General features: G+C 41.4%; 5 protein-coding genes and 1 long non-coding RNA gene across 8 annotated transcripts; 4 read left to right on the top strand and 2 right to left on the bottom strand.

Moving 5' to 3' along the window:
- The first annotated feature begins 27373 nt into the window (after nt 1-27373).
- On the top strand, nt 27374-50898 carry LOC143133844 (uncharacterized). The gene is made up of 37 exons (XM_076293749.1): nt 27374-27449; nt 27889-27980; nt 28072-28101; nt 28222-28246; nt 28440-28508; nt 28600-28689; nt 28821-28889; nt 29125-29208; nt 29340-29426; nt 30017-30100; nt 30366-30440; nt 30972-31061; nt 31351-31422; nt 31549-31638; nt 32190-32279; nt 32364-32453; nt 33113-33175; nt 33327-33389; nt 34387-34455; nt 34854-34910; nt 35081-35143; nt 35240-35296; nt 35389-35466; nt 35570-35656; nt 35858-35938; nt 36032-36100; nt 37105-37194; nt 37299-37379; nt 37468-37557; nt 37714-37803; nt 37958-38047; nt 38134-38196; nt 38422-38481; nt 39254-39379; nt 39528-39611; nt 40707-40754; nt 50205-50898. Exons 1-37 carry the CDS (start codon nt 27374-27376, stop codon nt 50765-50767), a joined length of 3285 nt encoding a protein of 1094 aa, XP_076149864.1. The 3' UTR covers nt 50768-50898.
- Nucleotides 45848-49112, bottom strand: LOC143135044 (uncharacterized). Its single transcript, XR_012988773.1, has 3 exons — nt 47476-49112; nt 47244-47346; nt 45848-46349 (listed from the first exon to the last, which is right to left on the bottom strand). It is a non-coding gene; the product is annotated as an uncharacterized LOC143135044 (long non-coding RNA).
- A 22959-nt stretch (nt 50899-73857) lies between the features above and the next one.
- Nucleotides 73858-87401, top strand: LOC143133842 (uncharacterized). The gene is made up of 29 exons (XM_076293745.1): nt 73858-73940; nt 74105-74211; nt 74398-74427; nt 74531-74555; nt 74867-74935; nt 75032-75121; nt 75517-75585; nt 75787-75870; nt 76352-76438; nt 77445-77525; nt 81423-81491; nt 81750-81839; nt 82134-82205; nt 82361-82450; nt 83216-83305; nt 83397-83486; nt 83780-83842; nt 84069-84131; nt 84766-84822; nt 84929-85012; nt 85119-85208; nt 85316-85399; nt 85501-85563; nt 85704-85793; nt 85953-86042; nt 86198-86287; nt 86755-86844; nt 86963-87052; nt 87262-87401. Exons 1-29 carry the CDS (start codon nt 73865-73867, stop codon nt 87339-87341), a joined length of 2253 nt encoding a protein of 750 aa, XP_076149860.1. The 5' UTR covers nt 73858-73864; the 3' UTR covers nt 87342-87401.
- A 43-nt stretch (nt 87402-87444) lies between these two features.
- Nucleotides 87445-110749, top strand: LOC143133841 (uncharacterized). Its single transcript, XM_076293743.1, has 53 exons — nt 87445-87517; nt 87646-87702; nt 87801-87878; nt 87973-88050; nt 88167-88247; nt 90128-90196; nt 90408-90497; nt 90775-90843; nt 90945-91034; nt 91176-91265; nt 91503-91592; nt 91698-91760; nt 91857-91919; nt 92155-92211; nt 92429-92506; nt 92586-92675; nt 92764-92844; nt 93134-93202; nt 93396-93485; nt 94813-94884; nt 95135-95224; nt 95382-95471; nt 95645-95734; nt 95834-95896; nt 96467-96529; nt 96613-96669; nt 96787-96864; nt 97002-97088; nt 97557-97637; nt 97761-97829; nt 98210-98299; nt 98535-98615; nt 98722-98811; nt 99384-99473; nt 99892-99981; nt 100099-100161; nt 101883-101945; nt 102044-102100; nt 102200-102277; nt 102392-102478; nt 102981-103061; nt 103222-103290; nt 104175-104264; nt 104494-104571; nt 104668-104757; nt 106409-106498; nt 106620-106709; nt 106807-106869; nt 107171-107233; nt 107318-107443; nt 109006-109089; nt 109781-109822; nt 110055-110749. Exons 2-53 carry the CDS (start codon nt 87672-87674, stop codon nt 110615-110617), a joined length of 4515 nt encoding a protein of 1504 aa, XP_076149858.1. The 5' UTR covers nt 87445-87517; nt 87646-87671; the 3' UTR covers nt 110618-110749.
- Nucleotides 110736-112332, bottom strand: cunh14orf119 (chromosome unknown C14orf119 homolog). Of its 3 annotated transcripts, none has more exons than XM_076293747.1 (3): nt 112176-112332; nt 111404-111766; nt 110736-111248 (listed from the first exon to the last, which is right to left on the bottom strand). In XM_076293747.1, exons 2-3 carry the CDS (start codon nt 111764-111766, stop codon nt 111075-111077), a joined length of 537 nt encoding a protein of 178 aa, XP_076149862.1. In that variant the 5' UTR covers nt 112176-112332; the 3' UTR covers nt 110736-111074. The 3 variants fall into 3 exon arrangements, with proteins under 3 accessions (XP_076149862.1, XP_076149863.1, XP_076149861.1); XM_076293748.1 differs by having other exon boundaries at nt 112183-112332; XM_076293746.1 differs by having other exon boundaries at nt 112152-112330.
- Nucleotides 112333-117164: 4832 nt separating this feature from the next.
- acin1a (apoptotic chromatin condensation inducer 1a) lies at nt 117165-135587 on the top strand. Its single transcript, XM_076293742.1, has 18 exons — nt 117165-117340; nt 118409-118474; nt 119103-119214; nt 119456-119517; nt 119968-123090; nt 123831-123992; nt 124130-124221; nt 126887-126944; nt 129676-129718; nt 130016-130158; nt 130507-130647; nt 131107-131305; nt 131720-131865; nt 132113-132220; nt 132517-132624; nt 132970-133330; nt 133828-133928; nt 134209-135587. Exons 1-18 carry the CDS (start codon nt 117203-117205, stop codon nt 134581-134583), a joined length of 5538 nt encoding a protein of 1845 aa, XP_076149857.1. The 5' UTR covers nt 117165-117202; the 3' UTR covers nt 134584-135587.
- Nucleotides 135588-139939: the final 4352 nt, after the last annotated feature.

Genomic DNA, 139939 nt, shown 5'->3' with positions numbered 1-139939 from the left:
AGTCCAACTCCTCCAAAGTTGACGCCAACGCTGATTCAAACAACCGCTCTTCGTTCGCCATAGCCACCTTCCTTGTTGTTCACCGTCGCAGGACTGACGTTATCCTGTTAAGCCCGCCTTAAGACTTTCTAACAAAATAGAGCGCTGTGATTGGATGAGGTCCACGGCGTTAGCCAATCGAAATTCCTATGGTTCGATACTAGACGTACAGGCTGAGCAAATTAATTTGCTGCCACTAGGGTGCGTCTAGATTTCTAGGCTAACAATCTGGTCCAACACTTGCAAAACATTCCAAAGCTTCAAGAGAAAACTAAAAAAAAGTATTTTCCAAGTACCGCCACACACAACCCAAAGCTGAGGACAAAGACAACAAAGAATCTATTAACAAGGTGCTTGGTTTTATTCTGGAGGAACTTGTGCAGTCTGTTGATTTGGATGAGGACTAGGGCTGGGACAACGCGTCGACGTAATCGATTATGTCGACGCAAAATATGCGCGTCGATTTGTCAGACCCAAAACGCGTGCTGCCAAATATTTTACATTTTACACCGTCAGTGTTTCCCATACGTTGACTAATCTGTGGTGGGGCGCCAAGAAATCAAAACCGGCCGTCACACATTGATGTTCTATGTTGTACTATTTAAATTAAAGATAAGATAAAATCCTTTCATTGAGCTGCACTTTTTACGCATGCAGCCTTTCCCTGCCCCGCCCGCTCTCTCTCGTAACGAGCCCGCTGCCCCTCCTCTGCATGTGCATTTAACACAAAATATTCACGATTGTTGAAGAATTGTTGTTGCGACATAGAAGCATTGCATAGAACACGGCTGGTTAAATTGCTATTAAATCCGCTTAGCATCATGACCATGCGGTGCAAATTTGTTCAAAACTGCTGCAGTCAAGTTAATTCTGCTTAGGTCTTATCACAACATAGTTCATTGAGGAGACTAAACTTAGTTAAGTTATGCAATCAAGCAGTATCTCAAAGCTAACGTTAAAATACTGTTTGGATGTAGAGTTTAGCATGCTTACTTACAGCTGCTTGTCAATTTCGTTACTCAGGGCTCATTTTATTGACTCTGACACTGCATGTTTGCAAAATCCCGATGTAATAGTAGGGGGGCCTATGTGTCTAATTTAGGGGCTTGTGGGATTCGCATGTTAATTTTTGGAGAGTATTATATCTTTGTTCTAGGGGTTCTTAAGAGTAAAAAAAAAACGTCTCCATTTTTTTTGAAGGTTTTAAAGGACCCAAATCAAAGGTCAAATTCAGAAAAGGTCAAATTTGGTGTTTTGTCCATAAACCTCACATTGCTGGTATTATAGCATAGGGTTTGGAGCCAAAAATCAAAGATATTCTACAAGGTAGTGTGCAAAAGTGGGCCACATAAACAATACAACATTATAAAACATTTTTAGGCTGATGATTGATCTCTTTAACAAGAAATTGGCCCTAAAATTCTCGAAATAGTCCACATATAAAAATAATACTTCAATATCAATACTATCAATTCATGCCTATTATTGTGCTTGAGTGTAGGCCTAGTCTGCTCTGTCAGTTCTTGTCTACACCCATTCAGAGCACAAAGTGCAGAGATCTCTGTTAAATCAAATTTAATTTAGTCTGTAAGGCCTTCCGTCGCCTATGTAAGTGTGAAGAAAAGAAAGGTTAAAGGATCAGATAGACAAACAGACAGGTGTGTGTGTGTGTAAGAAAGAGAAAGAGAGATACCAGCATGGACGGATTATGAACTTTCAGGCCCCTGGGCCCAGATGTATTAAGGGCCCCCCACTAATTGTTGTGGGGGACCTTTTTTTACATTTATTTGATGTGATTTCCTGTATTCTGGTGCATTTTGGGGATGGCCAATACTTTAGTTCAATCAGATTCATAGCCTATGTGTTGATATGATGTGTTGATATTGAGGCAATGATTCCATGCAATGGCTTGGGCTCCCTGACTCCTTGGGCCCCTGGGCTTGGGCCCGGTAGGCCTGTGCAGTAATCCATCCCTGACTACCAGTGACAGTTGGCTGATTTAGAATATCGAATAAGCACATAGTGCTCTGTTCTTCATGGTTGGTGATATTAGTGACCACCTAGCCTTCTACATTTGAGCAAGCACATTTTCATAGTTCATGTTGGCACAGTCTAGTTAGGTTATATTCTGAGGTGTGTCTTTCTGTTAGTCAGGTGATGGCACACATATTCTAAAAGAAACAGATTTTGGGCTATGTATCCAGTGGCAGATATGTGTGGACTGGTGAATGACCCATCACTAGAGACATATTGTTTTTGTCCATGAGAGAGTATGGAGATGGGGATCACAGATCAGCCAACGATTACATTGTTACAGTGCAATTATTTTACAACAGAACAAAGCAGTTTGGCACAGGAACTGCTACAAATCCACCTGTAACAGTGATCATCTGCAGCATGCTAAGATTCGCTACTAGAAATCATGTGAAGCAGGCAGGAGTCAGTGTCTTCAGAAAAGACGTGGTAGACCATCTTCTGAACCTGCAGCAATACCTGCAACTGCATCAAGTCCATCTAGAGGGACTTTGTACACTTGTTCAGCAGCAGCTGCTGCCAGCATAGATAAGTGCTTCTTCTGTCAGAAGCAGACAAAAGAGCGTCTTCATGAGGTGTCCTCTTTCAATGCAGGCCACCAACCAAGAACTATAAGTAATATTTTGAAGTCAATGACTTTTAACAGGTAGCCAGTGTAAAGATATGCTAGGATGGGGAAAATATGTTCATATTTTTTGTGACTGTGAGCAGCTGCATTTTGAATAAGCTGTAAGTTCTTTAGACAGGTATTATTACAGCCAGAATAGCATTGCAATAGTCTATCCTTGAGATGACAAAACGTTAATTTCTCGGCATCTGGTAAGGATAAGGACTTCCTTATCTTTGAAATGTTCCTTAAATGGTAAAATTAAGTTTTGCTGATCTGTTTTATGTGATTACTTAGTGCTAGGTCCTGGTCAATTATAACTCCCAGGTTTTTAACACTTGTGGATGAGGTCAGTGGAAGATCACTATATGTAGCCTGTGATGTGGATAGGATATCCCTCATCTTTTTAGAACCTAAAACCATGACTTCTGTTTTATCTGAGTTCAAAAGCAGGAAATTATTTGTCATCCATGTCTTTATATCTCTTATACATGTGTCAAGTTTGGCTAACGGGGTTAATTCAACAGGTTTTATGGAGAGGTATAGTTATGTATCATCTGCTAAACAACAGGGGGCCCCAGTACTGAGCCTTGAGGCACTTTTACCATAATCTGGGTAGATGGTTTATTATGGACCTGTACAAATTGTTGACGGTTAGGAAGGTATGATCTAAACCAAGCGAGTGCTGAGTCTTTGATGCCTATCACATTTTCAAGCCTAAGTAGTATGTCATGGTCTATGGTGTCAAAGGCAGCGCTGAGGTCCATGTGGACCAGTATCGATACAAGGCTAGGTTTTTTGAGGGAGGGCTTAATAACAGATGTCTTAAACAACTGCGGTACATGCCCTGACAGAATTATTTATAATCTAGAGAAAAACATTATCCAGGAAGGGGAGACCAGTCTTAAGAAGGTGAGTACAAATAGGGTTTAGTAGACTAGTTGTAGATTTTGATGAGGAAATTGTGGAGGTGAGATCTAATATGTTGTGTATATGTGTAACGGATGCCAGCTAGCTTAGCTGTGCTTGTGGAACGTTGGTAAACCTCACTCCCCGACGCCTCAAGAGTGCTGCTGGCATACGAGCCAATAGCCTGGGCTATTGGCTCAATTATTAGCGCGCTCGCCTCCCGATCCGAGGTGCTGCTGTTCGCGGGTTCAAGTCCGGGCGTGTGCAGGGCTGAATCGCGCAGGTTCAAAACAACACAGGTTATATATGTAAATTAATTAAATGTTGTTTGAGGTCTCATCTGTGATTTTGCTATCTTTCAGCAATGGAGTACATGTGTATTTGGTGAAACTGATTGGTTATTGATCTTATCTCTAATTGTTTGACATACAATCATAATACTGACATACAATCATACTGTTGAAAATAAGAAAATAACTGTTCAACATAGCCAGTGATTTAGGCAAAATTTATGGTGTTAATTATAGTGATTATACAATTTCACAAAAATAGGGTTAAAACAGGTTAAAAAAAATGGAGACATAATTTTTCTCCATGTTCAATGACCTCTAAAGACAGTCCAACCACTCTCCAAAAATTAACATTTCAATCCCACAGAAACCACATAGACCCCCTGACTATAAATGGAAAAGTGTTTTCTAAGACTCCAAAGTGCTTGTCCCAAGGAGAAGTACAAACTGTTGAACTAACTACGTTATGAATTGCATCCATACATCAGCAGCCTTTTAACTGCGTTAGTGTTACAATTGCAAGGGAATGAACGTCATAAAGTGACAGTCACTCAATTAGACCTATACACTACTGAACTTTATTGAATGCTACCTCTGACTAAGAATGCATTACTTTGCACAATGTATAGTCTTTTATTTTGGAATTTTAAGAGCAATAAACATAAATTGCAATGTTAAGGAATTCATGTTTTTTTTATTCAGATATATAAATCAACATGTATAAATTGCTATTAGTCAATTAATGGGGAGATAATCGATAATCGAATCGAAATCAAATCGAACTGAAAAAATGAATCGTTAGATTAATCGATGCATCGAAAAAATAATCGCTAGATTAATCGTTTAAAAAATAATCGCCTAATGAGGACCTCCAAATGATAAGAGGTATAGTCAATGCGATGATAGACAACATTGGAGAAGAGGATGTCCAGTTAATGAAAGAACCACAAAGGGCGAATTCCTCCTCATTCACTGCTTCCAAAATTACACTATCAAAACTGAGCTCTGAGGTCTTACCTGGTGCAGTTCTCAGCCTTAGTAAGACACCTGCTGAAGCACCTCCTGTGCACCATCTTTATATTGACATGGATGACATGGCTGAAAATGAGCCCTCTCCTATCTTTCGTGAATCAATCATCAACATTGTAAACACCATCTCTGCTGAGCTGGATGTGCAGAATGAGGATTGTTCTCTCTCACTCACTTAGGATCTTACCTCAGTGGGGGAAAGGCTTGAGAGATTGCTGTGTGATGAGAGACTGAGCTCACTCTCACACAATCTTGCTAACCTGATTCGCCATCTTTGCTTTAAGGACCAAAAACGAATGGCTGCCACAAAGTCTACTTCTGATTCTCTACTTTTGAGTGTCAAATTCCCCCCCCAAAAAAATTGTCAGACAGTTTGTGCAGGTATATGCTGAGGAGACAGTGAAGCATTTGTTCCCTCCTTGTTTTAACATTCCATCACCTTGGAATATGGATATGGAAGGAGTTTTCCAACATGCTTCATCCTCTGCATCTTGCCCCAGTTTCCTACATTCCTTGTCTGAAATAGTACCCCAAGGTGCCTCGAGATCTCCTTCACAAATACTGCAGAGCACATTACAAGTTCTTACCACAGTCATGACGAGGGATGTCATGAACATGCTAGCCCTGACTCTGCAAACAACAGGGGATTTAGAGGGGCAAACGGAGCAGCAGTCGTTACCTGAGCGTCTCTTTAGCAGACCTTGCTTAGGTGATCCCACGCAGCTTTCCGTAAGCAAGGATATTGTAATGGATTCCCCTTATCCCTCCCACCTCAGATGATTACACCAGCCTGGTAACTGTATTAGTCATTCGACTACTTATAAGTTGAATGATCAAGAGTCACTTTCTGATAATATGTTAGTAGAGTGCTAATTAAAAGGGTAATTACAGAAATTGATGCTGCCTTGGGCATGGCGAAAAGTATGGCCTGTCTATATGATGTGAGCATTAAAAAAGTATTCAGAGCCGTTTACAATGATCTCATGCATGAGTTTGGCAGTAAGGACATTCTCCTGAAGGCGATGATGTCAGAGGATCCTTGTTTTGAGAAGTCTCTGGTCACATCTCTAACACGTGAATTCATGCAAACCACTATTATGCCAAATCCAGAGGAAGTGAAGACCAAGTAGCGGACACTTCGTTTTCTACCAAAACTCTCAAAAATTAAGGCCTTTTTTCATATCAAGGTAAATATATATTTAATTGATGTACTATAATTACGGTTTTGTTCAGATTCGAGTAATATGTTGTAGAAAAGCATACACAAAAATAACAAAAGCTTACTGTATGTACAGTAGTGCTCCTCTCATAATTCACATTGTAGATACTTTAAAGCTTCTCCAAACATAATTAGAATTTACAATTGCCCCTTTTCCATTTTTTTTAAGCCATTTTATTGCATATGCTAATTTATCAGAAATCAAAGTCGGGCAGTAATAGAAAGGAGCAGTCCATCAACGTGGATCAGAACTGGGATCCGACATCTGCTCATGTTGATCCAGGTAAGACATTGGTCATTGTTGATTGCAACTCTAATTTTGCATAGAAAATTACAAAAACTACAGGATGACTGGTAAAATGTATAAAATGATCATAACTTTTGTGTTTTGTAGCTGTCCTATGTGCAGAGTGCTTACCTTGTGGTGTACCAGTTGCCTGGAGTGACAAGACTACCACCATTACTTCATCAAAGAAGAAAGCTCACAAGGGCTTTTTCTCCAGAATTATCTCTAGTTTATCCCCAAAGATACAAAGGCACTTCATTAATATTCTAATAAACATATTTGCATTCATTTGGGATATTTACTCTTTTAGCATTGAAAGGCCTCACTTTACTGTAATCAATGTGTAAACTGTAAAGTGATATTGTAGTTTTAGCCTTACAGTAGTGTAGTGTAGTAGTTTACAAAAATCCCTGGTCCCTGGTCAATATGGCTAAATGCGTTTTGTTATAAATGAGGTGTAGCCTACTCTACAAGACATTGACACTGACATCTGAAGACACAGCCTAATACTACCACCTCATGGAGACACATTTTTATGTATTTTGCATCTCTCATCTCTCAACAAAGCAGGCCACTGTTTTGTGAATGTAGTCTCTGTACAGAGGATAATTCTGCATCATTACAATTGGTGATTCAAAGACTAATCTAAGAAGTTAGGATTTATTTTCCTGGAATTATGTTAGTCTATTACTACTATTACTACTAATTCAGCATTAGTGACTTTCGTTATTTTGAAACAAAAACTCTAAAAGTATTGTCCCAAACTTCAGACAGTAAAATATTGTAGTTTGTATTAGCTTTTAACAATGTATCTCAAATCCCACTTTTTAAACAACTGTGCGTTGCTCACCCTGTCTATGGCAAAGGGCAAATCCCTGATGCACACATCTGTAACCTATGCTATGTTATAAAGGGCAGCAGTCATCTCCGAAAGTTGCAAGTTGCACTAAATTCAATTTGGAGTGTTAAATTAATGTTAAATTCCATTCTTGGGTGAATAGAGTACCGAAGCGTGAATGGAATTTAACATTAATTTAACACTCCAAATCTCCCTCAACATTTTTTTGTATGTTGGCCTCCAGGGGCCATGGCAACACATCCCATATCCACTCATTTGATGTATAGCGCCACCTAGTTAAACATGAAAAAGCAAAAACGAGGCATTGCAGGTAGGTTGACAGGTTCAAAACTGCACGGAATTTGAAGTGTAGGATCAATATGACACCCTCTGAAAGCATGCCAAGTTTTGCGGTATTCCGTTTATGGGGGACCATACAATAAATGAATATATGTGTACATTTAGTGACTGTACACTATGCATGCACACACACACGCAGTCATTAACACATGATAGCAATACATTTATGGTTAAAATGGATAATAATTTAACTTCAAGACTGCTTTTAGTTAGCCATGTAACCTTCCTTGGTTTAAACAAAGACACCCTCCCCTCCCCCAATGGAATGCTAATGTGCTGGTTAAGGACTATCAGGTACACAAGACAAAGGATGCTACCTTGATATAATGTATCCATGTGTCATGAAATGTAAATGTATTCATGTTTGGTATCATTCTGATAGTCTCAGTACAAGGATTGTAATGATTTGATTGTGAGAACGTTTGGAACATTCTATAAGTGATATTTCTGATATATATGATATCTCCCCTCATGCTATTCTGTTAAGAATGCATAGGTGTGAAATAGGTGTGTGAGTAGGTGTGTCTGATGCCAACTGGAGAACCAATCATGTGGGATTGTTCTTGGCGCCATTTTCCTCTTTGTTTAACTCATACAAAAGTGATTAACTTGCATTGTAAGATTTAGATTTTGGATTGAGATTTCTAGACTTGGACTAAGGATGTAGCGGAAGAGAGGATAAGTTGGCTACAGGCCAACCTAGGCCTTTCAGGCCTGGACTAGGCCTACATAGACCATAGACCTTTTTTTGTACTTTCTCTTAGCTTGTAACATAATAAACCTGATTCCTGAGTTTTTCCTGAAGTTCGCCAGTCTAAGATCAATATTAAGTAATTATTCGCCACAATTATTTTCATGCTTTTACATTGTCAGATTAATCTTACTATGTCTCAATCAAAAATGACCCCCCCCCCCTTCTGCCTTTGGTGCCTCCCTACTTTCTAGCTGCAGTGTATATCCCTTAGCAATAAGTAGATGCAGCATATTGGGTATTGAAATATTCACCGGAAAATTGAACATTCATGTTGTTTTATCCAAAATTAGTCGTGCAGATGTATAGTCCATCTTATACTGTACACACCCATTGAACCAACAAAGAAAATGCAAAAATAGAGACTTTTGTGTAATCATTGCATATTTTGTGTAGTCATTCTACACTATACATTCCAAATAGTCTACAAGAAACCTCAAAGTGTAACCTTTCATTTGAGACCAGGATTATGCTTCTACACCAAGAGGTTGCCACACAGAGAGCATTTCATTGTCAGTATGCATCTTGGTAGCCAAAAGTCCTATGGGGAGTTTCCATAGGGCATTTTACAAAACGCATGAGCATATCTTGGCAAATAATGGTCTAAAGTACTCATATTTCATTGTGCCATGGCCTGGGCTAGGCCTACATAGACCATAGACCAGGGATTCCCAAACTGTGGTACGCGTACCCCCAGTGGTACGCGAGCTGAAAAGGGCTATGGCGGACAGGTAGCCTATAAAATGAAAATTTTAAATCTTTTCTAATTAATTCATGAATAAATACATAATTTCGAATCAGGTCATAATGATATGACACATGAAATTAAAGGATATCATTTATAAACTCTGTATGTGTTCATCAAAAAAAGGGCAGCTTATTAAACATAGCTAATAGAATGTGTTACTTTTGAATGCGTTGGATGGTGCGTGGGGGGTTTCGCGGATATAACAGGTTTTTGAAAACAACAAAAACAGAAAGGAGGGAAGGAGCAAGCTAGGAGTTATTTCAGATGGGCAAGAAAGGTAACATAGCTAGGCTTTACATTTAACAAACTAAAGGTAGCCTAAGTTTAGCCTTTCTAGGCTGTATAGCCTAATGTTGTCCAAACGAATACATCCTTGTCATGCGTTGTTGTAGGCCTATTATAAGATATTGCATGTGGATGTAGTTAGGCTACTATGCAGGCTAATTTTCATAACTTTTTAACTGACCAAATGCACACACCTAAAACCGGGAAACGGACAAATATTGTCAACGGGGGGGGGGCGGGGGGGGGGTTATAGAATCCGTTACGTTTTTATGTGTTTATGTGTCGGATGGTGGGGTACGCGAGCCGAGTCGGAATGTAGGCGGTGGTACGCGGGGGGAAAAGTTTGGGAACCGCTGCCATAGACCTTTTATTGTCCTCTCTCTGCCTGTAACAGAATAAACCTGATTCCTGAGTTTTTCCTGAAGTTCGCCAGTCTAAGATTAATATTAAGTAATTATTCACTACAATTACTTTCACACACGCAAACACACACGAAGATTCATGCACACACATGCAGGCACACACACACACTAAATACACACACACAAACAGGTATGTATGCACACAGGCACGCATGCACAAATAAAGACACAGAAACACACATAAAGACACACACAGTAGACATGTAAGCATACATACGCACGTCGCACATGCACACACACAGACACACATAAACACACATACACCCCATTACCCCCACACACCTACTCACAAGCGAACACACACACACACAGGCATGCATACAAGCACACACACACACATAAACACAAACACGTACACGCACGCACAAACACACCCATATGCGCGCGCGCCCACACACACACACATACACACACACATAAACACACCCACACAAACACGCACACACACATGCAGGCAAGCAGGCACACATAAACAAACACACAGACACACACCCCATTACCCCCACACACCTACTTACAAGCAAACAAAGTTGCAAGAGTAGGAGATGGAGACAAATTGAGATAGTGATTTATTTTTGCGGAGAGACTGTGCAGGACTGGGCGGCGGTCATATCTTGTACCGCTCTGCGGTGCATCTAGTTCACAGAATTATGTAGAAATCAGCAGTGGTGAAAGCCAATCCTTTTATCTGAGCAAACAGATGTTTTGTCCTATCATCATTGTATTTCACAATCCATGCAAAAATGTTGTAAATAGATGACAACAGAAGTTGTCTGTTCGGTTTTGGTTATGGCTAGTGATGTTCTTGGAAAGGTTGGCACGCATCCAGACCACTCTCAACGCAACTCCACTTATTCTCCCCCAGGGGTGCAGGAGATATTTTCAAAGTGAGGGGGACCAAATTGTGAGCAAAAACCCAGATAGTGAAATCCAGCTTCCAGATATCGGACCACCACTTCTGACCCACTGTCAACCATCATAATATTTTAAACTTGCCAGAATATTAAGATAATAATATTGATTGTTTTCAAAATATGTTTTGATCAAAATTTTCAAAACTGGAGGATGGGCAGAATGCCAGATCTGCCCTCAGACGAGCTTCTTGCTATGTGGAAGGTCCCAGCTTTTTTCACTTATGCAATTCTACTTTTGAGTTATTTCACACTGCTTGGGCCAATGGTTGTATACTCTAAAAGCTACATAGGATGTTGATATTTTATGAATGAACAAGAGTTTATATAGGTCATCATATGCCTGTAATCCAAACACACATGATCAAATAGTTAGGCCTACTTAAATTGTCTGGTATAAAGTTGTCAATCAAATTACCAAATCAACATGCACTCTCTGCTAGTTACCATTTATTGATGTAATGTTAGAAAATGTGAGGGAACACTTATGGCTTTACAAGTTACCAGAGCACATGGTAAAGACCAAATAAATTAATAGACAATTATGCCTACAAGGATTTGCAACTTACTTTGCCCTTATAATCAACTATTAGTATTTTAACAATATCTAAATACATTGAATTAATTAAAATATATAAAACTGAAATGTGGTGTAAGAGTTAGGCAACTCATCTTGTATTAGTGAAAACAAGCTGATAAGCAGTAGCCTAGACTAGTTGAGTTGGTTATTAAAACATAATAGCTAACGTCGGGATGAGCAGGAGGTCAACAAAAGTAGCCTGGTTTAGTTAATGACGGTTTTTAGAAGACAAACTGATCAAACATTTCAGATATCCAACTGTTACTAGCAGAGTGAAAGTGAGATTGTGAAATCTTGATGGCTGTGGTTAGTAGCCTAGGCTAGTGCCTTTTTGAAGTAGGCCTATTGTCAAATATTGGAGTTGTGAGAAGTGTACATACCGTTAGCTTAAACTGAATGTTTAAACTGTATTTTGAGTTTAATGTTGACACATCGAGATTAAAGTCGACATGACATTTCAACTTTATTCTCGAAATTTCGAGTTTAATGTCGACATGTCATACTTTTTTTCCTCATGTGGCCCTAATACTCCGTCGTACATAGGGCTAAGCTTGCCACTTGTAGATGTGATTTAACATGAATTTAGACATGTCCCACCTTCTTGCAAACTTTTGTGCACATAGATCTATACATGGCTCTATTTTGTATATTGGCGAATGAAGGGCACATACAGTGTGATAGCCTACATTTTGAGCTCCAACACGAAGGAAAAGCAATTTAACCAAACCAAACCATAATATATTCTGAAAGCTTGTCACTTTTAGGTGTGATTTAACATAAATTAGGACATGTCCCACCTTCCTGCAAACCTTTGTGCACATAGATCTATACATGGCTCTATTTTGTGAATGAAGGGCACATACGCACGTCGGGGAGTTGCCTCCACCTCGTTCATTAATTCTGTATAACAGGACACCTCAGCGGCCATTATCTCTTACTTAACACCCGGATCCCCTTATATGGGCAAAGATAGGTACTTTTTGTAGGTGAACTTCAGAGGTCTAGCAATGTCATTGTCAGATAATCTTGCTTATTTCTTTTCATTTGAGTGTTGAAAAATAAGTCTTTTTGCTCTTTTTGTTCAAGCAGGAGCAACAGCTTTTGTTGTTAAAAAAGTGTAGAGATTTACAAAAATGATTAAGAGAATATATACATGAAAAGGTGAATAATGCCAGTGAAACAAAGATTTAGAATGAGACGTCATAGAAGTCCCTGTGGATGTAATGGCAGGCATCCCAATTTACTTTTGTCATTGTAGGCCAGGGGTCCCCAACCTTTTATGTACCATGGACCGGTTTGATTCCTTTTTTTTTTTTTTCACGGACCGGGGGGGGGGGGGGGGTGGGTTCGGGGGTTCCATGTTCCATATGTGTTGTGTATGCATAACTTGAAAAGAACTAGCTCCAGTTATGTAGGAACAGTGAAGGTAACGATCTCTTGTGAAAAACGTGAACTTGAAGAAGTGAAAATTGAACAATATGAACTATGAATATTGAACAACTTGAAGCTACATCTATAAGTGTGAACATGCTTATCAAAATATGGGAACAAAACATGGGCTATGTGCGCCGCGGTGGGCTTTGCCGCGATTATGGACACGTACCAAATGCGTCATGTGAAACGCCTGTGGGCGCATTGGAGAAAGCCATGAGCGTCCCTCTCGCACGATAAAGGTGTTGAAAACGGCCAATAAACTCCTCTAAGCAGGCAATAGATGGCATGGGCATGTCACATATTATTGTCTTTTTGATTAGGCCTACCAAGCACATATTCACGTTTAAATGAAGGTGGATAATTTAAAACTAGAAAAGCATTTCCTGAAGGAAATACAGTGCATGAAAATGCAAAAATATGATGAGTTCATATGGTTAAATTATTTGCCTTGTAGATAAGGTTTACTATAGTTGGAATGACTGAACAGTTAAATAGGTTGATAATTGAAATGGTTAAATTATTTAGGCAGATAGTTGACGATAACTAACAGTTGGAATGGCTCCAATGTTTGCTAGTAGTTATGCTAACTATATTAAAGATAATAATGTTAACCAAGTAACTATGCTAACTAGCATGCTAACAATGTCAAAATGTTAACTATGCTAACCATATGACTTAGCTAACCTAGCTAATCATTTTTATTAGTTATGATAACTATGCTAATTAACATGTTAACATGTTAATTATGTTAACCATGTGACTTAGCTAACTTCGCTAATCATTTTTAACAGTTATGCTAACTATGCTAACTAGCATGCTAACATGTTAACTATGCTAACCATATGACTTAGCTAACCTAGCTAATCATTTTTATTAGTTATGATAACTATGCTAATTAACATGTTAACATGTTAATTATGTTAACCATGTGACTAAGCTAACTTAGCTAATCATTTTTAGCAGTTTTGAAAAAAATGCTAACTAGCATGCTAACATGCTAGCATGCTAACTATGCTAGCATGCTAACTATGCTAACCATGCTAACTAGCTACAGTGGGTAGGAGTCATAGTTGATGACAAGTAACAGTTACAATGGCTGAACAGTTAAAAAGTTCAGTAGTTTAAAGGGTTAAATTGTTTAACAGTGAAATATTGTAGTGAGGACTTTTATTTTGAAACAGTTTTTGGCAGAGGAAGCAGTTGGACAGGATGTGTAGTCTTAATAGGGCCAGTTTGTATGCTTAAAGCCTGAGACTGGCAGTTGATGCAGCTGGCCCGAACACCTGCCATAGGATTCTAATTGCTTAACGGCAGTCTTAATAGAGCCATATGGTATGCTTAAAGCCTGAGACAGAGTATATAGTTTAAAAGTTAAATGTAGATAGTGTAATGGATGTTGATAGACAGAAAGTTGAATGGATGTTGATAGGCAGATTGTTTAATGGATGTTGATGGATAGTTCAATGGGTGGATGAGTGAATGGTTTGAAGAGGATGAATGGATAGAAAGTTGGATGAAATGTGTCTTATATCCTTGTAGAATGGAGAAACACAGAGAGAGTTGGTCTAGTTCAGTAGAAAGCAGTTGATACAGGTGCAATCAGTTGAACTGATTCTTTGATGGGGCCTAGATGAGCAGCTGGAAGATGATACCAGGTGCAAATCAAGTTAATTAGTCCATTGTGATGTCATCAGCCCATGTTAAGTCTATGGGGAAATTTTGAGTAGTTTTTAATTAATAGTTTAAAAAGTATAAAAGTTACAAAGATGAAAAATACAAAGCCCACATGTCATAAGTAAGACCTACGCAAGGCAGTTTGAATGAAGTTTCTACGTTAAACGGTTGAAGCTGCATTAACTGCGTTAGAAGAAGAAAAATAACTAGAAAAGCATTTCCTGAAGGAAATACAGTGCATGAAAATGCAAAACATATGATGTAAAATATCATACAGAGTAAAAACAAACTATATTGGTTGCTAGGTAGATGAGGTTTAATATAGTTGGAGTGACTGAACAGTTAAATAGGTGGATAGTTTATATGGTTAAATGATTTGCTTGGTAGATAAGGTTTAATATAGTTGGAATGATTGAACGGTTAAATAGGTGGATAATACTTAACTTAGTTAACTTAGCTAATGCATTTTTAGTAGTTAGCAATATTAACATGCTAACTATGTTAACCATGTGACTTAGCTAATCTAGCTAATCATTTTTAGCAGTTTTGCTAACTATGCTAACTAGCATGTTAGCATGCTAACTATGCTAACCATTTTACTTAGCTAACTTAGCTAATCATTTTTAACAGTTTTGCTAAAAATGCTAACTAGCATGCTAACATGTTAGCATGCTAACTATGCTAACCATGTGACTTAGCTAACTTAGCTAATCATTTTTAGCAGTTTTGTAAAAAATGCTAACTAGCATGCTAACATGCTAGCATGCTAACTATGCTAACCATGTGACTTAGCTAACTTAGCTAATCATTTTTAGCAGTTTTGTAAAAAATGCTAACTAGCATGCTAACATGCTAGCATGCTAACTATGCTAACCATGTGACTTAGCTAACTTAGCTAATCATTTTTAGCAGTTTTGTAAAAAATGCTAACTAGCATGCTAACATGTTAGCATGCTAACTATGCTAACCATGTGACTTAGCTAACTTAGCTAATCATTTTTAGAAGTTTTGTAAAAAATGCTAACTAGCATGCTAACATGTTAGCATGCTAACTATGCTAACCATGCTAACTAGCTACAGTGGGTAGGAGTCATAGTTGATGACAAGTAACAGTTACAATGGCTGAACAGTTAAAAAGTTCAGTAGTTTAAAGGGTTAAATTGTTTAACAGTGAAATATTGTAGTGAGGACTTTTATTTTGAAACAGTTTTTGGCAGAGGAAGCAGTTGAACAGGATGTGTAGTCTTAATAGGGCCAGTTTGTATGCTTAAAGCAAAGATCCTTAATATACAAAGATAAAGCAGCACAGGCTTCTACAATGGAATGGAATTGTACACAGTTCCTGCCTCCTAAAAAGGCGTGGTCAGAATGCGCTGACGCTACCTCGTTGATGAAAACGTCAAAGATCCTTCATTTTCGCGCCTCTCTCTTGCTGCTGTGACCAACTGGAGCTGGCCTGGGTGACTGAATTTGGTACATCGTCGTGGCAAGATGCGGTATGATTTCGAGGTAAGTGGCAGTTTGAAATGTGGCAAGGTATTTGTGATTAGTCTGTGTCTGTGTAACGAGTTATCTATGTAGTAAAATGTCTGCAGAGTTTAGGTAATAACATTATTATTATCTCGTGTCGCCGTCATGAACTTTAGCTCATTGAGGAGTAACGTTAACGTTAGTTGACGTTAGCTAGCACTAACCATCTGATACCGATAGCAGAGCTAGCTGAGGCACTAGCTACCAGATTCATTTGGTAGTTAGGCTACAAAGATAATTTACGAACCTGATATTTGCTCTACCTAAATCGGCATCACTAACGTATAGCTTGTGGATCAGATCTACTGCAAGCAACATTGATTTAGCCGTTTTGAAATGTGTTTAGCTGCTAGTAAAAAATGAGTAACTGTTACCGGTATGTAGCTACACAGTTGTTGGTGCACTGAATTTTATTATCAGCCTAGCATAGTGAAACATTTAGTTTTACGCCATATTCTCTGTCTGTCCTTGATGACGCGACGATTTTCTCTACTGATCTCTGCCCCGATCCTGCACATTACATATTTTTGTATTAAGTTTGTCTCTGATGGCAAATGTGTAGTCAGGGTGGCGCTCAACGATTGTGTTGAATAACGTTACATCAGTTCTGAGTAGTTTTTCTCGGATGGCCTTGCACAGACCCTTATCAAGCAGCACTAAAATGAACGTCATGTTTGCTAATTCTCTCCCCAGTTGTTGGACGAGCAGAAGGACGCTATGGATGGTGAGGATGAACCCGCGATGACAGGGAGGAATTAACTTGAACCTGTGTTATTCAGAGGATAAGTCAATGCTATGTACATAGACTGTGTTCTGTAACTGTCCGCTCTTGTGGCCATTTAAATGTATAGGGCAATTCCACGCAAAACTGTAACATCCATAACACCAACACAATGCCATGGTATTTAGTTGGCATTATGGATGTGACAGTTTTGCGTGGAATTGCCCTATACAAGTTACAGACTTTTAAAGTTAAACATGTCAAATATAATTTCATATAGGCTACTAACAATCAGACCTGAAGACAACCAAAATAAAGTTGAAACTAATTCTACAAAAGGCACTCCACGGAAAAGCCTTTTTGGCTGCATTGGCCAACATGTTTCGACCAACAGTCTGTCACTATGAAACTCTGTAACTACATTTAAACTTCCCTCTGTATGGAAAAAAAGATCTATTATTCAACATTAGTTAACACACTGAGAATGATTGCTGCACTATATGTATTGTTCTCTAGCAACCTGAAGGTCCAAGACTCAATCCACTGAAGGCTCTCCGTAAGATGGTGGATCTGTTGTCTGCTTTGTGGTCCTATAGGACGACGCCATGGATTGGGGTCAGAGATGCGCCTGAGAAGTAAGTGTTTGTGTTTGTAATCAAGTGCTGTTATCACAATTGGACTGATGCTAAAACTGGAGGATTTGAATGGACATTTATACCGTGAATTTAAGACATCAAAAAGCCTGTTCATGGCCTCAAAGAAGTCAGTCGTAGTATTTGCCTAACTTGGCAGCCTCTCCAGCTATATCATAGTCTTCAGTCCTATTGTGTTATCACAGCATTTATAGTAGGAAGGATCATATTAAGCAAAGAAATGTGCAGATGTAGTAACTTAATTTCAAGAACATAAGAACATAATTGTAATTCATGATGGGGTTTTTTTTACTTTGCGTGGTGTTGTCTCTGTTTTAGGTGCTGTAAATGCTGGCCATATGACTTCAACCTTCATCCAACCAAACGAAGAGATCCTGCTTTCCTGCACTCACACTAATCCATTCAGGATGTTAGTTAATTCAAAGACAAGAACAGTATTTCGTTTTGTAAATGCTTAACTACCACTCAGTGCAGGACACATCTACTGGCAGTTGATGGAGGGGGTTTAGGGCAGTTGATTATTGTGGGAACAGCATCGTCTGTAAGACGCTTTCTTTTTTGCTGTAAAATACATTATCAACATTGTGCTATTCTTTTTCTTGTGGGTAGACCGCAGAATGTGGCTATGTATGCAGGTGTTAAATTGTGGGATTTGTTGAAAATGTGAATTTCAAATAAAACCATATCATTCAAAGTTAGCCTCACACACTCCATACCCTCCTTTCCTCAGGTTTACTTGTTTGGATCGGATGGACAAGTCGGCACTCCTTATATTAACAAGCTACCTCTTCTACTAGTTCAATAATATGGTATCTGAAAGAGAAATGCCAGTGTTCATCATATTTTTAGCCTTATGTCAATGAAAAAATAAGTGGTGTAGGCCTATTGTATTTCCATTGTAATTTGCGTGGGTAGTAGGCCTAAAGATATGACCGTGTGGCGGCGCTGTGGGATACATCGATTGGCGCTACTTTATCAAACATCAGAGGTAAGGCTAATTGAGAAAGCAGACGTCTGGTTAGGTGTGCTAGTTAGCAACTTGTTAACCAGGGGCGCGTTTCCCATAACCATAGTTTCTAACTAAGTCAGCTACTTTGTTGGTTGCAATGCAAACTATGGTTTTGGAAACGCACCCCTGGCTGTCCAGATTATTATGTGATATGACCTACTCGTTAAACAATAATATGCAATACTATTACAGTGGTTCTCAAATGGGGGTACGTGAGATTTTAAAATATACAAATAATTTGCAAAATATAGCCTACAATCATTTGCAATAAATTTAGTCATGGATTATTAAAATGTCAAATGTTTGAATTTTGTATGTGTTTATCAGTTCCAACGTTTAATAAATTAGACACTGATGGCACAGTGCTCTGTTATACGTCTTTTTTTTCTCAACTAAAAATGCTTTGCGCTGGTTAAGGGGTAGGCTACTTGGCTGAAAAAATATTTCACAGGGGGTACATCACTGAAAAAAGGTTGAGAAACCACTGCCCTAGTTTATGTGTATGGCCGTCTGCTATACAGCCTATTTGAACGCAATCCAGACATCAAAAACGATGCTGATATGACAGTACGTACATGTCTGCGTCCTTAGGGAGGGAGAAGACAGAAAGGTGTCTGTTTATGCACCCAAAGTTTAGGCATTTTCGCGATTGAGCGATCAACATCGAAGTGGTAAGCAACGGTAACTTATTCCAGAGAACCTTCGGCTACTTAGTAGATCGCGTGCCAGTGGGTTACAGAAACAGACAGACAAGTGGCAAACAAAGTCGTTTTTCTCCTTAACTGTTCATTTGAAAAACGCCATGTCGGTGTCAGAATGTAAGGAACACATGTGAATTACAGAAAATGCATTAAAATGTCCAATCTCGAACTGTATAATTAAGGGCTGGGGCATAATCCGAGAAAAAAATGATTTCTTCCATAGGGCCACAGTGTAAAGAATCTCTCGCTAGTCTCCTAAAAAGGCGTGGCGCTAGTAAACCCTACGTCATAAGGGAACAGGAAGAACCCTTCTGTGAATCGTCTCGCTTTATCAACCGTCTCTGCTTAAAGCCTGAGAATGGCAGTTGGGCCAGCTGGCCTGAACACCTGCCATAAGATTCTAATTGCTGTGATGTCATAAAGGGCAATGTTAAGTCAATGGGAAAATTTTGATAGTTTTTAATTAATAGTTTAAAAAGTATAAAAGTTACAAAGTTGAAAAATACAAAGCCCACATGTCCTAATTAAGACCTACGCGTCAATGTTTGAATGAAGTTTCTACGTTAAACGGTTGAAGCTGCATTAACTGCGTTAGAAGAAGAGGAATAATAAGAACTAGAAAAGCATTTCCTGAAGGAAATACAGTGCATGAAAATGCAAAAATATGATGAGTTCATATGGTTAAATTATTTGCTTGGTAGATAGGGTTTAATATAGTTGGAATGACTGAACAGTTAAATAGGTTAATAATTGAAATGGTTAAATTATTTAGGCAGATAGTTGACGATAACTAACAGTTAGAATGGCTCCAATGTTTGCTAGTAGTTATGCTAACTATGTTAATAAAGATAATAATGTTAACCAAGTTACTATGCTAACTAGCATGCTAACAATGTTAAAATGTTAACTATGCTAACCATATGACTTAGCTAACCTAGCTAATCATTTTTATTAGTTATGATAACTATGATAATTAACATGTGAACTATGCTAACCATGTGACTTAGCTAACTTAGCTAATCATTTTTAGCAGTTTTATAAAAAATGCTAACTAGCATGTTAACATGTTAACATGCTAACTATGCTAACCATGTGACTTAGCTAACTTAGCTAATCATTTTTAGCAGTTTTGTAAAAAGTGCTAACTAGCATGTTAACATGCTAGCATGCTAACTATGCTAACCATGTGACTTAGCTAACTTAGCTAATCATTTTTAGCAGTTTTGCTAAAAATGCTAACTAACATGCTAACATGCTAGCATGCTAACTATGCTAACCATGTGACTTAGCTAACTTAGCTAATCATTTTTAGTAGTTTTGCTAAATATGCTAACTAGCATGCTAACATGTTAGCATGCTAACTATGCTAACCATGTGACTTAGCTAACTTAGCTAATCATTTTTAGCAGTTTTGCTAAAAATGCTAACTAACATGCTAACATGCTAGCATGCTAACTATGCTAACCATGTGACTTAGCTAACTTAGCTAATCATTTTTAGTAGTTTTGCTAAATATGCTAACTAGCATGCTAACATGTTAGCATGCTAACTATGCTAACCATGTGACTTAGCTAACTTAGCTAATCATTTTTAGCAGTTTTATAAAAAATGCTAACTAGCATAGCATGCTAACTATGCTAACCATGAGACTTGGCTAACTTAGCTAATCATTTTTAGCGGTTTTGTAAAAAATGCTAACTAGCATGCTAACATGCTAGCATGCTAACTATGCTAACCATGTGACTTAGCTAACTTAGCTAATCATTTTTAGCAGTTTTGTAAAAAATGCTAACTAGCATGCTAACATGTTAGCATGCTAACTATGCTAACCATGTGACTTAGCTAACTTACCTAATCATTTTTAGCAGTTTTGTAAAAAATGCTAACTAGCATGCTAACATGCTAGCATGCTAACATGCTAGCATGCTAACTATGCTAACCATGCTAACTAGCTACAGTGGGTAGGAGTCATAGTTGATGACAAGTAACAGTTACAATGGCTGAACAGTTAAAAAGTTCAGTAGTTTAAAGGGTTAAATTGTTTAACAGTGAAATATTGTAGTGAGGACTTTTATTTTGAAACAGTTTCTGGCAGAGGAAGCAGTTGAACAGGATGTGTAGTCTTAATAGGGCCAGTTTGTATGCTTAAAGCCTGAGACTGGCAGTTGAAACAGGTGGCCCGAACACCTGCCATAGGATTCTAATTGCTTAACGGCCGTATTGTGATGTCATAATCATAATGTTAAGTCAATGGGGAAATTTTGATTAGTTTTTAATTAATAGTTTAAAAAGTATAAAAGTTACAAAGTTGAAAAATACAAAGCTCACATGTCCTAAGTAAGACCTACGTAACATAGTTTGAATGAAGTTTCTACGTTAAACGGTTGAAGCTGCATTAAGTGCGTTAGAAGAAGAATAATAATAAAATGCCTTGGAATAACAGTACAGTGCATTTTCATGCACTGTAATAAGAAGAAGCCTAGGAAGAACAGTACAGTGCATTTTCATGCACTGTAATAAGAATAAGAAGCCTAGGAAGAACAGTAGAGTGCATTTTCATGCACTCTAACAAAAGCAAATTGTCCTGAAAGCATCCGATATGTCGCCCTTGGATTGAAAGTCAAAACTTTGAATGCGTCTTATGAAGCATTGGAGAAAGCCATGAGCGTCTCTCTCGCAAAATAAGTATAGGTATAAGTATAGGCTATATGCTCTTTTGATCCCGTGAGTGAAATTTGGTCTCTGCATTTATCCCAATCCGTGAATTAGTGAAACACACTCAGCACATAGTGAGGTGAAGCACACACTACCTGCAACAACAGCGGGAAAAAGATGGGGACTAAACGTGCTTGTTTCCCTGCAACAAGAAGCTTCCATCTGGGGTGATAGAAGACAGTGACACCCTCAGTGTGTTTGAAATGTCCAGTCGATTGCGCAATTTGGTCTTAGTTGCAGTCATTGCCGAAAACCCGGCCTCGCATAGATACGTGGTGGGAAACGTTTTCAGCGCTTTTACGGCTATCTCGGGATATTCTGCTTTGGTTTTGATCCAAAAACCCGCCAGAGAGGTTTCCTTATACACACTCTTAAGACCACCGTCATTTGCAATTTCGATCAACTGCTCTTCCTCCTGCGCTGACAAGTTAGGACTATTCGGGATATTGACATGGGTTGCGGACACACTCATTGTTTTGCCAAAACCCCCACTACTGTCTGGAACATATCAAATACACCCCGGTCCACTCGTCGTCCCCACAAATCAAGCTTAACTTTAAATGCAGCGACTTTATCTGCCAGTTTAAAGACAGTCGTCATTCTCCCCTGGAGTGACAGGTTGAGGTCATTAAGCAACCCGAATATGTCACACAGGTAATCCTCATCATAGTCTAGGTCAATTTTGAAAATAAATTAACCCTGAAGGCAAATCATGTTAATTTTTGGCATACAACATTTTTAGGGGTTTTGAAGGGTGCTGAATTCAAATCTTCTGTATGCCAGGCTCAAAAATGCCCCATAATGCCTCAAAACGGAGAAATCCAATATGGCCGCCACCGCCAGGTCAAAATCGAATTAATCACTTATCTTTAGGACTGTACAAGGTAAAAACCTGAATGTAATGTGCTTTTATAGGTTTTCACATATAGGGAATTCAATGCCATGCTCAGATTTAAGATCAAGACTTGAGAAAATGCTTGAAATGAATGTACATGGTTAAAATTGTTGTCTCGGATAATGAATAATTCATGAAAAAAGAGGACCATGAAACAGGTTGATGGCTTTCTGAAGAATTTACTTGAAACATGTTTTTTATTTTTATATTTTAACTATCTATTTATATTATTTATCTGTATTTTAACTATTTATTTAGTATTTGAAGAAAATGCTTGAAACTCTTAAGCTATTACTACTAGATTTGCCTACTATTGAAATATTGTACCTGAGCCTATTGTTTTGATGTCAGTGTGCTAAGATGACATGTTTGCCCATCCCACCCCTACCCGTATCCCTACACACACAAATACCCATATGTAACCCTGAATGAGGCCACACCCTCTACCTATACACTGAGGAGGCACTTTTTAGCAATTATGTCGCTCCTCTCACATGATGCTCAGCAGTAACAGGTAAACTATAACATAATATCACAACAATTTGTTTAGGACCATGTAATACATCTATAATAGCATGTGAATATTGTTATGTGAGGATTATGTATAGGCTAACTGAATAATTAATATATCGTAAGAAACTAAAAAAACGTTAGCTAGTTAGCCTTTGTGAATAGGAAGAAGCTAACTAGAGCCTGACTCTCTGGGATGTGGGCCCCCTCTCGACAAGATGTTGGCCGCAGCATACAAGGCCCCCGGCACATGAACTGCTCTGAGAGAGCTGAACAGGGGATGAGCCCAGAGCCACAGGTCTGTCGACAGGCTGCAAAGACCTGGAGACCCCAAGCCCCCCTGTCTGTTGATGTAGGCCGCAGTCACCGTGCTGTCGGTCCTCACCATCACATCTTAGCCACGGTAGATAGTGTCGGAGGGTGAGGAGAGCAGCCCTCAGCTCCAGGACATTGATGTGCTGGGATAGCCAAGGGTCCGTCCAGAGACCATTGATGCCCTGACCATCGAGAACGGCGCCCCAGCCTACTGGGGATGTGTCTGTAAATACGACCCAGTCACGAATCTCTGGTTCCATGGCACTCTCCTTCTCAGTGTTGGCGGGATCTCTCCACCAATAGGGCCCTGTGAAGCCTGCGGGACACAGTCACCTTGGCCTGGGAGGGCCCTTGGGGGCACAGACAAAGGCTCAACAGGCACCTCTGGACTGGGCGCATGTGAAGGGCCATAAGGCCAAGAGGCGAAGGCAGAGTTTCCACTCCACCTGGGCGTGCAACGTGAAGCAACTGAGACATTGAGATGGTTGCCCTCCTGGAGTCCAGGACCATGCCCAGGAAGGTGGTGACCTGGGAAGGCTGAAGCCTGCTTTACTTGGGATTGGGGCGCAAGCCCAAGTCCTGAATGTGCTTCAACAGCAAAGCCACGTGTAGGTGGCATTGCACTTCTGAGGTTGCACAGATGAGCCAGTCGTCTAGATAGTTTAATATCCTCAGCCCCCTCTGCCTCCATGCACCTGGTGAAGGTTCGGGGGGCCAGAGAGATTCCAAATGGGGGGACTTGGAACTCGAAGACCTGACCCTCGAATGCAAACCTCAGGAACTGCCAATGCCCTGGCCATGGGTATCTGAAAATAAGCATCCTGTAGGTCGATGGTAGCAAACCAGTCCCCTGCATTGATGGCCTGCCGCACCCTCGGAACTGTGATGAACCTGCACCTCAGAGACCGGTGTACGTTGAGAGCCCTGAGGTCTAAAATAGGACGAAGGTCCTCTGTGTGCTTGGGTACAGGAAAATAACGGGAGAAGAACCCCGCTTGGGGGTCTGAACTCCTCACTTCCCTTATCGCCCTTTTGTCCAGGAGGGTGGACAGCTCTGCACATAAGGTCTGAGCGTGGGTCATGGTGGAGAGCACCCATGGATCTGCTCCAGCCAAGCCTTAATGCATCAAGCTGAGAGGTGAGGCTGGCTGGCTCGGAGATTGTCAGGAACGACAAGGGCGCCTGGAGAGGCCACGGCCACTAGCACGCTGGCCCCCCCGGCCAGCTTGTGGGCAGGTACCCCGCCCCTGGGATGCCTGAAGCCGCTGCATGAGATCAGTCGGCCCCCAAGACGGATGCCCCAAGGTAGGTGTTGGCTGAGGCGTGAATGCTCTAGGGCGCTTAGCGCCCCTGGTACGCCTGCCAAGAGACCCTTTCACCTCTTCTGCACAGGGCCAGCTGTCACGCGCCTGCTGTGGGCCGAACATGGACCCAGGCTCCACCGGCACTCTCAAAAGACGCTCTCTGTCTGCCTGCTGGAGCTGAGATTAAGACAGCCAGAGATGGCGTCTAGCTACTTAGAACTGAGGCAAGGAGCGGCCCGATGCCACTGCCTGCTCCTTAGACACTGCAGTGAGGTACACAGAGGCTGACTGGAGCTCTATCAAAAGAGTGGGATCACCGGCACTGCTTTGCAAGAGACCAGAGAGGTGTCGAACATACAGGGACAGAATGGCCGCTGTTTTAGCCAGGCGGGCTTGCATCACTATGGGCCTATGCAGCTTACCCAGCAGAGCCTCCATAGTCCTGCCATTGGCACTGAGGCAGGAGGGACCACCAAAGAGGGAGTTGGGGGAGTTGAAGAGGGGCTCCAAAGCTTGATCCACTGGGGGGAGTGAGCCACAACCTATCAGCCCTTCACCGTGCATGTTGGAAAGCACCTTAGCCTGGCCAGACCACCTATGAAAAGTAGTTGGGGAGGAAAACTGGTGACAGAACAAGTCGCTAAAGTCTGGTAGGAGGGGAATGAGCGCCGCCACTGGGCACTCAGTCATGTCTGTGTGGAACCTAGATGCAGAGGCAAGGGGCTTTTCTGGAAGGGGAATATCAAGAGCCCTGGATGCCCTGCCAACGACCTCCTCAAACAGACGGGCCAGCTCGCCTCCCATGGGGCTGGCTACACAGGGCAGTGCACAAGGTAGCTCCTCTCCCTCAGACGCAAGAACAGTCTCAACGTCCACAATGGCCTCCTCATCTTCCTCCTCCAGCTCATGCGGACTGGTAGAAGGAGCAGGTTGGGTAACTGCAGGCCTTGTGCTAAGAGAAAAAAGTGAGGCTTGTAAGGCTGCTGAGGACTCCCCAAGCGCCCTGGCTACTCTTGCCATCTTCCTTGACGGACCCTCGGAAACAGGAGAACCCGCACGTTTACCAGAGAAAAAACGACAACGAGCTTCCCTTGTGTGCGTAGGCATAATTAAACAATTCATGCACGACTGGGGGGCGTCCCTTGCCAAGAAAGCATGTTGGTGGCCCAAACACAACACACACTTATCAGGCCATCCAATGATCAGTTAGTGCCACAGCTACTATCTCTCACCAATTCCAAAAGCTTGTAAGGAGATCACCTCCTGTGGTTGCGTCAAGGGATGTCTAAGCCAGCGCTACAGTTGCAGGAAAAGTTGCATGTTATGCAGCAGCACCTGTCAGAACACTGCTGGAGAGGAGGAGGATGAGGATAATTAGGATAGCCTAAGTGTGTAGCCTACCTCTTCATACCAAGAAGTTTAAAGAATTGATTAGAACAGAATGGATTAATTACTAAATAAATAGGTAAATATGCATTATTAAATAAATAGTTAAAATACAGATAAATAGATAAATACAGATAAATAATATAAATATATAATTGAAATATGGTAATCAACCTTGCTTCTAAACACGTTTCAAGTAAATTGTTCAGAAAGCCATCAACCTGTTTCATGGTCCTCTTTTTTCATGAATTATTCATTATCCGAGACAACAATTTTAACCATGTACATTAATTTCAAGCATTTTCTCTAGTGTTGATCTTAAATCTGAGCATGACATTGAATTCCCTATATGTGAAAACCTATAAAAGCACATTACATTCAGGTTTTTACCTTGTACAGTCTAAAAGATAAGTGATTAATTCGATTTTGACCTGGTGGCGGCGGCCATATTGGATTTCTCCATTTTGAGGCATTATGGGACATTTTTGAGCCTGGCATACAGAAGATTTGAATTCAGCACCCTTCAAAACCCCTAAAAATGTTGTATGCCAAAAATTAACATGATTTGCCTTCGGGACTTTAAATAAGCACATTTTCCAAAATCCTGCCTAGTCTATCACTAAAATGTGCAGCTAACGGTGACTTTTTTTCTGTAAGAAATCTCTGCAGCGGCTCTCGCAACTCTGGCCAGTGACCTGCTAAAGATGCTTGTTTTTTGTTGTTCATTCTAGCAGTTTAGCTAACTTCGTGTGACACTACCGTTCGCCAAGAACTGATCAAGTGAAGTGAGCTGACCTGAGGCTGCGCAGCGCTGAAGGCAATTACTGTATGTAAAAGTGTTGAAGGCGGGACAGGCAGACGTAAGAAAATAGACCTTGCATAATGCAAACATGCGTGCAATCAAACAACTGCATATAGGCCTATGCCATGTAAAAACGTGACATTATCGCATATTAAATTTAGTTTAGTTTGCATGCATTTTTTTTTTTTAACTCATGTCGTAGGCTACGGCCCGGTTAGGAATGTCCTGCGGCCCGGTACCGGGCCGCGGCCCGGTGGTTGGGGACCGCTGGTGTAGGCTACATCAAATAATGGCAAGAATGGTGTTGCTTTAAGGGGAACTGCATTTGCAGCCAGACATAGACTTACTATTGTGAAATGGTTTGCATTGGGTATAAAGCTCTGTGCTCTGTTTTGCAGCTCCACACTGCTACAGCCATGACTGGGACACAGGTGCTGCTAGTGAGCCTCCTTCTCTCCCCCTACGTGCTCTTCAGTGCCAACAGCAGACATGGTGAGATTGTACACTTACAGTTTACGGTTGGCTTTTTAGTAAGTAGTTACAGTACTACATGTATTTTATATTTACTGAAAACAACTAACAGAAGTGTACAGTTTTATAGACTATATCTGATAGATGGGCAACTTTTTTTTATCAACCATTAACTTTATTATGTAAGGGATAAAGTGTCCCAAATTAATGGACGAGGCGAAGGCAAAGAATTCCACGATGCACAGCGGAGTGGAGGTTCCTCTGCTATAGTTACCATACGAAGTTTACAAAGCATTGATATCGAATGACAATATGGAATTTGTTCACCGGATCTACAAAGTCCTGTTATAGAAAAATATTGGGGAAAGAACATTTCTTGTCATAAAATACAATATTCAAACAATTTCACTCAAAGCATGCATATAAAAGTATATCAGGGTAATTGAGTTTTTGCTACTAGTTCCTGCAAGTGCTGATGCACCCATGTCCATTCGTGTTCTGCGGAGTCTGAAGGAAAAATACAAAGACCTTCTCAGAACCATTGAAACGGAGGTGAGCCACACACACACATTCAGCTATGGAGGTAACCAGTTCATGCCTGTAAGATCAGGAAAATTATTTATCTTTCTTTGATATTTTGAAGAGACGAACTGATGGCTCCACAGAGGTAGAGGTAAGCAAAAAGTTCCATGTTCACTTTGCGTGTTCTCATCATCCTAGTTTAGCCAGTTGAGCCTTTATATATTTGTCATGTTTAATCCTTTCAGCAAAACATATTTGTTTTTATATACAGACTACATTTGTTTATGCATGTGTAGGTGAGTATGCATATTGTATCTGCCGTCTTATGTTTACATTCAGGAGCTACATTTGTGAAAGTACACATAGCCAAAAGTTCAGAAATAAACAATCATGTGTCCTTGCATGAACGTAACAAAGTGCACTTAGTGGTGATCACGTCTTGTGCCCCTAATACTCTTTGCTGTAAGGAAATCATTGTTGTGTTGTAAGGTTTGGAAGATGAGATGAAGAACATGAAGGTTGATGTGGAAAAACACAAAGCCAAAAATAACGAACTGGGTATGTGCCATCCATCTAACTTCTCAGAATACACTAGTCTACATAGTGATCTGTACTGAGTCATAATGCCTGTCATATTCCTCATCTTCAGAGGTGGAAAATTTGCATCTTAAGAAGAAGCTCAGGGATGAGGTTGCTTCAAACAGACAAACTGGTTATGAGACAGCGCTTCGCATAGCTGGTGAGTAGTCTAACATCAGCAATCATCCATCCCAAGCAAGGGGCATCATATCAATTGGATCATATTGCACCATGTCGTAGTCATTACATCTTTTTGGAGGTCCTTGATCAATGTCATTTTATATCTGACAGAAATGCAGTTGAAATTAACTGGTTGGATTGATCAAATGGGCTTTAAAACCATCAAGATCTCCAAGTTAAGTGAGTATTTAATCACAAATGCACACATGCACCTGTTTCATTGCTGGTTGGGATGGTCCAATATTTTCTTGTGCCAATAGTGTTCCACCTAAACATGGTGTCCCTCACCTCTCTGTAAAGTCAAGTACCTTTTTAAGAACATATCAGTTGAACACAAAAGCTCAGGTTTTGTAGTAAGAAGGCTCACTCATTTCCAACATTGTGATGAATATCTAACTCTCTTGCTCTCCTTCAGCCCTTGAAGCCTTTTCAAAGTATGTCGAATTCAAAGACCTGGAGATAAAGATTAAAAAAGCCAAAGACTCCAAAACTATTTCTGGTATTCTTCTTCCCTTACGTTTTCAGACAGTGCAATATCATTCATTTCTGCAGTATATTTGTAGATGTATATGTCAAGTGTCCCTGAGACATTTTGGTGCCCTCTTATGTTCTTATGTGTCTGTATCCCAGAGTTTCAAACGCAGTTGGAGAAGAAGAAGAAGGAGCTGAGTGTTGCAGAACAGGAGCTGATAGCCGCAGGGGGCTCCACAGACTTGGGTATCCACACACACATACACACACACACACACACACACACACACACACACACACACACACACACACACACACACACACACACATACACACACACACACACACACACACACACACACTAACACACACACCAGGCGGGTGCTTCTCCTAAAGACTATCTGAGCCATATTCATGGAAAGTCAGGCAGAGGGAGTTAGAACAGTGTGTAAAAACGTGCCACTAGCCCTATTTGAAGTATATTATGTATAAGCAACTAGTTTAAACGTGCCACTAGCCCTATTTGAAGTATATTATGTATAAGCAACTAGTTTATGTATAAGCAACTAGTTTTGCCTTCACCTTCAATCGTTTTGATAATATGGTTGCAGGCTTGCATTTGGCTTGTGTATGGTACAGTAATATGGGCCAACATGAAACAAATAAAGTACCAGTAACTAGTCTCATATGTTATGATATATTTCCAGTGAGCAGCAGGAAAGATCCACTCATGCACAAATAGATATTTTTGACAGTGTAAGTTTTCTGTTTGGACATTTTGTAAATGTGATTGCATGTATGTTTTTATGATTTTTTTCCCTCTTCACTTTTTGCAGTTAAACAAGTGATCAGTCTGCAGGACAAAATTCATGAGTTGGAAAGCAGCGAGGCTGATGAGGATGTATTAGAACAGATAGCTGGTATGTGCTACTGCAGAGAAAATACTTACATCAGTGACAAACGTCTGAGAATGTATATGTATACATAGAAGCTGTCTTCCTCAATAGGAAATTAGCTTTTAAAATAGCCTATTGGCATTACACTGTGACTTATGGAAATTTCTATCGCCATGAATGATTTGTAAGGTTACTGATATTTCTTACATGTAAGGCTTTTGATATATCCTACAGAAAATATAGCAAGTTACAAAGTATGAGTATGTGGTGATATTTGTTTTGTGAGCAGAGTTGAAGAGTCAGCTGGAGAAGAAGCAGGAAGAGCTCAAGAGCAAAGGTGGTAGTGATGAAAGCTCTGCGCTGAGTAAGTGAGAGCACTCCACCAATGAAATGATAGGACAAAATTAATCTTTAGAGAATAGTCTGACAATATACATATATTCTCATTCAGTGTGTTTCCTTTATTTTCATGACTATTTACATTGTAGATTCATCAAAACTATTAATGAACACATATGGAATTATGTACTTAACAAAAAAGTGTGAAAAAACTGAAAACATGTCTTATATTCTAGTTTCTTCAAAGTTGCTATTTTTTTTTATTTAATACCATATTCAGCAAGCCATAACTTGACAAATATTAATTTGTGGGCCAAATAACTTTGCATTCATTCATAGTTTTGACGCCTTCAGTGAGAATCTACAATGTAAATAGTCATGAAAATAAAGAAAACACGTTGAAATTAGAAGGTGTGTCCAAACTTTTGGCCTGTACTGTATAATACCTTTGTTCCTGAGCAGCTGTTAAATTCTGAAATCTGTTTGAAACTGATGAAATTCTTTGTAATGAGAAATGGTCATTCTTGTTTCTTTACTTTATTCACTTTTGCCATAGTTCCAGAAATTGTTGCATCACAAGATGACATTCTGAAAATATACATCAAGATGCAGACTTTGACAGATCAGTCCAAGTCCAAACTTACTGGTGAGTTTCATACCATTCCTGTCAGTGGGTTCTTCATCTCTTCTCAATGGGCACTGGCTCTAGAAAAAAAAAAAAATTGACAACAGTTGTGCAACATTCTGTCAGCTTTAAAGCAAACCGATGTAGCAATTGGTATTTATACCTTTTTTGTCAATTTTCAATGCATTTTAGTAAGGTTCGCTCTATACTATGTTGAACAATCTTTTGCAAAACAAACTTGTTGTGTGTGTGTGTGTGTGTGTGTGTGTGTGTGTGTGTGTGTGTGTGTGTGTGCATGTGTGTGTAACAGAACTGGAAACACAACTGAAAGAGAAAAATCGACAGCTGAATCGACTGCGTGAATCTTCGGATTCCTCCGCATGTAAGTAGCAGCTATATAGCCACTATATAGCAGCCACATTTTGGAACTGAACTGATCTGCGCTATTAACATGAGCCTCAGGTGTCTTTTTTTGCTGGGAAACTGACTTCTCTCATTGTCTCTAAAGCTGCAGATATTGCTAAACTTGAGAAAGAAGTGAGAAAGTTAGAGGGCAAAATGGAAGATGAAAGGAGGGATAAAGCTTCCACGATCAAAGGTATCCCATCACCCTTATTCTGTAATCAAATGTATTTAACAGTATATTTAACTACATGTGAGACTAACAACATGATTATATTGGTGCAGAAGAAACAATCAAATTGTAGGCTTCAAGTATATACACTACCGGTCAAAAGTTTGGTTACATAATTGCAAAATGGTTCTTGACTGTTGTAGAAAGAAATGGCTGATCTTAAATGCAATATCTGCATTGCCCATTATATATATTATCAGCGACCATTCATCCAATGTTCCAAAGGCACATTCTGTTTACTAATCTGATATTATATCAAAAAGTAATAATAATCAAAAAGGCTAACTGAGAAAACATTAGAGAGCCCCTTTTGCAATTACGTAAGCACATAATGTAATCTGAAAACTGCTGCTCTGATTAAAATGTCTATAATGGAGTTGAATGGAACTTTCTAAGTGAACCCCAAACTTTTATTTTACTTTTATTTAGAAATATATATAATATAAATAATATAATATAATATAATTTAAAATATATATATACATTTCTTTCTCTTTGTGTACTGTTGTCATCAGGGCTTGAAAAGGCCTTAAAGGAAAAGAAAGACCTGTTGCAGGGCAAGATCAAGGATCTCCAGGATGACCACAACACTGATTATGACCTTAGTGAGTTTCAAACATAGATTCACAATGAATGAATGATCTAAATCTGATGTGTGATCAGAAAAAAAAAGAGTTCTATTTTCTCAGTCCTGAAGATACTCACACAACAGCTGAGACTGGAGGAGGCCCAGAGTGCATCGTGCTCCGGGCAGCCAGACACAGATCACCTGCTCGCAGGTATGAGGGCACTACGCCTGTGAAGAGGGACCACTGTATTTAGAGGGTTTGAAGGTTTAGGTTGAAAAAAGGAATTGTAAAGCCATTGGCAAAATGTAGCCTTTTTAGAACAGTAATATGGAAGAATATCCCTATTGTACGTAATGATATTTCAAGGTTTCATTTTTAGGCCTTGTGAAACAAAGTGCTTTCCCTGATTGTGAAACCACCCATTTCTTCCTCCAATGATCAGTTCAAGGCTAGTGACTAAATCATGTTCAGATTGTATTAGACAAGATTTGCTTACTAGTAGACATGGGGCAGCCGTGGCCCACTGGTTAGCACTCCGGACCTGTAACCGGAGGGTTGCCGGTTCGAGCCCCGACCAGTGGGAACGGCTGAAGTGCCCTTGAGCAAGGGACCTAACACCTGCTCCCCGAGCGCCGCTGTTGTAGTAGGCAGCTCACTGCGCCGGGATTAGTGTGTGCTTCACCTCACTGTGTGTTCCTTGTGTGCTGAGTGTGTTTCACTAATTCACGGATTGGGATAAATGCGGAGACCACACCCTCACGGGATCAAAAGAGTATATATATACTTATACTTATACATAAACAAAAGAATGCTGTACTTAAAGCCGGTATGATTTCTGTTGAGGATGCAATGATTTGTTTGTGAGACAGGAGTCCAGAGGCGACTGGCAGCCAAAGAGGAAGAGATCCAGAGTCTTGAAGGACAAAACAAAAGTAAGTGGTTGGAACAAAAATCTGGCAGGACTTTTACTTTCTGAAGCCGGGCTTTTACACCTCTGATAATATAATATAATATAATATAATATAATATAATATAATATAATATAATATGAACATAAACAACCTGTCTTTGATTCTTACTCAGGGCTTCAGAAACAACTGGAGGAGAAGTCTGAGCAATTCTCAGGTCTTTCAAACAAGATAAAAGGTGGGACATCTGACTCAACACAGCGGTGATGAAGTTAATGTCAGAACCATGCAATGCAACCATATGCATTATTTATTCACACTTACAGATCCCTTGATGCCATTTTGAACATCTTATGTAGGCATATGTATAGATTTTTAAGACTCTAGTCTAGAGTAGTCAAGTTAAACAAAATCATGCAGTGTTTTTCTTAGTTTGAATGCTTATTTAATATCAATAGCACATTCATATCAGTCTTTATCCATTACTGTAAATTAGGTTTTATGCCTGTGAAAGAAGAAGAATACATAATACATAATGGTTTTGGGGCCCTGTCTTACACCCGGTTCATTGTGGCATCAAGCGCGACGCATGTATTGTTCCTATCTTACACCCAACGCAGTGATGATTTTCTGCCAAACACTCAAGTTCACAAGTTGCCAAATGAACATTGTCAATGAAAAAATACAGTAGGTGTGGTCAGGCACATGATCAAAAATCACTATTTTAACGCCACTGAAAATGATAATGCCACTGACCAAGAAAAAACAAGACTTTGTTTTGTTGTTGCCTATGAGTTCAAATACAAGGCGAGGCTAGAAACGTGTAGGTTTTACTCTGCTTGTCACACACACACACACACATGCTTTAGTAAAGGAAGCTTTAGTGGAATTCTGCTGTCGCATACACGGTCTGACATGCAAGCAGATTCCTTATGCAGAGATGCGCTTGCTAGTCTCAAAAACCAACACGCTGTTTGACTTTGCTCTCCTTGCTCTCAAAGGGAATGGTAAGGGTCAGTCTCATTAGTTTAATGGATGTTACGCCCAAAACACACCCATGTCTAATTAAGAAACATAAGAACAACCCTTTTGACCTATGCGCTTGACGCAGACACAGAGACAATTTTTACCGCTTTTAAGACACATTGCGCTTCAGATTATGCGTTTTAGATCGTTAAAATAGAGCCCTTAATGTGACACTATCTTTTAATTTTGTCCTTATAACTTTCTCAAAGCTGCACAGAAGGAACTCAAGGAGAAGAGTGAACTGCTGGCAGCAACAGAAGAGGAGAAATCAAAACAAAGTGAGTTGTGAATCATTCATCACACAATAAGAGTATAGTATGCAGTATGAGACAATATCTGTAATAAAGTTTCACGTTTAAAGTAGTATAGTATACGTAACTACCCCGTATGCGGCATTTGTTAAGCATTTGTAAGCTATTGCAAAATGCTCTGTTCATCATTTGTAAAGCATTGTCCCTACATTAATTCTCATCAGTAATTTATTTGTAAACACAGTTATGCTTAATGGTTAGCAAATGATTAGTTGTAGTTATTTAAAGTGTCAAGAAACAAGTATCCATTGCTATGAAGGCTGAAAGGGATTTCTGTATCCCAGATAAGACCGTTTTGATGCTACTGTCATTGTTAGTGTCATTTTACGACAGTGCCTTCTTAAAGAATGTGTTTAATTAATCAGAATTGAAGTTGCAAGAGAAGATGGAGGAAAATGCCAAACTGAAAATCAGCATTACAGGTAGGGCACCCCCCCACACACACACCCACACACTCATGCAGGCATGCACACATTTGAACCACAGTTCAATGAATTGTCATCCTAATGTATAGTCCTATCAGACTTTGTTTTGGTTTAACCAAGAACTTGTAAATAACAGATATGTTTTCCTCCTTCCTAACATCTCTCAGTCTTGGAGAAAAGCAAAGCGGAGACAGAAGATAGTTGTGCTTCTCTAAAGGAAAGATACACAGGTCAGGTGATCTTACCTCACCTTACCCTACTTAACTTTGTGACTTCTGTTTTGCGTCATGTTGGTGAATTTTGTATAATAAACCTTTATCATGCAGATTTGAAGACAAAGTTTGAAGAAGACATGACTCAAATAGAAGGCGTTCCTAAACTAAGTATGTAGAAATACCGAAATCCAATATTGAACTTTTTACCTTTAGAATCTTAAAATATATAATGTTGTTTTTCTGCTTATCATTTTTCTCAGTTATCAAGATGAACATGTTGAACAGTGAAATCGAGACCCTCAAGAGGGAGATAGACCGTGAGTCTGGGGACAAGAAAGGTGAGAGTTCAGGAAAGATCCCTCTCAACTGGGGATAGCTTTAAATCATTACACATGCAGGTTTTTTTGTATTCTTGATGTTGACAATACATCTGTATGGCAGAACTGAAGAGAAGACTGGAGAACAAGAAGAAAGAACTAGAGGAGGCAGAGAAAGATCTTGGGAACAGAAGTCCATCTTCCAAAGCCAGTGAGTACACATTTGCCACTCAGGGGCATGGGGGGGCTAGAGTAGCTAGATGGGCAAAGGTGTAAAAGTCCGGATTCAGAAAGTAGTAACACATATTTGCTCCAACCATTCAATAAACCAGGTGATTCAAATTACAATTATCGTTCTTAGGCACAATAACTTGCATTTGAAAAAGTAAATATTTGAACTGTTTTTCTTCAGTCAAAGAGCTTGTTGCTGTAATAAGGGAACGAGTTAAAGAGGAGCCAGAAAACATCCAAGATTATTTAAAACAGATCTCAGGTAAGAAAAGAAAAACATAAAAAGTTGAGAATATAACATGTATCAGACACATCTGTATTTATCTCATTTTAAGTCTTCTTAACCTCCTAACAGACCTGGAGAAGGAGCTGGATGAAAGGATCGCTGCACTGGGTGACAAAGAGGCAGAGAACGTTCAGGCCAGTAAGTTGAGAAACATCTGCTGGCCCTTAAACTACAGTATGCAAACACTGAGGGCCAGATGTACGTACATTTGCGAACGTAGCGTTATCAGCGCCATAGACAGACTGCAGATAGTGAACGCTGTGGTACATGGTATTTATCAAACGTTCACTTCATCGGGTAATCTGCGCCTTTCTCCACCCCCTACAGCAATTTACGAACGTCCACAACTGAACGGTGTAGCCTACATACAAGTGCAGTTAAATGAAGTTAACTGATGACAACATTAAAAAGAATCAAACGTTTAGCAATCATGAAATAATACAATACATGATAATATGTCAACAAGCAGGGAGATAATGAAGATCAGTAATTCTACTCAAAATACTTGTGCACATAGGCTATGGAAGATGGTCAAATCTAGCAAGTAGGAAAGTTTAAGTGGATAACGTGAAAGTGAAAGTAAGACATTTGAATGGAAACTAAAGTTAAGGTTGCTTTTGATATAGTACAAGACGCAACACTGGTGCTCTAAATAGCGATTCTGTTTTTCTGTCTTTGAAAGGTTCTCTTATTGACGCATTTAACCACAATTTGGATTAACACGTGCTTTTACAAGGGGGAAATATTTAGGCACAGAATATACGTGCGCTTTCATGGGCAATTGTTGTACATACCGCGGAATACATAATTAGGCGCTCTTTGGCTTCCCCTCCCATCTCTTTACGGTAAACTCCCACTTTCCCCTTGATTGTTTCTTTTTATGAAACATGCATTTACATGTACTGTATTTGTCCAAATAGCATTTTAAATAATATTTATTTTATCTGCATGTATGTGTTTATTTCTCTCTGTGTGTGTGTGTGTGTTTAAAAAGTACTGGTCTGATTTACTTTAAATTGCCCACACAATGATCAGGATCTGGGCAAGAATATGGATGTAGGAGTTTAGGCTACTTTTTTTACTGACTTTACAAGGGCTAGAGTCTGCAGTCACCTGACTGCTCTTGTTTTGCACTGTTTCAGTGATCAAAATGATGGCACTGCAGGATGAGGTCACCCAAATGAAGAGCAAATTATCCAAGGTCAAAAAGGATACGTCCCAAAGGATTGCTGGTTAGTGCCCTAGGAATGGTATTTGCTATCATGAAATATATACAATATACATTTAGAAGGCTGTTGCAAAAACAGTATAAAAATGACCAAGTGACAACTTTCAGAAAAAGAGAGTGAACTGGAGAGGAAGAGGCAGGAGATTAATCAGATGAAAGCAGCAGACTGTGAAAGGAGTGAGAAAAGGAGTAAGTACAACTCAGATTGACAGTTATTCCCATCACAAAGAAAAACATGTGAATACATTTTGCATTCTAATGCCTTTCCTGTTTCCAGAGGAAGAGATTGCCACTTTGGAGAGAGAAGCCAGAGAGCTGGAGGCCCAATTAAAGCGTCTGAAAGACTCCGCTCAGAGAGATATTGCAGGTGAATAGTTGTACTGTAATAACACATCGAATAAGGTGTTTACTGTATAGTGAAAAGTATTTCAACTGTGGGTGGGAACTTCAGTCACCATACATGGTCATGTTTTGGCATGGTTAATTAGGCTAATGTTCTAACTGCTGCTAATTATGTGCTTAGCTTTGGAAAAGCGTCTGAAGGAGAGGGAGCGGGATCTTAAAGCCAACACTGAGAAACTACAGAGTGTGGATGAGAAGAACGGAGAGCTACGTAATATAAACATTACATCAATAACATGAGCAGACTACAGCAGGAGTACTATGGACTGCACTGCAATGCACAGCATATGCATAGAACTCATATTTTCGATCACTGAACAGTATGCAGTGATTGAAAATAATCCTATTTTGTTTTGGCTCTTCAGTTGCAAAGACCATTAAAATGCAAGATGAAATGAATGCTCTAATGAATGGAGAGAAAGACCTAAAACAAAGGACTGCTGATGAAATTTCTGGTAATAACACATTAGTTTCTTCTGTTTATACTTTAAAATAGATAGTTTGTAAACCTGTAATGGAAAGATGATGATTATCTTTTCAGATCTCAAGTCACAACTTCAAGTAAAGGAACAAGTCATTACTACATTAAAAGCAGCGAACAAAGGTAAATAATGTGAGGTGCTTATTCTTGTAGGTACTACCAAATGCTGAAAATAATCTCTAGTCTTTTAAATGTCCTGGATGTACTGTAACCTTACTTTTTCGATTAAAGGTGATGTGTGAAGGCACCTGCTTATGGAGAACAGCTTACAGTCATAATTGATATTGACCTCAGTGCCATACATTGACATTCCCATAATATATTTTCCAAAATATTATTTTTCTTCAGACCTGATGAGTAGTGCTGAGGAGGCTAAAGAATGTGCTGTTTTGAAAACAAGGAATGAAGGTGAGGCTCCTTTTGTGACAGACATAGTTTATGCCTGTCTTATTATCACAGTCTGATGCTTACTCAGAGATTGGGAAGTAACAGTATCTAAAGATCACAACATTCAGAGACATGTCACAACATATGATAAAAGACGCATTAGCTCCAAAGACAGATGTGCTCAACATGTTCAACAAACATTGAATCAGTATTCAGCCTATTGTAAGCACTGCCTTCAGCAGTTTGTTTGTCTTCTTGAGACTTAAAGGAACAGTCTATGAATCTGATACAGTGCACTTTTGGTCAAATTCAGCAGAATAATCTTTTGGTTTCCCACTCGTGTCACGCTGTTCGCCAACAGCAACATCCATTTTCTTTGTTTTCAAGTAGCAGGGAATTCACACCGAACCGTTGCAACTCTGCCATCAATCATTATGTTAAGCCCGCCTACCAACTCTATACACGATGTGATTGGCCTTATCGAAGTTTAATTTTTCCAGCTCACAAGCCAACGGAGAGTTGCTACCACCGACTACTGCTGCTACTGCCGCTAGGGTGCGTCTAGATTTTTATGCTAGGATGGAGTAGGAGATGGAGACAAATTGACAAGCGTGATTTATTTTTGCAGAGAGAATGTGCAGGACTGAGCGGCGGTCATATTTTGTATCGCTTTGCAGTACATCTAGTTTCTTAATTTGTGTGTAAAGCTGACAGTTCAAAGTTACAATACATGCATCTATTCAATATTTTTTTCAGTCACTGTAACCTTCAAAATATTTTGTTTTTTATTTAGATCTACAACGGGAACTGGGCAAGAAAGATAAGGATCTCTCCAAAATGCAAAAAGAAAGAGATGAAGCCCTATCCTCACAGAAGGAAGCAGAGGATGATCTTAAAAAACTGAAACAGACATCAGCTGGTGAGATCAAAGGACCTAGGCCATGTTAAGCACCAGGCCTCTAACTCTTCAACAAGTTCAACTTCAACTACAACAATGTAGCCTACATTGTCTGAGAGTTTCAAGATTTTAAGAAATTGTTTTCTCTTTTTCTGTCTTTATGTTACAGCTTTGGAGAATGAGAAAAACAACTTGCAGGATTCCTTGAATATAAAAGAAAAAGAGAACCAGAGTCTTAAAGACAAAGTTGAAGGTAAGCTACAACACGTCAGTGCCAAAAACATTACTGATGATAGTTTATACAGTGTATATACAATAATCAACCACACTGTCGTTGAACAGTATTTCTTGTGATAGGGAAGATATACTCAGTTGATATCCTCTCTTTTTCATTTGCATCCTAAACCTACAGACGCTAAACCTACAGATTGTTTTGAATTGTACTGTAGTTTGTCTTGTGAAATGAATCTTACATTGTCATATAAAAGCTAATATATTCAGCATTGACTGTTGACAAAATTCACCATCAAAATTCAAATTCCATTAAAGGAATTATCCGGAGTAAAATGCACTTTGGGAGTTTGTGCAGATTGGGAGAACATACGTTGAGTTGACATCAAAATCATGTCATTCGGCTGGCATCTTTAGGGGAAAGTCCGTAGGAGTCGATTGCATCACGTCGTTGCACAACATCACGTCACGTAACATTTCAAAATTCCAACCTGTTAGTAAGCTAGGGTTTGCTGTTGCATACAACTTCATTTCAATTTCGAAAGAAATACTGGACTATGTTTTTTTTTTTTTAAACGGCGACGAAATTGTGAATTTCCAGAGCGTGTTACTCCACACTCGGCAATCGACTCCTACGGACTTGTCCCTAAAGATGCCAGCTGCAGCAGCAACATTTCCGGAAAGGTACTGGCTTGGTGAAATTCATTCTGGACTCTCTATCCGACCACATAAAGACCTCAGGATACTTCGGTTTGGCTTTAGGGACCCTCTACTCACTACCACGTAAGTGTAATGTTGTTTGGAACTGTAGAAGAGGTATAAAAATAGCGTTTTGTAGCGGCAAAATGACATGCCCTGGTCACTTCCAGGCTAACGAGTTTTGACTAAAAACGGTAAAATCGAACTTTCTCAAAACACATCCGAATGACATGATTTTGATGTCAACTCAACGTATGTACTCCCAATCATCCGTAAATTGATCTAAAGTGCATTTTACTCTGGATAATTCCTTTAATATTCAGAATTCAGCATGGAATGGAATGGGATTGAATGTATATATATATATATATATATATATATTTTTTTTTTTTTTTTTTTTTTTTTAAACCCAATATAGATTTTGAGAAGATGAAAAAAAAAGATGAAGAAAATGCAGTACACATTGGTAAGTCTTCCAATATTACTGCAAGTGAATACATACACTTTGTGTATTAAGCAGGAGTGCGTTTCAATTTACGTCGCAATCTCGGTAGAACCATCGTTCAAGGATTTGGTGTTTCTAGAAAGGGTAGTTCCAACGATCGATCACAAATATGGTCAGAAAGTTTGGTGGTTGGAAGGACAGGTCGAGAGTAAGCTAGTTGTTGATTGTTCATGGATATTTGTGGTTGTCAACTTTTAATTGCAACAATTTGACAAGATTGACTCTCTGTATGCATACCTGAACACCCTCCAACTGAGTATTCTGAGTATTTCACTTATAACATTTTCAATTTACATTCATTTACCTTGAGTGCAGTGGTGTAATGACAGAAATTACAATGGAGGTCAGACACAACATCCAGTCATTCACAACTGCATGTGAGCAGAGGCTTTAATTAAGAACATTTTCTTACATTCATTATACTTTGGCAGAACATTCTCAATAATGTATGACGTAGCTCTATAGATGCTCTAGTAAAAGTGTAGGACTAATTTTTATCCCTCAACTCATTAACACTGTGTTTTGAATGACAGAATTGTTTTCGACCAAACAAGAGCGCTTTAGACACGATTGTAACTAGGTTGTTTGTGTGAAAGTTGCGTTGTACCACGGTGGTTTAGCAACAACAAAGGTAGGCTAGTTTTACTAGAAATGCACCCCTGATTAGCAAAGTACTCACTGCTGATTGGTCAGTTGAGAGATTCAGCTGCTGACCTAGGGTGCATTTCTAGAAAAGTAATCGTCCATCGTTGCTAAACCAAGGTGGTACAACGAATCTTTCGCTCAAACAACAACCTAGGTAAAACTGAATCTAGAAAGTTACGTCGTTCAGAAATCTGTCCAGTGTTAATGACATCATGCTATAGGTTGGTTGGATGGTTAAAAAAAGTCCTCTGAAGTTCGCCTACAAAAATCTACCATCTTTTCCCATATAAGGAGATCCGGTATCTTAAGATTTTTCCTATTGGAAAATAACATGGGTATTTGGAATTATCACACTTATTAAACTCTCGCGGGGACGACGAAATCGGAAATGCAAACGTTTTGCTCTACACACGTACTTTTGTCCTCTGCCCTCGAGTGGATCCTACTGTGATCTCTGGTAGGCCTACGTGAAGATGGCACACTTTGAGTTTTGCTACCCCAGAGCTAACTTGCAATGCAACTTGCAATTAAGTTAGTTAGCAAATTAGCTCTGAGGTAGCAAAAATCCAAGTTTGCCATCTTAACGTACCGGAGATCACAGTACCCACTCTATGGCAGAGGCAGTGTGTTCAGGAAAACGTCTGCATTTCAGACTTTTTCGTCCCCGCTAGAGTTTAACAGGTGCGATAATTCAAAATCTCCATTTTAATTTTCCCATTGGAAAAATGGACAGATACCGGATCTCAAAGATGGCAGCTTTTTTGTAGGCGAACTTCAGAGGTCTATTATTAGTCCAATATTTTCTTAATTATGCAGCCTCTGCTCACGCGCAGGTGTGATTGAGTGGATATTGTGGACACTTAGTCCAGTCATTTTAAGCCAAAATAGGGGTCAACGTTGAACAAATTGCAACAGAAGAAAACTTAACTGATTTTGTATCCTCAATATGTCCTGAGTAAGGGAAAAAAGCCCCGAAGAATCCCAATGGGGGAAAGTTTAGAAAAAGACCTAAATCATCATGTAGCCTAACATGAACATATCTCTCTCTCTCTCTCTCTCTCGGCAGGCGCGCGCGCACAAACACACACACATTGACACAGATGTGTTCAATCGGTTTAAACCCTTGATATCTGTCTGTTGTCTAAACTTTACATTTTTATGAACTGAACCAGAAATCTGTTTAATAAAAGAAAGTTGAAAATTATCATTATAGCATGCATCCACGAACTTAACAAAACTGCATCTGTCAAGAAAGTTAAAAGTATCATTACATGCATTCACAAACTTAACAAAAATGCATCTGTAGACGATCCAGTTTGATTTAGGTTAGCTGTTTGGCTGCACTGTGTAAAAAGAGAATGGAATCCACCGTTCCAGGATTTAATCTTTTTCGACGCGCCTCCAGCACCTGACCAGCTGAGCTGAAAGCGCGCTCACTTGATGCGCTTGTTGCGGGAATGCAGGTTGCAGCGTGCCCTCTGTCTCTGTGTGAGAGGGGAAGAGAAGATGGAAGGTCTTGTAGACTAGTCATATCTTAACCTGTTTTATGCAGTTAAGAGAGATTGCAAGTGTCAAGATTTCAGGAAGGAGGACCCAAATGCACGACCAGTGAAGCAAGACTTGAATTAATCCAGACTTTACTCAGACACATACATACTGTAATCACTTAGTCTAGAAGAAACAGAAATCACGATCCGACAAAGACACAAAGCCAACACAGAACCCAAATACACAGAACAATACGCCTATGTCACAGTTCCGGGTTTCGAACGTTCGAATCAATGTAGCAGTGTACCGTCGCTTCCTGTTTACATCAGGTGATCAGACGCAACATGGCCGCCTCCTGTCGCCGGTGTTATTGTAGTGTACCTGGCTGCTCTACCTCAAAACAACGACAACCTTACCTCAGTTTTCATGATTTCCCAAAAGACGAAACCCTCCGGAAAACATGGGTGAGGTTAATAAGAAGGGACGAGGGCCCATCGTTTAACATACTTCGTGGAAGCACTTACGTCTGCAGCTTACATTTTGATAGTGAGCTTATCCCTGTATCCAAGTGCGGCAGAAAACGCCTGAAACCTGGTGCCACACCACAGAGATTTGCTTGGAATAACTGGGGGTTAGATCGGGTGTCTCGGCAGTCCGTTTTCGACCGGCTCAGTGCACGTCTTGAGGCCGAGGGTGCGTCTAACGTTAGCGAAAGTTCTGCTGAGGAAGAAGTCCGCCGACCTAGCACTACCCTTATGGAGGAACTCCCCATGGGTCACACTTCTGACAACGCTGTTCAACTGGATGCTGCTGCTGCGGCTAACACTATAAGGGAGCTGGAGGCTAAGGTACAACAGTTGGAGAGTCAGCTGAGTGACCTATCCTGTAGGCCTACACTGCACACACTACACATCAACAGGTACTGTGCGACTGACTACGAGTTTCGCTTCTATACTCGCTTTTCATCAGAGAGAGTGTTTTTGCTGTTTTGGGAGTCAGTTGCCCCTTCAGCATCCAGATTGGTGTACTGGAGTAGAGCACAAAGGGCTAGTGATGTCACCACATTAGAAAAACCAAGTCCAAACCGAAAACTGGCTCTGATGGATGAGCTGTTTTTGTTCTGCTGTCGTGTTGCAGTCGGTCTGAAAGAGAAGGTGTTAGCTGACATGTTTGGCATCAGCACTACAACAGTCAGCAGGGTTCTCATCACTTGGACCAACTACTTATACCTTGTCTTGGGGTCTTTACCAACCTGGATGTCAAGAGAACAAGTACAAGCTACAATGCCAGCAAAGTTCAGACAGTACTGTGCAAATGTCAGAGTCATTCTGGACTGTACAGAGATCAGATGTGAATCACCATCATCACTTACACTGCAGTCTGAGACATTTTCCTCCTACAAGAACCACACCACTTTCAAAGGTCTCATTGGTGTTGCCCCGTGTGGTGTTATCACATTCATTTCAAAGCTTTATACAGGATCAATATCTGACCGAGAAATAACCAGACAATCTGGAATCCTCAAGCAGCTGGAACCTGGAGACGCATGCATGGCTGATAAAGGCTTTGTCATTGATCAGATGCTGTCTGATGTCGGAGCGAGTCTTATTATTCCACCATTCAAAAGAGGTACCTGCTTCAGCAAAGACGACACTGAGAAAACACAAAGCATTGCTCGGCTCAGAATCCTGGTTGAGAGGGCTATCAGGCGAGTAAAGGAATATCACATCTGGGACACCGCCATCCCTCTGACCCTTTCAGGTTCTGTCAATCAGCTGTGGACAATCTGCTGCTTACTGTCCAACTTCCGAGGCCCTCTGGATGTGAAAGGTGATGTACCAGTGTGAAAAGCCTTAGCCTTATAGTTAAGAATGATGAATGCCCAGAGAATATATTTTACACATGTGTTTATTTTATAGTTTATGCATTACATTTTATAAAAACACAGAATATAATACAATTTATACATACAATTAAATATAAATACAATTAAATGTTATATGTGTTATTACATACAATTATAGACATAGAATAGATTAAATCTTATTATACTAGTATAATTCTCTATATTAATTATTAATAATGCATATTACCATATGAATATGTATACTATATGACACTTATATTAGAATACAATATTGTAAATAGTATTATTATTATAGAATATTGTACATTTTAACATTGTGAATATCATACTATTGTAAATTATTATTATACTATATAATAATTCTATACTATATTATTATACTATATTATTGTAAAATTGAAATGATATAATATTGTGTATTTTTAGATATAATAACATGTTCCCCTGTTTGGGGGTGGGAGTTGGGAAACCACCAGCATGTTCATGGTGAACATGTCCCTTATAATAAAAAATAAAACAGATATAATAAATACTTTAAACAGCGGAGTGTCTTGATGTGCCTATGTCTAGGGAGGGGGTGAGTGGGTGGGGAGGGAGGGGGGGGGAACTCTATGTGGCTTTCATTTTCAGATAGGTTTCCATGTATGTGTTGAAAAACAACAGGTCAAGTTTATTCTTCATCTCCATGATCAGTGTCTCATCAAGCCAAATTCGCTCCACTGTGAGGTCAGTTTTTGTGGATGTAATGAAATCGCACCATGACAAGCCAGTTATGGCTAGCTGACCCTGGACTTGCCAGAAGTATTTGTGATTTCTTCTCAGTTTAGCCTGACCACCAATGAATCTAAGATGTGCAACATCTGTGACACTGTCAACATTTGGGCATTTGACTTCAGCTAGCCCAAAAGGGGGATTTGCTGCTGGGTCATACACCTTGGCATCAGGGCTGGCACCAAGATATGGCGCATCAGTGTGTAAAACAAAACCAGAGGAATACACATTAACATTGCATTGGTCACTGTACTGTAACAACACCTCTGGCTCAAGGTCAATGCCCCTCTTCATGTGCAGTGTTTGCCGTACCCCCCTCAGAATCCTGATTGCTAAAGCCTGACTGGATGCCTCCCCTTTCACACTGCATGCTTCCCCAAATCTGCTTGCCGTTAAGCGGGGCTGCCGAACTTCCTTCCACAGAGGACTTTGTGACTGCCCCCTTGTTTTCTCCTCAATGACACATGCCAATTCACGAGTGACCTCTAAACTCTCTAGATGATAAAACTGTTCATAAGTGGGAACAAATTGCAGATGGCGTTCTAATTTAGAGCTAATCAATGGAAGTTGTGGAAATAAAGGAGCATCGGGATGCTTAATCACTTCATTTGTTTGTACTGGTGGGCACTGATAAGATAGAACTGAACCTTTAGGGACTGGCCCAAATTTAGAGTCCACAAATGTCATGCAGGAGAGGCCACATAAGATCTTACAAATTCCCGGCTGTGGTTGGATCTCTCGTAACTGTTCTCCAATTGACAGGACTGCTGGATCAGGAAGGGGTCCTAAAAGCACACATATCAGAGAAACGTCATTACTGACTAGTCACTGTGTAGGACATATGGTACTTTGCTATTATCTGTAACAATTTGATGTCTTTCAACTTGAATAATTGGTAGTGAAACTGAACCACAGCTATGGTGATAATCACTAACAATTCCACTAATGCAGTGTTACTCATTGCGCGGCTCGTCAGGCTATAATTGGTGGCTCGCATGGTAGCTTTGGCGAGATTTCGCCAAATTTGGTTTTACTCATTTTGAGTAGGCATAAACTGTTTGCCAAAGGCCATCATCTCTGGCCCCAACTTGAGAAAACAAAACTAGGCTCGGATTTAGCCTAGTCTACTGTATGACTTCAACGAGGTGATCTTTAGTTTCGTTCTGCTTACAGTATCTCACTGCCACTGCAATGCCTTTGAATGCAATCCACTGCCCCGTTTACAAATGCTACAGCGGACTTAAACTGCCACCTTGTGGTGATAAGTTGTAATACATTTCACGCAGCTGCATAGATCACGTAAAGCGCGAATGAAGTGGCCACTTCTAAATGGGACCCACTGTATGTGGTAACAGTCAATTATTTTTTTCAAATGTGCTTAATATACATACGATACTGCACTACAAAAACGCAAACATCTGAATTATACTTCCCCCTTCACCCAAATACAGTAATGAAGGTGAAAGGAAGTTATTAAGCCTTAATGGTGCTTCCTAAAGGGGGTATTGTCAAACCTGCTACTACTAATACTAAAAATACAGCATGAAGAAAGTCAAGGACATGCATGCCAGCTTCCGCTCATCCCAGTATTAAAGTAAATCTGGTCTTAAATGAAAATGTATTGGCTGTCATATGTGGCTCGTGAAAAAAATAGTGAGGATCACTGTACTAACGCATACCTGGGTAAGCTGGATAAAGTGTAGATTTCACACTGCTTCGTCCTGGTGCCCTTGGCTTTGGCTTTCGCACCACAAGTTCATCGGTAGGCTCTGGACAAATCCCCTAGATCACATTGATTTTTACACAAATAATATACAGTTGTAAGTTTAAAAGTGATGACAAAAACATATGCAAGTCACAATGTAAGTATACATTTTCAGAAGGCAGCAAAACCTGTTGCAGTCATAATACCTGTGTTCTGGGTCTGTGCCAGGTCTGAAGCATACTAGTGCATGAAAGTGGTGGTGGCACAGTTTTGAACCCCATGGTGCTGTAATGGGCAGTTTGAAAAAGCAGTGCAACCACATGGTTACATAAAGCCTGGCCAGCAACACATGAACAGGAGAAGCCTCTCAATACCACCGGTGTCCCAACAGCATGTAGTGCCACCTATAAAAGGAGGACAAGCACTTTAGAGGAAGTTTACAAAATAAGCAGAGGTAGAAAAGTCCAGCTTTAAAAAAGAAAACGTCCTTCTATGTATTTCTTATACCCATGAGGTGTTATTTAGCTAAGTCTACATTAAACCTAGACATAAATTAACCTGGCCAAAAAGTTGTGCTAATTATGAATATGTTAATGGTTATAACAGATACAGCATGTTTACTTCTTGAAGCCAGACATTTACACCACTGACAGAAGATTTCAGCATTTACTGAACACAAAAACTGAAAACATCTGCAACAACAGATAAACAAATGAACTTGAACTTATGTAGGTCCGAGACCACATCCTAGTCACTACTAGGCTACTCTTTAGCCTATGTGATATTTTGAAAATGCATAGTTGTCTGGGACATTAGAAATCTACTAAAATCCATCAGTGCCCAATGCCCATGAAGACCACTGGTCAAATGATGTAGCCCAGAGAGTAACGTTATAGCAAAGCTTGTTGATGTAGTTAATAGTGACCAGGGTATGATTTCGGACTCAAGCCTTAACTTCCTAAACACTGTAACCTGAAGTGTATGCGGTTCCTCGCTCTTTCTCATAGACCGGTAGCAGTTCGCTTGTACTACCACCTCCTCATTGACTAAATCTGACACTGTAGTGAAGGGGAAGATTATCACAGTTTATTGAACATAATAAGTCTTGACTTAACGTTATTCTAATGCTTCTTAACTACAGCCAAAGTACATCACAGACAAACTGTTAAAATACTGAATGTATCGACAACTTAGTTAACGTAATGCGTTAAGTTAAGCTAGCATGCTAATTAACATTGACATTAACGTCAGCTGATGAAACTCACTTACCTTTATAATTGATGATGTATTGTTCAAAAAACAACTTATAGCCTTTATTCAACTTTGACGTTTTCACTTGTGAATGTTCATTCACAAGTCGCACGACGTCTTCTTGCCCAAATTTCGGCAAACTTTTCAGTGAGGTAGACCACAGGTGAACACTCGCCATAATTAAAGGGACACCAGGCAAGCCTGATGCTTTTTCTCTACGAAACTCCCTCTCGCTCGGTCTGAAGCTCTTTTCCTTTTCTTTGCATTTCCGTCAAGGGTTTTCGCTGCTTCTTCGCCGGCTCTGCCATTATACACACGTTTGCAACAATCTCTAGCGTTTCGTTAGCCTGCCTCTGTGCTGTAAACTGATCCTGCTTCGGTCGGCGGGTACAATACACTGAACTTGCAAGCGGGATATTCTTCCTACAGGCAGTAGGGGCGGGCGAGAGAGTCTTCATTCGCCCTGTAACGAGTCATTTAACCATACCGACTTACGAAGATGAGTAATTAACACGAAAACGTTGCCTGGTGTCCCTTAGTTTGTTAGTTAGTTTGACTCTACCGGAAAGGGCGGCACACTGCTTCACTGGTACTTCCGACGTTCTATTGTGTCGAGATAAAGGTCTATTAAGCAGATAACCAATGACAGAGCAGATAATCAGTGAAGACAGGTGAGCAAACAATTAATGAAATGACAGAGACAAAAGGGATCAGGTGAGAACAGAAAATGGAGGGAACAAGCAGAGACAGGAAGCAAAGACCAAATAAGGAGAGGGGTGGAGACAACACATGACTGATAATAGAGCACATGGTCATACAAAACACAACAGAAATCAGGAGCAATACACAAAATAGCCAGCAGGGTGGCCAGTGGGCACAAGTCCTGGCTGAAATCATGACAGCAAGGAGGTTTGTTGCACTTGTTCTGTAGCCTACATTATAACTAAGTGAGAACTTTGTGAGAAGAAGTGCTTTATCAAATTTTGACCCGCCCCGCCCGCACCCACGATATTTTCTGATCAAGCTTACCCGCCCCCGCCCGACCCGTGGGTAACGGGTTGACCCACGCAACACTAGTGGACACAGTTGCGTCTAACCACCATTGCACTCCCTTGGACAAAGTGAATGAATGTACATTTAAAAAACATTATGATAAGTGAAATACTTAGTTGAGGGTGTTCAGAGGGTATAGAGGGTCAATCTAGTCAAACTAATGCAATTAAAACGTTAACAACCGCAAAATATCCATGAACAATGGATGTGTATTCTCAACCTGTCATTCCAACTACCTAACATTTTGCGATTGATTGATGGAACTACCCTTTTTAGGAACACCAAATCCATGAACGACGGTTCTAACCACCAAGATTGCAATGGAGGTTATCCAACGTTTCTAGAAACACACCACTTGTACATCAAGCCACCCCAGTCACCTGTAATCAGCCAGATAGCAAAGATGCACTTTAATGTGAACTATAATGTTACACCAATAACAATATTGCAGTAATTTCAAAATAACCATCTGTTAAATGATTGGTTTCTTAAGTGGTCACATACAGTAGCATAATTTTCAGCTCACTTTGTACTGTATTAGGTAGGCCTAATATTATGGTGACTCCTGATAACCATGTTGCATACTTGGTAAATGTCCTTATCTTGTTCTTTTCTCTTACCATATTCACAGCTCAGCCAGCCATAGACCCTGACACAGCTCACCCAAAACTGCAGCTGTCGCACAGTAACTCTGAAATGAAACTCCTAGAGACAGCACTCAATGTGCCAGAAGGCCCAGCACGCTACAATCGTGTTATAGGGGCTCTGGCTAGCACTGGGTTTGATAAAGGCAGGCAGTACTGGGAGGTTGGTGTGGCTGGAAAACCTTGTTACACCTTAGGGGTAGCTGGTGAAACTGCTCCAAGAGAAGGAGCCATAACGTTTGACCCCAAGAATCAGTACTGGACCCTGATGTTGACAAGAACTGATATTCTCAGTACAGCTCAAAGAAAGAAAACTAAGCTGAGAGAGGTGGGGCAAGCCAAGCCAAGAAAGATTGGAGTGCTGATAGATTTCAAAAAGAAAGAAATTGCCTTTTATGACGCAGGGGCTAAAGCTCTCTTGCACACATTCAGTAACATAGAAGTTAAGTCAAAGCTCTTTCCCTTTATGAGCACATGTGAGGACACTGAGGAGGGTTCACCTCCAATGGTGTTTAATGCAGTCGCCTCTGTTGATTGGCTGAAGTCTTAAAAGGTACCTTCTTAAAATGGCTTCCCACTGTTTCCAATGTTGAATCTCTGCATCTGTTTTGTTTTAATGCTCAACTGCCAATTACATCACATTGTGTGCACAAGATCATACATTAAAGCAATATTATATTAAAGCAATCTTGGTTTTCAAAGCTTTAATTTGTATACCTTCATCACAGAAGGGAATATTGAGATCTTCCCATGAAACTATTAATGAATATTGAGAACTTCCCTTTTTATTCCCTTCCCCATTTCTTTTTTCATCATTTGTTCTTTTTTTTGTTTGTTTATTTTATTGTTTTTATGTTATTTAGTATTTTAGTTATTTAGTAACACCCTCAAATTTGCTTTGGTTGTCATGTGAAGAGAAGATAAACACATTATATTATTTACATACTTTTATGGTTTGAAACCATTAGCACAAAAGGACCACACAAACCAGCTTCCACAAAACAGTGGCACCAAATATCAACAATAACAATATCAGTTCAAGCTGTGCTGTGTGGTGGTCTCGTGTGGTTGTTAGATTGCTAATTTTAGACGTTTTTTTTTTATGCGTTAATATTAAACATGTAGTTCTAAAGTCTTCTGCAGAAAACACTGGCAGATGATCAAGATGCCAGACAGTGGAAATGCATTTGACTGAAAACTGGATAGTCTGAATGGCAATCCACACCCACACATTCTTAATCATAGGCCTACACACATCAATTTTTTAGGTAACAGTAAGAAGAAACAGTTCCCTTTCTCAATGAAGACATCATGAAGTTCCTTTTTTGGGTTTGGTGTTACAGTATACCCTAATATGGAAGGGTAGGCTTCTGCAAAAAACAATGTTGTTGGCGATTTAAACTATCTAGTGGATGTTTTTAATAGGCTAAGCAATAGAGGCTTAATATGGCCCGTCCTAAATTTATTTGCCCTACTTCCAACTCTTGACTGCACTGTAGCCAATTGACTGCTTGACAGTAGGTTATTTATATTTTTCTGTAGGCCTACAATAAACAAATTTCTTCGTTCAACTTTATGCAGCAGAACTACGCACTTTGCCAGCCTACACAGGAACATTTTGGAGAGGGAATAAGAATGTATGCACGCAAGAATCTGTAGGCTATTTGTGGCGGGTTACCAGCAAACAATGTTTACCTAATGCATTAACTCAAGACTTCAAACGTTTTCTAAACAACAAAAACAGAAAGGATGCAGGCATCAAATGTAGAAGAGTCATTTCCAATGGAAGAACAAAATGTTGAACGAAGCCCAAAGCTTTACTGATGTCAAAGCACACACACATAACAGTAAAATAAAACTAAACAAAATATAAATTTAGCAAAGGTGACAATTAATATAGGTTATTGTTAGGCATGAAAGTAGGCCTAGGCTACGTTTAGCTGACCAGTGTCGAATCTGAAATTGCGAATATTAACAATGCCTAACTCTTTGAATCATACACCCTGGTTAGAGACCAACTCAAAAGTAAAGTAAAAGTAACGAGTTACAAGTTAGTTTCCAAAATGAGTAACGACCCCAACACTGCTATTAATTATGTGAATAAAAATCTCTTTGATTTTAAAAAAAGAAAAAAAAATTTGAAAGGCCAAAAAAAAATAAAGATAAATCAGGGGGTGTATATCACATTATTACCTTGGTGTTAGGCCTACTCTGCACATGTCATTGACAGTGAGTGGTAACTTCAGTCATTTGCATTTATCATGCTAAAAATCTGACACCAGGTACCTGAGCCAAAGGGAAAATTATAATTAAAGAGAGACGTTGAACTCTATAAAGTCTATAATGTTGGTTTGGCTCTTCATTGATTCACTCATTTGCCAAAATTGTTTTTAAGATAGATATGTTCATAGCAAAAATTGATGCATGCGATTAATTTATATTAATTAATCACAGAGTATGTAATTAACAACAAAAATTGTTGTTATCTGGCCCATGCACTTTGAAACTTGTTCCTGTGCGCCTGTCTGGACACCCTCCTTAACGGTAAAGAATGCACTGCCTGTAGCCAACATTTGACATGCACATGCCACATACAGTATCTGGAGTGAATGACACATAATGTAGGTTGCCTATTAGGCCATTAGCTAGGCCTTTCAGGGCACAGATGTACCGGGCACAGAACCATTATTCTTTACAAAATGATAGCATATGGCAGAGGTTTATAATGGCCGATTAAACCATGATCTGGGACTTCTGTCTGCAAATTCCAATATTTTTTTTATCTACAATCTCAAAATCTCACGGCTGAAATCCTGTAATGTGAACTAGTCCTTAGCAGATCAGTACAGACTGCAGCTGCATCACCATCTGGAGTAGAATGAGAAAAGAAAAAGAGGAAATGAGGAGACAAAACGACATCTTAGTGGGTTGTGCAAACACCTTTCACACATAAGTATATGGCGAGGATCAATGTTTTCACAGTCATATTCAATATCGTTGGGCAACAGTGACTCAGTTCAGTTCAGTGAACAGTTCGAGCCCAAACTCATCCTGACCCTGTCGGAAGTGTCCTTGAGCAAGACACTTAACCCCAAAAGTGCCCCTGATGTGCAGGTTGGCACCTTGCATGGTAGCCTCAGCCATCGGTGAGTGAATGTGAGGCATGTGTGTGTGAATGTGAGGCATGGCATTGTAAAGTGATTGAATGCTCGGAGGAGTGGAAAAGTCCATTTACCATAAAGTGTTTCCTGGTATGTTTAACAAAGTGAGCACAAGCGTCCCATGCAAACTATTATTATCAGTGAAAAGTTTTTAAATGCCTTTTAGGTCATTTCTGAAATGTATTTCATTTATATCAGCCAAGAGGAAGATGCAATACTTGCCTCATTTTAGTTATATTGTACTGTAGGCCTATGTCCCACCAACAGGCCATGTCATTAATCTTTTCAGTATTGGTCAACTAACAGCTGAAGGAAAGCATTCAAATCATATACAAATTATCAGGTGTTAGAAGCAGCAAACTGTCTCCTTTGTGCTCTGTCTGTGATAACGTAACAACACAGAGAAATATGAACACGAATTAGACAATCTCCATTCCAGTGCTTTATATAAAAACGGATTTATACCAAATGTATCACCATCAACCAATTAACAGACATAACAGAAAACTATTACATTACATTACATTTGGCTGACGCTTTTTAACCAAATTAGAATATATTATAAACTAGATGTACCGCATAGCGGTACAAAATATGACCGCCGCTCAGTCCTGTACATCCGTTCCGCGAAAATAAATCACACTTCAATTTGTCTCCATATTTTACTCCATCCCCCACTCTTGAAACTTTTGTGTATGCTTGTTTGGCATGCCTGAGTGTGTGTGTGCGGCTGCACAGAAAGTAGCCTACTGGTGCTGAAAAGGTGAATAGATTGTAGAATAGCCAAAGAAGATGTAGCATTGTTATAAAACCTTTAAAATCTCTAAACAATCACAAGTAGGGCAGTTCATCACAGTTCATCCATTGCAACTGGATTGATGAAAGGTCACTTACACCTGTAGGCTACATTGTATTTGGGAAAAGCAAAAGGTATCAGCATAATGTTATTTATTTATTTATTTATTTGTTTGTTTATTTATTTATTTACAAAAACATCTCTGTCAGTTCCATGCCGTTTTCAACAGCTATCAAAAACAAAGGTAATTTTTGGATGGATGGATTTTTTTGTGAATGTTTCTTCTTCTACATAAGATTTTAGTCATCTTTAGTTCATGTAATACTTTATTGTGTGGCAGATGGGAGTTGAGTAGTACGTAGGTACTAACCCAAGTAAGATCGACTACGCCACCCTGGGAATTGCACCCAGGGAAATGTATATAGTGAATTGGTCTAATACGCACACAGGTTCATTAACTGACAGAGACGTGGTTTATCCAAGTAAAAAACACAATTTTATTGACAATGTCTAAAATTACAGCTGATGTAGCTCAAGCACACCACACACACAAAGAGGGCGACAGACAACATGAAGTCGAGACAATGATGGTCATACGATAATACACAATAGGAAGAGTGATGGCCAGCTAGTCAGCTAGGTGTAAGCGGCGGCGCTACGACCGCTTGTCTATGCGCCGCTAACAATAAAACAAAAATACAAGGGCAGATTTGCAGCACTTTGTGTAGAAGGCCTAAACACTGGTGGCAGAAAGGGTCCGACGTAGTCAAGACAAAGCAGCAGCGGTTACACAGCAGCACGGCAGCAGTTCCCCATCCCGCTGTTAATTACCCGCAGTTTTCTGCAATACGAAATAAAACTGAATGTCAATGTATATTTTAAAAGGAAAGACTGGCTAACACTCGAAAAGGGCTACGTACCAGCAAGTTTGCACTGCAGAGGGCAAAAGCACTAGGGTGAAAGTAGCAGCAACTACCTAAAATGCAAACAAACATTTACTATATGTGACACAATGTAGCCTACATGTGCCGCGAAGAAAAGTGTAAACATACCAGCTGCGAAGCGATGCCAGCTACAGAGATGGGGGAGGATCCACAAGGACGCTGTATACACAAAAAGGCACTAGTATAACTAAACGGCCACCAAGTCAAACAAAAGCAGAGCCTCGAGAGGAAAACGCCGAAACGCTGTTACCTGTGTAAATCGCGGAAATTGGGTGAGCAACAACCAGCCAGTCGGACGTAACAGAAAAAGGCAGTCACTGAGTATATATGTATGAGTCTCACCAAAGCGATTGGCTGACCAATTACCTGCTAGTTGACGTGACGTTCACTACAGACAGGAACCACATTCCTTTCTGCTACACTCTACCCCCCCTTCTTGCATCGTTGCCCCAACGATGGACCAGACAGGGCTAGAATAGCATTAACTCCATGGCCTAAAAAGAGCAGAAACTGAATTAGACACAGGATCAAGAGAGTTCGCAACCCCTGGTGCCAGTTCCCCCAATGGTCTTGGAAGATGGTGGATATTGGAATGATGGCCAGCTGTGGAGCGTGTGGTCCTTCGTAGTCCCACTTCACTGCTGTCAGGCTGGCTAGCAGATGGGGCTGCCACAGGGACAGATGCTTGGTTTCTCGTTAGGGCATGGGGGACTTCTAATGGAGCAGACGCCAAGAAGTCCGTAGGCAATGGTGCAGGCTGCAATGCAGAAGCAGGTTGACTCACAGCTACTGGTTGGGCAGGTGGTGGCCTAGGGATTGCTTCAGGAGCCGCTTCCCTTAAGACAAATAGATCGTCCTCCCCGGAGGAATCCTCTTCAGTGGGTGGTATAGCCATAGGGGGTGGACTACTGGTTGGTATCTGGTCAAAGTTGTCGCCAATCACAGCCTTCAGCAGGGCACGATGGACTTGCCTGGATTTGGTCAGGTCCTCCACAGGTGCGACAGTATATACTGGCCCACCCTCCTTTGGTGCTCTCAGGACTCGATGCACCACTGAGCTCCACAGGTCGTGGATTTTATGACGCCCTCGTGTATTACACTCCCGCAGAAATACCAGCTGACCCTCCTTCAGTGGTGCATCTCGCACTTTCAGGTCATGGGTTTTCTTACGGCGGGCTGCCGCAGTCTGCAACCGCTCTCGGGCTCCTTCAAAAGCGATCTGTAGTCGGTTCTGGTGTTCCTGAATCCAATCATGAACGGTGCCAACAACTGGATCTGGAACACGGCCCAACAGAAAGTCTACAGGTAGCCTCGGTTCCTGGCCAAACATGAGGAAGAATGGCGACTCACCCGTTGACTGATGAGGCGTGGTGTTGTAGCAGTAGAGCACCTGAGGCAAGCAGGAGTTCCAGTCTCTCTTCTGGGACACAGGCAGGGTGCGCAACAGATCATGTAGGGTTCTATTGAACCGTTCACACTGGCCATTACCAGCTGGATGGTATGGAGTGGTGCGAGATTTTACAATGCCATAAAGGCCACACAGCTGTTGGATAAGAGAACTCTCAAAGTTGCGTCCCTGGTCTGAATGGATGCGGGCCGGTACTCCAAACTTGCAAAACCATTCAGTAACCAGGACCTGGGCTACAGTGGAGGCACGTTGGTCACGAGTGGCGACAGCAAGGGTGTATTTGCTGAAGACGTCGGTCATGACTAGGACGTTCTCCAGTCCATTCCTTGCAGGTTCCAACAAAGTGTAATCAATGGCCAGTATTTCGTTCGGTCGAGAAGCCAATAGATGTCCCATAAAAGTACGGGCCACAGGGTGAGTATCTTTGGCAACCTGGCACCTCTCACATGCCTGACACCACTGTGCCACTTCAGCCGACATATTCGGCCAATAACACCGCTGACGAAGTAGTTCCAATGTGCGCTCCACCCCTTGATGGCCATGTTCCTGATGGACTTGAGTCAGTACGTCCTTCCTCAAGGCACCTGGAAGCAGCAGCTGGAACACTGCCTCAGCACCATCAGGGCGAAAGACTTGACGATACAACAGTCCATCCTTTTCCAGTAGGCGGTCCCAGTGTCGGAGAAGTGTCAAAGCAGGTCGCGATAGCTGCTTCCGTTCGTCGGCATTGGGTCGTTGCTCCCGCTTCCAAAACACCAAAAGCTCCTGAATGATTGGATCCGCCTGTTGGAGGGCAGAAACATCAGAAAATGTATGACCTGGTAAGACTGTGACAGCGGCCTAAGTTACCTCAACCTGCTCACGCTGTCCAGCCTCTTGTATGGCCATGGGGAGCAGACTACCAGGAACCATGATTTCCAATTCCTGCAAGCTTGGTGGATACTGGCGTGACAGGGCGTCTGCATTCTTGTTGCTTCTCCCAGAGCGATATTTTATGTCAAAATCAAATGAGGCAAGTTGGGATGCCCAGCGTTGTTCAGCAGCCCCGAGCTTGGCAGATGACAAATGACTTAGCGGATTGTTGTCCGTAAAGACAACACACTTATGGCCAAGAAGGTATTCTCTGAATTTCTCGGTCATGGCCCACTTGAGCGCCAAGAACTCCAGCTTCATTGAACTGTAGTTCAGCATGTTGCGCTCAGTGGGCCGCAGACCCCGGCTGGCATAGGCTATGGGCCTAACTTTACCTCCATGCTCTTGGGAGAGCACTGCCCCCAGGCCACCATGACTCGCGTCAACCTCCAAGATAAAGGGTAGAGAAAAGTCTGCGTAGGCCAATACTGGTGCTGTGGTAAGTCTGGTCTTCAATGCTTCAAAACTGCTGTCACACTCCTCTGTCCAGGTCCCAATGACACTCCGCCCAGCCCTTCTCTTCACCTTGGTTCCCCCCAGCTCTGCAACCAGACGATGCAGAGGGGCCGGCAGCTTGGCGAAACCCTCCACAAAACGACGGTAGTAGCTGGCGAAACCCAGAAAGGACCGCAGCTCTGTGATGGTGTTAGGAGGTGGCCAATTGGCAACTACCTCGATCTTGCTAGGGTCGGTGGAGACGCCCTGGTCCGAAATCACATGGCCCAAGTACCGCACTTCTTGCTGGAAAAAGGCACACTTGCTGAGCTTCACCTTCAGCCCTTCCTGTTGCAGCCGACCCAGCACTACATCCAACCTCTCCAGATGCTGCTGCACTGTGGAAGAGAAGACTACAATATCATCCAGGTACAGAAGTAATGATTGGCATTGTTGGTCACCAAATATTCTTTGCATTAGTCCCTGGAAGGTGCTGGGGGCGTTACAGAGCCCAAAGGGCATCCGGTTCCACTCAAAAAGTCCAAACGGAGTACAGAAGGCAGTCTTGGGGCGATCTTCCTCAACAACCGGGACCTGATTGTACCCAGCGGCAAGGTCAAGGGTGGAGAACCAGCGAGCTCCGGTTAGGGCATCTAGAGATTCCTCTATCCGTGGCAGCGGAAAGGCATCCTTCCTGGTCTTGTTGTTAAGCTGGTGGTAATCTACACACAGACGCAAACTACCGTCCTTCTTCTTGACCAGAACAATGGGGGAGGCATAGGGGCTGCTACTTTCTCTAATCACCTGTGCCTTCAGCAGTTTGTTAATATGCTCTTTTACCACCTCGTACTCTGATGGCGGAATCCGCCTGTAGCGCTGCCTAATGGGTACGCTGTCAAGAAGGGGAATATCATGGGCTATTAAGCTAGTGCAACCTAAATCCATGTCATGGGCAGAAAACACTGTGGCATATTTCTTAAGGAGTGACCTCACTTGCCCCTGCTCTACAGTAGACAATGGGGACAGATCCAGAGCCTCCACCGGATCGGGCGCAGTGGGAGACACTGATTGAGTTGCCACTGTAGCTACACAAGCTGGCGACTCGGTGACTCCTGCTGGTAGACTAACCACATACACTGATACCAATGTACCGAGACTAGTTCGAGGATACAGCAGTACATCTGTAGAACCCACATTGACTATGGGTACATAAGCGGTGCCTCGTGTCACCTGCACTAATGCAGGAGAAGCCAGCAGACCGGCAGGTAGCCCAGAGGCTGGTGGTTCGAACAGCACCGTGACCCCAGAATACTGTTCTGAGCATGTGGCAGCCACCAACTTCATCGTTCCTCCGGGGACACGACAGGCCTTCCCACCCCTAACCTTTACTGTACTGGGAGAGTCACGAGGGGCCTGTGCCTGTCGACTGTGACACTGTTGTAGGGCTTGCACAATATGTTCTGGGACTCCGGAGACTCGGGGCAAATCAAACAAGGCCGAACCATGCTGACCAAAGAGCTCTTGGTAGCATTTGCAAAGGACGTTCATCCCTAGAACACCAGGGACCAAGGAGGACAACCCACCAGGAGGATCTTTAACCACCAAAACACCACACTTTGGCATTAACTTACCACAGAGCTCTACATCTAACTCCAAATAGCCAATATAGGGGATGGCCAACCCATTAGCCGCTCTAAGCTGCAACCAGTGACAGGACTGGAGGCGTTGTTGACCCCATGGCTCAAAGTGCTGGACAAAGAAGCTCTCAGTTACAGTAGACACCATTGACCCAGTATCTATTAAACAGGACACTGTAACACCACCCAAGGTAACATCTAAATGAGGACAAGACGACATTAATTTAGACTCACCCCTGACACCCCTAAAAGCAACCCCTGAGCCAGTGGCGGCCCCACCCGAACTGTGGCTCTGCAGTGCGGTGGGCGCTAGTTTTCCGGAACCTGAGCGGGATGAGGCTGCCTCCCAGAGTGAGGAGAAACATGTGAAGACTGTGAGCGAGGAGGAACACGTACCCAATCACAGTCTCTTGCAAAATGGCCAGGCTGCTGACAACGTCTGCATATGATGGGGCCACTACGAGGAGAACGACTACGCTGATGGGAGCCCTGCAGCAGGGCCATGCTCTGAGTGAGCTGCTTTAACTGCTCTTGCTGACATTTCAGCTGCTCTTGTTGGACTTTTAATAGCTCCTTCAACTCACTCCTCGCAGACACCTGGGGGGCACTAGACACGACTTCTGGTCTACTCTGAACCCCATACTGGATGCCAAAAGCTGAAGGGACAGAGTGACTTCGACTCCTCGCACCACCAGGCAAACCCTCCCGTTCCCACCTGATCGCCTCCCCCCTGACTTCAAGTAAGGTTGCAGTAGGTTGCCTGCGGACTATCTGCTTAAGCTCCCGACGCAGTGCACCATCAAGGACATATTCTACAAACTGGTCCCTGAGCAATGCCTCTGCATTAGGCATGTCACTGGGCGCGCGCTGCTTGACCTTCTCCATGAGTCCCATTAGGGCAAGGGAGAATTCTTGTAGAGTCTCCCCCTTTTGCTGTTTTCGGGAGAAAAATGCCTCCTGCAAAGCTACATAAGACTCAGAACGCCCATAGAGCTCCTGCAACACAGAGATTATCCGGTCTGGATTGCCCCGATCAGCACTTGGGCGATATTTGATTTCATCACGTGCCTCCCCTTCTAAGTGGTCAAACAAAAAGAACGCTTGATCAGTTCTGGAAAGATGCCGAGATCTAATACAAGCATGCATTTCCTCAAGCCATTCATTCAACTCTATCCCCAATCTTCCCCTAAACATGGGACATCTCCTCTCCCTCGGTACAAAAACCAGTCGCTCTGATACAGAAGCGCCAGCAGTAGGGGGGACAGTAGCTGGTCTAGATGGAGTGGGAATCCCAGCATCAGGGTCCGGTACAGTGCGCTCCCGTTGGAGCCGTTCATTATCTGCTCTAAGCTGTGCCACTTGATCCCTCAACCCTTGCAATTCCTCCTCCATAACTATATCCCCGAAAAAGAGAGAAGAGAAAGAAAGAAAAAAAAAAAAAAAAGAAGGCTCACCCAATTGTTAGAAATCTGTCTAAAAGCCGCTGCTGCTTTGCCTTTAAAAAAAAAAATGTTACACTCCCAAACAAAATAGAAGTTTGCGGAGCACACAAACACACAATCACCCAAGCAAATACTAAAGGAGGAGGGGAAAAAAAGGAAACACAAAGAATGTAAACACACGTCTCTGTTTTTAGCAGTAAATCCTGCCGACTACGCCAAATGTGGCAGATGGGAGTTGAGTAGTACGTAGGTACTAACCCAAGTAAGATCGACTACGCCACCCTGGGAATTGCACCCAGGGAAATGTATATAGTGAATTGGTCTAATACGCACACAGGTTCATTAACTGACAGAGACGTGGTTTATCCAAGTAAAAAACACAATTTTATTGACAATGTCTAAAATTACAGCTGATGTAGCTCAAGCACACCACACACACAAAGAGGGCGACAGACAACATGAAGTCGAGACAATGATGGTCATACGATAATACACAATAGGAAGAGTGATGGCCAGCTAGTCAGCTAGGTGTAAGCGGCGGCGCTACGACCGCTTGTCTATGCGCCGCTAACAATAAAACAAAAATACAAGGGCAGATTTGCAGCACTTTGTGTAGAAGGCCTAAACACTGGTGGCAGAAAGGGTCCGACGTAGTCAAGACAAAGCAGCAGCGGTTACACAGCAGCACGGCAGCAGTTCCCCATCCCGCTGTTAATTACCCGCAGTTTTCTGCAATACGAAATAAAACTGAATGTCAATGTATATTTTAAAAGGAAAGACTGGCTAACACTCGAAAAGGGCTACGTACCAGCAAGTTTGCACTGCAGAGGGCAAAAGCACTAGGGTGAAAGTAGCAGCAACTACCTAAAATGCAAACAAACATTTACTATATGTGACACAATGTAGCCTACATGTGCCGCGAAGAAAAGTGTAAACATACCAGCTGCGAAGCGATGCCAGCTACAGAGATGGGGGAGGATCCACAAGGACGCTGTATACACAAAAAGGCACTAGTATAACTAAACGGCCACCAAGTCAAACAAAAGCAGAGCCTCGAGAGGAAAACGCCGAAACGCTGTTACCTGTGTAAATCGCGGAAATTGGGTGAGCAACAACCAGCCAGTCGGACGTAACAGAAAAAGGCAGTCACTGAGTATATATGTATGAGTCTCACCAAAGCGATTGGCTGACCAATTACCTGCTAGTTGACGTGACGTTCACTACAGACAGGAACCACATTCCTTTCTGCTACAATTGTCAATGCACAAATTAAGTAACAGTAGTCTGAAACGTTATTGTTAATGCACAAATTAAGTAACAGTAGTCTGAAACGAAATGCTGTTTTACATCTAGTGGTGCAAATAACTGACATGTCAAAATGGGCCTTGATGAAATGCGTCGCTAGACTGTTTATACACATTTTAACGGGCCAAAGTTGAAGAGCTGTTGTCCGTTATTGTTCGTGCAAATATAGGCTGATTCATGTTCCCTTGCATTGTGTAACTGAGGTCCATGGCTAGTCTGGCTTTCACCAGACCAAGCTCAATCTTTTAAGAAATCAAAAAATAAATAGCGGGTAGATCAGGCTGGGTTCACCAAGCCTAGTCCATAGGCACCCGATATTGTTCACGCTCTGGCTATTCTAAATGCGAAAAATGCATCAGGGAGTTATGACAAAACTGTAACTAACAAACTAGATCTTAATAGAAAGCTGTTAGCTTCCTTAAGCTACAGGTAGGCTTATAAGGTAGGCCTATTTACAACATAAATTGTCAATAGGCTATGCTGGCGACCAGTGTTGTAATGCGTTACAAAAGTAATGTAATTACTGTAATGTATTGCTGTTTGCGGTAACGCGGTAATGTAAGGCATTACCAAAAAAAATTTGCGTAATATTTACTCGGTACAAACTTCAGTAACGCGCGTTACAATGCATTTTAACCCAAAATTAAGCACTTGTTTTGTTTTGATACATATTCGCAAAGACCACCGCGAGAACAACACACGAGAAAAAATCCGCGCAAAATAGTAGAACGGATCTCCTGATACTGGTTGAAGATGACTGTGGCTGCAGCAGACTCAAAGTCGGACTCTATTTGCGGGATGGACATAAGCCTACGCTCATTATTTTTAGCTTGTCAGAGACAAGGATATGAAGAACATAATAGTTAGTGCACTTTGTGTGCGAAACCAAAAGATCTCACTATGCCTAGCGAAATAGCACAAGTCATTTAATGAAACATCTAAAGTGGTGCCACGCTAATCTTTTTTATTCTTGATAAAACACAAACTATGTTCTTCTAGTGCAATACAGCTTTGAGCTGTGAACTTGAATTAAAGAGAATAAAGGGATAGAAATGCAGAAAAAGATTGTGTAGCCTGGCAGTGCCACCGCTCCCACCACGCACTTTGCGTAGGGCACCAAAGGACTAGCCTGGCCCTTACCGCCTGTGACTACGAATTCTCTTCGTCATACGTGCGAGGCTGAAATCAAATTTTGGCCGGAAGTACGTAGGATGATAACACCAGAGAACCTTCACTCTCTGAACTCTTCCGGTGTGGTACTGCATCTAGGGGCGCTCACGGGCGAGTCCAGAATGAATGGAGGTCTATGGAGCTGTACCCCTCAAAATCCACTTTTCTCGGGATATAATTTTTTTTCAAGTAATTTGAATATTGTATTCGAAAGGGGAGGCAAAGACAATACACTTGGTTGAGTATTATATTTTTTAAAGTCACTTAATTGTTCTAAAAAGCCTTTCAAACGTGCCAATGACGTCATTCATTAGCATGATCATAGCATAGCATAGCATCAATGCTAGCGTGTTATGGGCAACAACGACCCAACCTGTAAGAAAACGAAAGAACATGACTCCCGGATTATTTCACTTTTGATTGAAAATCCATGTCCATTTTGCGAAAAATAAAATAAAATCTGAGGGTTTCAGTTGTTAAATAGGTGAAAACAACAAATGTAGCCATGTAGCTCCATAGGACCCCATGTATTTTGGACTCGCCCGCGATCGCCATCTAGGTGAACTCTGGTGAACTGCAGCCAAATTCAGTTTGTATGGGATTAATAGAGAGTGGGGAGGCACTCCTTAGAAGGGCTCTGGTAACACCAGGCTACCAAAGGACAGAGGGGGCACCCAAATGTAACCAATGAATAGTAGCTTTACTGCAAACTGCGTTTCACTCTTCATCAATAACGTTTACAATGTCAGAATGCACTAACACCATGGTACATACTTTTTGGGTTCTCTCAATCTCCACCACGTAGTACTAGTAGAATGGAATTGGTGGGTCTTCAATAATTCGTTTCCCAAGCATTTAGGCTACATGAAGCACATGATATGCCAAGTCGACAAAAAATCCATTCAGATAGCTAGGTGGATACCAGGCTCATAATTCACTTTTATTTGCAAAACGAAATGTGAAGCAACATGTCATTGCATACTTTCCAGAGCAAGGAAGGCTGCTTAAAACAACTTAACATTGTGCATATTATTGTTAATATTGTGCTATCAATGTAACTCAACAAACAAGTCTTGCAAACAAGAGCTGGCAAAAGGGCATTATGAGAACGTAAAGATCAATGCTCTTAAAGTGACCGTGCACCATTTATAAGAAAACAGCATTTCTTCAGAAATTAATGTTAAAAAACACACAGTAATGGTCTGTATAATAGGCCTTTTATTTTACTTTAGGTGTTTGAGTTACCATTTAAATGTCACTCACTCAAAGCCACTCACTTAGGACACCGAAATGGCCAGTAGGCCACCATCTTGACATGTCTTTATTAAGCTTTGATTTACAATAGGCTCTCTATTGAGCAGGCCTAGGCCTTAAAGTTACAGTATTTATATCACAATTTACCAGACTTTGACCTTTTGTCGGTTTTTAACAAAATTCTGACTATGAATTTCTTGTTTTGCATCATGAGCACTGCGCCTATTGCATTCTTACTGTATGTTGTTAGCCTTAAGCCTAGCTCAGTCATTATGCTATACCACATCTCCCTCCATTGGAAGAGCAATGAGCTGCATTGCGCGTAATAAACTGCATTTAGAATGGCAAATCCATATTTCTAGATATTTTGGTGAAAGTAACTTAAAAGTAATGCAATAGTAGTGTAATGCCTTACAATTCAGAGACAGTAATATTATAATGTAACAAATTACTTTGAAATGACAGTAATAAGTAATGCATAGTACATTACGATTTTGAAGTAACTTGCCCAACACTGCTGGCGACACAAATAAAATCTCCTTTGGAAACCAATGGCTTACGCCTTACAGTATCAAGCGGACTTAAATTGCCATATCGTGGCGAAAAGTTGTAATAAAATTCACGCAGCTCCATGAGTCAAGGAAAGCGCGAATGAAGTAGCCACCTCTAAATGGGACCCACTAGCCTACACAGTAGCTTAAGGTGTGTTGCTAAAGCAGCCATAATGAAATGAAGGTGTCATTGTTTGGATACTTCACACACACGTGCTTTTTAATTTCACAGACTACAACTACCAAGCTGGAATCAAAGCACATCGATTCCCCTCTCACACCCTGCACGCACTTCAAACAAAATAAACAGGCGTCAGTCTCACGCATGTATAGGCAAAACTGTATCAGACCGGTGTAACGTTGGTAAATCTTTCATGGCACAGAATGATTTTTGTAGCACGTGCAACAAATGACAGTCGAAAGATACAATTACAGTGCTGCTATCAATTTGCTTGGTATAACCGCATTTATAGTTTTCTACAAATGCAATCAATCAAATTGGCCTCCATCACCAGTGTTGGGAAAGTTCACTTTCTACGTGAACTAGTTCAAAGTTCAGTTCACAAATTTTAAAATGAACTAGTTCACTTCATAGTTCATAATTCAAAATTTTGAACTAAGTTCACACTTTCCAAAAATGAACTAGTTCATAGTTCTTTTTTTTTTTCATATGTTGCTGCGAGCTATTATTTTTCAAAATTATTGCCACAGCCCATATAGAATGCAGTTAATTTGGGTTGAGGATCTGTCTTGACAGTCTTTTGATTTTGTATTGGCTTGCACATACCTTGAAAGGCTAGCCAGGTGCTTCAGTTCAATGTGCCGTTTCAGGTTTGCTGTGGATGTGACTGAAGTGCGGGCAAAGTTTGCACAGAAATGTACGATTTTTCCCATCCTCACCGACCTTGTCATAAAACTTGTTTAAATGATCATACGACGCCTCCTTGCTGCTTTGTCGTCTACATCAGCCTTTCTCAAACTTCTTTGACCTGAGGCCCAGTCAAGGCATACTTTGGGGTCATAGGGCCCACCTACATGAACCCACCCCCTCCTCCCACCCCCCATCAAATTATAATGATATCACAATTATTATTATTTTTATACTATATTGCTATACATGCACTTCAAAACAGTCAATGTTTAAAGTGCTAAGATTGTTCACAAAAGTTTGTGAAAACATGCACATCAGAGTACTGCTTTACTACTGTAAAATATAATTAGGCCTGCAATGTTTTTGCATTGTTGGATGATGCTTGCATGAGAAATACTTCTCAAAACAAAAGCAATTATATGGGTGCCGTTGTTTTGGGATCTTTCCCTCATGCAAGCATCATACACTGATAGAATATTTATATGCTATTTAAATACATTTAATTTGAATGCCTGATTGTAAGGATTCAGGAAACACAACCAGCTTTTGTGAATGGTAAATGGCGGATCAGATCATGCGTAAATCACTGATCTGGAGATCTTTAGCTATCTTTAACTAAGACTAATTAATAGCTTTTGGCTGACTTTAATACTTAACGCTAGACAGTGTTTTATATAGTCTGTGCTCTGTTTTTATGGAAGTTGCGTAAATCCACATCGTTCTATTAAATGTCGTTTCATAATTAAATAGCCTTCCAATAGGTTGAGCTTAGCTTTGCTACCAACGTGCACACGCATGCATTGAATAAACGCTCATACCACGACTCAATTCTATGCCTCTATGTTTGATGACACCAAATTAACAAGTATTTCCTACTAATTGCAGAAACGTTTGTTTTCTTTTTCTGTCCGCGGTTCCTTGATCAATTGCGCAGCAAATTATCAGACGATGCCCCGGGAATAATTTCACTCTGCAGACCAGCATTGTCCACGTTGCGGACCGCGGCCCATAGTTTGAGAAATGGTGACCTGCATGCTGCCATATTAAGGCCTTTTTACGGTGTGTTTTAGCCGGGTTTTCATGTGGAAGGCTGTGTAGAAATCTGGCACCCTATTGAACGAAGTTAAACTGAAAGAGCGTGCCGTTCACAGACACCAGAATGAACGAGTTCACAGTAACGTTCATCAGGCAGTAATGCAGGACGTTCAGTTCAAGTTCGGTCAAAATATGAACGAGTTCATGAACTTTCGTTCAATGAACGCGTTCAGGCACAAAACTGTCCATCACCCAACCAACGCTTGTAGGAAGCGTCCATTGTTATTCCAACCCACGTTTAACTTCCAACAAAATTATGTCTCACTGCAACGATGCGCCATCTAGTGGACAAACGACTACTTATCGCCAATACTGGAAATGCAGCCATGATGATGATGATGAATATTTATTATGACCGCCGCTAGCGAAGCGGTCATATAGGGATTGTCAAAGTTTTTTTTTTTTTTTTCCCGTCATCTACTTCCTGAAATTTTGGTCAACGATACCCGGGGCACCGAAACACCGGGGCACATGAAATTTGGTGGGTATGTAGCCCCACTAGACTTTTACGGAAAAATTTCGTTTGGTCCCCGGGGGCCACTCCCCCTCCGCGCTGGGCCCCCCGAAACCCAAGTTATGTGTACATTTAGTGACTCTACACTCATTGGCCTGTAGATGGTGGAGCACACATATACACATGCACACACACACACAGACACCCACATACTATCGGTATTAGAACGGCCGATACATAATTACAAATTCAGTAGGATTAAAAGAAAGCCAAAATAAATATTCATCATCATCATCATGGCTGCATTTCCAGTATTGGCGATAAGTAGTCGTTTGTCCACTAGATGGCGCATCGTTGCAGTGAGACGTAATTTTGTTGGAAGTTAATCTAAAGTGGGTTGGAAAGACACTGCTTCCTACAAGGACAAGACTGTAGGCTACAGTAGTTTACCGCAGAGAACGTCTAAGGGTAGGATGATTTCTGCATGACATGTAATTCCCATTTCCTCTTGAAGCCGAAATAAATCTGAGAATGTTTATCGGACATGCTTGTTCTTTACTGCAGGTATGCTACGTTAATCCTATCAATAGCAGTTAATCCTATCAATAGCAGAACGTAGGTAAAATAATGTTACCGTTAGCATGGTTGAGTGATGGAGGCCAATTTGATTATTGATGTATTTGTAGAAAACCATAAATGCGTTTATAGGCTACCAAGCAAATCGATAACAGCACTTATTGTATCTTTCGACTGTCATCTCATTTACTTATGACCATAACCTAGGCTACTAACAGGAGCTAAGTGAGCTAGCCACAACACGTTCGCTACGTGATGTTTTTTTAATGGAAAATATATAGGCCTAGGCTACCTGAAAGATAACCTGTCTATGATGCACCCTAAACACCGGGCTGGGACATTTCTGCTCAAGGTCTCAAAAATCATCTGAGTCAACGTTCATTCCCAAACACCCATATAGGCTACTTCAATCCTCTATTTTCAAAGGTGATTCAAGTAAGGAAGAGCATGGCTCAAAGTAAAGTAACTGAAACTACATAAATTCGTCAAAGTGAATAATTTGTGTCAACTCGCTGCAATGTAGATTTATTAACGCACCCGTGATGATCGATCTACATCTCCATTTAAACCAGATGTTTTAGAGCGCACGTTGAGATGTATTCAGGGCAGGGCTGTACCTACACATATTTGTTGCACGTGCTACAAAAATCATTCTTTGCGATGAATGATTTAGTACCAACGTTACACCGGTCAGATACAGTTTTGCCTATGGCTATTCCGTGAGACTGAGGCGCTTTTTGTTTGTTCGAAGTGCGTGTTTAGGGTGTGAGAGGGGAGTCGATGTGCTTTGATTCCAGCTTGGTAGTTGTAGTCTATGCGATTAAAAAACACGTGTGTGTGAAGTATCCAAACAATGATAACGCTTTCATTATGGCTGCTTTAGCCACAGACCTTGAGCTACTGTACAGTGGGTTGGGTTCCATTTAGAAGTGTCCACTTCATTCGCCCTTTCCGTGATTCACAGCTACGTGAAATGTATTAGCAGCTACTACTGATACGCAAAACTATTAACTTTTCGCCAAGAGGTGGCAGCTTGATACTGTAAGGTGTAAGCCATTGGTTCCAACGGAGATTTTATTTGGGTCGCCAGCATAGCCTAGCGACAATTTGTGTTGTGTAATAGGCCTAGCATAGGGTCTACCTTATATAGCTTATAGTTTGTTAACAGTCACGGTTTTGTCATAACTCCATCTATGCATTTTTGCATTTAGAATAGCTCTAAAACCGGGGGGCGAACACGTCGCAGGGGGGGCGCCAGTGCGTGGATATCTCAATCGCAAAATTAAACAATATTTCTATCGGGCGCCTACCATGGACTAGGCTGGGTGAAAATCAAAAGATTGAGCTTAACCATGGACCTCATGGTTGCAAAATGCAAGGGAACATGAATCAGCATATTATTTGCACCAACAATAACGGACAGTAGCTCTTCAACTTTGCCCGTTAAAATGTGTATGAACAGTCTCGCAACGCATTTCATGAAGGCCCTTTTGGACATGTCAGTTATTTGCACCACTGGGTAAAACGGCATTTTGTTTTAGACTATTGGTATTTAATTTTTGCATTGACAATAAAGCTGAATATCATTTGAACTAGATGACTAAACTTATGCATATGTAGAAGAAGAAACATTCACAAAAATCCATGACATGACCTCTCTTCTTGATAGCTGTTGAAAACTGCATGGAACTGACAGGGATTGTTTTGTTTAATAATAAATAAATAAATACATTATGCTGCTACCTTCTGCTTTTCCCAAATACAATGTAGCCTACAGGTGTACCTTTCATCAGTCCAGTTGCAATGGATGGACTGTGATGAACTGCCCTACTTGTGATTGTTTAGAGATTTTAAAGGTTTTATAACAATGTTACAGATTTTTTGGCCCAGAAACAAATCTATTCACCTTTGCAGCACCAGTAGGCTACTTTGTGTGCAGAATGTGTGCAAACACACATTCCAAACAAGCATACACACAAAAGTTTCAAGAGTGGGGGATGGAGTAGAAGATGGAGACAAATTCATTAATATGATTTATTTTCGCGGAATGGATGTGCATCGGCTGTCATATTTTGTACCGCTACGCGGTACATCTAGTTTAATTTGATGTACAACTGTTTGGTTTTAACCTTTGTTCCTAGTGTGATACTGGTCAGTGTTTGTGTGTTTTTGTTCTGTTACTTTTCCGAAACTTTTAATAAATAGTTACCGGTAATCACTTTGATATCCTTTTGAACTCACATTTGAATTTTTTTTAATTTGATGCCAGCAACACATTTCATAAAAGTTGAGAGAGGGGCATATTTACCACTGTGTTGCATCACCTCTTCTTTTCTCAGCAGTCTCTAAATATTTGGGAACTGTGAAGAATAGATTTACGGGAGTTGCAGATATTCTCACATTCTGTTTTTATTTACATTACACACATGCAGCATCCCAACTTTTTTTCGGAAAAAGGATTGTACTTAACATAACCTCAAAAAGTGGCGCATGATATTGATGGGGAGCCACTAAGGCATATCCCTACAGCCTACAGCAATAAACTTATTTCTTGTTTTGATTTTAAATCTTGGATGTATTATATTGTGCTTTGTCCAAAGATGTCTACAACTAAACTATAGATTTTTTTTCTGATTGTATTACTGCTTAAGGTATTGCGCAAATTTTAGGTCTTCACGGGAACAAAGTATCCAATGGTGATGGTTGCCTTAAAATGTCACACTGAAGGCCCTCAGATACAAGTTCAGTGGTAACGTACAATATGACACACATAGTGACCAATGCTCTTATCTCAAGAAACCAGATTTTTGATGGTAATCAAATGGACAGTAACTGAACCCTGACATTTCGACATATACGCTACTGATGGAAATGTTAGGTCATGGTGACTATGGAACAAATGAGTATGCTGTTTATATTGTTCTGTGTTGGCAATGACAGTGTTCTTTCAGTAGCACTGAGCAGAGTGATCTACTTTAAAGGACAAGATCAGAAAATAAAATCCAAAACAACACCACACTGTAAAACACATACTTCATTATCTTCAAAGAGTAAATGCATAAAGCATGCTTAATAATGTCACAACATGACCATGTTGCATAGTTTTGTCTTTTTTAATTAAAATTCCATTCATATAAGTATGTGATGTGTATCTCACTGTTTTATTTTCGGGCTTGGAGACTTAACTGCATAGTGCTATCCTGGTCTAATGGGAAGGGTGTGCTTATACTGTAGTCCCTCACACTGTATGGTCATCTACAATCAAAATAATACCCAAACTAAAACATATGCTGTACTCTATAGACAAAAGTATAGGGATGCCTGCCATACTCCCACAGCAACTTTGATGACATGACAAATTAATTCATCATGTGTTCACCTACAGGCCTGAAAGAGCCTACCCGGGGTCTCTAAGGTGCCTGAGGAGATTTAATCATTGCACACAGTACCATCTGGCAAACAGTAGGCCTGTGTATGAAGTCTCCTAAAGTTCACCTAAAGTAACATTGACATAATCTCTAGTTCATTAGGAATTCACCTTGTGTCAGTATGTACACATTAGGAATTAGGAGTTAGTTTACTGCTTGTACCTTATGAATTCATCACACTTTAGGAATTCATCATTGATAACAAAGGAAAACACACTGATAACACATACTAAATAAGACTATTCATGAGGAAAAGGATATTTGTTAATCCTTGAGTAACTATGCTTAACTAATGCTTAACTAATACTAAATTGTGTACCCTTATTGTAAAGTGTTACCGGAAAGGCTTTTGGAGACTTTGAAGGGTCTGTGGGAACTTTTGTCCTTTCATCCAGAAAAGCATTTCTGAGACCAGCGACTGATGTTGGATGAGAAAACCTGGCTCACAATGTCTGTTCTAGTTCATCCCAAAGTTCTTCCATACCAAAATTACATATACTTCTCTGTTAAGGGTAGATGGAACAGCACTCAGAGATTCAAGGTGGAAGATGGGATTTTATTAATTCCCCAAATAAGGCCAACATAAGGCAATGATAAAGTAATGTGATGACTGAGGAAGCCTCTGAGCTTCAGAACTCCTTCGCAACGAGTCCATAGAAACCAATTCATGTGTTGAATTTGCTATTACCCAGTGTGCTTTGTTTAATGGTCTCAATGTTTTATTGTTTTATTTCATGTAGATATTAGTTATTAGAGGTGTAACTGTGTTTTTGCAGTAATGCAGGAATTGTGCATTCATGTTCATGCTTTTGTGTTTCAACAATGTTGTTCTGTATCTGTGCTGAAATGGCCACCCTTTTGGTGGAGTGTGTTGTGTAGGATGACAAGCCAGAATGTAAGTCATTTAGGTTGAAGTTGTGAAAAGCAAATGACTGACTTGTTTTGTGAAGCTTCATTAAAAGTGAAAATCATCTCAGTAAGTTGATTTGAATAATGCACTGGATAAATAAAATCAAGGATAAATAAAATACTTCTCAATAGAGAAAGAAAAACAAAAGACTTGATAGTCAAAACAATACAATATACAAAAATATTATAATAATAAGATGAGCGCAATGGACTACACAGCTAGTCACTTGGGCTACACACATGAGACAAGCTCTCTAGACTTATGCCTATTCAAATAGTGCCCCCAAGCACCTACAGGCATGGGTTTAAGGGCCTTATTGCACTCCTGTAATTGGATCAAACCAATGCATCATACTGTAGCAGCACAGGGGTGTTTCAGGATACCCACAGAAACAAGTTAATACAGCCAATAAATAAGTCTACGCATCTAGACAACATCTACTGAAGATTTAGCATATCTGCTTAACTTTGGCATAACCAAAAAGTATATGAACAGCCTAAATAATCATTAAAACCCAGAAATCATAGCATGCACACATTCAAATGTCTCTCATAGTAGGCAGCGCCTCGCTGCCGTGATGGTGGCTACTCGCCCCGTCACATTCTCTTTATGGACCTTGCATTTTACACACCAATGTTCCCTCTAAGCTTTGCAAGTGCAGGGTAGACCACTCGAAATCCCCACACACAAAAATTGATCAGTAGGTCTCAGGGATGGAAATTAGCACCAGCTCCCAGCCAATTGCTGGTAAAATATGAGAGTGGCAAGTAGATTTCAGTAATAATTTTATATTGAGTGGCTGGTGAATTTGACCAAAAATCTGCCAGTGTCTATAGGCTAGGCTAGATGTAGGTGGGCCTACACATTTTCAAATGTAAGTTCCACCACTGCTAGGGCTGCAACGTTGATAATGAGAATCTGTTGATGCAGAATTGTATTATTGACATGTCGTATATAGGCCTAGGCAACCTGAAATCATGGGTGAAACTTGCATAGACACTGTAAAATCTTGAGGAAATCCTTCCGAAAAACTGTTACAGCTGCAAACTCCCTATGGGATGTTATAGAAGTCCCTGTGGGTGTAACGGCAGGCATCCCAAATTACTGTTGTCTAGTGTACATCAAATGGTGGCAAGTTGCTGCATGGTGTTGCTTTAAGGGGAACTGCGTTGGCAGCCAGACATACAGTAGGAGGACTGTATGCTGTTGTGAAAGGGGCTATGCTTTGTGCTGTGAGGGGTATAAAGCTCTGTGCTCTGTTCTGCAGCTCCACACTGCTACAGCAGTTAGATGAGGCCATGACTGGGACACAGGTGCTGCTAGTGAGCCTCCTTCTCTCCCCCTACGTGCTCTTCAGTGCCAACAGCAGACATGGTGAGATTAACAACGGCTCTTGCCTATTACTGCTGTAGATGATGGAAAAAAAGCCAGTATGATTAAGTGGATGGAATGTTGATGTAGGCCTGTCTATTGCTAGCTTGTGTGTCTTCCCATGCGGTAATTTGATGCAGTGTTAAGTAAAGCATATTTTGTGTCAGTTGTTTCAAGCAATAATGAAAGCCCTCACCAATCCATCCGTATGCTGCGGAGTCTGGAAAGCGTCATGGATAAATACAGAGAGCTGATCTCCTCTTTTAAAACTCACGTAAGTTCCACACAATCTTTTACCTACTTGTAGACAGTAATGATGAACAGACAGATAATTATTTTATGTTTCATAATATGCATCCTGTGGTGAATATGTTGAATATGAGACTATGAGTCTCAGACTTGAATCCACATCTCTGTGATGAACCAGGACACCTTAGAATAATTTCTCTCTTTTTTGAAGGGAAAGATTGATAATTCTACAGAGGTGGAGGTAAGACCATTTCTTTGAAACTGGATAAAATCCACAACCATGTTTTGTTTTCATGTTGTCAAAAAAACTATATTTTCCTTTGTTTTGTTTCATGTTGATGTAGACTACATTCATATATTCATGCCTGGGTAAGTGTGTATACTATTTGTATTCATATTTTATGTGACAATTCTACATACTAGGCTACTATATGCAATATAGGTTGCAGCATTATGAAATACCATTATGTTACTGTGTAGGCCTATGTTACTGAAATAATGTTATGATCATAAGTTTTAAAATGACTAAAGAAGCACATGTCAATTGCTATAAAACTGACACCTATAGACTTTCTATACAATAATCCACATTTTTTGCTGTTAGATGCAGCCTTATCTTGCTGATTATTAGGACCAATGCTTTATATAAGATATATTTTGATATGATTCATAAATATAAGATTTGGACGAGAAGGCGAAGACCATGGACGTTATGGTCAAGACGCAGAGAACTAAAATCAAAGAATTGGGTATGTGGCATCAATCCACCAGAACATCACATAAAATGTGTTTGATGTGTTTTTGTGGACTTATGTACACATAACTGATATATGACTTACTCTTAGAAAATAACTATTTCAACACGAAGAAGGAGCTCCGGGAGGAGATTGTGAATAACAGACAAAGCGAAGGAATACTTTCCCTTCGCATTCATGGTAAGGGCGGACTAGCGGTGGTGGCGCAAGCGGCTATAGCATGCGCCACCACAGACGGGTACAAGTGCCCGTCTCAGTCAAGGCAACAAGCCGAAAAAATATGCAAAGCCATATTGTAGTGAATGAATTTTTCAGAAAAAAATTTGGGGGTCATCTGTGAAGCTATGATATACTTATGTGAAGAAAATGTTTGCACACATCATAGTAAAATGTTATGTTTACAGATGGCCGAGTGTATGAAAAGTATCCCCTTCCCTCTTCCTCCAGAATATAATGGAGCTTCTCCACTTGATCTTGCACCCCCTACACACTGCCAACTACTAATGTCTACTGACCATAAAACCACACTGTGGTTTAAAATGTTCTTACCCACTCCTGTTGTGTGTATCTTACAGAAATGCAGGTCAAGTTAAATGGCTGGATAGATCAATTAGACACCAAAACACTCTCTATTGGAAAGTTAAGTAAGTTCAGTGGACTTTCAACTGATATAATAAACCACCCAACTGTAACCTCCATGCTATAACAATGTGCTGTGGATAATTGAGATAATGCTTTTACTTTGTACACTGACTGTGTGACCGTAGCCCCATCAGTAGCCTACACAACCTCATTTCTCATTAATGCCATTCAATGTATTTATATCTCTTCTCCTCCTCTGCCAGCCCTCCAGGCCTTGCTAAAGTACACTGAGTCTAAAGATTTGGAGAGAAAAATTTCCAGAGAGAAGGATAAAGAAAAGAAAAATGGTATTTCTCTTCTTTTCTTCATTTTAAGCAGATTTCAAATCATTTGGTCCGATGGGAAGTCTCATAGGGCTAGATGTCACTCGAGTATGAGTGAAGTGAAAGTCCATATGTCCCAGAAATTATCTTCACCCCACTATCCCCTCAGATGTTTTTGGATAGTTTAGAAATATAACTGTTGGTTTCACTAAACCCTTTTACTTTGTATTGTGAACAGGTTCTGAATAAATGTACACAGTCTTCTTGCTCCTACTGTAACTCTTTAAAGTTTGCTGTGCTACTGTTGTATTGCTTCATCATGGTCTACTGATTTCAGACTGCAATGTCATTACTGCCTGGCTAGTTTAGCGGTTAACCGCTCACATATGCATTTCAGCAAATCGGCATGTATGCATTTGGCATTCTCAAAACAAATGCAGATACACCTGCCTTCACAGGACCACCCAACCTAAAAACTGAACTGATTTATTTCTCTGTGTTGTAGATTTAAAAAAACAGCTAACCAAAAAGAAGGAGGAACTTCAGTTTGCTGAACAGGAGCTCCTTGCTGCAGGTGGATCCTCTATACTGGGTAAGAAAAGCATCAGAATAATATGTTCCACTACACCACCAGTCATGTGCTCTGGTATGTTTATTTCACTTTGGGGATCAATAAAGTAATCTGTCAGGCTTAAAGCATGTTTGTTACTGCTGTGAAGTTTTTAATAACACATTTTAACATTGGACTCAATCAGTCTGGGTAAACCCAGACTAACCTGCAAGCAAATGAATTTGCCCTGCTGGTCCGCCTGGAAAGGATCCCATGCTCATTTCTGAACTTCCCATTTGATGACCTCCAACTTGTAACCAGCAGTGAAATTAAATTTAAACCTGGTGATTCGGAAACAGGTGTCAATGGGATTCTTTCCAGGCTGACCTGCAGAGCAAATTCAAATTTGTTAACAAGTTCATGGGTTCACCCAGGCTAGAACTCAATCGAAATGGACTTACTTTTGGAGCTAGCCTCAAGTGGCTTTCTTGTTGGATTCACATTTCAGCAGTGGAGGCTGCAACAATTTGCACAGACTCGTTCACTTTAGCCCAATTTTCATGAAGTCTCTCAAAATAGTTGAACTGAAACCCAGCTATAGTTGCTATCAATTGGACACTTTGTGAAAAAGCGCTACAATTCTATTTTACAAATAATATGTTATTAAGTACCAAATCATATTATTTTACATTAGTTGGTGCAAACATCTGACAGACCTTAGTATGGTTATGGTTATAGTTATGGTATTTAGCACTTGTCCAAAGCAACATACAAATAACAACAATACAAAGTTACATTTAACAGTAAACTATTTAAAAGTTGGTAAGACTATTAAGGAGAATAAAAATAATAAACAACAATGTCAATTCAATCAATAGCCTAATGAAAATAAATAAATACTATAATATACAAACCATAACAGAGAGCACTGGGCAACTCATTCCACCAACAAGGAACCACTGATCATTGAATTAAGATAGCAGGGAGCAGATAGCAAGGAGTAAATCAGAGAGCTGGCTTGACTTGTACTTTTTGTGCTTCTTTGCAGTTATGCAAATAATTACACTGCGGGAGAAGATTCGTGAGCTGGAGAACAAAGAGACGGATGACACAGAAGAACAAATAGCTGGTATGTACCTATACCTGAGAGACCATACTCATATCCTGTACACAACTACAGCTGTCTGAAGAGGTGTTGAGAGTATAAGAATTTTCTAATCCTAATTTCTAATACTACTTTTTAATACTATCAATTTAAGTTAAAGAAGCACTAAAGAAGATTTGCTCCCGGGGTCCCCTTACAGTTGAGAAGCACAATAATATACTCAAACCCACAAACCTTGATTCAGTGTTTCTACCCCATTGTCTTACAACCTTTAGCCATGTGTCATTTTCAGTCAGAACAAACATAATTGGTCAAGAGAAAATCAACATTAAATCAATATTTGCTAGGGGTATGAATAATTTTGTTCTTAAAGAGAAACTATGCAATAGTTTTGGCAATTTCTCCGCTGTTTTCTCACTTTTTGCTCGCAGGTTTCTCTGCAGAGCTCCCCCTACAGCCTTAGAGTATATGATATACGACACCCTCAATCGGTCAGTCTGTCGTTTTCCTCTGCCCTGCCTGTTCCTCTTCCCTGATGAATGTCTGAGAAAATCCATTGCCACCTTGTTCTAGCCGGTGCCTGGCGTGTATGTGTGTAAATGCAGTAAAGCAAGTCGTTACACTCGTTACTTCCTGACACTGAGGCTGTCATTCCACTCACATGCGCTAAGGGGAAGCGAGGCGGCCACCATTCAACCCGAAAAAAGTCATATGACCAGGTCCATTCCAAAGACTCCGAAGCTGTTAAGTTCAGGTAAATTAAGCTAAAAAACATGCATAGTTCCCCTTTAACTGTACATCTTGCACTCAGACACATCTTCAGTAATGTTTCCCAGAGTCATAGGGTGTTTTAGAAACTTGAAACATCATACACCCTCATCTGGTGCTGATCATACCCGACTTGTGTCTGAGCAGCACCTCTCCACAGTTCACTCCTCTTTAGCGGCAGCCATCTTGTGTCTGAGCAGCACCTCTCCACAGTTCGCTCCCTTTTAGCCGCAGCCATCTTGTGTCTGAGCAGCACCTCTCCACAGTTCGCTCCCTTTTAGCCGCAGCCATCTTGTGTCTAAGCAGCACCTCTCCACAGTTCACTCCTCTTTAGCGGCAGCCATCTTGTGTCTAAGCAGCACCTCTCCACAGTTCACTCCTCTTTAGCCGCAGCCATCTTGTGTCTGAGAAGCACCTCTCCACAGTTCACTCCCTTTTAGCCACAGCCATCTTGTGTCTGAGCAGCACCTCTCCACAGTTCACTCCCTTTTAGCCGCAGCCATCTTGAGGCATTTTTTGCTGCCTCAGTGCTGCGACTGATGGCCTGCCATTTGCAGGCACCTATGATGCCTAAGAGAAAGTATGCCCTGCAGAGGGTTCGCCCAGCAAATCCTCTGCAGCCAACTTTAATGGGCAGGCACCTTGTCCTCCACTTGTCTATCAGGTCGGTGTACCTTGCCTCGCTTCCTCTCTGTCGCCTCCTCCATCTGGTCGTCTAAGTGGAATGTTAGCTCCATAATTACCACCTGTCTTGTTGACATTGACAAGAGAAGCATGTCTGGCCTCAGTTTGGTAATTGTGATGGCCTCTGGGAACCTGAGCTGCCTCTCCAGGTCAACCCTCAGCTGGTCTGGGCTTCTCTCCCGCCTTAATAAAGGGGATGGTCTACCTTGTTGGTGTCTGGTGCCGAGAGCAGGCACCAGAGCTGAGCTGAGCAGAGCTGATAGACTTGGCCACTGTCTTCAGCACCTGGTCGTGGCGCCACTGATAGCGGCCTCCCAGGGCTTTTAGATAGCAGCTGAGAATGTGCTCCAGGGTCCCAGCCCCAGAACACAAGGACCAAGCGGGCGTCTCAACTTTACCCCAGCAGAAGAGGTTCGACAGAGTTGAAAGTATGTCATACACTGACTGGACGAGGAACTTGATGTGCTGAGGCTTGGCTCGCCATAAGTCGGACCAAAATAGTCCATTGCCTGGTTCCAACGCATCCAAGCGCCATGCAATCTCATCCCCAATGCTCTGGTGGCCCGCTCCTCCTCCATCTGCCCTCATCTCCTACTTGACCAACTGGCGTCTGGTGGGTTGCTGCTTAAACCAGCCCTTCCTGACACCACCTGGCCCACCAGCATCCTGCACTTCTCTAGCACGTGTGACTATGAACTCCTCCTTCACACTACTGAATGGGAGTGTGAGTTTGTCCTTGCGTCCATACAGCGCAATGCTGCTTAGACTCCTGGGGAGCCCCAGCCACCTGCGGCGGTACTGGCTGATCTTCCGCTCAAAGTACTCGGCTGTAGACATCAGCACATCATACACTAAGAGAGGCCACAGGATTCCATGCTGGTAAATCCAGGACTTGAACTTCCCTGGCAGACCAGATGTGTCCACTGCCATCATCTGTTTCTCCAGTTCTTGCCCTGTTGCTTTGATGAATTCAGTGTCTCACAGCTGCTGAACACCTTGCCTAGACTTTTCATCAGCTTCTCTGAGACTGGTGGTATCTAATGAGAAGCAGAACTGGTCAGCCACCATTCCTTATTATCTTGGTTTAAAGTTCATAAAGTGCCCATGAGATGAGCTTCTCCAGGCCTTTCAGCAGCCACCTGCAACATGGGACTGATGTTGTGGTTACTGTTAGATCATCAATGCCCAGATTGGTGGTTGTCGAACACCAGGCTTGGACAGGGGGCCTCTGCATTCCACCTCTGCTGATTTAGCCTGCATGTTCATGAGCAGGGCAAAAAGGCTATAATGATGATTTGAGAAATGCACCAAAGCGACTTGAGAAAAACTCTAACAGGAAACAATTAACTCCACAAGTTTTGATAGGCCTAGGAGCATTTGTTTGTCTGTTTTGACATTTGATCTTTGTAGCCCAAGCTGCCACCTTGTTTCATGTGTTGGCCATGCATTTAAAATACTATATGACTATTACTTTGTGACTTATGACTGTAAAACAGAAAATGACTTGTGCAATTAATAGACATTGTATTAAATTAAATAAATATGAAAACAAAATATATACCAGAACCATAACTACAAACACTAATTAAGCTAACAGATCTCAACCGTGACCCCTTTTTCAGTTAGGCTGAAACTGGACATTGGATAGGCTATGGTCACTTTGAGTTAAATGCTTATGATATGTGATGTGCCAATTGCTATGTGGTAATTGAAACTAGTTTAAATAGGCTATGAGTTCATCTGATAAAACATATTTTCATTGTTTGTTTTTTGACAATTAGCCTAATGTCAACAAAGTGGAAAAGAATTTGGCCGATTTCAATAGAACGTTTTATAATTAATATTTTAAGTGCATCTTCGGAATAGGTAGGCGATATTTAGCCTTCAGTTCTAATTACATGCTAACTCATCTGAAAGCTAATTTTCTTTTGATACGTGTGCTCCATTTGTTTCTAGCATAAACTATCACGGAGATATACAGATTTCAACAATAGAATTCAACCATGCCAGTATGATTGCCTCAGAGAGAAAGTTGCTAGGTCGGTAATCGCCTATGGAGGGCCGCTCAGACAATGGCAGAAGTGCCATTCGTCATGTTATGAGGTTATGTGCCATCAAAAGGATTTTGGAAACATTATGTTTAGGTAAAAAAAAACCTCTTAAGGGTGCCTTTTAGTTCAACTTGAAGTTCAAATGTAAAAAAAAAAAAAATCATATGAAATGAGTTGTGTAGCATACTTAATTACAGATCAAGTCCTAGTCTTACTTACACTTTCATATGAACACCAGAATGTCTTGAGTTTCTCAATGCATATTGGATGAGTAGAGGTGTTGACATTTTTGACACTGGCCACACAGTTGAGTGTGCATTGCTTCGTTTATTTAATTAATGACTTAATAGAGGATAATTAACTGGTCCTGTATTTGTGATTTACTTATCCATCCATGAATTCATTTATTTTCAAATAGCATTGAGGCAAGAGCTGAAGGACAAGCTGAAGGAATTGGAGGGGAGTCCTGATGAGAGCTCTACAATGGGTGAGTGTGACCTGTATGCTAACAAATACTTATCCCCCTTAATGAGGGGTATAAAACATATATCAACCAGAAGCAACCATCAAATTACAATTAATGGTCATCTAGAAGCTAAGCTAAAGCCCATAGGTGCTAGTGTCAGTCGCTAGCATGTCTCTTACAGTATTACAGTAGGAGTGAGGTTTACCCACTGAACAGCACCGTTCTTTGCTTTAGTCTATGCTAGACTATGTAAGATCTATGCTTGTCTTTTGGCTTCAGTCACAGAAATCACTACATTGCAAAATGAGATTTTGCAGATATACATCAGGCTGCAGAAATTCAAACAGGAATCTAAAAATACAGTTTCTGGTGAGTACCCCCCTTCTGCACACCTGACAAGATGTGATGTGGCAAGTGACTGCCAGAATGGAAAAAACAACATGAATATAGCCTGCAATTCTGTCAAATCTAATCATTAAACTCAAATTTAAGTCACTATGATTACTGTTTTTTCAGGAGGGACAAAACGGTCTGCTTTTATATTTGAAGTGTATTTGGTCTTTATAGTGTGTGTGTGTGTGTGTGTGTGTGTGTGTGTGTGTGTGTGTGTGTGTGTGTGTGTGTGTGTGTGTGTGTGTGTGTGTGTGTGTGTGTGTGTAACAGAACTAAAAAAACAGCTGGAAAAGAAAAACAGTCAACTGAAACAGTTGCGTGAATCCTCTGATTCCTCCACATGTAAGTAACATGATCTATACTCAGGCTAAAGGGTCAAAGCCAAGCTAAAGGCACTTGCCATTTTGTAAAGTAATTGTTTGGTATGCTCATGTCCCGTCATGGACAACAGCCTTTTTGTTGAAAAGCTGAACATTTTCTTCCTTTGTCCTTTTCAGCTAAACAAATCATTATCATTGAGAAAGAGGTACATGTGATAGAGAGTAAAATAGAAGCTCAACAGAAGATAACAGACGACCAGAACAAAGGTACAAGGAATTCAGCCATGTTTCTAATTTATTTTCCGCCTTCAGTATAATTTATATTAACTCATTCAAATGTCTTAATTTGAAACAGTATTCTGAAACATTTGTTTGTGGGTTAAATCATTCAGGATTGACTGTTTTACCTCCAAATGTCAGGTCTTGCAGAATGGCTTGAGAAGAAAAGAAAGCAGAGTTTAAACTTGTTAAACTCTTACATTCATCTGATCAATAATGACCATAGTGAGAGTAGTGAATGCAAGAGCAGAGGAGATTTGAGTGATATAGTTCATTTATGAACCAAGTGATGATACAAACTCTAACTAAAGGGATCCTTAAACAGCCCAGAATCAGATAAACTGGCAGACAGATGGAGTAGAACTCTGTCATGTTTGACTGTATGTTTACATACAGTACATATGATTAATAAATGTAAACTTGAACTAGGAGATAGACAAAGGTCATCAAACAGACAAGCAAACAGGCATAAGAACAGAACAGACAGAAGTAGCATAAGAGGAACAGGGAACCAGGGGGGTGGGGGGTCTAAACCAGCAGTCAAATAGTGCTGGGTGGGTACATGGTAAAACACAGAGGGGAATGGCAGGGAACATACAGAAGGGAAAAAAAACGTAATAAGACACAGGAAGAGCATAGACCAGGATCTGGAGGTGCTGGCCAGGATCATGACATTATTGTACCTGATCCCAGATGTTCACAATAATATCAGGAAAGAGATATCTAACCATTTTGATTGTGTTTGTCCGTCAGAGTTACAGAAGGCCATAAAGAACAAAAATGACCAGTTGATGGAAAAAGTCACTGAGCTCCAGGAGGTCCACAATACTGACTATAAACTCAGTGAGTCTCAGTAGTAATTTAATATGGGAAGGGTCCGAATCAGAATGTCACTTTTCATTACAACACGATGGGGATTTCTTTACCCTTTCAGTTCTGAAGATCATCACTCAGCAGTTCCAGATTGGTGAGATGCAAGCAACTGAATGTACTGGACAGAAAGATACAACAAGCATTCTTGTTGGTGTGTATGCTTTATTCCACTATGCCAAAAGGTCCTGTTGTGTGCCAGTGCCAAGATTTCCCCCTTCTAAAAAATAAATAGTTTAGTTACGTTGTCAAAATGTTTGGCCAACATTCTCTAATGGTGATCTGACATAAATGCATACTGTGTCATAAGTGTCCCATGTTGAATTTTAACTGATTTCAATTCCATGAAAATTTATGGTGTCACATCTAATTATGGTGTTCAGACACATGGATGTTTATCAACTGCCTGACTGACTGACTGACTCTTTTTGTGTGTCTGTGAAACAGACATCCAGAAGCAACTGAGTGTCAAAGAGGAGGAGATCCTGAAACTTGAAGCCAAGAACAAAAGTAAGCACTGTTTTTATTGATTTCTCTTGTTTGATGTTTTTTTATTTTTTATTAAATGCATGTATATAAGAATTTGTATGGTGCAATACACCTGTCAACTTATCACATGTTAATATGACTACACTACATATGGAAATAATACCTCAGAGTTTTTACTACTGTCCCCACCACACAAGCCGTGAGGGAAAACTGAGAATATGACTGTTTGTTTCTGGCTCCTAAACAGGACTTCAGCAGCAGCTGCAAGACATGTCTTTCGAGTGCTCAACTGTGCTGGAAAAGTTAAAAAGTAGGCTCCCTCTCTCTCAGTAAATCTGGCAGTATGTGGGCTGTGGGCATGAGAATGTGGGCTGACATGGGGGGCGCTGTGGCTGCAACAGGCTATACCGCCCACACAGGCCTAAGTGCCCATGGGGACCCAGGTTCGAATCCGACCTGCGGTCATTTCCCAGTCCTACCCATTCTCTCTTTCCCTTCCTGTCACTCACTTCCTGTCACTCTTCAATGCGCTATCGGAATAAAGGCAAAAAGCCCCAAAAAAGAGAGAGAATGTGGGCTGACATGTCTCCTCAATGCAGACAGGAACGTTGAAATCGAAGCATTTTTGTGTAGATTCTTGAGTTTGTACAGTATTTATTTACCTACTTGTTTATCTCATATCATGAATGAATGAAAAAGCTGAGGTTAGAATAAATATATGCATATACATTAAGATGTACACATTGCGTGGCCCTTGCCCACATGGTCCACATGCACAAGATCAAATTGATGAATGCTGGTTGAATGGGATGCAGAAAGTGATCACTGTGCTTTGTTAAATAAAAAGGGTATACTAATAAACAGGATGAATGGATACTGTATCTTACCAGAGAGGTGTTGTGTCACCACCTCTTTGTTCATGTCATGTTTGTACTTGTCTGTAGATCTGGAAGCATCACTGGAAAAGAACATACAAAAGATAGAGGGTGACTTGAAGCCTCGTAAGTGAAGCATAATATTCATAGTTGACATACGATTGCAATGTTTACTAACAACATGAGCCTTGTGTTGAAGTGAAGCTCATAACATCTACCGATCTTTAATTAGTTCTGGAGCTGGTCGCACTGAAAATCAACAGGCAACAGATCAAAATGAGCATCATGGCAGAGAAATCTGCCTCCAAGATCGCTGGTGGGTGTTTTATGTTCAACTCCAGGTTGATAATGTTGACAATGTGATGAATGCCATTACATCTCAAAACCTAGATTAAAGCTTGATTAAAGCTCCCTCTCCACAGGACTCACACAGCAACTGAAGGAGAAAGAGAGAGAAATCAAACAGAAGGTTCAAGAGTTAATGGCGGAAGGCTTGGAAGGTTCTGAGGAAGGTCTGAGCTTTTTTTAATCTTGGATATATGTCTGTTCTGTCTCTGACAAAATCACTATCTATATTGAACTCAACTGCACAGAACTGAACTGAATTTAAAATTTCCAGCAGTCAAAATAATCACTCTTCTGATGGAGATATGGGAGCTTCAGACCGGTGTTGAGAGCGAGACCACCCTAGACCGCATTTACAGTAATGGCTTCTGGAATCCTCTGTTCTTGACTTACACATTGTGTGTTGTGAAGACACATATTTGGTTTGGAGCTTTGGTGACATTGTTCATCCTTCCACAGAACTCCAGAATGAAGTGAATCATCTTATTGTTAGCCTGCAGGGTTCCGCCGAACGCAAGCTATGTAAGTTTATTTCTAATTAACTGAGAAAGGCTTGAAGATTCACATAGGCACAGCAATTCTTTCCCAATGACAAGCATCAACATAGATTTGTGTAAAATGAACTGTCCACATTGTTCTGCAATGTTCTGCTATTCTTTCAGTGCTGGTAATCTTGGCAGCGCAGACAGACCAGACCAGGATTAAAAGACTGAAAATCATTATCAGTCAGAAATATGAAGTGGAACTCGCAGGTGTGTATCTCTTCGGTGTTTAGACATTGGAAGTAGAATTTTGTCAGGGTAATTAAAGTTCATAGAAGTGCAAGACTTGATGGAAAGAGTTTGATTGGTCTATACAACTGTTGACTTGAGGACAAGATACTGTTCCATTAACAACATGAATCTTCACAGTTTTAAACAGCAGACTGGAAAAGTCAGAGCTGGAGCTCAGCTCCAAGAAGTTAGAAGTGGCAGACAAGGACAGAGACCTTGCCAAACTTGGTGAGTCTGACTATTCAAACAAAAAGCAATTAACTATGGCCACAGTCTTTTTGACGGAGTTAGAATTGCTAGGACACATACACACAGACATGTTGTTATCACTGTTGTTTTCAATCTGGTGGCATGTTGCGCTGATCCACTCATTTATTTCACAGGAAAGGAAATAAAAGCTTTGCAGAGTGAAATCGACAGACTGAAGGAAACAATTGAAAAACTGAAGAAAACAACTAGTGCCCGCATTAAAGGTAACAACTAGTGCCCGCATTAAAGGTAACAACTAGTGCCCGCATTATAGGTAACAACTAGTGCCCGCATTATAGGTAACAACTAGTGCCCGCATTAAAGGTAACAACTAGTGCCCGCATTATAGGTAACAACTAGTGCCCGCATTATAGGTAACAACTAGTGCCCGCATTAAAGGTAACAACTAGTGCCCGCATTAAAGGTAACAGACTTATCATGCCTGTCCATTTCAAATGTCAAGTGCTGTTTTATAGAATTTAGCTCTACTAGACTGTATGGAATCCTTTCAACTGAAAAAGCAACGTGAGGTTATAGCCTTCAGGAAACATATATACTCGTGAAGGGTATTGTACCTGAACCACAGGTTACTTTGGATAAAAGCACCTGCAAAATGTATAAATGTGCACAGTTTTTTTGTGGTCAACAGTGATTTAACAGCTGCATTTTCTTTTTTGTATCCTTCCATAAGACCTGGAGGGGCAGTTGAAGATCAGAGACAGACAGCTGGAGGACAAAACTAATGAGTTGAAAATGGCTGATAAAAAGAGTGGAGAACTTGGTGAGAATAGAAAGTCAACCATTCATCTGAATTCAACTTAAACTCTCTCAGCATCCAGCTTTTTTCCTACGATTTGCTGTCATGAAACTTAACCAGTACACGTCTTCATTGCCTTCAGTTATCCAAGTAACTGAACTGGTTGAAAAAATCAAGCAGACGGAGGTTACCACCTATGAGAAAGACCAGGTGTTGGCCACCAAAATCTCCAGTAAGCTCACTGTGTAGACTTAAATAGCAATAATCAACATAACCAATTAGGTCATGGTCAGGAAAAACATTAAATAACATTGAGGTTTTGATATTTGTCATGTAATTTCAGTGATAACTAATTTACACACATTGTACCTTATTGAAAAAGTAAGGTGGTGTTTGCAAATTAGTTGTACATTTTTAATGTTTTATTTTAATTCCACCCAGAGCTGGAAGAACGGCTAGAAACCCTGAGCAAAGAAAACTCTGAATGCGAAAACAAGAACACAGGCAAGACTTTTCACTGAGAGATCTCCAAAAAACTACTTGCAAAGAAAAAAAAAACAGTAGAACAGATTCAGATAATCAACTTAAAACATTTTGTTTTACTCAGATTATTAATTTAAACTTTATGTTTTTCAACTTCCCTCAGCTCTGCAGCAAGAGAATGAAAAGTGCTCTAGACTGCAGGAGCAATATGTTGGTGAGGGAGCCTGCATTTACCATCTTAGCAAGATTTGTTTTTGCAGTGTGTATCAGTAGTATAATGATCACTGCAAATTACAGCTACTACTGTGATGTCTCATCACATGTGTTCAATTATTTTTTAAGAACTTCAGAAGAAAACTGATAAATTGATGCAGAATGTCGACGGCAGCTGTAAATTCAGTAAGTTGTAAAAGACCGATTGTCAAATGTGTCCAAATTTCTAAAATGATAAAAAAAAAAAGTGTATCATAGCTGTGATACTTGGGACATTTTTACAGTATTGCAGATCAATCAGTTGACTATCGACATTGAAAACCTTCGGAGGAGTATTGCTCAAAAACCTGACAACATTGCAGGTAAGTATATGCTACACGTCAGTAGGAAGTTGCTTTCAATTTTAGTAAGTCATCAGTGACTCATCCCTGGCTTAACTGGAATGCTGTCTTTCAGAGTTAGAGAAGTTGCTGAAAGAGAAGCTTAAAGAAATGGATAAACTAAAGAGAGAGAAATCCCCTGGATCTGCAGAAAGTGAGTTATTTTGGATGCCTAGAATTGTACACAATGATATGTAAGCCTGGGTACATTTGCACATGTAGTCAGTAACTGAGAATGGCAATGTGCTGCTGCTGCTGTTTCATTTTCAGTCATAAAGATTGTTGAAGTCATCACAACACTACACAAGGAAACTGGTGAAACCATCGACAAGCATTTACAGCGTATCAATGGTGAGTGTCTAGGCTCTTTCGGTTCTTTTCTGAACAGCGCTCACCTAGCCTGGGTGTTCCCATGCTGCCTTGCGCGCGATTTGATTCACGCTGCTAAGGCAGCCTGGAGACCATGGAGCAAATTTTTCGCCTGAGATAGGGGACCAATCACAGAACAAGGGGGAAAGCAAGACGATGATGAGCTATGCACAGATGCATTTGATAGACATCCGTGGCACCCAATAAACGGATCTGGGCATTTTTTTCAAATACGAGAAAATGAACGTTTGGTTCCCAGACCACGTCTCATTGAGAAGTGGTGGCGCTAGCCAGGCTAGCGCTCACCCAAAAGATAGCAGAAATTATCAATATAAGATTGTTTACAACTTCAGGATATAGGAGTGTGAAACAGACAGACAGACAGACACACAGACTATGTGTGCGTGTGTGTGTGTGTGTGTGGTTGTTATTGGTTTGTATGTCCATTAGTTGATCTCCATGGGGAAAATGTGGAAATCAGCATGAAGGCTTCACATCTACCCAAGCAAGGAGAGAGTTTGAGTTGAAGCATACCTTGCCACAGACATAAATGCTGATAATGATATTAAAGGGCTACAATAAAAACATGTACCGTGTCGCACGCAGTACACAGGTGTATTTAGGTGTGTCAGAACTAGGCTTAGGTCTCACAGTGTCTGTGGCCCTAAAGGCCTATTTATTTCCCCTGATCTAAACATGGACGGATTATTAACTTTCGGCCCAGATGTATTAAGGGCCCCCCACTAATTTCCGCATATGTGTGTGTCTGTGTGGGGGGGGGGGGGGGTTGGGATTCCTCCCCCAGAACATTTTTCATTTTTTTGATGTGATTTCCTGTATTCTGGTGCATTTTGGGGATGGCCAATACTAAATTCAATCAGATTCATAGCATACATCCTGATGTGTTGACATTGAGGCAATGATTTCATGCAATGGCTTGGGCTTCAGGGCCCCCAGACCCCTTGGGCCCCTGGGCCCGTAGGCCCGTGCACTAATCCATCCCTGGATCTAAATCAAATTACTCCAGGTTCATGTCATTTAGAAGGGATGTCAAGGCATGTTTCATGGTCAGACACTGACTTTGAACATAATAGATATCTTTAAATGGAACTGATACCTTTTGGTCATTTGGTCATTATTGTGGTCTAATTTACTGTCAGTTTTATGCCATAATCTATTGTGGGAACAACTGTGAAGAGTTTAGGCAAGTGGTACAATTCCACATTGAGTGACTGACGACTGGAATTTACATATGGAATCAAATCAGACTCAAAAGTTTTCTATGTGTGTATCACGACTTGAAACTAGAAATGATTTGTAACTACAGTTAGAAATGTATTCTACAGGTACAGATCAATTTTACAGCTACAAATCATCCTACAGTTACAAATATTTTACCATTACAAATATACATTCACAAATCAAAGCTCTACATACACATGTCATAAATGGCCACAGTAATGAAGAGGAATGACCAAAGAATTTGTTGCTAGAGAACCCATCATGACTGTGGAGGTCTGGAATGCCAGCCACTACTGTTGAGCCTTCTGGAGGTGTTATGGGCCAAGATAAATGAAACACCGGTGAAGGCAGTGCCTCCTTGATAACCCCAGTGAAATGCTCTGAAAAGAACCAAAGCAAATGTTGTACGCGCATGTGGTACTGTAACCACGAAGGAGAGCCATTACGGATCCTGGGTGCAACATATGACGTTTTTACAACTGCTGCCAGCCAGCTGTGCATTGTTTTTGTTTCCAGTGTTAGATGGGCTTGGTTGTTGATCTGATTTTATGTCCGTCTGAATGCTAGCTTGGAATTTAGGTAAATGTTTCTTTTATGAATGTCATTGATCCCGCACGCAGAGTTGCAGGTGTTGGTCGACAGTCTGAAGAATAAGCTGAAAGACAAAACTGATGAGAATACCCATCTCGGTGAGTGAAAGGGGCCACACGTGTTATTTCTCTAATTCTCTCAAAACTCCTTGTGTATCTGAGAGTTTATACAATCTGGAATGCATATGATCAATTCTGTGTTACATTTATGGGTCATGTATGTGCTTGTTTCCTTTTTGTGTGAAAAGACAGGGGGAGTGGGGGAATGGGGCACCTATTAACAATTCAGTTCCTTTTCTGTTTGTTTCAGTCACACAAATCTTAATCCAGAAGGCAACTGAGACGATGTTAACCAAAGAGATTGCAACTCTGAAGAAAGAGTATGCTACTAAAATCAAAGGTATAATTGCACCAAAAATGCATCCATTCAGATCACCCTGAAAGCCATTAGCCTACATGATCATCACACACACACACACACACAAACAAACAGAGAGAGAGAGAGACCATTGATTTTATCTCCACAATCTTAACATAGTTCACACATGTCTCACGTAGATCAGGCTCTCTAGTAGTCATTCAGGACTCATATAGGTTTTAATCAACTCTATTCATATATACTGTACATAACAATTACAAAAAAAAAGGATCTAATGTGTACATCCTGTATGTTTCAGGTCTACAGAATACAGTGAAAGAAAAAGAAAATCAGCTTGAGAAAGAGAAATCCAATTGTCATAAGCTGGGTATGTTTATAATTCAATACATTTCCTTAAAAGCTGTTGTCCTTAAATACTGTGTGGTCTGGATTCAATAAATCATTTTGGTGATGACTCTTACTCTTTAGCTGCACGGATAGAAGAATTGGAGCAAGAACTCTCAAAATCACAGACCGACCTGTCCAATTACAAGAAGACCTATGCTGCCAAAATTGCAGGTAACACAAAATATGAACCTAGAATGTTAGTCTCCACTTACGAAAAAAATAAAACTGAAAAGAAAAGCAGATTGAAAGAGGATGCCTGATGCCTGACTGATGGATTCCTGTCTGTTTGGCTTCACACTGTGATTATTTCAGAGCTGGAGGAGAAACTTAAGATGATCACTCAAAAGCTACAGGATGCCATTGCAAAACTGAAGGCAGTGGACAAGGAGAATGCTGAGCATGGTTTGTTTCTTACTACCATCAGCATAAAACAACTTTGAATGCATCATTTGCTAATGTTTTGCTAAGGCAATGAAGCTATTCTCTGTTACACAGCACGTTGTGTGTGGTTAGTGGAGATTTTTTCTACAAAATGCCTTAAGTATTAGTCTTTGGGATTATGGGATACTGAATAGGCATCACGCACCCATACACACACAAATATGCAGTGCAGACTCAACATTCTCATCTTGTTTACAGTCCTGAAGATCACTCAACTGCAGACTGAAATGACAGCTATTGCGAATAAGGCGGTTACTGAAAATGAAGTTCTGAATAATGAAATTGCAGGTGAGGAATATACTCTGACATATACCGTGATATGTGCTGCATGTATCAGTCAGCTTTTACTGTTACCAGAAATGATCTCACACTCCACTCCCATTCTTACCCCAGCTCTAAAGAAACAGCTCAGTGTGTGCACAGGACAGAACACCAAACTGACCCACACCATCACAGGTTGGTCTGATGCACTGTTAAAAGATTCATCTGTCCTGTGTCAATACATAGCGTGGCTGTATAACCAACACCTCACTCTCTCACTCCTTGATATAGAACTGAAGACAAATGAGGAAACGATAATCAAACAGTGCAGTCTCGTCAATGACACGTTCGTTGGTAAGATGACATATCTGATTTATTTTGTATGACCTGCTGTCTTCGTACATTATTGGTCAGCTCATCTTTATAGTATAATAGAACGGTTAAACTAATAACAATTGTGGATTGGACAATATAAGCACAAATGGATGTGCTTCAAACTAGTTTTTCTTTACTTTGTTACTTAGTTCATTTCCTTGTATGATGACTGAGATAGACCTTTTCATATGATGCATGTGTCTCTCTTTCACAGAGCTGAAGAAGGAGTTTGACCAAACAATAACTAAAGTTGATGAGACTTCCCAACTGAGTATGCATAATGTTCCTTTTAAACTCCAATAAATACCCCTTTAATATTTCACACATTTTGTATTTTGAATCCTTGAATTTATTATAAACATGGTTTAATAGCAACTTTATTTCAATCCGTTTGCATTGTGTATGTACACTACATTCAATAAACCAATAATTCCTAGCACATGGATGGTCCCCAGATATATCACTTGAGCTATGTTTTATACCTTCAGTTTTCAGGATGAATATATTGATTTCGGAAATAGAGGAGCTGCAGAAGAAGCTTGAGGGGATGACAGGCGATAAGACGGGTGGGTATGAGACTAGAGGATATGACTACTTTTCACCTTCATCACTCTCTTCATATAAGTCTGTCTCGTATATTCTCAGAACTGGAAACAGAGCTGAAGTCTAAAACCGAACAACTGGAAAGAGTGGAGCAACAGCTGGGAGTGAAAAATAGAATGGACTCCAAAAAGAGTATGTTTCCTCCATCCTATTCAAAATAAGATACCCTTGAACGCCATTTGCAACATGTGCTGGACCACTTCCCTGTGTTCTTTTCCAGTCAAGAATATTTTAAGTATCATAATCCAGAAAGGGAAAACTATGGAGCAAAGCAACGAGAGATATTTGCAACAGATTGATGGTAAGACAAGACAAACAGTATCATACAAGCAATAAATTATAACATATTTGATGATGGCTTAAATAAGCATTACCGTATTTTCCAGACTATAAGTCGCACTTTTTTTCATAGTTTGGCTGGTCCTGCGACTCAGGTGCAACATATATATATTTATATATATGTTTTTTTCCTCTTCGTGACACATTTTTTGACTGGTGCGACTTATACTCCGGTGCAACTTATAGTCCGGAAAATACGGTGTAACAGCAGACTTTGTGAAACCCACTGTATATTCTGTCTTTCTTAACAGAACTAGAGAATGAGCTGAATGAAATTATTGATAAGTTCAAGGGAAAAGAAGATGAAAACACAAAACTATGTGAGTATACTGAAGAAACAAATCAGTCTGAGCATGCCAAACAATCATTGAAGTTAAAGTAATTCATTTTATTCATCATTCATAGGCTTGTATTATGTGTGCATGTAATAATATTCAATTCCATTGTGCAAACTGAATCAGTAATGGATGGAGCATATAACGTATTGACCTGCAAAGTTTAATTCTCTTTCAGTGATCAAGATAATGTCCTTAGAAGAGGATGTGACCTCTTTGCAGAGGAGAATATCGAAAACTAAGCAAGAGTCCACCAAAAGGATCAAGGGTGGGTGTATCATGGTGTGGGTCACTGGAAAAGGATTTTGAAGCTTACAGGGTCACATAACTGAAGTGTTCCGTTTGCAGAGTGTCTGCTGCAACAATTAGCTTCTACTGTAATCAATAGAACTGGCCACACCGGACGTGATAGCGGCGTGTATGTTTTAAAGAATTAGACCAGTCTTCTAGAACTATTTTACGCTTCACAACCGGAGCGCTTCATGTGTGGTCCCAGTGTAGCCCGGGTATTATACAGTTACAAGCAGAATGTGCGATTCTGGTAAGCCCTTCCATGTTCCTGAAGTAATTGTGTTGATTGGCCGGTGTTGTTTATGCCTCAATCCTCAATATGTTCGTTTCCCATTTACAGATCCTGGATAGTTTTTTCTAGCCTGACATAGTCAGAGTCAGTTCTATTCAGAATTTGAGTCTGGTACCGTACTGAACTAGCCCTGGCAGCAAATGTAATTTGCTGCCGCTAGGGGCGCGTCTAGATTTCTAGGCTAGTACTGAACCATTGGGACATGATTATGGGGCGTTTCAACTGATACAGGGGAAAAAATGCCTCTACACACAATTGGATAAACCTAACCAATCAGAGCAACGAAATATGTGATTCTTGTAGATACAACAGCCAAAAACATTCTACTCAACAAATGCCCCAATCTCTGTTTTCTGTTTGTTTTTTATTTAAAGTTATTTAGCTGTCAATATCTTGTATAACAGACATGATAGCATTGACATGAATGACTAGGCACAGTTGCACATTATATAAAGCCCTCCCAGATGATTTGATTGGTGCAAACAGCTCTGATGTGGCCATAAAGGCTTCTCAATGGAGTGAGTTTAGACCAAATTTCCTGACCTCAAATTATGTGATCGGGGTATATTCGGGCTGGCATCCAGGCTAAGTTTTAGCACACACACATAATGGAGGAGCAATTTGCTGAATTTCACCAAACATTGGAGCTCCATTAGAGTCATTTGAGGGGCTTCTATTGAAACAGTTCACTCATGACTTCACTCCCAGTCTATTGCCTACTTGTGCCCCAAAGTGGTGGGACTTGTATGGTTCGCTGCATGAAACAGAGAATGTCTGTGTGATCTTTACCCACTTGTGTCAGTGTGTAAACTTACAATATAGGATGCAAATGAATGTTGAATCACAGTTCAACACACAGTTCTACCACATATTTGAATGTTTTTTTAACCTGTTACTAATAGTCCAGAGACTGAGAGGGATATTGTTTTAGGAAAAGATTTTTTCAGATTTAATTTAATAAGTAATTTGATCAGGTCTCTTTGAAATCAGCCTTTGTCCTTTAATGTTTCAGAAATTCAGACACAACTGGATCAGAAATACAAAGAGATCAAAGATGTGAAAGCAATGAACTGTGGAAACATGAGTAAGTAAACTGTAACCTTAGAAAAGCAGATGTTAAAAAAAATCAAATGTCTAATATTATCCCAAATATCTTTGATTATATACGTACAGTTATAAAATTATATGAGATTATATAGGCTGTATCTATGATGAAAGATATTTTATATTTTTTATATACAAGTCTAAAGATTGATTGATTAATTAATAGTAGGCCTACTTAGTAAGAATCTTATGGTGATGAAGAAAATGTCTTTAACGTTTTAAATTTTCAGAGGAAAGGGTTGCAGAATTGGAGAAGGAGGCCCAAAAACTGGAGTTGGATTTAGCCAAGGAAAAACAGACTGCAGAGAACGAGATCAAAGGTGCCTTGCTTTTGAGTTTGAGTCAATGAAGGAGTCTGCGAGTCAGTGCTGAATCCAGTGCTAATACCAATGCTGCTCTGCATAAATTTAAATCGTTTGTCAAGTATGTCCAGTTTCTGTCATTTTTGGTTATGCAAACAAAATGTGTACTTGGCAGAGCTGGAGAAACGCCTTACGGAGAAGAAAAAGCAACTGCAAATTAACAGCCAGAAACTGATAAGTGTGGACAGTGAAAATGGAGAACTAAGTAAGTAAATTACAATTTGAATTTAAAACAAGAAATATGCCTCAAGACAGTCAAATATTTTTTTTCCAGATGAAAATCTCTCTGACAGTCTCTCTCACACAATGATATTCAATCTATGTTAGCAGAATACATTTTTTGTACAGACTGTATTTAAAGAAATGTGTCTATTTCAGAGTTGAAGCTAGTCGCTATGGAGACTGAAATGACCACAGTTATATCTGGGTCCAAAGACTTGGAAGAGAGATCAGCTGTCATAATCAAGAGTAAGCATTTCATGGCATGATTTTATTTGAAGTGCCCCTAAGTTTAAACATGAATAACGTGTGTTCTGTGCATAAAAATGTAATGTCTTGATTATGCAGGCCTGAAAGAAAAGTTGAAAGTCAAAGTGGAGGAAAATGACCAACTGCAAAACACAGTTACAGGTATGCTGCAGACAGGCCACATGGAATCCAGGAGTCACCTGTGCACTGGCTCCACAATAATATTATTTAGGCTACCAATAAAAATCACCAGTACAATATTCCACGGAAAACATCTCTAGAAGATCAGACGTACTTGTGTAATGAATGAGTGAATTAGGAAATATACATCTTGAGTTTTTAAATTAAGGATGGCTCCTTTAAAAGTGCAGTCAGAGATTGAGCATGGCATTGTGTTTATGTTCACCTCTACCTTCAGTATTCCCAGAGAAACTCCACATAGTGTTTTGTTTTTGTTTTGGGGACAGGCTGCCCCAAATTTGTTTGTTTCCAGTTTTTTGGAACCTACCTACAGAGACCGGGTTTTTTACTACTCATAGGGATGCTCGATGGGGAGCTAGTAGTTTTTTTACTACTCATGGGATGGGCGATGGGGAGCTAGCGTATTGTGAGGAGTTGTTTGGTGAATGTGACAAAAATGTTATGGGCTTGAAATCATGTACGATCGCTGACTGCACCTTCAATATCAGGAATAAAAAAAAATTCTCCTTCCTCTCCCCCTTTCATCCTCAGCCCTGGAGCAAAGCAAGAAGGAAATAGAGGGAAGCTGTACAACTATCAAAAAACAATACACAGGTCCCAACCTTTCTCTCTTGTACACCTTGGTGTTAGGCTGAGCGTTCACATGGGTTCTCACATTATAAACCTCTGTCACACAGATCTGAAGACAAAGTTTGATGAAAATATGAATAAAATGGAAGACATCCCAAAATTAAGTATGAAAAATACAAATTATGAAATAAAGTGCATATACTATTTAACACGAAGTGTTGATGTATCCTAAGATCTGAAACAAAACATATATTTAACTTTTTTGATGCTCCTTGCCTCAGTTCTCAGGATCAACATGCTGAGCAGTACAATTGCAAGACTGCAGTTGGAGATGAAGAACCTCTCAGGAGATAAGACAGGTAAAGTTCCCAGAAATCTCTGTCCCAAAAGGAGATGTAAGATCTCAGTGAAACTCACCTGGTAAAAAAAAGGATAAATGAAAAATAAATAAATAATTCAAATGTTGTTGACATTGCAATATGTGTTTATTACCTAGAACTCAGGAAGGAACTGGAGGCGAAAATGATAGAACTGAAGAAAGCGGAAGAAGAACTTGGAGCAAAGAGCCCAGCTGCAACACAAAGTGAGCTTTTTCACCCTCCCAGGCTTTAGTAACTATAGTATATTACATAGACTTTTTATTCCCAAGGGTATTCTGTGACAATACATTTCAGTGTGCAACTTCTAAAAAAAGGTATTTCTTACTTTTACATTAGAGTGTATAGATAGAGAATGTCCTCATCATTTATTAAAAAAATATGCTGCATTTCATCTCTAGTGACCATACTGTGGTCAGTACCTTTTTCCTTTTGTTAGGATTTTGGAAGTACCGATATATAAAAAAAACGTCTCATGATAGGACATTATGTCAGAGAAGTTGTGTGATGATGTGCATTTACATTTTAGCACAACAGGAAAAAGCAATAATCTTCACAGAACTTCTCTCTGCATGCAATAATCGCTTATCTGATGACCTTATCTTCATACCTGATGAATATGTTTATGAATTATCCTTACGATTCACAACGTTGTAATATTTGTCCTTGTTTAGTAAAAGAGCTCATTGCTGTTATACACACAACATCTTCAAGCACAGCAGAGAACAATGAAGAGTATTTAAAACGTATCACTGGTAAGAAAACAAAATAAACAGTTAAAAATGATTACATATCTTTGTGGGGTTTTTTGTCTGTGTAATACATTCCTGACACTCAGACAGAACAGCCCTGCTAATAAACTCTGATCCTCTTAACAGCGCTGGAGGACGAATTGGATGAAAAGATTGCTGCCCTGCAAGGCAAAGAATCAGAAAAGATTCAAACAAGTATGTGAGGCCATAATATGTAGAAACTTTTTTAAAGCTTAAGGATTTGTGATTTGTGACTCTTATATTACAATTTGGCATTGCTTTTATCTTGTTTTTTCTTGTTTTTTATCTTGTTTGACATTGGTTGTGCGAGTGTGTGACTGCCGTGGAACGTCTGGATCAGTTCTGTGCGTGAGACACGTGTATCATTCATCATGTGAATGCACTAACCAGTTAACATAGGAAACAATATGGAAACCAAGACTTTCTGCAGCAGTCACATGGCACGACACATTGAGTGTGAAACAGGCCACAGGCCACAGTGCTACTTTTTGTACAAGTTGTATGATTCACTGTATTTATGTATTTTTTGTTTGTCCTATTTTCTGTGCTTTTAGTGATCACGGTTATGAAACAGCAGAACGAAATCGCCATGCTGAAAGACAGGTTATCCAAAGTCAAAAAGGAAGCTTCCAAAGAGATTGCAGGTTGGTGTCAAACTTTTGGGGTGGTTGTCATAAGGCTTCCGCGATATCAACATGGCAGACAAGAATACATCAATCAATAGATAATAAAAGAAAAGAAAAAACTATTCTATAGATGTGGCCACATGAAGGGTGAAGGGTAAAGGGCAAAGAGAGAAAGAGACGGGAAAAGTCTGGTAATGTTACAGCATGTCAAAATGATATTGATTTATACTTAACTACAATTAATTATTTACAGTAATTAAGGATCAGCTGGCGAAGAAGCGACAAGAGATTAATAAAATGATCATTGACAACTGTGGTGGAGCTGGCAAACGGAGTGAGTGGGAGAACTTTCTTTGTGCATGCTGTTGCTATTATTCTCACAAGCCAATTCATATATTTTATACATTAATAATCATATTAATTATTCTTTATTTTTTTAGAGGAGGAAATTGCTGCTTTGGAGTTAGAGGCTAGTGCTTTGGAGGCCAAATTGACAAAACTCCAACAATCCAAAGACAAAGAGATTGCAGGTAGGCTAATTATAGCCACTAATATATCATAAACAATGTCACTGATCTACGTAAAACTCTGTTTGCATTCCTACGTGAGCGTGGGCTTTGGTGCTAGCACTCTCTGAAGTGGCCTACTTAGACATCATCTCAACAACCACCGTTTTATGGCAAGTGGGCCTTTGGCAGGCACGTAACGCTCACAACCCATTTGTGTTGCAGTGCCACCTAGTGAATGCAACAAGAAAACATACTTGTTCATTACTGCAATGGGTTATCCCACACACTCTTCTTGGAAAGGAAAATGTGTTTGTATTTCATGGCTATTGCCCATCTGCATTTAATGGGTTTCTAGGGAGCGCAAACCTCTGTGAGATGTGTCAGACATTAGTGGCAGTCATATTATGCCCCGCTAATTGGTACATCTCATTATACATTTTGAAATCGTAATGACTTGACATGTTAACATACCCTATCGTTATGGGTTGACTTTGATTCCTTGTTGGAGTGAATTAATTTTTATTTATCTATTATCTATACAGTACTATTTTAACCCATCTACATTTTTTTCTAAATTAAAAAATATCTTATAGAATTGATGAAACGCCTTCAGAAGGTGGAGGGAGACCTGGACAGCAGTAGTGATAAACTGCAGAGTTTGGATAAGGAACGTGGAAAACTGAGTAAGCAAATAAGTATTTTTTTTTTTTTTTTTTTTTTGTTTGTTTGTTTGTGTTGCTTAATCATGCCTCTGAACTTGTTGGCTCATAGTCTCAAAACTCTAAAGGCAAACAATTACCCAATGCCAGTAATGTTGGCACTGCAAAACCAATGCCAATTGCCATTTTTAGTGTAGTACTGTGCTGCGTGTAGTTTCCTGTCTACTTAAAGATGTGACTGCACATAAACATAAGCACCCCTGTAAAATGTCTTCTAATATACCGTCAGTTTGTTGACCAGAGAAATGTCCTTGCTGAAAAAGATGAGTACAACCTCCAACAATATAGTCAATCAGTACATGAATGTCTATGTCTACACAGAGTCACAGATTCCTCCACATCCATAGATACTCATGCCCAGTTTTTTTTTGTAACTCCATAGTTACTAAGATGATTGCAATGCAGGATAAAATGGATCAACTCATAAGTAATGACAAAGACCTGAAAGAGAAGACGTCAGAAGTGATAGCTGGTAAGAAGTAAAGTGTAATAATGTTGCTTTGCAGATACTACTGTTTTTATTGCATAGATGGATCAGAAAGAACCTACTAATGCAAAATCTCTATAAAATAAATATTTATTTCCGTAGACCTTAACAAACAGAACAGTATAAAAGATGAAGAGATTGCCAAACTCAAAGCAGAAAATGAAGGTAAGGAAATGATAACACCATCTTAACTACTCAAACCAAGTTGGTGTCAGCATTTTTCAGATTTTCGCTTCAAGTATTTCTTTGGCAGTACTTACAACGATGGCCAGAGTTGTTTACAATGTTGTGAATGTGTATCCAATTTAAATCCATAAGTCACTGATACAAACCAATATCCCGTATACCATTAATCTGTGTCCCTTTAAAATTCAAAATTTATCTGTGATATTAATGGAAGTAATGAATTATATTATGAATACATCACTTCCCCACATGGTCGAGTGAGCATTTTGTTTTGTAAATAACGCGCTGAGGGCTGTCCCAACATCTGTTTTCATTCTAAATATCATGAGGCACAAATGCTTCTCATCAGGGTAGGAATTTCACGGCGGCCACGACGGCCATGGCCGTCGTAGCCCCTTGCGTTGGCCGTGAAGCCCCTTTGAAAATCATAGGTTTACAGGCCACGGTGGCCTTGGTGCCCCCTTCTTTCAATATTCTGCTTTGTGTCCTACTAATAGCAATTTTTATTTAGCCTGTGGCCTGTCAAAATAATCTTAGCATTCACAGCGCAAATTTATTTAGTCTTTTACGCAGTGGAGAAAGTGACAGCACAAGAAAGAAAGTGCGTCCAAATTCACCCATTCTTCTCAGTTGAACTACTCGTGAAGTAGCCTATTTATCACACAGACATCACAAGTATCACATGAAAGAGCTTTTTCTCAGCTTTTAAACGATGTTAGCCGATAATTGCTGTATTGAACGGTTTGCGAGAAAAGTAAATAATATAATTCAATTTAATCATACATTCTACTGAAGCTTTTGCGTCCATGATCTCCCTACCCATTCATCTCGGTGGAATACTTCACGAACCCTTCTTTTAACACATGACAAACCACATATCACAATAAACAGCAGACCTTACCGAACACAAAGGTGTAAAGCAGTCCCCTGTATAGTTAGCCATTCCAGAGTAATCCAGTTGAATTTGCAGTAAATTTCGACATGCATGGATGTCTCCAAATTTGGGCTTTAAGTTTTACAATGTGTTTAAATTGTTCCACATGATTTCATAACAGGCCAAATACAAAATAAATGTTACAAATATCGCCTAGATATTGGTAAATCCGAGGACAGCTGACTAAGAGTTTGTGAAAGTAGCCTTTATGATCACAAAATGCTAAGCATGCAGCTAGGCTATTTGAGTTTCTTAAACCTGAGCTGTGCTTAAATTTAAATTGTTCAATACATGAATTTTAATAGCAGGCCAAATATAAAATAAATTTTATATATAGTCTAGATATCTGTTTTTATTAGATGATCAGATGATTTACAGTTATATGTAGGCCTAATATGTTTCATGTTTTTGCAATGTTTCATACAGTGATGCAGGTCTACTGCAGTGAATAGGCTAAATACAACTTTGATCATTTTTATAGCCTACTACTGTATAGTTAACTTTGGCCTTGGTGCCCTGACATGTGGCCTTTGTGCCCCCCACCAAATATGCCCAACTGAAGGCCAAGTGGCCTTGCCCCCAGAATGGTGAAATTCCAAGCCTGCTTCTCATGTATCCCCAATGCTCAGCATGACAAACTGCAAAATACACTAATACAATCCCTGATAAGACCATTAAATTGTTCCCAGTATGCTGGTCAGAAATATACTTTAGGCCTACAGTATACATTAAGTCTGTTTTGAACACTACATATTTTGCCTTTCAGCCTCAGAGAAAAGTAAACAGGAAGTGATTAACAGCTGTGCCACTGTTAAGCAACAATACACAGGTGATATAGTTTTATTTGCTACAGACATTGTCTTTGCCACAGTCATTTAAATTACTGTTTACACTGGATATGCAACTTTGCAAACTTCTTCTGCACAGAGCTGAAGACAAAGGCAGACAAAAACATTAAACAAATCGAAGGCATTCCAAGATTAAGTAAGGCAATGAAGCGATAGTTTGGTATTCCTGTTGTTTTTTAAATAATATACATAATATTTTAAATGTAGCATATTGTTTGATTATTCTTTGTTTTAGTTCTTCAGATCAACAGACTGAGCGCTGACGCTGAGAGACTAAGGAAAGCCATAGAGCACCACACTGGAGATAAGACAGGTGAAGGTTCCAGAAAGCTCTTTCTCAAAATATGTCATTGAAGAGTTGAAAACATTTGGACCACTTAATGTAGAAGTATGTACATGGAACTATTTATCTATGTGCCTCAAACAGAACTGAAGATGGAATTGGAGAAGAAAAAGGAAGAACTGAAAAAAGTAGAAGAGGAACTTGGACTGAAGAGTCCAGCAGCCACACAAAGTGAGTTCGACTTTTGAAACTCCCGGCCTTTCCACAATCGATAGCAGCATGATGCATTGGCAACTGATTATAAGTAATGTAAAGTATGTCTTTTGCACTTGAAATGACAACCTGTCTTGTTGGTCATCACCTAAATTTCCTGCTTTACATTGCTCACTGACTGCCAGGACAGATAAACTGCACATAGCCCATTTTCAAGCTCTGATCTCAGTAAGATTTCTTCTGCTGCCACCACGTCAGACTAGACAAACGATTCTTCAACAATTCCAACCCGATATTGTACAATAATGAACTTAACTTTTCAAAATTGTTCAAAGATTCCGGATCCAGATTCCAATAGATCCCAACACAATGTTTACCAAATATTTTGTATGCTTAGTCTCCAACATTGTCTCTTAGTCTTTTTCTGACAGAAAAAACATATGCAAATCTTTGCCTGAATCTTCATAGTATGGGCATCTTGATATTTCACGCAACCTTTATAATGTTTACTTCTCTTCAGTTAAAGAGCTCATAGCTGTAATTAGAGAAAAAGCTGCATTGAAGCCTGAGGACAACGAGGAGTATAGAAACCGCATAGCTGGTAAGAAAACTGGTGAAATAAGCTTGATCCCAATTGTAATAGCTGTCTATAGTAACTGTGTGTATGTAAGTATGTGAAATGCACTGTATGTATGTATGTGAAAAACTTCCTGACATTAAGACAGAACTGCCCTTTTAATAAACTCTGGTTCTCTTAACAGAGCTAGAGGCCGAGCTGGATGAAAAGATTGTTGAGCTGCAAGGAAAAGAATCAGAAAAAATCCAAGCAAGTGAGTTGCATTGGCCAGTGTTTGCAATATATACATTTACATGTATTCATTTCACGGACACTGTTTTTTTGTTCAATGCGATTTACATAGTCAATTATATTACAAGGGCCAAAGTCCCCGAGCAACTTGGGGTTCAGTGCCTTGCTCAAGTGCACAACAGTGGAAACCGGGAATTGAACCGGCAACTTTTCAGGCTACTGCAATGCTAACCCAGCTCTACCACTACACTACCACCACCCTTAATATACCCTTACGAGGTTAAAGGTTAAGGCTACCAGTTTTCCGGTCATTGTGTTCCTTAAACATCTGTATATAAATTCATATCACAACAAATGCAAAGAACATACTAAGGCTAACCGCTTAGAGTCCACATCAACGGGGCCTAAGCATTTGTTAGCAAAGCCTATATACATCCTACTGCAACAACTTGTTGCGTTAGCCTCAAAATGTATTATTATTATTATTATTACTATTATTATTATTTTCTTCTCTTATTGTGTTAAATGTTCCAAATGTAAAGCACTTTGAGCTGCATTCTGTGTATGAAAGGTGCTATACAAATAAAGCTTATTATTATTATTATTATTATTATTATCTTACACAGGCATGATGATGTATTGTTCTAATGTGAAGTGATTTTAAATGACGCATTAGGGGTTTTAAGTTTTGTATTTGCTTTATTGTGTCCTTTCTATCCAAAGACACAGCACAGTGAAACTTTGTTCCAGTCTGTATTCTCCAGGCTTTAAACCTAATCACTTCTGTATTGGCAACACCGTATACTCCAGGGACATGCTAAAGGACCACCAGTATTACTTCTCAGAGGTATATAACGCAAGTGCATATGTAGAACATTCTCAATCCACCACCTTTCTCTGTTTCAGTGATCAAGGTGATGCAACAACAGGACGAAATCACCCAACTGAAGGACAGGTTATCCAAAGTCAAAAAGGATACTTCAAAAAAGATTACTGGTTGGTATAATTTTTACCATTACTATTTTCTATTTACTTTTTTCATAATGTGACAGCCCACGACATTGCAATTGCAGCAAAACAACGTACAATATCAAGTATTGGAAATTAATGCAACGTTTCAATTTGTCATTAATTTTGTCATTTGTCAAGACATCATTTGTAATTTTTTTTAAAAGTTTCACCAAGTACCTTGTTCATGATGTGGGTTTGTTTCACTTACACGCAGAGTTGGACACTGCGTTACAGAAGAAGCGCCAAGAGATTAATGCAATGAAAGCTGAAGACTGTAAAACAGGAAAATTTAGTATGTGCACCAGATTCTCTCGATTATTTGAATATTTAAAAAAAACATATTTGTAAAAAAAATGGTTTAAAAAATGTTTTATTCTTTTATCTTCAGAGGTGGAAATAGATGCTTTGGAAAGAGAAGCCGCAGATTTGGAGTCTAAACTGAAACAGCTGAGACAGTCCTCAGAAAACAAGATTGCTGGTGATTACATATTGACATATACATTTCAATAGCTAGGACTTATGCCAGCCATACATGTCAGCTGCTATGTACAGTCGTGAAATGGTTTGCCCCTTCCATGATAAAGGAAAACCCTCAATTTATGAGTGGGGGGGTGGGGTTATATGCAATGTTTCCTGACTATTCGCTCAGAACAGTCAGTCTATGGAACATTTTAGAACATCTTTCCAGCAGTGCCGGTGCCTTGATCTGTCCTGTGCCTCACCTGAGTATTTCTGCATTGTGTTGCTGGGTGGGCTCTGGCACTGCGACCCTGTCGCTGCCACACTGAACGTGTAGAGCTGACCGCAGCGCATGCCGCTGACCTCACAGGAGGTGTTTGTGGAGGTGCAGTTCAGCCTGCGGCCCTGGCCGTCCTCTGCTGTAGCCGTGTACTCGCCCGCAACCGACCCAACCCACGACACCAGCGCCGAGTCCGACCGGCACAGAATGTCCACCTGCGTCAGAGTGGACGTGCAAGAGGCTGTGGAGAAACAGAAGATGGCCACGGAACTCAAAGATGCAGGGCAGACCCACAGCTGGTGTAGCTGTGCTAAAGACCACCGGAGAACTCCTCCCAGAGGAGGTCAGAGGGGCTACAGACAAGTTTATAACAGTTTTTGAGCTGCATGACCATGACTGTAACTGTCCACACAGGACACTGACTGAATTTCCGTAAAAGTGTAGTGGGGCTACATGTCCACCAAGTTTCATGTTCTCTTTACAGTGATGTTCAATGTTCAATTTAGGTCTGGACTCGTAGAAGGCCATTTCAGAATAGCCCACTGTTTTTTTTTTAGTTGTGGGTTTTGTTTGATTATCCTGATGGAACGCCCATCTAAGACTGAGCTTGACACTGGACTGCATTGCATGTTTCGCTCCAGGATGCCTTCTAGTCTTGAGATTTCAATGTGCCCTGCACACATTCAAGTCAGGGGACTTGTTGCAGCAAAGCAGCACCACAATATAACCAAAACATGACCAAAACATTTTGAAACCATTTTTCAAAATGTTGCTCTTTTCCAGGACACATTTATTTTTTTGTTTGTGAACATAGAGCTGATGTGACCTGTCAAATATCTCCAGTTTCATCTCATCAGTTCAAAGGACATTTCTCCTAGAAGGATTGGGACTTATATGCATTTAAGCCAATTCCAGTCTGGCTTTTTTTAATGTTTTAATCAGTGGAGTCCTCCAAGGAGCTAACTGTTGTCCAAAAAGTGACTGATGGAGTGATCACTGATGTACCTTGACCTTGGAGTTCAGCTTGGAAGTTTGCTTTTGTTTGTTTCTTTGTCTTCCGATTTGCACTGTCCCTCTGTTCAGTCTGGGGTAAATGTTCTTCTTGCAGCCACATCCAATAAATTATCTTCTATAGGGGTACCATGAAATCAACAAATGATCACTTTTTAAACCTCCTTTGCTCTACTCTATTACATTCCAAAGGCAAGCAGCTACACATGAGAAAATTGCCTTGATTTCATCACTTTTAAGGAAGAAATTAAGCATACTTTCCATAATCTGTAAGAGTACCAATACATTTAACCACAACTGTAGGTCAGTATCAGGTTTTGAAGGTAAACCTGGTTAACGTGGTTAAATAACTTCATGTTCCAAACGTTCTCATTCACAGACTTGATGAGACGCCTTATACAAAAGGAGGACGAGATCAAAGCCAGCAGCGGGAAACTGGAGACTTTAGACAAAAAATATGGCGCACTAAGTAAGCTGATGCAGTAAACCTAGTACTACTGTTTAAGTCCCTGTGCTTTCTTATGCCCATATAAAATACTCCATGTTTGTATTTTACCTGAGTTCTGCACTCTTTGTGTTTGATCCGTCAGCTGTAAAGGCCATTGAAATGGAAAATAAAATGAATACACTCTTAAATGATGACAAAGACCTCCAAGAGAAGACAGCGGATGAAATAGCTGGTGAGACCTGGTGGCTGCCATTGGCTTTTCTTTTGATGATTGCCATACATGATGACTAGCTTGAAGGGCTGCAATGTAATATTAATTGTCCTCTCAGATCTTAAGAAACAACTTCAAGAGAAAGACAAAGAGAATGCAAAACTAAAGGCTGAAAATGACGGTAAGGCCCACCATTACAATAGGCTAGCTCTTTAAAACACAAAAAACACATTTGAAGCTCAATGAATCACACTTCAATTCAGTTTCAAATGTAACTTTGATCAGTGTTAATATTTTAGTCTTTGCTGTTGCTTAGGATAATTAGCTGCATGAATGTGCCAGTGGTTAATATATCAATTCTGTTCAATTCGTGTGATTATTTACTCTGCTACTCTCAAAGTCTTGGAATGTCATTGTAATGAATGTCTTGCTCCATAGTTCTTACAACTGTTTCCTTTGTGTGTGTGTGTGTGTGTGTGTAGAGCTCAGGGAAAGTGCTAAAGAAGAGGCTAAAGACTGTGCCCAGCTCAGAGTACAGCACGAAGGTTAGTCTTCCTCTTCCCCGAAAAGAGATCCATTGAACTGGAGGTATCCCTCATTCTCACTGTGAACGGTGTGCTTTTTGTCAGACATGAAGAAGCAGTTGAACAGAAAAGATGAAGACATTGCCACGCTGGAGAGTGCAAAGGGAAAGGCTTTAGGTCTACTTGAAGAAAAGGAGGCTGCACTCAAAGCACAACAGGAGAAAGCCAATGGTGAGAGTCTGTGCTCTGATGTGACCCAGACCCTCACACACCTCTTACTTCACGTCTCACTCCATATTACTTTCCCCGTGTTGTTTCATGAACTCAATGCTTCATAGATAGTTTTTCTCAAAACGAAAGAAGATTCAGGGTCCCAATTCCATAGAGCAACAAGCACCACAACCGGGGTTCATGCAATAATAACCATGCGGTGAGAATAGGTGGGGATACCTATATTTGCTAATTGACACAATAGCAGTAAACAATCATCTCATCTCATCTTCCAAACACAATGCAGTGTTTCCCATATAATTGGATTCAATTTGTGGCGGTAAAGGTTCCTACTTCTCCTTGGGACAAGCACTTTTGAATTTTGGAAAACACTTTTCCATTTACATCGGGATTTTGCAAACATTCAGTGTCAGAGTCAATAAAATGAGCCCTTCAACGAAATTGACAAGCAGCTGTAAGTAGGCTAAGCATGCTAAATTCTACATCCAAACAGTATTCTAACGTTAGCTTTGAGATACTGCTTGATTGCATAACTTAACTTTAAGTTTAGTCTCTTCAGTGTAGCCTACTATGTTGTGATAAGACCTTAGCAGAGTTAACTTCAATGCAGCAGTTTTGAACAAATTTGCGCTTCAGCATGGTCACGATGCTAAGCGGATTTAATAGCAATTTAGCCAGACGTCTTCTATGCAATGCTTCTATGTGGCAACAACAATCCTTCAACAACCGTGAATATTTTGTTAAATGCACATGCAGAGGAGGGGCAGCAGGCTACGACAGAGAGCGGGGCGGGGTAAGGAAAGGCTGCGTGCGTAAAAAGCGCAGCTCAATGGCAATGCAAGGATTTGATCTTATATTTAAATTAAATTAAATTAAACATAGAATATTCATCTGTGGCGGCCGATTTTGATTTTGTGACGCCCCGCCACTGATTAGTCAATGTATGGGAAACACTGCAATGATTCAACCATAGTTAGTATATTAATGTTCACATAGAGCACTGTAACTGTACAGTGGAGTACAGTAGAGTACACATTACCTACTGCAAACAGAGAGTGACCCCAGAGGTGACAGAGGTTCTTGTGCTGGAGGTCTGCCAAACATGAAATCATTTTCAAAGTTTCACGGAAAAGGGTATTGCTTTAAAGCAAGCTATTTATACAGTATACAAGTATATACAGACACACCCTAGGTCTGACCCACACATGTTTGTGCTTAGGATATCACTCATGTTATCAAATTTTGCAAAATTAGCTTTAGTGAATGCACAGTGGACTTTGCGTATTGGCAACTGTGTTGCCCATCAATGAAATTACAACCCTATGACTTGTTGGCCAATAAGCTTCTGGAAGTCTTTTGTCATTCCTGTACAGGTCAGCTACTTCCTCCCTTCCAACCTTGGGCCACAGCACCCTGAGCACCTGAGCCACATTTCACTCTTAAAATAAACCCAAGGAACTCAACACTATACTAATTACTAATGTTTGTTCGTAAAGCACTGATATAAAAATGTCTCAAAGTGTCAAAATACTCGCTCATTCTCCCCTCCAACTCCTTTGTAGCTTTGGAGGCGGAGAAAAAACAACTTCAGCAATCATTAAAGAAAAAAGAAGAGGTAACCAAAGAGCTACAGAAAAAAGTTGATGGTGAGTTTTGTTGTTAGGTGGGTTGGTTGTTGGCAGGAAGCAGAATTACGTGATAGTAATTGATAGTCAACAACCACCAAACACGGTTTCTAAACCTTACCTTACTGTACCATGTCTCATGGCCACATCTTTTGCCAGTCGATCACTATACGGATTGGTCAAACACGCCTGGACCATGAGGCTCACCTTTGTTTTTGGCTCTGCTTTGCTTTGAAGCACAGAGCCTAAGGAGGTCATAGAAAGACCAGTTTTATACCAGATAATGTAATGTAATATTAGATTCAAAGGGTTCTGCACTGCCATCATTATCCTACAACTTTTTCATACCTCAGTTACCATAAATATTTAATCAGTCCATAGGGTCAGCCAGTATTGCTGACTCTAAAATACACTTAACATGTTCCCTAAAGTCAGCTAGCAATGCAATGTTGAACATCTGGAATCTACATAATTCCTCATGTAGTACCTAGTGATATACACTACAGTTCTACACAGAACACAATTTTGTAATGACAAAGGCGAAAAAACATTCAGCTGACTAACTTTACAGCAGTCATTTGAGTGTAGCCTAACAGACAAGCCCTCTGCCAATTCTTCACTTTTCAGCAACTTATTTTCCCTCCATGTTGTTGTTCAAAGAAGGTATCTATGGAGAAAATGTAATTGTGTCAACGTGTCTTTCCCCACACAGATTTTGTGAAACAGATTGCAGCAGAAAACGCAGTCCACATTTGTAAGTGTAAAGACTGCAGCTGAACACAGCTGAATGATTTACTATGAACAGTGGATCTTGCCACAGTCTGGCTACAATCTCAAAAAATTCACACCTCAAACTCCAGTAATTTCAAGAATAATATTAAAATGCAGATCAGGAAAACATTTTTTTTTTTTAAAGAAATAGACAAAAATGGATTTGGGAATTTATAGTCTTAGTCTGTTCTGAACACTTCTTTTTCTTCCCACAGCTCAGCCAGCCATAGACCCTGACACAGCTCACCCAAAACTGCAGCTGTCGCACAGTAACACTCAAATGAAACTCCTACAGACAGCACTCAATGTGCCAGAAGGCCCAGCACGCTACAATCATGTTATAGGGGCTCTGGCTAGCACTGGGTTTGATAAAGGCAGGCAGTACTGGGAGGTTGGTGTGGCTGGAAAACCTTGTTACATCTTAGGGGTAGCTGGTGAAACTGCTCCAAGACAAGGAGCCGTAAAGTTTGACCCCAAGAATCAGTACTGGACCCTGATGTTGACAAGAACTGATATTCTCAGTACAGCTCAAAGAAAGAAAACTAAGCTGAGAGAGGTGGGGCAAGCCAAGCCAAGAAAGATTGGAGTGCTGATAGATTTCAAAAAGAAAGAAATTGCCTTTTATGACGCAGGGACTAAAGCTCTCTTGCACACATTCAGTAACATAGAAGTTAAGTCAAAACTCTTTCCCTTTATGAGCACATGTGAGGACACTGAGGAGGGTTCACCTCCAATGGTGTTCAATGCAGTCGCCTCTGTTGATTGGCTGAAGTCTTAAAAATGACCTTCTGCTTCCACTGAATACTCAGCATCTCTACCAAGTGCATCCCAAATGTATTGCATCCCTGGTAGTGTAGGAAGTATGCTCTTTAAGCACATAATGACAAATTAAAGCATTTCTTTTGCATTATTTTTGCCTTTGGCTGTCTTTATTATAAATTCTTCCCACATAGTTAAACAGAATTGAAAATCAGTAGGTATAACAATGCTATAATTCCTAATCTGTTGTTCAGGACTACGATATAAAAAGCATAGCACCCTGACCTGAAAGTTTCACACTTTATCTTATGGTCCATGACGTTAAACACCTTCTCAATAGCTCTGATTGTTTTGTTGAAGTAGTCTACATAAGAAATAACAATGCTGCAAGAGTTAATGCAGAAGATTGTGGTTTGTGATTGTCCACTGTCAACAGAAAGCTAAAGTCTGACTGATAATGGTTTAAAAATAATGGTTCAGTTCCTCCCAGCTGTGCCTGCCACCCCTCTATAGAAGTGGGCGACAAAGATGGGGTCTCTCTCTTCTAGGCAATTGATGAAGGCGTTTCTCTCCTCCTCAGTCCAAGACTCAAACCATTGCGTCCATAACCGGAGCTGGCACTCAAAGATGTTAGGGACCCGGTCCTTTACCTGTGAAACGGATAGGCACAATGTGACTTAGGCCTAAGTGTAAGGGAAAAGAAGCTTTTGACACTGCACAGTTACAGCTGTAAGGATTGTCTGTAATATAAATTCATCAACATAGCCATGTGATGGACCAGCCTCAGTATGGTTAGTAGGCTTACCTGCATTGTAGTAAGCTGCTCCAGTAGGCTGCACACTTTTCCAGGCACAGCTTTGGCTATGAGGTCCTCCAGAAATTGCTGTCTTTGAGTTGGTCCCCATCCCAGAAACCAGCTCAATACACAGCGCTGCTCTTGAAGAGTTACATACGAAAGAGGAGGGGATACCCTCCCCGACCCAGATCCAAGGGGGGTACACGCCAAATCTACCAAGGAGGGTGGTTTAAAGTCAAGTGGAGCATTTGGAAAATCTGCTGAAGACGACGGCGACGAATAAATCCTATTATGTTCTGCTGGCTCAAAAGGAGGTGTCACCGTCGATGGCTGTTGAATAAGATCTTGACGCACATGAGGAAACCAGGACATCTGCAAATAATCACAAGATCAGCCTTGCCTCGAAGTCATCATTAAATCTTTCGATATAACGTTAACGGTAAAACAATTATTGCGTGTAACGTGAATGAGGACCAACGTTGAACTGGCAATGCAAGTAACCAAGCAAGGTTCCGATTCTTTGCATATGCCGAACATAACACCGAACAAATTTAAAATATAAAGTTAGCTTCTAAATAAAAAAATATTTTTCCACACAAGTCTTCACGACATTCCGACTGGTACGTTATAAACAGCCTAACGTCACTTTTAGCTGTCCTACAAGTTGACGTTAAAATACAGACTAGCTTGTTAGCTAGCCTCTACAACGATTTACTTTATATTGTAATTCTAACAAGTGATCTTTAACGTTACACACCTTATTAAGTATTCATTGATCTACCTTCTACCTTTGGAAAAGTCTTCCTGCCAGCATTCCACGAAGATCACCAGTGGCAGTAGGCTAGATTATGGACAAGGAGAGCTAACAATAGTTGCTGACTGCTAACACTACCCACCGCTATCTCATAAACAGTAAAGGAGCTGCCTCCGGTTTATCCATAGAGGCATAGACAGCTCCGCCTATCTACAATCTTCGGTAAAGGCAGAGCCGAAGATTGTTTTAAACTCCACCCACTGACCTTTCAACTATAGTCTGTCCAATAGTTTTCACTTCTACTTGTTTGGAGGAGGTTGGTGTTTATGGATGATAAAACAGGATAAATAAGACCCAATAATAATAATGATAATATAACATTGATGACGTTACCTACATATCTATTTTATTTCAAGTGATCTTTCCAGTTAATATAAAAAAAAACATCTAGCTACAGAGCAGTAGCCTATGCAAAGGTCTCACAGGCCTACAGTAGCTAAAGGCACCTTACATGTTTGCTATATATGGACCATATATATTTCTCACCCTTTAGTGGAATATAAGAAGGTGTTGACGGAGCTGTGATTATCCACACAGGCCTTGCAGTATGCCCAGCCCGTGAGAAGCTGCAGGGGCCTTATCAGCTGCCTGCTGAGCTTCCCTGTGGCCAGAGTCAGAATTGCCCCACCATAATTGGGGGGTACTGCTCCTTCACTTCTTCTGACCATCATGGTCCATTACCACATCAATCCCCACCGTGATCGCCAAGTGCAACATGTGCAACACACATAGGTCTAAACATGCGACAAACTGATAATCAGTAGGCTACAGAATATCTCATCGTTTTTATACTGTATATCCAAAAGAGATCAACTCTGCCCTCTGCCCTCATCATGTCGTCTCCCTGCGGCCTGCTCACGGCTTTTATCCTGTGCCTCTCCTGTCTGTTGGGTACCCCTTTCCTTAACACATGAACAGTGTATAAAACCTAACTGCACTTACACTTTTAATGTAATTGTTTGTAGATAGAAAATAGTTTCATTAAGATAGTATCAGGGTTCTCAGATGAAACTACATTTATCAAACAAAAAATAGGAAATAATAGAATGTAAAAACAATACCAACCAATTAAAAACAAATTCAAATACTAGCACATATTTAGCCTATAGGCTACTTGGGTCTTTTTATGTTTCCACAGGTTTCACTGATATTATGTAGGCTTACATCAGACCCTCTTGTGCATAGGCCTACTGGTAATATAAAAACACAGGATCTGTGCCAAACTTCAAAAGGGCACAATAATTTATGAGAACGGACACCTATGGAGTTCAAACAATTTTACCTCACCACAATGTAAAGGTTTATTTAAATAGAGAATTACCTTGCTAACTAACCTTGGTAACTATTAACCAAGGTCCACTTAACTAGCCTCAGTGGGTAAGTAAGTAGCAGGTAAGTAGCCAGTAATTCAATGTATGAAGAGGTGGCATGAGCTATGAAAGAACAAACACGTTTATAAATGAACTAGCTCTCTACTGTGCACTGATTGATTAATCACCCACTATGTGGATACTGTTTTTTAGAATTGATTTAGATTAAGTTTTATTTAGTACAATTTGTATTTTAGTATATTCTTTATCTTCTACAGTCCTTATTGCTTAGTTGTGTTTTTTATATTATATACTTTTAATTACTTTTTCTGCTGTTAGTGAATGTGTGTTTCAAGTTTCAAGTTTCACTTTATTTATCCTTAGAAAAGGAAATTTAGTGTGCAGCAGGGTGTCTAAAACACATTCACAGTAAAAGCACCGGCAGATGCCAACAACAGTGACAGCACAACAATGGAGACACTCCTGCCCCTAAAAAGAAAAAAAAACAATGACCGAATCCAATTGGACAGTACACAGGTACATCTGTCGTTATCAGCATGGACAGAATAAATAAGTAAGTAAATAATCACATAATGTATAAAAGATACAAGAAATCAGTCAAGTGAATTCAGGTTCCTGATAGCCACAGGAATACAAGAATCTCTGACACGTCTAGTTCTAAATAGAGGGAACCTAAAACGGCGCCCTGAGGGGAGCCGATTAAACTCCCCAAAAAGTGGGTGATCAGGGCAGTTTAAAATTTGGTTAGCCTTACCCCTGACCCTATTATCATATAAATGTTGGAGCTGTGGTAGCTGTACCCCAGCCACCTTAGATGCCACCAGTGTTGGGAAAGTTCACTTTCTACGTGAACTAGTTCAAAGTTCAGTTCACAAATTTTAAAATGAACTAGTTCAGTTCATAGTTCATAATTCAAAATTTTGAACTAAGTTCACACTTTCCAAAAATGAACTAGTTCATAGTTCTTTTTTTTTTTCATATGTTGCTGCGAGCTATTATTTTTCAAAATTATTGCCACAGCCCATATAGAATGCAGTTAATTTGGGTTGAGGATCTGTCTTGACAGTCTTTTGATTTTGTATTGGCTTCCACATACCTTGAAAGGCTAGCCAGGTGCTTCAGTTCAATGTGCCGTTTCAGGTTTGCTGTGGATGTGACTGAAGTGCGGGCAAAGTTTGCACAGAAATGTACGATTTTTCCCATCCTCACTGACCTTGTCATAAAACTTGTTTAAATGATCATACGACGCCTCCTTGCTGCTTTGTCGTCTACATCAGCCTTTCTCAAACTTCTTTGACCTGAGGCCCAGTCAAGGCATACTTTGGGGTCATAGGGCCCACCTACATGAACCCACCCCCTCCTCCCACCCCCCATCAAATTATAATGATATCACAATTATTATTATTTTTATACTATATTGCTATACATGCACTTCAAAACAGTCAATGTTTAAAGTGCTAAGATTGTTCACAAAAGTTTGTGAAAACATGCACATCAGAGTACTGCTTTACTACTGTAAAATATAATTAGGCCTGCAATGTTTTTGCATTGTTGGATGATGCTTGCATGAGAAATACTTCTCAAAACAAAAGCAATTATATGGGTGCCGTTGTTTTGGGATCTTTCCCTCATGCAAGCATCATACACTGATAGAATATTTATATGCTATTTAAATACATTTCATTTGAATGCCTGATTGTAAGGATTCAGGAAACACAACCAGCTTTTGTGAATGGTAAATGGCGGATCAGATCATGCGTAAATCACTGATCTGGAGATCTTTAGCTATCTTTAACTAAGACTAATTAATAGCTTTTGGCTGACTTTAATACTTAATGCTAGACAGTGTTTTATATAGTCTGTGCTCTGTTTTTATGGAAGTTGCGTAAATCCACGTCGTTCTATTAAATGTCGTTTCATAATTAAATAGCCTTCCAATAGGTTGAGCTTAGCTTTGCTACCAACGTGCACACGCATGCATTGAATAAACGCTCATACCACGACTTAATTCTATGCCTCTATGTTTGATGACACCAAATTAACAAGTATTTCCTACTAATTGCAGAAACGTTTTTTTTTTTTTTCTGTCCGCGGTTCCTTGATCAATTGCGCAGCAAATTATCAGACGATGCCCCGGGAATAATTTCACTCTGCAGACCAGCATTGTCCACGTTGCAGACCGCGGCCCATAGTTTGAGAAATGGTGACCTGCATGCTGCCATATTAAGGCCTTTTTACGGTGTGTTTTAGCCGGGTTTTCATGTGGAAGGCTGTGTAGAAATCTGGCACCCTATTGAACGAAGTTAAACTGAAAGAGCGTGCCGTTCACAGACACCAGAATGAACGAGTTCACAGTAACGTTCATCAGGCAGTAATGCAGGACGTTCAGTTCAAGTTTGGTCAAAATATGAACGAGTTCATGAACTTTCGTTCAATGAACGCGTTCAGGCACAACACTGGATGCCACATTAACCAGCTTTGTTAGCTTTGTAGTGTGTGTATGTTGTCTGTATGCTGTGACCTTGAATTTCCCCTAGGGATCAATAAAGTATCTATCTATCTAAATTAATTTGTGCGTAGTGCCGGTGTCATTCATTTATTTTACATGTCTTAGAACATAAATAAATGCATTCATAGTCTAGTGATGAGCATACAAAGACGCTTAGAACTCATGTTCCACACAAACAATTCTGGTTTCCTTGCACTAGCCATTTTCGTCGTAGCCTACTCTGTCTGTTTGTATCATAGACAGGTTTGTACCCTTATTAGACATTCTCTGGTATGACCTACACAGCGCGCAAGCTTTGGTCAATTTCTGTAACAAACAGTGCCACCTATAGGCCTGGCATATGAAGTGTTGAGTCGTGTTGAGATGGATCCGTTTGGACGCAAATATTCTTGATATGGTTCCAGTGAGTAAAAAAAGATCGGTTTGGTACGTGTGGACTAGGCCTTAGATTCTAAGGTGGTAAAAGGATAAGGCTAGGCCTACAACATCTGTTTCTCAACCTAATGCAGGTCCAAATAAAATGGCAAGATGTTTTAACAAGCTTGCAAGCTGCCCAAGTTCACAAAGCGCTATTTAACTTATTGTGAATCAAAAAGTTTTAGTGTTGGATTCATACATTTAAGAAATTGCCTATTTTTTTATAGGCCTATTTGATCTCGTTTAAGCCAAACAAGGATTCAACGTGCCAGAGGCTGGGGGTTGTGTGTCCTGGAATGACAGGAAATCTGTATCAACTGTGTCAACAGTGCAGGCCTATGTGTTGATCAAATGCAACAGGACGATTTGGTAGGCTGGGTCGTTCACACCACTTCAGGAATTCATGTTGCACACAGGCGCCAATCAATTGTCTGAAGTGAGGCAGAGCAACATACATCAGAGGGGACTATGAACAGGCAAAGAAGGTTCATTTTATTCCCCTCTCACATACATAGCCTATACAACCCCCCTAGCTTACTGAATTACATTGGCAGTTCTGCTGTGTGAACAATAAGCCAATACATTGTATGTTTATTTTAAAAATGATTCCTTCCACCCATCACTGGTTGTCTTTGAATTCCCGACTCCGCCTTCACCGGAAACAGTAGTTCTCCGACGTCGGGAGGAGGAAGGCGTTGCGGTGACTGGAGCTGGAGAACGGGCGAAGGGGATGCAAGATGGCGGACCTCGAAGATGTTACGCTGGACGGGAGGCCGCTTCATTCGCTTCGTGTGGCGGATCTTAAAGCTGCACTGGAGGAAAGAGGCCTATCCAAGAGTGGGCAGAAGAATGCCCTAATCAAACGATTAAAAGGGGTGAGTTTGATCACCTTTTTCAGGGTTAAAATCGTTTGCCTACAGTGGCTACACTGAGGTCTTAGCGATAGGCCAAGTGTTGGTGGTTTGATGGCTGGAATAGCTCGATGAGCTCGCGCCGTGCGACTACGACCATGCGTGCATATTTAGATTGCCGCGTTTTATCTGAAACGTTTGTAGCTAAGAACCTTGCTGGTTGATAAATGATGAGCCAAAGTGTTAACTACCTACGGGCCAAGTGATGCACAGCCTTGCTGCCATGCGAGAGTGTTTATCAGACGCTAGCTACTAGCCACTAGTTTTTAACTTGTCGGCGAGTCCGCGCTTTGTGTGTTTAGCGTGCACGAGGGAGGGGGAGGGAGGGGGTTATGAAACGGGGGCGCGCTCATCAAGTACTTTGGAGAGATTTGCACTGATAAACATCAATAATTTTAACGCAACTATTAGTTTATCGACACAATTTTCTCACCAATGTTAATATGGCCATAGATAATAATTGCAGCTACCTTGGCAACTGTCACTCTGCCGAGTGTGGGCGGAGAAATTATGTGTTAGCTAGCTAGCTGGCTAATGAATTTTCTTAGTTGCGCGCTTGTCGTGAGGACACATATCTGTCTGTCTGAGTGATGTGTTTGCCAGATATTATTTGCCTGAAGCCTTCCAGGATGCAAACCGTACTGGATACGCGTGTGAATATAGATGTGAATTCACCCTGACGTTGGGCCAATATCAAAACTGTTGTACTATTCTGTGACGATAATTGTGAACGCTTACACACTTCTTTTGATGTCTCGGATTCACTTCAGGGTATTTATGTGATAAACACGCGACAATCTTGATAATGACAGATGCAGCATATTAGTGGTCGAATAGATGCTAGGAATAAGTTCCTGTGTTACAAATGGTTGATGTATCTCCTGCCATTTTCATCTCAAATGTTTTATTAGCTGATGAAGTCAATAAGAGTGAATTCGCATAGCATATAACTAATTTCACTGTGTTGAGAGCCCATTTCTATAACATATTATAAAGGTCGTGTGTGTGTGTGTTTTGTGTGTGTGATATCAGGCTCTGATGCTGGAGAACCTTCAGAAGACCTCAACACATCACATAGGACTCCAACCAAATTCACAGGTGTGTGTCTCAGAAAATGGAATGGGTTGCACTGAACATCACTGGACATAATGCATTTTACCTCAAACAGATGGCAGTGTATGCAAGCATAGAAAGGAAAACAATATGAATACTAGTCATATTCACTGACATTAGAATCTTGTACAGAATTTAAAATGTTGTTTTATTTTTACCATCAGGTAATGCATCGTCGAGTAAACATTTCAGTCTTGAACCATTGAGATTGCTAGACTTTGCTTGCCTAGTTGACATGAACACAATTCTAGGATATGAAAGATCCCCCATTATTTTTGCATGAATTGTGTCAGCAATCATTTAAGTCATGTGGAATTATCCATTTCTTTGTGCTGTTATGTATAGTATACTATACATTTTTTATATTATTATATGACCTGGAAGTTTAAGAAGGAAGCCCACTTATTGCACACTGATAAATATTTAGTTGTCTGAGGAGCATGGCAAAAAAAAAACCCATACAATCTGAATCTACCCTGAGTAAAGCCTGACCATTTTTTTTGTTTTTTACTGAGATCACAAAGGAGGCAGTCCAGGCCAGTGTGAGTGACAGGTTGGGATTGTCACTGCAGTTTGATGTAGTGGTGGGCTGTTGTGGTGTCATGCATTTCAGATAGGAGAGGAGATGAGTCAGAACAGCTTCATCAAACAGTACCTGGCCAAGCAACAGGAGCTCCTGAGACAACGCTTGGAGAGAGAGGCCAGAGAGGCTGCAGAGACAGACGGTAAGATTTTAGCCTGCATGTCCCAGCAGACTACAACAGGCTGCATGCTTATGCTGGCCGTGTGTGTTGATGATGGTACTGTTTTAAGCCTCTGCTCTGTTTGGTGTATGCCTATCACGTCATATGCCTACGTTTTTTAGTTGTAGCAAGTAAAGTAACAGCAGCACTGTACCAATGTGAGCCTGTGTACGTGTATATGTGGCTTGTGATTCAGCCGGAAACTAAATGTTTCATATCTTAGGCACAGACCAAGATGACCAGAGGGAGGCCAGTGATGGTCCTGCATGTCCTGCCCCAAACCAGGTTAGCTCCTCTTTTACACAACAGAGTGTTCTTTGCATGTGTGGAAAACAGTCCTCATTCCATGTTAGTGTGAAGTTTACACTTTTTGCACAGAGTTTGTACATCTAAACCGTAGAATATATGATTTTGATGACATCTTTGTGGAAAGGGGTTATTGATGATGGTTGGTTATCAAGGAAAAGCAAAAGAAAGGCATATACATACTTTTATAGTTTACCAATTAGGTCTTCCATTACTAAATTTGGGTATAAATTTAATCTAAAGGGTCCCTTGGCTACATATCACCCTATGTTTCATACTTCTAGTCCAGTGCATGCTGCATCATTCAGGGCAAATTGATTTCGTCTTACCTAGTTTGTTGCATGGTTGAGCTACTGTTTGTGTTTTTGGATCAGAGTTTAGACTCTGGCTTCTCTTCAACCTGCCCTCTCCTGCACGTCTCTCCACCAGGATGTCGCCCCTGATTTAGTTGACCAGCACAAAAGTCTGCCCCCTTCAGTGGGCGAGGGCTACGGGGTCTTGGCAGGTGAGGCAAATGCGGACGGTACCCGCGAGAGGGAGGCGCCAGCAGGGCCCCAGTCTTCTTCTGCCCCCGCGCCTCTGCCCACCTCTGTGGCCGCCCTGTCAGTGCGTGTGGTGGCAGGCGACAAGGGCCCGTCCTCCAGCCGTGCCCCCGCAGACAGCGACGAGGAGAGCGAAGGAGGAGACGAGGACGAGGATGACGATGATGACGACTGGGATGCAAACGCGAGGCGTAGGAATCGAGGAGAGCAGCCGCTGCCGCAGCAGCAGCAGCTGCCGCCCAGGGCCCAGCTGGCCAGAGAGCGGTCTGGGGGCTCCCGGCAGCAGCCTCAGCCCCACATCCCTCCGCTGCTGTCCCAGCAGCTGCGCCAGCCCACGCCACCGCCCTCGCCTCCCCCAGAGCTCTCCTTCCCTCTGCCAGACACTCCTAAGCAGAGCCCCCCCAGCCCCGAGGAAGAACCCCCATCCAGGCAGCGCACCAGCAGCACGTCCAGCTCGGGCAGCTCCAGCAGCGGCAGCCGCAGTAGCAGCCCTGAGCCACAGAGTGGCGCTGCAGACCGCCGACCCGGCCCCCTGTCAATGCTGGCACGCAAGATGGAGTCCGAGGGGGCCTTCTCAGGAGTGGTCAGACGCGGACGAGACGAAGCCCAGGGACGGGAAGATGCCACCGCAGGTGCCGCTGTGTTTCCCGGGAGAGGTCACCAGGATGGCGCAGTGTCTGCCATCACGCACACTGCCAACGCCTCAGCAGCTCTGGGCTACCCAGGATCCATCTCTGTCATTGGAGGCCCTCATGTTCACAGCCAGGGCCCAGTAAGTGTCGTTCGCACCACCATGGAAGAAAGGGACTCGCTGAAGCAGGACCATGAGCCTCAGCTACCTTGGCAGAGGGAAAACGAAGACAGAGGGAGGCAGTGGGAGAGGGAGCAAGAAAGGCTCAAAGCACTCGAACAGGAGAGAGAGGAGAGGAAAGCTCTGGAGCTTGAAAGGGAGAGAGCCCTGGTCCAAGAAAGAGAGGCGAGGGAGAGAGAACAAGCTTTGGAGCGAGAGCGACTGGAAAAGGAGCGATTGGAGAGAGAGCAGGCTTTGGAAAGAGAGAAATTAGAGAGGGAGAGACAACAGGGTTTGGAGCGGGAAAGATTGGAGAGGGAGAGACAACAAATCCTTGAGAGGGAACGTCTGGAGAGAGAAAGGCTAGAGCGAATACAGGCTTTGGAAAGAGAGAGGCTGGAACGAGAAATGCAGGAAATAGAACAGAAGGAGAGAGAGCGGCAGGAGAGAGAGCGGCAGGACAGAGAGCGACAGGAGAGAGAGCGGCAGGAGAGAGAGCGGCAGGACAGAGAGCGGCAGGAGAGAGAGCGGCAGGAGAGAGAGCGGCAGGAGAGAGAGCGGCAGGACAGAGAGCGGCAGGAGAGAGAGCGGCAGGAGAGAGAGCAAGCTCTGGAGCGTGAGAGGCTTGAAAGAGAAAAGGCTTTAGAGAGAGAGAGGTTGGAGAAAGAAAGACTGGAGAGGGAGAGGCTCGAGAAAGAACGTCAGGAGAGGCTGGAACGAGAACGACAGGAGCGGGAGAGACTTGAGAGAGAGCGTCAGGAGAAAGAGAGATTAGAGAGAGAGAGACTTGAGAAAGAACGAAAGGAGAAAGAAAGAATCGAGAGAGAGCGCCTGGAGAGGGAGAGACTTGAGAAAGAACGAAAGGAGAAAGAGAGAATCGAGAGAGAACAAGCCCTGGAGAGAGAGAGACTGGAAAAAGAACAGTTTGAGAAGGAACAGGCTTTGGAGAGAGAAAGAAAAGAAAAGGAACAGGCTCTGGAGAGGGAGAGACTGGAGCAGGAAAGGCGTGAAAAAGAGCAAGCTCTAGAACGAGAGAGACTGGAGAAGCTAAAAGCCATCGAGAAAGAAGAAAAAGAGAGGTTAGAGAGAGAACAAACGCTGGAGAGGGAAAGAAGGGAGAAAGAGGAAGCTCTGGAGAGGGAGAGAGCACTTGAGGAGAAGAGGCGTCTCATGGAGCAAGAAAAGAAGGAAACAGAAGAGAAGGAGAGGGCTCTTGAAAGAGAGCGTGCATTAGAGCACGAGAGAGAGGAAAGGAAGGCTGCCTTGGAGCAGGAGAGGCTGAAAGCAGCTGAGCAGGAGAGGGAGAAAGCAGCCTTGGAGCGAGAGAGGGAGGAAAGGGAAAAGATACTAGAGAAGGAGAGGGAGAGCCGTCTGCCTCCTTGGAAACGCGGCCGTGAGATTGGGGGCTTTTCCCACTCTCCTGCCCTCCAGCTTGGTGCCCCTGGTAAGACCGTGGCAACAGAGGGAAGGGATGCAGAGAGTGGCGAGCCATTGGGACCCTCCCAACACACGGGAGTCTTCCCGCCGAAATCCCCCCCAGTCACTACGCCCCTGTCTCCCCAGTCTTCCTCCAAGAAATTCCGTTTCCTGAGAGATGCCCCTGTGCTCTCTCCTCCTCCTCCTTCCTCTGCCACTTCTGTGGTCAAGGCACCCCGCACCTTCTCAGATAGCCCCTTCCCACAATCTCCTTCCCCTCTCCACTCCCCCACCAAAGCAGGCCAAGGGGATGGAGCCCCGCAGGGTCCTCAGGTCCCCTCCGGGATGGGCTCCCCTCAGAAACTCGTCAGGCAGGGCGTCGTAGTCTCAGGGTCCCATGGACCCAACTGGTACGAGGGAGAACGCTCGGGGACGGCCCCACACATCCAGTTGACGGAGGGAAAAGAGGAGAAACCCAAAATAAGAGATGCTCTTCAGGAAGAGGAGGGCAAGAAATCAGATCAGGGGACGCAGTCATCCACCAAAGCAGCAGATGCAGCAGAGGAGAAGATGACCCCTGCAACAGTGCTACCCCCTTCTCCCCCACCAGAGGAGGCTGACGTGTCAAGAGAAAGAGAGAAGGAGAAGAAGAAGAAGGAAGAGAAGAGGAGGAGGAGGGACTCTTCTTCATCCAGCGATTCGGGTTCATCTGATTCTGACTCTGGATCCTCCTCCTCATCACGCTCTTCGGGATCATCCTCTTCCTCGCAGGAAAAAAGCCGCTCCTCTTCCGCTTGTAAGAGGGTGAGTGGTCATGTCGGTTAATCTTTAAATCTCTCTGTCTCTCTCGCTCTCATCTTCTGGCCTTTTGGATGATCGTCAGGGATGTCATTCATACTAACTACATCATCGAGTGTGCTGGCTGGTCAGGAGAAGAGAGAGTACAATAATTCAACTAATGGTTACATTTCACAACATCTCATAGGTCCTAGTTTTGTCTTAACGGTTTATTCAAAGGCCCTGGAGGTTGTTACTGTTAAACATAAACAATCATATGCACTAACATAACACAAACAAACAAATACACATAGGTTTTTCAAAAGCATTAACATTTATCAAACTCTCAAGTGCCTTGAGAACATTTTCAGATCTAAATGGAAAAAGTTGCAGAGTAGTCATTATATGGTTTCTTTTTGTTTGTTGAAGTGGATAATTTCACTGTGTTTGTTGGTTGTAGTTATTCATGCTACCTTTACAAATCTGAGCTGCTAGGCAGCAAAAGGGATGCACTGTATTCAGAGTAGTATTATGTCTATCAGTTAGTTAAAGCTTAAAACTAACTGGAAGGGGACACTGGTTGCATAGCTCTAAATGTGTTACTTTTATAGGTATTCTTTCCTCATGCCACACTGGTTGTCCGCTCATTCGCTGATCCCTTTGCATGGCTTTCCCACTATTTTTCATACCTTCTATGCATTCTCTTCTGAAAGCCAGTCTGCTTTGTGAACTTGGATGCATTTAGATGCCTTCTCCTCTCCCTTTAGTCTGGAGCCCCCCAGAAGGAGTCCCCAGAGAAAGCAAAGGCTCAGAAACCCGAGAGCCTGAATGAACCCCCAGTCACGCCAGCACGCAAGCGACGTGGTCACATTCAAGAGGAGGAAGAGGAAAAGAAGGCTGTGAACGATGAGGATGTAAACAAAAACAAGGTCAGTCAAGCATAGGCAGATCTCAAACAACCAGAACTCAACATCTCAACTGCCTCATTAACCAAACCGGTTGCACAGTTCTTTATCTATGTTGCCCGTGTCCCTTACCTCCATTTTGTTGTTTTGCTTTCCAACAGAAGCTCTGTCCAGAGGTGGAATCTGAGGAGAAGAAACCAGAGAAGAGAGAAGAACATGTAGGAGAGGAAACAAAGGAAAAAGATGCAATCAGGTCTGTTAAAAGGCACATATTGAGCAAAAAATTGTTACGGCAGCTGCTGGTATGACTGAGGATGGTGTTTAATTAGTTAGGGATAATGTATAGAACACCGGTCATTATTGGGAAAATAAGTCCCGACAGGGCAAACCGGACGGGGTCTTTCTTCGCCCTGAATGGACTTATTTTCCCAATAATGACCGGCGTTCTATACATTATCCCGCTTATTATACGGTTACTTGCCAAAACGAAAAAAATAAACTCCACAATATATCTCTTTACATTTCCTATTTGTTACCGTTTCGTTGTGGCTTTTGCTGAGAAACAAATAGTTCGCAACACACGCTGAACTTTAAACAAACGTTCTTTAAAACACAACTGATCAACCGTCTGCCTGCACTTTTTAATGGAAATCCGTTGCCATTGACAGCGGTCATTATTTAGAGGTCCTTAGACGAAAATAATGACCGGTAGAACTTTGGGAAATCCCATTCAAGTCAATGGAGCGTTCTACTTGCATTGTGAAGAGCCGTATAATAATAGGGAAATATTGTCAAGCACAGGCTAAACATACTCCTGCTTGAAGTCCATGTTGTTCTCCGATGATAGTTTATTTATTTTTGGGTTGTTATTTATAATTTATTTGAAACACACAATTACAGCTAGAACTGTAGAAATTGGCTCATGGATACAGTCTTGTAGAGAAAGGTGCTTACAGTAATTGCCATGATGTGTGCATAGACTAGGTAGCTGGCTATGATTACATGCATAATGGCTACTGTGTCCCCAAGCAATAGCTCATGTAATTAAACATCATCTCCGGTGTATAACTTGTAAAATTGCATCCTGTTACACAAACACAAAGAACAGAATACTAAGATAAAAAACAAACAAACAATGAAATTATATATTTTGTGTGCATGAATGTAAGAAATGATGAGTACAAATAGTATCTCCCTGCTAGTCTCCCTTTTAAAGTTTCACACACGGATTCTAGATGTTGGGTTTTTATTGCTTGTGTGTCGAGAAGGGGGAGAATAGTAGTATGCATAAATATCCTGCACATAATCCCTACATTAATACACAGCTTTATGTGAATTCAGAAGGGTAACAAATGTCCAACAACACAAGACTTCAATAACATTCAAAGCCCCTGTTCTTCTTTCACACTGGTGTATCGATGCTTGTGCTGCAATTCAAGTCATGCTGCTGAATGAATGAGTGAATGAACGAAGGAAGCTGTATACTAAAAGAAAGTAGGCCTACCACAAATAGGATTTGCCTACGGCGCTATGTTTAATAATAAAATGAAATCCCAAATTGAAATTGAGTTTAGAATTTAATTAGTATTTAGGAAACCTACCGTAGCCGTGGTTTAATCTATAGCTGCATGGATTGTCACGAATTTATGTCGTAGAAAAAATTCTGTCAGGCATTCGACACGACAGCCTTGCAGCCGGTGAGCTTGCAATGATGGGGTCCTCTCGTCTCTCATTCCTCCTTTTATCCAACATGGCTGTACTCCTCGTTGTATTTGACCGATAACGCAGCGTTCAGGCCAACAGTGAAGTGCTGCTCCGAGCCGGTTTTTATTGCCGGTAATTTAAAACGCTACAGCAGCTGCTACTAAATCGGGAATTAGTTCTTTAGGTTTAGGGCAGGTCCCGACGTAATGCTGTCCGAAGAGAATAAGATCGGGTGAGGTAGGAGGAGAGATTGAATGTCGCTACACTGTTCCTTCTCGATCAAGGTTTCCGTGGCCCCCGTCGCTGTCACGGTGTAACAATTATAACAGTTTTAGTGTTCTGCTTGTGTGAATCGGCGTCGTTTTGGAAGCGTAATGCGTATGTAGTTTTTGTTTGGAATGAAACTCCGCGGTAGAAAGGAGGAGGGAGGGGGTATGCAGTGGGCAGCGCTAGCGATGCTGATGTATCCCTGATATGTCCTTAGCCTGCCTGATGTTGGAATAGAAGCAGTGCGATCAGGGTGTTTTTGCCCACAGCCCTCACCGTGTATTCCCCCATGTCATATTTTTATTTGTTTAACAAAAAATAACGCAAGATGTTAACACCATATGTGGTTGGTACTACAAAACTGCTGCAGTGTTGTTGTTGATGTTATTACTGTATTTTGGTGCAGTTCAGACTAACATGTTAAAGTGAATTTTGCAATGAGTGGCTGAGATGATATTTTTTCATTATGAAATGTGATGTCTTGGTCATTAGTATATGTTCTAAATAATTTCTTTCCTTATCCTGTTTTAAGCTCTGTGTGTTCAGTTCTTAAAAAACATATCGCATTGCTGAAAACATTTTTCATTTTTCTTTGTGCAGTCACAGATTTGTAGGTAGTATTTAATACCCACATATGTTTCAAACTTGATTTAGTTAGTCACATCCACCACCACCACCCCCCCCCCCCACCCCCAGCCACCCACATGGTCTCGTTTTCTATTGACTCTGCTTTTACTAATGCTATTTTCCTCTCTATTTATTCATCTGTCCTGTTTACTCTCTCTCTCCCTATATATCTCTCTCCATCACATCTGTCCTGTTTACTCTCTCTCTCTCCCTATATCTCTCTCTCCATCACATCTGTCCTGTTTACTCTCTCTCTCCCTATATATCTCTCTCTCCATCACATCTGTCCTGTTTACTCTCTCTCTCTCCCACCCCTGTAGCGAAGTGAAGGAGCCAGTCATGGATGAGCCTGAGAAGGCTTCGGATGCCAGCGAGGAGGTAAGATCTACGTCAGGCTCCCACACATCCACCAGTGTCCCAGGAGGAGGCATCAGGATTAGGGACAGCCCAGCAGTGTATCTCACTTTAAGATTATCACTAGAACCCTTTACAACACTTGTTTTTTTTTTCACATCTATTATTATTTTTTCTTCAATAATTATTCAGAATCTCATAAAGCCATTTTAACATCTCTCAGAAAACTATTCTATGTCTTGGAAGTAGTGACTATTTTGGTAGCGTAAACAATTCTTTACTCTGTGTAAAGTTCTAACTCTTGAGATTTGGATTTCACTCACCTCTTAAATTATACTACCACTCTCTAATGCTATAGGTAGACTCTTTTTACCATTTTGCCCCAATTTTCTGTTAGGTTGAAATTTAACCTTTCATCATTGGTCATTAATTATCTTTAGTGTAGATAAACACATGCTAGCCTTTTTGCTCCACATAACATTAACAGTTGTGGGCCGAGGGACATTTTGTGCTGTTTTTTTTTGTACTGGGATAGTACTTTGCTGGCACTGTTCCTAGGCAGAAAGCCACAGGGAGCCAACTCATGTTTCAACTCCCCATCCCTTGATTGCTCTGTTGTAAAGGTGTTCATGCCTCTTCCATTGCCCCTATTGGTACCTGCATACTACTACTACTACTACTACTACCTCTCCTCCACCTGTGACACTATTCCCAAGCGCCATGGCTATACCTGATGTAGGCCCCCAGAAGCTGCACTGCAGTGGAACACCTTTGGCAACAATGGCCACGTTGCCACGGCGAGGGCTTAGAGGAGCGGTTGATTGGACTGTTGGGGCGAGGTCAAGGCTGTGAAATGTGAACGAATTCCATCAGCAGCTCGGCTGTGGTGATGTTGGTGGTCTCTGCCTTGCAGTTGGACATTTTGCCAAAAGGAAGTCAATGGAACCACAGGGCTGCTGATACAATGAAAAAATGAGGTCACGGCAACACACAAGTCACCAGACGACTGTCACTGGTTGGACATTACAAACAAAACGGTTTCCAGTCGTCTCCTTTTTATGCTCCTGGTGATAATCGAAAGGGAATATACACGCCTCTCATTGGATGAGCTGTCTGAAATCAGAATTACTAAACCTTTGCATCACCCAGGAGACCTTAAACAAGGACATTCACAGTCTTTATCAAAAACATTTGTCGTGGTCTTGGACAGATTGCTCTGCCTTTTCCAATGTGTATGCTTTTGGACATTTCATTAAAGATTTGATCACCTTGTGCGTCACCACATGGACAAAGCTGACCTGTCAAATCTGGTCCCTGGCCAGTGAACAGGACAGTATGACTTTTTCACCCCATTGTTCTGTCAAATGATCAGACGCACTATGGAAACACCAGAAATAATTTCCCGAAAGGACTGCTCTTGCTGTGGCCAAAATGTCTGGCAAAATTAGGGAGATTTGCTGACCCAGCCCCACTGAACTGTTTGAAGTCTGCAAATGGGGCTAGTTTGTCAGATCAGCGTGACCACCCACCCACCTGTCATGCTCTTCTGCAACTGCTCATTGGTGGTCTTAGCTGATTGATACGCATATATCTGTCCCACCAAAGACTGAACCTCGCCCCCCTATTAACAACATGGACTGCTGCCTCTCCCAAGGGCAGACCTCACATGCCAAAGCCCCACCCCTACTGAACTCCAAACAGAGCCCATCTGCCAACCAGCTGTCCCATTTCCTCACAAACATCTCAGCCTCCTATGATTGGACGTTTGTTGCCTATATACAGTACATGCAGACGTGCGATTGGGCCATAGCCAACCCAGTGGAGATCAGGTGTCAATGGTACCAGGAAATAAGTAGTCATTTATCCATTTTATAGAACTTTTTTTCCTATTTTAAAGATTTGAAATGACTCTTGTCAAAGACTGCCCATTAATCCTAAAGTGAAGAAATTGGCTACATGGTTTTAAAAAAATCACGATTTACAGTAGCCTATCATCCTAATAAGGTGGCAGTAATTTTGATTTAAAATTAATAATAATGTAAGCTTTTGCACTATTAGCTTATATGTATGTAAGGAAGCACAGTCTACAGCAGATCTCAGTTAATCTGTTCCACCCATGAGTCTGCTTCATGTAACAGAGACGTGCTTGTGTTTGAAATCTATAGGAACTTTAGAAACTGCTGAGGAGTCTTCTCAGTATCATGTGTATACGTGTGTGTGTGTGTGTATGTCGGAGAGAGAGAGTGTATGTGTGTGGACAAACACAGCTCCAGAGCACTTGACTTCCCAGAAACTCCCAAAACCAAGTAGTGTTAATAGTCAGACTAAAGCTTAGATGCAGCACTTGACACACTATAACACACACACACACACACACACACACACACTCACACTGACACAGGCATCATTAGTCTGAAATGGCCTGAATAATATAATGTTAATGTAATGGGAACTGAATAATATAATGTTAATGTGGGAACTGGGAAGTGGTGAGCTGGAGGGTGGTCTCTACCAGATGTCCTCTTCTGCCTCCCCTGCTCTGTAATGGTCGCCAGGCCTTGTATCTGGCCCTGACCCTTCTCTCTCTCTCTCTCTCTCTCTCTCTCTTTCTCTCTCTCTCTCTCTCTCTCTCTCTCTCTCCATATTTCTGTGTTCTCTCCGTTTCTCTGGAGCGTTACCTTCCACTGCCTCGTGTCTCACCTCTGCCTCTGGGCCTCGGTTGTGTGTGTGTGTTTTTTTCTCTCGTGTGTTACAGAGCGCCACACCAAAGGCTTTCTCCACTCGCAGAATATCCCTCAGTGAGTACCAGCAATGTATAATTACCTCTCTTGCGCTGTGCCTTAATTTTACCTGTGAGGTAGTCCTGAATGAAGTGCATGCTAAAGGTACGTTTTAGGGTACACACTGAGTAGTTTGAAATCTGGATAGGCAAGTCTCCCAATTGACGGCCATCTTGATGACATGCTCTGGCAGATATTGCAGGCAAGTAAGCACAGGGTCCTATCTACCTCAGGGTCCTAGCACCCTTAAACCGATGGAAACAAGCCACTCCCCCGCCCCTCACCTTGTCCCTCTCCCTCTTGCCCCCCCCCCAGCTAATAAGCCGTCCCCGGCTGTGGTGAGTGCGGAGGCCGAGGTGGAGAGCGCCACAGGGGCCAGTCGCAAGAGGAGATGGGGCGCAAGCACAGCCGTCACTGCCAAGAAGCCGTCAATCAGTATCACCACAGACTCACTGAAGGTACTTGTGGAGCCATAATCCGCTTAACTGCCAACTGCAGCGCCAGATCGCCACTTATTTATCTAAATCTAGTCAGGAGGTATTCCACCACGAGGACTATTTCTACCTAATATTCACCTCTGTCAAAAATATAAAGCTGGTTCATGCTGTAAGTATTATGACCGTATATTACAGACGATGGCTGTTTTTCCGACAGTATGTAACACTGATATTAGCTGTGTACACACATGCATATAGGGGAAGTGGAAAAAATGAGAACCATTAATTCATGCATGACATAGTTACGATCCTCGGGTACTGCTTTCTATAATGGGTCATTAGTCATGCTATGTGTCTCCTTTCCTGCAGTCTCTGATCCCAGACATCCGTCCAAGCCTGGGCCAGGAGGCCGTGCTGGACCTGCACCCAGAGGAGACGCCTCTGTCTGGGGAGGAGGAGGCAGGCGACAGGGGTGACCAGGACCTGAAGATCCGACGCACAGTCACACAGGTGTGCAAGGCCTTGGCCAACTGCTGTACTCTACTGACTACTTAGTTGTCTCTCCACTAGGCTTCCTCTAACTGGTTGATGGCTTAGACTGTAAAGTTCTTTAGCTTTCTTAAGAAAGTATTTGCAAGGCCAAGGCAGGTTTATTTTTATAGCACACTTCATACACAGAGACAATTCGATGGGCTTTACGCACATAAAAGTAAAAAGAACAAACAAAGACAAGAATAAAATATGGTTACAATTGAACTGATAAAAAAAAAAGTCCATAAAAGTGAATACAAAAAAAGAATATAGGTAACAAATACAAAAAAAAGTCTGTGACCACGACATTAATATACTGCACAGTGTCGACTGTAAGTCTCTTAAAATGGAGAGTTGTGTAAATGGGATTGTGTGCGTCTGACTGACTTTGTATGGTGGTGTTTAACAGATGTCTGATTTGTTTGTTCCCTTTTCCAGGTGGTTCCTTCTGAGGCGCAGGAGAACGGACAGAAGGAATCGAAGAGGAGTGAGCAGGAGGAAGAGGAGGAGGACGAGGATGAAGGTGCAGAGGGCAAAGAGCGCGTGAGCCCTGACGAGAAGATGGACACCTCATTCCAGGTTGCCATGGGAACGCACGAGTCTCCCTCCTCTGGCCTCGATGCAGACATGAAGACAGGTGAGGAGAAGGGGAAAGATGCCATTGGTCAAAAAATAAAAACTTGGGTAGTGGACGATGAAACAAATCTGTGGTAGCTTAGACGTGAGAGTAGATGGTCACAGAAGGCATGCTAGAAATAACGTTTTGAATTTGAAGTGTTTCTCACTAGTAACCAAGGTTGCGGTTTTACTTTTTAGCTGGAAATGTATGTCTCACATGTACTGTGGGTTGCTCTGGATGATGGCTAAATAGAAAGCTGGAAGACTCTAGTCTCTCCCTCAGGGCATTTATTGGGTTTTGTCATGGGAGAATGTTGCAACTGATGGAACTGGACATGTCACATTATATTTTTAATGAAAAACATATGTTAAGCTTCATGATCTCTCTCTCTCTCTCTCTCTCTCTCTCTCTCTGTCTCTGTCTCTCTCTCAGTGATGCCCAGTGACACACTCGTCCGTCGGTCCATAAGCCAGCAGAAGTTTGGCGTGAGCATCACCATTGATGACCCAGTCCGCGCTGCCAAGCAGCCCTCTCCACCGCGGGGCAAGGTCTCCAACATCATCCACGTCTGCAATTTGGTACGGCAGTTTGGTAACTCTAATGCCCCTCTACGCATTTCTCCTGTGTGTCTGCTACAAACACACATTGAAGTGTTTGTGGCTATACTGACAGAAACGGGTCAAAGCATTTCTCTCAGGCTGAAACACTGGTACGCTTTCAATGTGAGCTTTGATTTAATCCTGATTTAGTCCCGATTGTGTTTTAGGCCATAGAGATGGATTGCATAAACTGGAGAAAATATCTCATGCCTCATGTTGTGTGCAGGTGCGGCCCTTCACCCTGGGCCAGCTAAAGGAGCTGCTCAACCGCACCGGCACCGTGCTGGAGGATGGCTTCTGGATCGACAAGATCAAATCTCACTGCTTCGTCACGGTGAGCAGTCCCCCCTCCTCCACCTCCTCCTGCTCCTCTCTTTCTTCTGCTCTCCATGAGTTCATCGTTAAATGTCAGAGTTAAAAAATGCAGTTGCTTTGCGTAGAGAAAGCAGATGGTTTACCACCTCCACAAGATCTTGTTTGACTTTGCCTTGACTGCCTACACTTACTATTGTTCTCACACTCTCTCTCTCTCTCTCTCTCTCTCTCTCTCTCTCTCTCTCTCTCTCTCTCTCTCTCTCTCTCTCTCTCTCTCCCCCCCCCCCTCTCTCTCTCTAAATCCCTCTCTCTCAGTATGCCAGTGCAGAGGAGGCCGTAGCCACACGCACTGCGCTCCATGGAGTCAAGTGGCCTCAGAGCAACCCCAAATTCCTCTCGGTGGACTTCAGTCAGCAGGAGGAGGTGAGGCGCTTTGATGTGGTCTGGTGGGCCACCCTCTCGTTTCATCTGATTAGAAAACACAGCATTGCCAGGAAAATGGCTCGTCTGTTCTGGGGTTTTTTGTTCTCCGCTTAATTGTACACCATCTCCTCCTATCTTCTGTGGCCTTTTATCTTGCACTGTGTAAGAGGTGTATTAATGAGGTGAGGTTTGAAGCCTCTTAATGGCCTGTAACTGAAGTGACCTGTCTTTACGCGCGCGCGCATTATTTTATTTTTATTTTTTTGGGGGTGGGGGGGGGGGGTCTGTTCCTGTATCTTTGTGGTGTCTATATATCTGTGTCCTCTGTTTGTGTGTGTCTCACAGCTTGACTTCCACCGTGGTCTCCCTCTGGCCGAGAGGGCCGGTGACGAGGAGCGAGGCGTGGTGACAGCGGGCGGCGGTGCCATGGTGGGTGCCGGGCCAGTGGTGGCGCCTGGAGCCCGAGCGCGGGGCCCGCTGCCCCCTCCCCTCCTGCCGGAGCGCGACCAGTGGGCGGAGCGCGAACGGGAAATGGAGCGACGGGAACGGACACGTGCCGAACGCGAGTGGGACCGGGACAAGGTGCGCGACTTCAGCCGCCCCGGCGACGAGCGGGAGGCCGCCGCCCGGCGCTCACGCTCCCGTGACAGGGAGAGGAGGCGCAAGGAGCGGGGCAAGAGCAAGGAGAGGAAGACCGACAAAAAAGGTGAGGACCGTGTTTTCCAGAGAACTGAATTCCATTTGTGGTGGTTGGTTTGAAGAATTAACTTGAATGCAACAGTTTTTAACAAATTAGCACAGCGTGGTTATGATGCTAACCAGATTTAAGCACAATTTAGTACAACCTGAAAAATCATTGTGTGGTAGGTCAATGTTGATATTGTGGTGGGCCACCACAAGTAAGTCAATGTATGGGAAACACTGAAGGTGGTGGTGGTGGTGGCGGCGCAAGGATGTCCTCAGCGTGTGTGTCTTGGGTTCAGGTTAGCTGCATTACAAGTCACAATCAACTTAACATACTGAGTACCGAGCATATCAGTAAGACTGATCAGTGATATCAAAGTTGGTCCAACTCATAAAGCTATACAACTTATTCACCTTAAATAACTCACGAAACCAGAGCGACTAGGGGTGTGTGTTTGTAAGAGAGTTGGTAGAGTCAGGGCTCTAGTCTGAATGTGTTGGGGTTTTTTTTCTGTTCAGAAAAAGTACCAGAAGAGCCCCCAGCCAAACTGCTGGATGACCTGTTCTGCAAAACCAAAGCGGCCCCTTGTATATACTGGCTCCCCCTCACGGAGGAGCAGGTGAGTGTTGCCTAATGTGATCTTCTGCTTTTGCTTTCTCTGTGTTGATATTACTGTCTGTGTGTCTTAATTGTGTGTCCGTGTGTGTTTATATTTGTGATTTGTGTTCTTATGCTTGTTTGCCTGTGTGTGTTACATTATGAGACTGTGCTTCTGTCTGTGTCTCCGTGTGGTACTACAGCTGTGTTTAATTCCGTTTGTTTAAATGCATGCGTCTGGCCTTGCTCTCACTTCCTGTCTTCTCTCTCTCTCACTTCCTGTTCTCTGTCTCTTTCCACAGGCCGCTCAGAGAGATGCGGCCCGTGCCGAACGCGCCAAGGAGCGTGAGAAGAGGAGGAAGGAGATGGAGGAGGAGGAAGAGGAGAAGAAGCGTGAGGAGGAGCGCCGGGACCGGACAAAGCTGGGAGGAGGCACAGGAGGAGGAGGAGGAGGTGGTGAAGGTGGCGTAGGCGAGAGAGACCGAGACAGGGACAGAGAGAGGGAGAGGGAGCGTGGCAGGGACAGAGACAGAGAAAGGGACCGGGAGGCGGATAAGCGGAGGGACGGCTACCGCCGGCCGCCCGGGGCCAGCGGAGGTGGTGGAGTAGGAGGAGGTGGAGGCGGCAGGAGATCCCGCAGCCGCAGCGGACCTCCACCCAGAGACAGGCGGCGCTAAAGGGAAACCAACGTGTAGCTCCCCTACCGGTCGACGTGCTGACACACCCTGCACCTCCCTCTGAGGACCAACTGATTCCACCCTATGAGTAATCACAAACACACAATACACACACATGCCACACACACACATTATATATATATATATAAATATGCACACACACACACACACACACACGTACATATACACACACAAACATTGGGACCATGTTCTGAATGGTGCGGTGTCTCTCTTTCGACTACCATCTCAGTCTCTCCAGTTAGGGTGGGACTCCCAAGTGTTCATTTTGCCCCTCAGTGTTTTTTGGCCTTTCGGTGTTCGGTGACTTGGACGCTCACACACACACAACCACCCTACTTCCCCCAACCTTTTCCTCCAACCCTTGTGTGCTAAATCTCCAGACAGTGTTTCAAAGAACCTCTTCTCATGACCTTTTTTTCCCTTCTATCTTTTGTCGTCTCCATGGAGTTTGTGTGTGTGTGTGTGTGTGAGTTGCGTATCCGCACACGCGTTGCATCATTCTTCTCCTTTCCTCTTCCCGAACAGCAGGACGAGCTGTTTATATGTCACATCCTCTCGTGTCCCACGATGATGCCTCACATGGCCCTGGCCCACACATGAGAAGGGCTGCCCTTTCCCACCCCCCATCCTTCATCCTGGGGCGAACGCCTTTTTAAGGAGAGAAAAAAAAAAAGGCCTTGGTGTGTGTGTCCCCGTTTGAGTCCCTCTCCCTCGCCGTTACCCCGCTGTAGTCACCCTGCGCTTCCTCGGACACCCATCCACCACTGGCACAGCAACATGGAGAAGGGCAATGAGTATTAACTACACACAACTGGTTTTAATATTCATTTATTTGGTTTTGTTGTTTTTTAATCCTTATTTTATGGATTTTAGTTTAAATGCTGAATTTTGTTCTTGGTTTTTTCGTTTTTTTTATTTTTATTTTTGGTTACTCCTGTAAGTGCTGAATGTACAAATAAAAAGGTTATGTTTAAGAACTGAAAAACGACGTCCCTTAATATTTGCTCTGGAATCATTTTTCTTTGATTGGTTAAAGCTATGGAAGAAATATGTGTTCAAATGTGTACACGATGAAGATGTCTGCCAAATTGGGTAGTAACATGCCCACCTCGAGCACTAAAAGGGAAAGTACTAAAAAAAACTCGAGCACTAAAAGGGAAAGCAATACTGTTGGCTTTACAGATGTTTGCCAGAACGCTTAAATGACCACAAGGCGGCAGCGTCGTCAAAATATATACCCGTCTATTTTAAGGTTTATTATGGGTGTTTATTTTTCTTATGTTAATTGTGAGTACCCTCAAGACCGTTTGGCGTGCGTGTAATTTGCAATGCAATATAACCCTTTCCCACAGATTAACAATCAGGTTGTAGGCCTACAACATGCTAATGAGGTGGACGTGATTGATCATTTTCTCTGTCTGCACACCTGCTTTAATTTTGTACATAGCCTAAATCAATAACCTTAACAGGTCAATGGCCTGTGAAAGGGCATCTGGGCTCCTTCTGGCCACCCTTCCCTTCTTTCTGCCATCCATTGTGCGCTCTAGTGCCCTTTTCCCGTGTTCCCTCTCTGCTAGAGGAGCGGAGCATTGACGTTCTTCCCGTCGAGCTCAGCAGAGCTCCTCTGTAATTACAGACGTGGTGGCTGAGTTGAGCATTTTTCCGACCTGATGCAACGTTTGACAGGGCAGCTGAACTGGGTCGACCCTTTTGCACCCATATGGCCAATCTCCCCGGTCTTTTAAGATTGCACCGCTCATCATCAATCGTTACCGGTGGGTAAAGTATCACCACATGGGCACTCTTATTGGATGTTGCTTGTCCATATCCCAGCTCAACTAGGAGTTCAAATGCTACTTTGGAGAAGCGTATCGCAACGACTTAGGGATCAGATGACCATGTGTGAAGCCGTGTCGTTTCTGGTGAAAGACATTTAACAAAAGTCTTTGTAACTGAACCCCCGTGAGCCCTACTGAATGGAGACGTGGGGATTAGGCTAGAGCCTAATGTGTCGCTTTGAACATAAGTCAACAGAGTAGCCTACGTCGGACAACGTAGACGCTTAGCCATTAAAAGCTTTGGGGCCTGACGTCGACGATGCTTTTTTGTTTCTTCTTCCTAATTTGTTGCTGCAGACAACGTAGACGCGTTTAGCCATTAAAAGTGTTGGGGCCGGCGTCGACGTTAATGTTTTTTTTTTTTTTTTTGCTTATTCTTGATGTGTTGCTACGCAGAACAGAATGTAACACCTGGATGGTCTCCTGCACATCACACTCTGGCCTTCAGAACCAGGCGCGTGCTGGCTGTTTTTGCCCACTTCCTGTCTGCAAGTCAGCTGAAGTAAAGTGAGAGATAGGCCAGAATCTGCTCTGATGAGTGAGCAGTGAAAACATCAGATCAGGCCCAGTAAGCAGCCTTTGGCCTCGCCGCCCCCTCGCCTCCTTCTCTGTGAAACCGCACGGCCCTTTGTGTCCTCAACTTAGAGAAGCAGAATACGTCTCCCCTTGACAAACACTCACACCTCCCTGCCTCTTCCCATCTCCTCTTTCAAAGCACCTCTGATGTGGTGCTCACCCCCAACCTCCCGCCCCCGCTCTCCCTCTCCACCATCCTCAGGAACAGCTCGCCAAAATGTGGAACGACTGAGAATGAACCGTGGATGCTTTCTTCAGCAATACTTTTCTCTCAAACTAGGGCAGCTTGACATTTGTTACCTATAGGCTATATAGGCCTACTGTATGGCAGCTTGTGTATGCCTGTATGGCAGCCTCTTTTTTTAAAGTGCTCAAATAAAACCTCATTCCGTCGCCATTTTAACAGGCCTTTTTAACAGCATGTTTTCATTGATATCATCTGCGTAGATATCCTGCTCACACACACACACATTCGTAGTCTTCCTTCCCTCACCCCCTCTCTCACTCTCTCTGCTTGTCTTTTTATTTTCTTCTGAGCGATGAGGACATGGATCCCTTCATGAGATCCAGATGTTGCTTTTATGCGTTTGGAGGAGGGGCAGACAAAGGCTCCAGGTTGTTGTGCAGTTCATTAACTTGGAGGGTGGGGGAGCCACAGGGACCAGGGGGTGGAAAGGATGGATGACAGACTGCTGATGAACGAGAGAGGAGAGGTGTGCTGGGCGGGGCAGGCGGTGGTCTATTGCGTTGCCCGGCTGCCGCCATGGCCTGGCCACTGTCTTCTCAGCCAAACCACGTTAAACGAGCACATTTGCCAGACCGGGCCCGGACTGAGGCAGGGGGGTTTCCTAAAGGATATGACTAGGTCACAGTGAGGGTGGCTGGGCTTGGGCAAGGGAGGGAAGGAGGGTGCATGGGTAGGTGGGGGAAGGGCAGGAAGGTCTGATTCAGCAGTCCCTACTGCCCTACTGGGTAGTCTCTTCCTGGTTGGTTTAAGGGAGGGAGAAAGAGAGACGGAGGGGTGATAGGGTAATAAATGTTGATTGTTCAACTTCCTGCAACCTGTGTTATATTTTTACAATACCTTGTCTGGCTGAAATGAAGCACTTCCACTCCCACCACACCCAAATAGCAGACGCTGTTTTACATAGCCTAAGCACATTAGCCCAGCTGCGCTGAGGGTTCTCCCCTCCCCTCTCTGTGGCATATGTGCAGACTTAGCCTTAATGTGGGAAGGTGAGAGACACACCGCTTACCACAACAAAACATGGCAAAGGTTTGAAAGGGCAAATGAAGGGTAGGAGATGAATGGCTGTCGGTGTCATAGAGTAGTGTGATATGAATATCTATACCATCATTGAACAGTGGAGGTGGGGGAAATGTCAGACTTCTTTCCCATTTCTTTCTTTCAAAATGAACTCAATGGATTTTTTAAACTATTTAATTACTGGTACATTTAGAAATCAAAACAATAAAATATAAGTAATATATACAGTACCGGTCAAAAATGTGGTGTCACTTAGAAATGTCCATTCCACTCCATTATAGATAGACAGAATACCAGCTGAGATCAGTTGCATTGTTTTTTTAATCAGGGCAGCAATTTTCAGGTTACTTTATGTCCTGACATAATTGCAAAAGGGTTCTCGACTGTTCCAAAGGCACATTCTGTTTACTAATCTGATATAACTTTAAAAGGCTAACTAAACTGAGAAAACATTAGAGAACCCTTTTGCAAGGCAACTGATCTCAACTTTTAATTGATTATTGAATAGACACATTTTCTAATGTGGGCAGTTTCCAAAAGAGTGGCATATGTTGGTTTGTGTTTTAAGTGTTTTTAGGGTATTTTGTAGTATGTGGACATCAGTTGAAGGGAACAGATGATGACAGGGATATTTGGTGCATTTGTGCAGGAAGTGGCTTGGCCAAATTGAAGCCATGTGTAACCTACATATCACACACACTCCCACAAGAACAACTTTCTGCTGTGGTGGCACACTTGGACCATGTATCCCTGGCCCTGTACACACCCACTGCATGGCACTTGACAGGGTATGTTGCGATCAAAAATGTTTACATCTTTGGCTAATTTGACAGTTGGTATTTGAGTGTATGTGATGTGTGTGTAAGGGTGAGCGACCCATGACGTAGAAGTTCAGACCAGCAGGCTCTTCATCAGACAAAACCTCTTCAGGCCTTTCAACAGCCTGGCCGGGGAGTTGTTCAACCAGAAACAGGAAGTCCTTCAGAGGTAGTGGAGCAGGACAAAGACAGAATAGACGGGTGGTATCCAGAGATGAGTGACGACCAGATCCAGCCCAGAACTGGGCCAGATGTGGACAATGTCCTGCAGGAGAGAACCTACCACCGCAGAAGAGGAGGCTGTGCATGATTTGTGCGGCACAATGACTTCAGGCTGTGAATGACACACAGGATGAGGTAAAGGCAATGGGCGTAGCAGGGGAGGGAGCCACAGCGCAAATAAGCAAGAACAAAGAAGAGGAGGGACAAAGGTCATCAGGTTCCTTTAAGAGTTTACTGTCCAGTGGGTTTGAAAAAGACGTAGGTGGGAAGAGATAGAGAGGAGGAGGGGGAATGAAAGACAGCGAGCGAAAGACTGAAGAGGTTTGTGCGGTGCACCGTGGAGTGTTTTCAGTTAGGTCTTGTTAAAAAAGTGAGTCATTTTGCAGAAACTGAGGAAACACAGGCTCCAATTACAGAGGGAGCGAAAGAGAGAGACAGAGGGAAAGAGAGAGAGAGAGAAAGGAATGGAGTGGAGAAGAGGAGGGAGTTGTGGGGAGAAGAAACTGCTGAGGTTGTTTTTTTAATCCTGCAGAATCAGCTGGGAAAAAAGAAACCAGAAATGCATACACATTCTAGCTATGCCCATGCAGGCAGACTACCCCATGCCCGTTGAC

Source organism: Alosa pseudoharengus, unplaced genomic scaffold, assembly GCF_046254945.1.
Source record: "Alosa pseudoharengus isolate Yale_2024_CS ecotype anadromous, Long Island Sound unplaced genomic scaffold, YU_APseudo_1.1 YU_APseudo_1.1_scf_2, whole genome shotgun sequence".
Lineage (NCBI taxonomy): Eukaryota > Metazoa > Chordata > Actinopteri > Clupeiformes > Clupeidae > Alosa > Alosa pseudoharengus.
This window is presented reverse-complemented; position numbering and strand designations above follow the sequence as displayed.

Bases quoted from the DNA above. Each gene is read 5' to 3' on its own strand.
- cunh14orf119 (XM_076293747.1), bottom strand. From the start codon at position 111,766: ATGTCCTGGTTTCCTCATGTGCGTCAAGATCTTATTCAACAGCCATCG. The intron at 111,249-111,403 runs GTAAGCCTACTA...TCCGTTTCACAG, and splicing joins AGCAGCTTACTACAATGCAG to GTAAAGGACCGGGTCCCTAA.
- LOC143133842 (XM_076293745.1), top strand. From the start codon at position 73,865: ATGACTGGGACACAGGTGCTGCTAGTGAGCCTCCTTCTCTCCCCCTAC. The intron at 75,122-75,516 runs GTAAGGGCGGAC...TGTATCTTACAG, and splicing joins ACTTTCCCTTCGCATTCATG to AAATGCAGGTCAAGTTAAAT. The intron at 84,823-84,928 runs GTAAGTGAAGCA...ATCTTTAATTAG, and splicing joins AGAGGGTGACTTGAAGCCTC to TTCTGGAGCTGGTCGCACTG.
- LOC143133844 (XM_076293749.1), top strand. From the start codon at position 27,374: ATGACTGGGACACAGGTGCTGCTAGTGAGCCTCCTTCTCTCCCCCTAC. The intron at 28,890-29,124 runs GTGAGTATTTAA...GCTCTCCTTCAG, and splicing joins CATCAAGATCTCCAAGTTAA to CCCTTGAAGCCTTTTCAAAG. The intron at 32,280-32,363 runs GTGAGTTTCAAA...CTATTTTCTCAG, and splicing joins CAACACTGATTATGACCTTA to TCCTGAAGATACTCACACAA.
- LOC143133841 (XM_076293743.1), top strand. From the start codon at position 87,672: ATGCAGAATGTCGACGGCAGCTGTAAATTCA. The intron at 87,703-87,800 runs GTAAGTTGTAAA...ACATTTTTACAG, and splicing joins CGACGGCAGCTGTAAATTCA to TATTGCAGATCAATCAGTTG. The intron at 109,090-109,780 runs GTGAGTTTTGTT...TTCCCCACACAG, and splicing joins GCTACAGAAAAAAGTTGATG to ATTTTGTGAAACAGATTGCA.
- acin1a (XM_076293742.1), top strand. From the start codon at position 117,203: ATGGCGGACCTCGAAGATGTTACGCTGGACGGGAGGCCGCTTCATTCG. The intron at 119,215-119,455 runs GTAAGATTTTAG...TTCATATCTTAG, and splicing joins AGAGGCTGCAGAGACAGACG to GCACAGACCAAGATGACCAG. The intron at 124,222-126,886 runs GTCTGTTAAAAG...CCACCCCTGTAG, and splicing joins AAGGAAAAAGATGCAATCAG to CGAAGTGAAGGAGCCAGTCA.